Source organism: Eutrigla gurnardus, assembly GCF_963514095.1.
Source record: "Eutrigla gurnardus genome assembly, chromosome: 3".
Classification (NCBI taxonomy): Eukaryota; Metazoa; Chordata; class Actinopteri; order Perciformes; family Triglidae; genus Eutrigla; species Eutrigla gurnardus.
Window position 1 is genome coordinate 19,897,254 of NC_139917.1, and position 144,179 is coordinate 20,041,432.

At 41.2% G+C, this 144,179-nt stretch overlaps 4 protein-coding genes across 5 annotated transcripts in view; 2 read left to right on the plus strand and 2 right to left on the minus strand.

Moving 5' to 3' along the window:
- Positions 1 to 11,530, plus strand: part of chrna8 (cholinergic receptor, nicotinic, alpha 8) — a 33,646-nt gene extending 22,116 nt beyond the window's left edge. The window contains exons 5-10 of the mRNA XM_084006356.1: positions 2,000 to 2,079; positions 2,572 to 2,739; positions 6,383 to 6,577; positions 7,059 to 7,145; positions 8,691 to 8,800; positions 9,142 to 11,530. Coding sequence (XP_083862482.1) covers positions 2,000 to 2,079; positions 2,572 to 2,739; positions 6,383 to 6,577; positions 7,059 to 7,145; positions 8,691 to 8,800; positions 9,142 to 9,750 — 1,249 coding nt within the window. The 3' untranslated portion in view covers positions 9,751 to 11,530. The remainder of the gene's footprint in view (positions 1 to 1,999; positions 2,080 to 2,571; positions 2,740 to 6,382; positions 6,578 to 7,058; positions 7,146 to 8,690; positions 8,801 to 9,141) is intronic.
- Positions 11,531 to 16,457: 4,927 nt separating this feature from the next.
- Positions 16,458 to 61,561, minus strand: dnah6 (dynein, axonemal, heavy chain 6; the record flags this gene model as incomplete). The annotated part of the gene is made up of 77 exons (XM_084006580.1): positions 16,458 to 16,719; positions 17,735 to 17,957; positions 18,729 to 18,880; positions 19,020 to 19,092; positions 19,997 to 20,182; positions 20,370 to 20,497; positions 20,642 to 20,771; positions 20,943 to 21,064; positions 21,251 to 21,370; positions 23,830 to 23,968; positions 24,127 to 24,273; positions 24,935 to 25,023; positions 25,312 to 25,472; positions 25,602 to 25,792; positions 25,944 to 26,086; positions 26,311 to 26,446; positions 27,995 to 28,228; positions 28,386 to 28,565; positions 29,014 to 29,194; positions 29,368 to 29,435; positions 30,016 to 30,180; positions 30,742 to 30,867; positions 31,410 to 31,613; positions 32,792 to 32,988; positions 33,807 to 33,930; positions 34,203 to 34,319; positions 34,614 to 34,758; positions 35,079 to 35,314; positions 35,456 to 35,623; positions 36,272 to 36,514; positions 37,043 to 37,183; positions 37,546 to 37,698; positions 37,808 to 38,039; positions 38,975 to 39,129; positions 39,246 to 39,319; positions 39,423 to 39,569; positions 41,324 to 41,495; positions 42,982 to 43,113; positions 45,184 to 45,341; positions 45,680 to 45,827; positions 46,025 to 46,246; positions 46,880 to 47,023; positions 47,247 to 47,429; positions 48,124 to 48,246; positions 48,422 to 48,643; positions 48,727 to 48,939; positions 49,515 to 49,641; positions 49,782 to 49,889; positions 51,113 to 51,261; positions 51,352 to 51,519; positions 51,952 to 52,089; positions 52,817 to 52,978; positions 53,281 to 53,436; positions 53,547 to 53,672; positions 53,797 to 53,907; positions 54,185 to 54,349; positions 55,183 to 55,414; positions 55,592 to 55,688; positions 55,769 to 55,949; positions 56,280 to 56,399; positions 56,494 to 56,586; positions 56,786 to 56,836; positions 57,038 to 57,193; positions 57,333 to 57,476; positions 57,608 to 57,721; positions 57,896 to 58,024; positions 58,139 to 58,387; positions 58,534 to 58,686; positions 58,974 to 59,125; positions 59,362 to 59,482; positions 59,579 to 59,668; positions 59,756 to 59,863; positions 59,943 to 60,035; positions 60,167 to 60,347; positions 60,704 to 60,858; positions 60,943 to 61,077; positions 61,211 to 61,561. 77 exons carry the CDS (start codon positions 61,559 to 61,561, stop codon positions 16,616 to 16,618), a joined length of 11,766 nt encoding a protein of 3,921 aa, XP_083862706.1. The 3' UTR covers positions 16,458 to 16,615.
- A 1,676-nt stretch (positions 61,562 to 63,237) lies between these two features.
- sclt1 (sodium channel and clathrin linker 1) lies at positions 63,238 to 75,414 on the minus strand. The gene is made up of 22 exons (XM_084006128.1): positions 75,301 to 75,414; positions 74,938 to 74,985; positions 73,996 to 74,063; positions 73,720 to 73,772; positions 73,514 to 73,586; positions 71,948 to 72,003; positions 71,682 to 71,823; positions 71,231 to 71,353; positions 70,986 to 71,051; positions 70,160 to 70,230; positions 69,865 to 69,955; positions 69,307 to 69,398; positions 68,659 to 68,836; positions 68,359 to 68,457; positions 67,101 to 67,172; positions 66,905 to 66,979; positions 66,654 to 66,796; positions 66,238 to 66,430; positions 64,818 to 65,014; positions 64,207 to 64,285; positions 63,639 to 63,734; positions 63,238 to 63,524 (listed from the first exon to the last, which is right to left on the minus strand). The coding sequence occupies exons 2-22, from the start codon at positions 74,969 to 74,971 to the stop codon at positions 63,465 to 63,467; spliced, it is 2,061 nt and encodes a 686-aa protein (XP_083862254.1). The 5' UTR covers positions 74,972 to 74,985; positions 75,301 to 75,414; the 3' UTR covers positions 63,238 to 63,464.
- Positions 75,415 to 75,499: 85 nt separating this feature from the next.
- On the plus strand, positions 75,500 to 78,991 carry cUnh4orf33 (chromosome Un C4orf33 homolog). Of its 2 annotated transcripts, none has more exons than XM_084006129.1 (6): positions 75,500 to 76,069; positions 76,148 to 76,341; positions 77,394 to 77,454; positions 77,543 to 77,594; positions 77,683 to 77,882; positions 78,855 to 78,991. In XM_084006129.1, the coding sequence occupies exons 1-6, from the start codon at positions 76,005 to 76,007 to the stop codon at positions 78,949 to 78,951; spliced, it is 669 nt and encodes a 222-aa protein (XP_083862255.1). In that variant the 5' UTR covers positions 75,500 to 76,004; the 3' UTR covers positions 78,952 to 78,991. The 2 variants fall into 2 exon arrangements, with proteins under 2 accessions (XP_083862255.1, XP_083862256.1); XM_084006130.1 differs by having other exon boundaries at positions 75,500 to 75,797.
- Positions 78,992 to 144,179: the final 65,188 nt, after the last annotated feature.

Genomic DNA, 144,179 nt, shown 5'->3' on the forward strand with positions numbered 1-144,179 from the left:
CTTGGTGATGATATTTCTGTAATAGGGTTTTCAAAGGCGTGAAACATTAATGTGGGTCATGTCATTCTATTGAGCCATTGAAATCTGTACTGTATGAGAATAAAAAGGTTATTTGCCTATTTTCTTTTTTTCTTCAGGGCTCTTTTTTACTGTAGCAGTATATGGAGTCCATGGGTTTAGCAGGCTTCTACCTCTGATTTTCTTCAGTTGCTTCTGTTAACTGACTGTTAACTAACACTTAGTTTTGTACATTTGGCAACATGTATTGCTTTGGAAGTAAAGTAAATGACAAGCCTTTTTTTTTTTTAAATGTCCATTTTTTTATTCAATGTTCACATCAGAAAAAAAAGTTAAATGATTCACTTGGGATTGAAAATGTAACATGTCGTTTTAACATGTCATATGACCTTTTGATCCACTTACTAAATTACCCGATTAACATGCGCCAAGGAATCTCATGTGATGCTCACGTGTGTTATCATACTTATGTATAACAGATCTTCACAAGCTCCCCCAAACAGTTTTGAATGCTAATGGGACCCAATTAATGTATACATTAGGCAGATTTATTGCAAATACCATTACAAGGCTAAATGCTAATTTGGCTCATTTATTCTTGGCAGTGATTAAGAGCAATTACGGCTGCTCCAAAGTATTCTCACAGCTTCTTTTTTTTTCCACTCTGCTAAATGAAAAGATTAGATTTAGATTATTGATGCAGGCGTTGGGTAAAGGGTAGTCCTGTTATATGCCTCCTGGGCTTGCTCTCAGCGCACTTTGCTAAGATTAATGTTCTACCTGTCCAACAAAAAGCCTTCAGGAAGAGTTTAGGCATGCCCATCACTCTCTCCTACTGCTCCCCACCTCATATAATGTAAGTGGCATACATGTACTATAGGACAATAATTGATGGTGGTATGGCTGGTTTGTCTGGCTGTGGATGAGGCCGTTCAAAAATAGTTCCATTCAGTATACCTCATTTAGAGTTTGTATGGGGGTCATAGTGTACCAAAAATTACATGAATCAATATTACAATAAGTGGATAAATGCTATGTTGCCGTCATCGGAAGCACTTTAGCGCCCCATCACTGCCCTGCCAGCAGCTCTGTAAAGCTTTCTCATGCACAGCTGTGCTTTGAGATAAATGGACAAATTTAATTTTGACTTCTTGTTGATGCTGGACGAAAGGTTAGGGGTCAACAAAGTTATTACAATCCATCCTGAAGACAACATGAACATGTCCATAGAGATCTATCCAATAGTTGTCAATATAAGTAACCTCAAACCACGAATATCTCATATTATTACTTTATTTGTAATGGCTTGGTTGCCAAATACTTGAGGGTTTGATAAATTTAGATGACAGATGCATATATCGAGGAATGTTTGGCCTTGATGGAGAGATGTTTTATTAGTTCACAGATACCATTAAGTTGACTGCACTTCTTGGGATCCTAAAATATGTCCATCAGAAAACTATTTAAAAGACATTCAGTAAATCAGAAGTGAATTTATTATATTTCTAACATGTTTATTTTAACTGTAATAGATGCAAAAAAGACATTTCATATCTAGCAACAAAAGTGTCGACAATATTTCCAATGTAAGTCAAAGATTCTCTGAAAGGAAAAAAAAATGCTGCAATGTTCCAGGGTTGAATTTGTTCTTGTGTGAAATGTATAATTTTGAGATTATGATATCCGTACTTTGGGTTTGATGTGTACATAATCCCTATCTGTTTGAAGGACGTCTCAATGGTGGACAACCATGTTTGTTCAAGATGATCAGTAAAATTGGATCTCTACTAATCCCCCTTGTCTATACCTCGCTCTGTCACCTTCATGCTCACTTTCTGTTTTTTCTTTGTATCAGGTACTTTGCTCCCAATTAACTTTATACTATACTTTTTACTGCCATTTCTGGTTGCCTTTTTCTCTAGAAGTCTTCCTGTTTTGCTTCGATACAGTGTTAATATTTTCTGTTCTTCTCTTTATGTAGTGCTGATGAGAGGTTTGATGCTACATTCCATACAAATGTGCTGGTAAATGCTTCAGGATCCTGCCAGTACATCCCACCAGGTTAGACATCCAAGCTGTTCCTCTCACTGTGTCACATATTATTTCACTAATTTATCTCCTATTAAGGTACAACCATTATTGATGGTTGTTCTTATAGTATCCTCCCCATCATTAGCATCTTGTCGCAATAAAACTGTTGAGATCATCATTGTTTTTCGAAAACACCATTAAATGACATTGCCATCATCATCACTGCCAACAGCCCCCTCCTCGCTGTCACCTAAATCACTGGCTGGAACTTTCCCATGGTTTGGTGAATTGCCGGTGTAAACATTGAGGGCGTTTCAACAAAGTGTCACCGCATTTCCATGTGTTATTGTACGATTTACCACTTTTGAAACGTTAGTTATGTCTAACCAAATTTAGCCCTGGCCCTTAAAAGAGTGAAATATTAAAATACAATTTAGATTATAAACAATTTGAGCAAAGCACAAACCAAACTAAAGTAACATTTAAGTGCCAAAAGTAACTTTCCCCAACCCTTGTCTCCAGGCATCCTGAAGAGTACCTGCTACATTGATGTACGGTGGTTCCCTTTCGATGTGCAGAAGTGCGACTTGAAGTTTGGCTCCTGGACCCACAACGGCTGGCTGCTGGACCTCCAGATGATGGACGTGGACATCTCCACCTACATACCCAATGGGGAGTGGGATCTTGTAGGTAAGAAAACAGAAAGACAGGCACTGTAAGACACATCCTGGTGCATAACAACAGTTAAAACAACAGAGCTATAAGCTAGTAGCCGCTGCTGTCAACTGCTGCTTCTTTTTCCTTTTAAAATGTTTTGATTTGCCAGTGACCATCGGTTCCCCAAAGTACTTAGCCATATTTCCATTAGACATTTGAACACTTGAAAACAGTGTAAAATTACTGAAACATGTTGGAATACAGACATAATAGCATACCTCTACTAAAGAATATGTACATTTTAGAACAAATATATACGACAGCTTATTAGGGCCACTGTAAACCTGATAAGTGAAAAGGGCGTTTAGCAGGCTGTGTATTACAGCATACAGCAGTGCTATGTGCACTCACTAAATATGTTGGTGATCTTTTCTGAATAATACATGGATGAGAACTTGCATGGTGACGTAGGGATAGACGAGGTGTGACAGCTGATATGATGATTGACTGACAGCCCTCCCAATAGCTGTGGGATATGTGTGAGCAGCAAATTCTCTCAAGGAATCTGAAAGACTGATGGACTACGAGTCAGATGAACAGAGAAAAACAGTTGCTACAGCCTTCATGTGGTATTCCAGGGGGTTAGACAACCAGTCAGTAGAACACAGCTCTGACAGCTGGTGTTTCAGACTTTCTTGTAACATGCCATTCTCACTGACATTTGTATCAGTCCTGGTTAAAGAGTGCTAGACTACTGTACAGGTAGCCTGCAGAATACTGCTGCTGTTTAGTGCAGCAGTATCCACAGTTTCATCTTGAACTCTTATACCATATAGATTTAAAAACAATTGCACATAAGTTAAGTGGTTTTAGCTTGGTATACTTAAAAAGGAAAGGTGGTCATTTTGAGAGATACAGTTTTTTGCCTTTTTGCAGAGTTTGATGAGAAAATAAATACCAGTCTTATGTGGTAGGCTAAGTGTAAGGCCACAGCTGATAGCCGGTTAGCTTAGCATGAAGATTTGAAACAGGGTAAAAATTAGCCTGAAGTGTAAATGACAATTTGTGTTTTTAGTGGGGCCATTAATTCCTGGAGTTTTAGCTGGTTACTAGGCAACCACATGATGACACATAACTGTGAAAAACGACTTATTGTTTTTACACTTTGTTTTTTGTAAGAACTGAACAAACAAGATATATTAATCCGTAAGCTCTAGTAGGATGGTAGATTGTGTTACCTTGGTAGAGAGCCAGCTGTTTCCCTCCATTTTCCAGTGTGTATGCTCATATTAGCTGGCTGTCTCCTGGCTCCAGCTTCATATTTACTGAACAGACAGATCGGTATCAAACTTCTCATCGATATCTGCAGGAGAGAGAACTCAAATCAACGTATTTAAGTGTGAATCTATTCTGTTAACATTCCTTTATTTTCCACAGTTCCATTTATTTCCATTTGTGTCCATTACCTTGTTTCTTTCTTGGTTCTGAGTTTATCTAACTCTGGCCACACTACCTCTCAGTTAATTTACCTCTGTTTATAATGAAGCATACTGATCTCTTCTCTTTGTTTCTCTTTCTTCTACTCGTGTCCTTCTTCTCCCCTTTCTCTCTCCACGTGGAAATGAAGAGCACACATCACCTCTAACCTGAGTTTGGGTGTTAATCAGGGGCCAACAGAATAATTCACATTCACACACAAACATACTAAAAAACACCAAGTGAGTGTACCCAGCTGGCTGGGGGGGTGGAGAGGGATGCGTATAGTTTGTGGTGACAGCTGGCCCAGGGATGGTTCACTTATTCAGGCACAGCCAGGCGGCAAACCCGGCCAAGAACACACACTGTCCTGGTGCCTCAGAGCATTCCCATGCCAGCGTACACACACACACACACGCACACGCACACACACACACTCTCAAACACATACACACACACGATGCATCTGCATGTCTGCAATCCATCATTAATAGAAGCTTACAGAGGCTATTTCTCTTCAGTGTCCAAGTGACACACTTTAAATTAAATCTGTGCAATTAATATCACTCAAATTACTATGTTGTTTCTACACACATACACACACACACACACACACATACACACACAATCATGCACACAAACACACACACACACACAATCATGCACACAAACAAACACACGCACACACACAATCGTGCACACAAACACACACAATCATGCACACAAACAAACACACACACACACACACACACAATCATGCACACAAACAAACACACACACACACACACAATCATGCACACAAATACACACACACACAACCATGCACACAAACACACACAATCATGCACATAAACACACACACACACACACACACACACAATCATGCACACAAACACACACACAATCATGCACACAAACAAACACACACACACACACAATCATGCACACAAATACACACACACACAATCATGCACACACACACACACACACACACACACACACACACACACAATCATGCACACAAACACACACACACACAAAATCATGCACACAAACACACACAATCATGCACACAAACACACACACAATCATGCACATAAACACACACACACACACACAATCATGCACACAAATACACACACACACAATCATGCACATAAACACACACACACACACACACACAATCATGCACACAAATACACACACACACAATCATGCACACAAACACACACAATCATGCACATAAACACACACACACACAATCATGCACACAAACACACACACAATCATGCACACAAATACACACACACACACACAATATGGGCTAAAATCTATCTAGCTCTAAATCTTTTGTAACATCTCACTCACAAATGCACACACAAGTTTTCGGGCCATACATAAACTTAAACTAATACATCACCTTGATTTCACTGAACACTTCCACTGACGTAAGGACGGAGAGTAAGGACGAAGAGTTTACGAGCAACAACTGCCTTTCAGTCACTGTACAGATTCAGAATGCTCTCAAACACGTAGCCGCCACAATGAAAATACATTTGATTTACCATAGAAAATACATTATTTATGACTCTGGAAACATGACTTGGTACCTCTGTCTGTCTGTTTCGGAAACTAATCCAAATGAGCTGTGCTATATAGGGATTTTTGACCAGCTAGAATGTGTTGTAATAACCAAGATGAAACTATGTTGGGAGGATTATTATCTTATATAAAAGATTATATCATGACATCATTGTATGACATGCACGATATTCATTTAGGCAAGAGTGTATTTGCTGATTTTCACACACAAGCTGCTTTCTATGGGGTCATCAAGAAAATACTTTAGTCTGGACCTTCAGATCGAGCAAATGTAGATTTAGTAAAACTTTTAATTGATTTGGAAAAACATTAAATCTTTAACCTACTGTCCTGCTTACGATGAAATAACAAGGACGTTCACATTCTTTTTCATTTTCGTCCAAGGACTAAAACCTGTGACATTCCAACCACAAATCGACCTTTTTACATAAATGTTACAAATAAAAATGTATTACTAACATTAATGTTCATTAATTCTCGCCGCCAATGCATTCAATCACAGCTGCACATTAATGGCTTATTTCGCCGAGCATAACTGAGGGTGAGCCTTTATGTTACGGCTCTGCATATTTGACCCACCTCTCCGTTTCTCCCCTAGGTGTTCCGGCTAAGCGTAATGAGCTGTACTACGACTGCTGTAAGGAGCCCTATCCCGATGTGACATTCACGGTCACCATGCGCCGCAGGACACTTTACTACGGCCTCAACCTGCTCATCCCCTGCGTGCTCATCTCTGGTCTGGCTCTGCTGGTCTTCCTCCTCCCGGCTGACTCCGGAGAGAAGATCTCACTCGGTACAGGGCGGGACAGGGACACACACACACACACACACAAAATACATACACAAAATGTATTTCTCTCCCCTGCCTTTGTGATCCCAACCTACCAAGTCCCAACGTCATTGCTAATCTATTTTTATTTTTGTCATTGCTCAACGCTAATGCTGACATTATGGCTGCAAATTAGCATTTGTGTTGGATTTTACTCATTAGCTGATGAATAGAAGCTCCATGATGAACAAAGCAAAGATAATCACCCGGACCTGGAAATGTCAGCTTGTTTTTAAATGACAGTCACTGAGTAAGTGTCAGGGTAAATATAGAACTGTGAGTTCTATACCCTCATCGGTAGAAAAGAGAGACAACCCACAGCAGTTTTCACCTATTTTGAAGTAACCAGTCACGTTTATTTTGAGTTCTCTCAAGTCACAAGTGACAACGAGACTGTGATGAAATAATTTTTCCTCTGTGCTTGTGCTCTACTGTCTTTCTCCAGGCATCACGGTGCTGCTGTCTCTAACAGTGTTCATGTTACTGGTGGCAGAGATCATGCCTGCCACATCAGACTCTGTACCTCTGATTGGTAAGACACCTCTCTGCTCCAATTATTGCTCATTGGGATTATTTTTGAGTTTCAAAGTGATGTAAAAGAAAGAAAAATAATTAAGTCGAATCATCAAAATGACAATCTGCTTACATTCCAACCACTAAGCTTTGTGTGTGCAAGACATCTGATATCTACTCAGAAATAATGCACAATCAAAACTGTAAGGAATAGTTTAAAAATACACAGATATTGCCGTGATTTACAGTAGAGGAGAACGCATGGCTGTGTGTAAATATAAAGTTACAACACAAAGCCTGTATCCTGCAAACAACGAGTCTGGCTCTTTCCAAAAGTAAAACAAATCCACTCAGACAGAACCAGCTTCATGTTTTCCTGTTTCCCGTTTTTGTGCTAAGCTAAGTGCCTGGCTCCAACTTCATATTGAAAGGGCAGCTGTAAAGGTGAATTTGGGAGGTCAGACCTATGGTGCTTCAGCCATACATTCCCTCAGTCCCTATCATTTCTAGTACTGGCTTGTACTTGTTGCAAGTGAGAACCGTTAGAGGGTTAGAATGTCAGGGAAAGCCAACCAGAGGTAGAGTAGGGCGATGTCTACGTCTTCACCGTGATAAGAAACAAATGTCCAGTGACATCATTCTGCATAATAATCAACCATGTGCTTCTGTTTGTTGGATTTTTGGAGCAATCGGGGCGTTTTTTTTTCTGAATAGGTCAATTAAAACCATGGCATGTCACCGGCAGATGTACTGATCTGAGGGAACACGGGGCTCAGGGAACAGACACGATCCTGAGTTCAAATCGAAATAAATGCTATTTGTGGTAAATTCAAATGAGACTGTACCGAATCAGGCGAAGCATTCTATATTAAAACTTTTTTTTTTTTTTTAAGATGATGGTGTCTTTTTGCGAAAACAAACAAACAAAAAAGTTGTATTTAACTGTTTCTTCCTCCTGACTCTCATCAACTAAGGCAAATGCTTAAAAGGCTACACGGTGCCACAGCACGGTTGCTGGGTCAGTGTGGAGACGTTTCCTAATTATCTCCAGATTAGGTGAAAAAAAGAGCTGAATGACTTACTGACAAGATATTTAAACCTCATATTATTCATCGCACGGCAGTCTGTATCAACTAGATTTTGGCAGTTGCTGTAATTGGACGTGACGATTATTGTCAGTAGAAGAACAACAGAGTTGCATTGTATAAGACCATACAAGGCAGCCGGACACACAGATGCTGCTCGGTATCATTTGACAGCTCAGTGATGTAAAACCAAACCATTAGTAGATTTACCTTCATTGGAGAAGACTGATGGATTGAAGACATCATAAAATACTCCTCAACATTCGCTCTGACAATTATATTTTGACGTGGAAAAATGTGATTGGGTCTTATTTCTTGCGAGGTTCCATCGTAGCCAGAAAGCCACAATAGAGGGGGATTGCCAACAGTCCTGCTAAATACGATGCTTACCTCTCATGTTTCTTCTTAGTTACACTGTCACACTCTAGTCATTGTTCTCTATTCAAATGGAAATGCATGTGTGCTCTTCTCCTCTCCAGCTCAGTACTTTGCTAGCACCATGATGATCGTGGGCTTGTCTGTGGTGGTCACAGTCCTGGTGCTACAGTTCCACCACCATGACCCCCACGGAGGGAAGATGCCTAAATGGGTGGGTTATCAACGATTCTCATATCAAATAATCATGAGCCAATCCTAAATAATAACCACATTGTCACATTGGTACATTTAAATACTGTACTGTTGCTAGGCTGGCTCTGGCTGCCATTTGTTGGAGGAATACAATGATAATTTTGAAGGTTGTATCAACGCAAAAGTATTCTTCTATGTCCATGAGACAATATGCGTCAGCCCCTACAAAACTGATAGTAGTAAGATTGCAGAGTAAAAGTTCTATATTTGCTTTCTGTTTTTCATATGAATTTACCATTCTCTCCTTCCCTTTGCTGCTCTGTGTTCCATCTCTCTGCCGTATCTCATTTCTTCCTCCAGGTCCGAGTCATCCTACTCAACTGGTGCGCTTGGTTCCTCCGCATGAAGAAACCTGGAGAGGAAAGTAAAACAGCTGTGAGCTCCAACAGCCCCCCTAACTTCAAGTACTCCCACCCTCCTCCCCACCATACCAGCACCAGCAGCATTCAGATGAGCACTATACCAGGGCAGGCATCCACCCAGTCGACCACAACCAACGGAAGCATGAACCTGTACTTTGGCTACCACTCGATGGGCACAGAGAGCCCTGCTTTCCCACCCAGCACTGATTCAGGTGTGGTAGTGTGTGGTGGCGGCGGCGGCGGTGGAGTCGGTGGCCACCTTAATGGCTCCTCCCCACACGACATCCGCTCAGAACAGACGACGCGGACTTTGCTGCTGGAGCAGACTCCAGAAGTTTCTCGCATCCTGGAGGAGGTGCAGTACATTGCCAGGCGTTTTCGAGAGCAGGACGAGGGGGATGCAATCTGCAGCGAGTGGAAGTTTGCGGCGGCGGTGGTGGATCGGTTATGCCTGGTGGCTTTCTCGCTCTTCTCCATAATCTGCACCTTCACCATCCTCATGTCAGCTCCCAATTTCATTGAGGCCGTGTCCAAAGACTTCACATAAGGTTAGGCAAGCGAACTATTCAAAAATCCTGACATGATGAACTGTGCCGCACAAGCCTCCCAAGTCTCCGTTGTTTCTAAAGGGGTTGTTAGAAGTTACAGCACAAAGACAACCGCTCCCTCTATCGTCACATATTTGTCAGTAATATACGGTTGTTTGGAGATGATGTGATGCTTTACATTTGAAGTGGCTCTTCTCGCTAATACCATACATACTGTATGCCACATAGGAGGTTGAGACTACGTGCAGTAGCTAATGATGTAGGAACACTAATGCACTTTTCATCCGTATTCCTGCTGTATCACATCATTTCCTACCACCAACTCGGCTTCACGTCTCTGCAGAGTATATTGTTAACACACCTTCCCCTTCAAGTTGTTTCTTTTCTGCTACTTTCTTCCACTTACTTTCCCAAGTGTAGCACTTCTTATCTCCTACAGATGTCTTAATGCATTATATACAGTACAGTCAATAGAGTTCAATAAACCGTTTTAGGCATAGATTTTCGAGCCTGTATTCTAGTGATGGTATTTTGTTTCAGTATTTTGTAAATAAATCTACATTTTGCTTTATGTGGTGAAGCTGAGCTGACATCTTTTTTTTTAAATTTAGTTGATGAATTTAACTCACAGCACTGTACATTTCATGTCTATAAAATTAAGGCAGCAACTAAGGATTATTTACATTGTACATTAATCTGCCCATGATTTTCCTGATTATGTTATGACTCGTTTTCTATAACATGTTATAATAATGTTTTGATTTCCCAGGGCGTCAGATTGTATGTTTTATTCAAGTAACTAACTGAAAGATTTCTATTTCCTATCATATTTGAAAAAAAAAAGTATCAACACTTCACATTTGAGTAGCTGGAAATGACAAATGTTTGGAATTCTTGCTTTAAAAAAATGACTAAAACAATGAATTGATAACCAAGATAATAGCCAATTCTGTCTCTTGAGCAACTCATCCATTTATTAACAAACTATTTCAGCTTTACTTAAACACATATCCATCACTCTTTGTTCACATATGCAAGTATTCAATTGATACTTACTCACCTCTTATTTGCATTTCAAGTAATCCTCACTATTTCCTTGCAATTCCGTTTTCACCATAATTCTTCTAACTCTTCTTGTATAGCTTACAGGTTCTGCATCCATAATGTTAATAGATATATTCTTCTATTGCCAGTAAAAGTCAGGACATCGGAGACATTAACAGTTTTCAAGTTTATGAAAGTGTGAAGTTATTTCAGAAGGGACCCCCCCAACATTTCTCCTGACTGCCATCCCTTGAGCTAAACAATAGTTAGCATATGATACACTGGCTATTTGTAAATCACTCACATTAATTCACGATGTATTTTTTATTTTGAGTGTAATTCAATGTGTGTCTGAATTTAACGCTAGTTACACAATGCGTTGCTTTAGTGATTGAAAATAATATTTCTTCTTCTGATGCTTTTTTAAACGAATTCTGAAGGGACATTACCCCGGTAGAGATGTGTTCAGTAGGCCTACTAATCTTTTGTAGTGCCGAGTGCTTTGTGTTTTCACTCTAATACTCAGCGAAAGGCAAACACTTTCTTCTCTAATCTCTAGTAGCGACATGCAACGAGGATTACTCGGTGACCTTATGTAACAGATTTGTGTTAAACCTTCTCACCACCCGAGCGTCCCCTCTGATCTTCGGTGGTAAGACTTGCGTGAATTTCCGCTTTAACCCACGCAGTTGAACTCAGCTTCTCCATCATAGCGCTGGCCATTTTACCTGGAGTGTTTACTCATCCATTGACGACCACAAGTCACTCTATGACACCAAGACTGTAAAATGTTTAAATGTCATATCCACTTATAATGCAGGAACGGGAAACGATGAAGCCAATTTCGCTGGAATGTATTATACTTCAAATTTGATCAGTCTGTTTAGTTTAATGTAATGGTATTACACCACTGCTGTAATGTTCAAGGAAAAGCTCAACATTTATTTATTTTTTTTGTCGTGAGTTAGATGAAGAGATTTATGACAGCCAAAAGCCTGTTTGCTTAGCTTAGCGTATAGACTGGAAACCAGGGGGGGCACTAATTAACACAATTAGTTGTCTTTACAGTTCTGTTTTTTATGGATTAAAGAATAGACATATATCATGTTAATTAGCGAGCTTTGCAGTCTCGGATGGTATCAATCTTCTAGTCTCTTTGGCAAGAAAGTGAATACATGTATTTTCTACCATTAGACAAACCTTTAGATTGTAAGTTGCAGTGGTTACTGCAAGTGAAGACTGAAATCTGAGCACTGATGATCTTAAGGAACAAAGCTGGGTTTTTTGTTACAATTCTTATTTTTTTTAAAGGATTATACCAAGAGGACGAAAATGGGAAGCGAGGTGTTGATCGCTGTCAGTATGTTACGTAACGGATTGATGGTTAATGCAAAAGCTTGATCACTGACCCGTCTTGGAGAATATGAACAGTGGACATGTAATGACTCATATGAGACAAGGGAAGTGTCTTCTACATACATGGACTCTACCTTCTAAAATAACCTGACCCATTTCTGATATTACTCACTCATGTTATTTTCTATTTAGAGTATGTTTTTCATGTGAGAATCAGTAATGGCCCCGCACGTGTTGAAAAAATAACGATGGCAAATTGGACCGTAGTGAAAATAGAATGAGATATTCTGCATTGATTAGTCAAAGCTACGTTGAGGCTGCAACCACACAACTGGCTGGAATCTGGCTCGAAGAGTTGACCGATACTGTAAAGTACATAAATTGAGGGTGTTCCCGTTTGCTTTTGCCATGCTATTACAGGCTTTTTTTTCTTCTTTTTTTTTAAATCACCAGTGTTGTATTTTAGTCAACTTAAGTGTCTTTTTCTTCGTGGTCTGTGCCTCTCTGCTCAGTGTAATTCATTCTCCTTTGAAATATGTACATACATGCTCACTTTACATGCCTATTTTGAGAAATAAATAAAGGAGAAATGTGATAATTACTGGAATTTGAGTGACTGACATGAAACAATTCACTAAATAATACATTTAAAAGTGCTTTCACTCACCAAATTCGTGACCATTCTCACTCCTTTCTTGTAGGTGCTGGGTGATGATGGGGTTGCTGTTCCCAGTCACCATGGAGACAGTGTAATGGCAGCTTGTCATCTGATGCGCCTGGTTAATTGCTGCATGTGACTACCAAGTTATTTTTCACATACAATAGAATGTCACATTTCAGCTGAAACAAAAAAGCCAAAATAAAACAGAAAAATGTTCCATTTCTCACTATATAATCTAGCGCTCAGCAAGAAAGCAACCAAAAGTTCCCTTTAAATCTTAAATCTCCAGCAACAGTTGTTAATGTTCAACACAATCACACAATGGTCACCAGGCAACTGAGCCCAGCATCTGTGCATTTATGAAACCAGGTAGCTCTCTGTGCAGCCTACGTTTAGTTGTGTCCTCCCTTACATTTTAACTGGGGTTTGCACCGCTTGCTGAATTCAAACAAACAGCTAATGGAAGGTCAGTTTGTCTCCCAGAGCTGCTTCAAGCTCCACACCGAGAGAATTCGTCTCCTGGCAGCGACACTGCAAGATGCGAGACGTTGGATTTAATCCAATAACCAACCATCAAAACACACGAGCCAAGTATGTATTATTGACTCGGCCTCGGGGCAGGGGAACTGAATCACACTGTATCAAAACAAACACACACAGATATGCCTTCCATTTGCCAACAGGCTGAGCTGACATAAACAGTGTTCCTGTGAACCCTCCCTGCAAACTGTTCCAGAGGTGCCCCTTTTTTCTAGTCCTAAAATGAACCAGACCACCTGGATTGTAGGTGGGGGAGGGGCGGTGAGCTACGCCATCCTGGTGAATAATGTTTGCTCTGTTTGGTGGCGCTGTTGGTGCCAGGTCAGCCGGAACCGATCTCCACGGACTTTGTGCAGTTAGTGTAATGTAAAGACCACACACCTGCCCCTCCTGTGAGATCCATACTGACGTCCGCTTGCTAGAACGGTTACCTGTACGCACACACTTCTGGTCTTCAGGTGGGGCTGTAGTTCAGGAAGAGGCCAAACAGGTGCGGCCGTATACCCTCTGACTGACGTGGAAGGCTTCTTCTTAAACGGACGGATTACAGGAGCGATATGTTGGTATGTATGTTTATGCAGTGTACAGTATGTGCATGTATAGTATGTTGTACTGCCGATCCTACAAGGTCAACAAATGTAAACATGGTGGTGCAACATAGCAGAGTCTGTGAAGAGGAACTGCTCCATATACTGTATAAAAGAAAACCGCTCCCCCTGAATGCTACACACTGGCCCTTTAAAAGCTATTCCAGGCGTTGTAAATTAACAGTAGTTATAGATGCGGGTATACACTCTTGTTTCCAGTCTTAAGGGCATTCTAATTGGCTGCCTGCCGTAGCTGTAATCCATACAAAAACCAGTGTGTAAGAATACTGTTGTGGTGATGGAGGGGTTATGTGCTGGACTATTTCTTCTCTGTGAATTTTATGCTAAGCTAAGCTAACCAGCTGGCTGGCTGGATCCCTATTAAGTGTCGAAGCGAGAGTGGCAAGGTCACTTCTGTGATGGAACTTTTAATGTAATCAATCTCGTTAAATAGCTGAAATAACCGTTATAAAACACCATAAAAGCAAATTGCAAATCAGTCCAGTGAGAGCACATAGCTGTGCATCTGCCAATCTGTCCTTTTTTTATTACTACCAGTCTATCAAATAGTTGTCAAAGAAGCATACATATGGCTGTCCTGAGAGCAGTTTTAATCAACTATGTTTTCTTTATTTCTGAAACTCACTACATCATTTTTAATCTCTTCCCTGACTTTTCTTCCCCCACCTCCATTCTGTTTGGACATATCTGTTTCAAACATTCACTGAACTTAATCCACACAGAAGAGTGTGTGTGTGTGTGTGTGTGTGTGTGTGAGACGATAAAATTGTTAATCTGATTTCAGAGTGACTGGGGCCTATAATCTCATTTACTCCTTCGATCATTCCCCTTCCTCTTCATTACGACTTCTAACCTAACAGTTGGGCTACAGTACATTCAAAGTTATTCATAATGCATAATCTTGACTCATAAAGTGATTGATCATGACAAAGGGGCGGAATGAAGGAGAAGAATTCAGGAGGTCCTGCGGATGTATCTGTTTATGATCAGTGAAAAATATGGTGTATTTTCGGGGAGTGATCGTTTTTAGTTTAGGGGGTTTAGATCAGGAGCAGTAAGTACAATATGTCTGTTTTCAGGTGTATGGAGGTGAGATTAATAAATGTGTTCCACCTTTGAACTAACATGTCCTGATGATGCCTCTGCCAAGCCAGATAACTCATCACCATTTACAGCTTTAGGAAAGCCTTTGAAGGACATGCACTGTAACACCTCTCCTACACGGCCAAATCCTGCACAACAAAACAGGAAGGATTAAGTCTCATAACCAAAAGTCTCATAACCAAAGTGCATAGTAGTCCATACATGTGGGACAGCAGAAGAAAGGGGAATAAATATTATGAAAGTGTAAATTAATGAGTGTGCCCCCCCCCCCCCCCCCCCCCCCTCGCCATAGCATCATGGTAGTACCTCTTCAATCTCTAGGTGTGAAAGCGGTCTCTGTTTGCATGCATTGTAGTTTCTTAGTTTAGATGCTGTGATCCCACATCCTCTTCCTCATACATCCCCTCCAACAGTTCCACATTCCCTTCCCTCGTCCATGTATGTCTTGTTCCAGTAGCCCATTTCTCATCAGGTTGTCTGGGTTCCTCAACAACTGACGTGGACCTCGTTGCCCCTGGCGACATCCGAGTCGGTGTGACTCTCGTATCTTTTTCTTTCATACCTGAGATAGGCAGATAGCCCAAGGACTTGCCTAACAGCCCACCCCATTTACATTTGTAGGGGTTGGTCCAGTATATTGTCATATATTCTATGATCTGTGCTTTTAAAGTTGTTTTTCTCTATACAGCATTCAACTATTCATTTTTGTGTGCTCCTCCTCCCCAGTTTAATGTAAATATATTGTTTATGTATGCCATTGCTGCTTGGTCTAAGCTGAGCAGTAAGGTGTGGAGGAGGCAATGTGTGTGACAAAGACAGAGACTGAGTGTGTCTGCATCCTGCCCCGGCACTGCAGTGGGTGTAGTTAATGTGTTTGAAAAGCCATATTTTATGTGTTTGCACTGCTTGCCCTAAGTGACACAAATATGCTGCCAATGTGCGTGGGGGTTGTGGCGGAAACATTTCATCATTTGATGATCATCACTCCTCTTGTCTCAACGCACCCCTCCAATCTGTTCCTGTTTTTTTTTTCTTTTTTTTTTGAGAACCATTTGCATCTTTGTGTCTGGCCACTCATCTCCATTCATCCATCTACTGTATCTATCCCGCTGCCCATCTCTCCATCTTTTCTCTCCCTGAGGCAACATGTGTACTGTAAGTTTCAATAAGCACACTCATCCAATGACTTACCACACAGCTTGAATGGAGCTCTATCCGCTAGTATATGGTGTTTACCATGAATGTCTTGTCTTCATAGATCTGTGTGTACTGGCCCGCTCTCATCAAGTGGCAGCAGGATAAGAATTTGTTGCTGCATTCAACATATTAATCTCCTTGGATAGACGAGTGCAAAAAGAAAACAGACAGTCAGGGCTTGCTCAGAGGTGTGTATTATACTGTATTTGAAGTAAGTGCACTTTCAGCATAAATCATGCATGTGAAAATATTTATAAATAATTACACAAAAGCTTCAATGTTAATCCAAGGTTGTGTATGGAGGTGTACGTTTCAGTCGCATTTAAAATTCCTTTTTGTCCTTGAATAAAAACTTTAATCATCCAACTGGCACAGCAGAGCAGAGGCTTTTGATATCCAATAGTCGCTGGGCCGCTTGGAGGGGAGCATTACTGTCACAACAAAATTAGTTGAGTGACCTGGATGGAGACACAAATTAAGGGTGGGGGGGTGGAGATATATCAAATTAGTTATTTTATTAATATTGCTTTAAAAGTGAAAGAGATTCTTCTAGACATCAAAAACTGGTAAGGTGCCCTTGAGCAAAACAATAAAACCCTGCCTGACATTCAGTATAAAAATGTCTACATGTCAGCAACTATAAAAATATGAAATGCAATTACACTAGAGGTCGACCGAATCGGTTCGGCCAATTAAGACAGGTATGACGTTGAGAGTGATGAATTATACAGCATCATTTAGAAAACAGGGGGAATAATGCCTGCACACTTCTCCACGCCACAATTTATTCAAGGATAATCTTTGTCAGGTCAGAGAGTGACATTTAACACACTATCGTTATCGGTGGAAGTGGGCTCTGATAGTAGCCGATGGCTGCACACTCACACAGGGACGTACATCACTGTTTAGATGCTCCATAGACATAATGAGGTCCACTTTTTGCAGAAAGTATCTGTGTGTATGCAAATACCTGATAAATATAATAATATAAATGACGGTTGCGCTCAAGCCATTAATGCGTAACAGACTTTAAATCATGGTTTTCAACATAGATTATATCAGAGGGATTTTTTTTTTTCACTTCAAAAAATGGTCTTATTCTTTCTGGCAATAGGGTTAGTAAATATGGCCTGAACCTTTGCAGTCCTGGTGAACAGCTGATTTGGCTGAAGTGGCATTCATGTCATATCTGATGTCTTTAACTTACTTAGTAATTTAACGGTCTCTCTTTCAAATAATCCAGCCACGTGGCATTAACTATCTATTCATGAAGTAGAATCGCACACTTTAGGTTCCTCCTTAATCCTGGAATATGCACCATCATTAACAGTTTGAAAGAGTGGCATGTAACAGGAATTGCAAACAGAAGTAATCCTATTAATATTAACACCGGGTGATTAATCAATCAGCCTTTTCATGCTTCACACCACCTCTAATCTAAACCAGTAAATACATAGTGAAGTCAGTATGTACCTGTGGTGGACAGAGTCCCAGCTCTGGCTGAGGTCTTGTACAGAGGAGCGTGGTAAAGGTCGGGCTCAGGCACGTAGTTCTGCTGCGGCACAAAGTGCACAACTGGCAGCATGGCGTTCATCACTCGAGGTAATGCATCCTCAATCACCATGTTTACGTCATCCCAGCGACTGGAATCCATGAACATGCCGTGCACGAGCACACCGTCCTCCGGCTCGGGTAACTGTTGTATCCAATGAGATGGAGCAATGGTTAGTACGCTTTCAGACTCACCACTCTTCTGGCAGTCACAGTGATTTTCCTGAAGCTTTATGGATTATATTTTCACTATCCTTACAGGTGTGTAAAAATGACATATAGTTTAACAGGAGCTTGAATGATGACTTCCTGGTGTCTCCACTGGTTGTCTGGCAAACATTTTTTTATTAGGATAATTACAAATCTAAATTTACGCTGAGTACAAATCTGATTAGGCTAGCTTATGTAAAAAACTAATGCAATGGCTGACTTAGGTCGAAAGAAGACATGGAATCATTGGTTAAAAAAGGCAAAGAGCCTCAGAGAAATCCAGAGATGGACTAGAAAAAGCATATTTTACACTTTGCCTTGTGTTGTTTTTCATGCAGGTTATGTAAACAGCTCCTTCAGTGACAGGCTGCTTCACCAAGTGTGTGTGAAGGAGAGTTACTGCAGGTTCTTCCTTCCAGCTGCTCTCACACTTTACAGTCAACACTGCTGCCAGTAGACCACACGTACCAAAACTGAATTCACTCATGTGCAGTATCAATATTGTGAATTTTACTGTTCAGTTACATATTCATTTTTTATGGTTTAATTGTTTATTATATTAGAAATGTAATCTTCCTACTCCTTTCCGGACATGTCAAGACATTAGCCGCAACAATAATGTTAGAAATATTCTTAATTTGTTTTGTGGGGACATTTTTGACCTGAATTACATTGTCACCATCTAAAGAGATGCCAGTAATCCCACCTCATCATCCATGTCCAGCTTGGTGATGTCAGGCAGAGTCCGTAGAGCCTCATAGACTGCTATCTGGTCTCGGTACACCGGCACCATGTTGAAGCGGAAGTTAAGTTCATCAATGGGCAAATTGTAGTGCCTGGCGTGATTCTGAAGCACCCCTACAGACCAGCAGGCAGAGGGCAGCATGAAAGATATATTTCATCACGTCATCTGGAGTGATCACTATTTGATGGCAGCTTTGAAATCTCCCCTCCTGCCGTGGTTCATTAAAAACATTTTGGTGCTGCAGTGTTTTACCGGTAAGAAAGCCTTGAGGAAAGAAGAATCCTGAGATCCAGAAAGATTTGGGCTGACCACCTGTGATCCACATCTAGCAAGAAAAAAAAAATGCAATTACATTTCTTTGCATCTTTAAATAACTTTGTAATGTGTAATATTAAACAAGCCATGACGTATTACAATGACCCTGCTACTTATACGTCTGACAGTGAGGTGGAGTCTCTTCTGCGGTAGTGAACATGTGCAGTTTGACTGAGTGGCTACCCATCACTTCATAAACCAACTGGGTCTGTCTGTGTGTGTGTGGGGAGGGGGGTTAAGTGATTGTGCAACACGCAAGTCCCGACCGAGAGAGAGAGAGAGAGAGAGAGAGAGAGAGAGAGAGAGAGAGGGAGAGAGAGAGAGAGAGAGGGAGAGAGAGAGAGAGAGAGAGAGAGAGAGAGAGAGAGACTGTCTGTGCCACAGGGATGAATGCTGAATGTATTACTAGTGCTTTCAACCTGATACACAAAACACACAAACAAACAGAAAAATACACTTGATTGCACACAAACACAAACATACACAATCATGTTTTCAGGACTTTTGGGGACATTTGCGTTGACTCCCATTCATTTATTGGAGACTAACTCGAACCAAATCTATCCTAAAATGTGATGATTTACATAATGGGGATGTGCAATTGTCCCTATTTGTTATCCATGTTTTCACGAATCACTGATTAATTGATATCCCTTTCCATTATATTTAATAAGACAAATCATCTAAGCAACATAAAAACACTACACATTGTCTGTTGTGCCCTGTGATAGCCTGGCGACCTGTCCAGGGTGTTTCCCTGTCTTTGCTTGGATCGGCTCTGCAACTAAAGACCGTAATACCTTACCTGTTCTTGTGTCCTGAGTCATGTTATTGATTGTTATTATTGTTTTTGTGAAGCATAAAAACGCCAATTTGTTTGTGAGTCAGTATTTCTTTTCCTTTCCCTTACAAACCTGAATAAAGGAGGTCCTGAGGGCCAGGTCTCTGACCCAGGAGGCCAAGGTCTTGAGAGAAGGGTAGGCAGAGTTTGACCAGTGGGTGGGAACCTGGTTGTTCAGGAAGCTTGTGTATATGCAGTCCATCTCTTCTGACATCACTACCAGACCTGCTATGGCCTTCTGCAGAGTGATAAGAGAACTCTGGGACACACACACACACACACACACACACACACACACACACACACACACACACACACACACACACACACACACACACACACACACACACACACACACCATACATTAATGAGGTAAAGAAAAATGTGAAAATATATATAGTATATAGTATAAGTGTGCATTTCTGGGAGCAAGCTATGTGTGTCACCCTGAGAACTCTCAGTAGGTTGTTGAATCTGTCTGCCTCTTGACGCAACACCGTCGTTAAGGAGCTAAGGCGGCAGTTTTCATCCTGGACAAACAGAGTGTCCACCGCCTCCTCCATGTCTAGACGCTCTGCACGGACAGATGGACGGGCAGGGAGACAAACCGATAACATTGGTAGGCAGGGAGACAAGATGGACATGGAAAACACTGCGTTAGATAATGAGTTTATTAAAATACACAATATCAGCAATGACAGAATTGTAAATTGTGTACCAGGTAGCTTGGCCAAGATGGATTCAGCGAGCTCGCAGACTATATCATCGTTACTTTTAGCTCCATGGCAGGCTGATGAGCGAGGGTTTACATCAAGTATGGTGCTGATTAGAGTCATGGTTTCTTGTCGCTGTGGAGTTAAACACGTAATACACACGCACACACACACACACGCACACACACACACACACACACACACACACACACACAGAGGAAACAACACGTCAATTCGTTTACAACATAAGATGTAGATCTGTATATTTTTCTTCCCCCCTCATAAGACACTGCTAATGTTCCTCACCTGGAAGGCCAGGTTGGCGTTCTCATGCATGCCAAACACCTCAGGATGATCGATGATTGGAAGACTCTCAATATATTTCTTATACTCCTCTAGTTCATCTGCCTCTGGAGCAAAGTAGATACCTTAAAAACAGAGGTTAAAAATGATTAAGACATACAGTATACAAGCTTGCACAGGGACACGTGGATTTTGCATAAATACACAGTTGTTATGTAGAGTGCTGCAGAGTTAGGACTCATTCCTGCAGCCCTCTATTGAATTCCATTAAATTAGGTGTTCCTTATATTTTATTTCACATAGAAAAATACCTGAGGAGGAGTAGGCATATTCAGGCTCCAGTGTTTGAGGCGAGAAGAAGCCTTTGAGGATGGTCCTGAGGCAGCGTTGATCCCAGGCATCAGTCACTCTGCCTCCATACGTGATCTCACCTTTGGAGATGGACACAAACATCACATCGGCACAAGTGTTTTATGCTCAGGACTAAGTCGAAAGCGCACAACTCCACTTTAAAAAAATGCATTTAGAATGAATAGAAATGAAAAAAAGAAGCTGCAAGAGAAATGTTGATTTAGAATTTGAATGTAAATATCATGAATCAATCAAATTTGGTGCAGCCCTAGCACATATAGTAGCATTTCCCTTGAGACTGCCAAGTGTATTGTTTCTTTTGGCCATCCTGCTCTCCTGCCTACTCCTGCTGTGTGAAGTCGGGCAGGTTCACACTGCACTTTGTCACTCATCTTGATCAGCTGTCTACATCTAGCCCGAGGCCAAGGTACGGATCATCCGAAGAACCAGCGCAGGCAATTAGAAAGCAGGTTCAAAAAGCCAATCCCAGGAAGTTGGGTATTAAGCACATAAACAGACAAGGACTGCATGATAAACTCTATTATTATTTTCAAAATGTCAACAAAAGCTTGCACATTGCAGCTTTAACCCCCCATTACTTTGAATTCTACAAACAAGCACAGGGATCTACTTTACCAAGCAGAATTATCAAATAATTTGTGCAAATTAGACAAAGTATTCCATCCTTTGCTGAGACACCAAACATATTCTGAATTCTGACTGATTAAGGTTATGGCTATGATGACCATTATATCGGTTAATCGTTATTGGAAGAGGCTTTAATCTGCTTCTAATTTGATAGAAACCTCAAAGTGTTGGGATCAATCTATGTAACAAAGACAACAACTAAATGTAGATACACCAAAAAGTCTGTGTCCTACACATAGATGTCTGACTGTGTCACATATGAGTGAGAAGGAGATGGTGGGGGAGATCACTACAGTGGCACTGGGCAGTCCAAATAAGTCACATTAGGTCGACAAACACAATACAACAGCGATCTTTTCGTTCTTCACTCATACTGGGAATAATAAAAACATTACTAATGGAAAAATCATTGACGAGTGTCAGGAGTCTCTCCAGCTTTTTGACTTTTTATCTAATAATGCACAGCAGAGAGAGAGACAAGTGCAAAGGAATTATGAAAAGACAGCCATGGCTGGAGGGTAAATATTATCAAAGAGCAAGAAAAGTAAGATTAAAATTATATTCAACACTAACAATTCAACATTTCAAATCCATACTTTCTTAAAGACATAGTTATGTAAGAATATTCAGACACATCTAGTAAGCTTCCAGCATGGAAAATCAGGCAAACTTTTTTTTTTTTGCACATATGAGGAACTGTTTCTTCTCAAAGAGAAAAGGCAATATCATGCTTGGTTTGAAACTAAATGTTTTCCGTCAAACTGTGTGTAGCTCTGGCACACAAGCACTGTTAGAATTAAGGATTAAACTAATAACAACTATGAACAACATCAATTTGATGGCAGAGTGGTGCGCTCCACGGAGACTGAGCACACAACAGAACCATTTGATTGTGTAATTGAAAACCAGATTAGGAAATCAAATGAACTGTAGCGATAGAATGAGTAATTGTTAATGAAAGGGATCCATTCCTCCTCCTGATTATAACTTTGAAGACGTCTATTATGAAAGTCAGAGAATATAAAATCAACATAATTAAGTTAAATTAAAACTGAATTTGAGACATATGTAGCACCCAATATGTGACAATAACACAACTAAATTAAAAAGATTTACCACACCTGAAAATGTATCATCATACAAAATTAAAAAAGAAACATTCTAAATTCCTTTGACAAATTAGTTCAAACTCTAAAGCCTGTTACATTGTGAATAATAAACATTTATATGAAGTGTAGCACTTTAATTCTAAAATTAGCAAACAATCTGCTATCTAAACTTGTAATTGCAACACTGTGCTGTGTTGCAATTTAAATCATTAAATTAAATTCTAATGGTAAAGGCATTTTTTTAATTTCCATTCAAGCAAAGTCAATATTTCTGCCAGATTTGCAGACCTGCAAGTAACATTTGTTCAGAAATGTGCTCCCATGTACCATGATAAATGCTGTGATTTCACAGTCATAACATTTATTTTTCTATTGTGTTTGTGCCATAAAAAAGAGCTTTGTTGTGTGCAGATCTGTTTTTTTTTTTTTTTTTTTTCGATAAACACAAAGCCAAGAGAAAGAGGGCAGCAAAAGTTCACTGAGTGAGAATTGAAAAAACACGGGCAGCTGTAGGGAAGAGTGAAATTATGTTACAGTGCCCTGCTTTTTGAACACAGCACGGTTTTCTTTTCCCCATGTCACACAATGGTGAAAATGTGTGTGGTGTTGACAAAACAACACTGCAGCCTGCGCCACACAATGGCAACACAACAAGCATCCCAGCCTTAGTGACAAAAAGAGTTTCCAGTCACACTTCCTCGCCTTGCCTTGTTAAAGTACCTGTATCTCTGTACACATTTAGATACAAATACACACCAATCGCCGTGTGAAGCATTCCCTACCAGTGATGTAGATGAGAGCGTCCCAAGGGACGGTGCCCTCTCTGCAGTAGAGGTCGAGGGTGAGCAGAGCACACTCCCTGTCACTGTCATTAAACTCATAGCGGATGTTCCAGCCCAGAGGACCAAACTTCTTCCGCTCCTAAAACACATAGAAAACGAGACACAAATGAGGACATACGTAGAAGTATAGGAACACACCCAAGCAAACACACACGGCAGTGTGCAAAAAAAAAAAAAAGAAGACAGACGAAGCAGCAATGATCAATTATATGTGTGATGTGTGAAACAGTGTGTAACCTGGATGATTGCATGGAAAAAGATCATTCCAAAGATGAGCTTCCTCCACTGGCTTCCCAGAACGTGGTCTTCAAAGAAATCGCTGGAGATCTCTGTGAAGGCCCGTTGCATGTTGGCTCGCAGGCCTTTAGGAGGCTCATTAGTTACCTAGCAACAACAAAGGTGCACACAGTTATCAATGGCTGCGATTGTGAAGACCTCAGTAAGTTCTGCTCAGACTGCCTAAAATTCTGGGGCCTTGCTGGGGTAAAATGTAAGTACCTTAAAATGGTGAATTTAAGAACTTTTATAATAATAAAGGAAATGTCCTTAGTCCTCAGAAGGTTAAACACTGGTCTGGGATTGGTCCACGGTGTCTGCGGTACCCAAAGAGTAACTGAAACCGTACTTTTGAGCAGTTTTACATATGTTTAACTTGCTTGAAGTCTAATCTACAGTACTGAATAAGCTCTGTGACAGCTGAATGAAAAAAAGTTACAAGAAGAGTGCCTTATGATTTTAGGTGGGTAGGTTCCTTTGTGAATGGATTACATTTCATAATGCAATCCTCAAATAAAAATCAGTCTTTGACATGGTTTATACTGATGCTGTGACACTGCCTTTTAAGGAGAAAGTATCAGTTCTGCCTTGTGTGCAGCAAATTACAAATAATGCAAAACGCAAAGTAACTTTGCAACAAAAGGAATGCAAATCACATCAATTTAGGCTTTTTACTTATTTCAGCGTGTCCTTTATCCAAGTAGACACAACTAAAATGATATTATCTAATGCTATCTAAACCTACTATCTCTGCAATACACAAACTTACCTTGACAGAGTTCTGAAGTACTGTAACAGGGAACACTTTGGTAGGCATGGAGCTGAGAAACAAACGGAAGTTCTCATGGATCGATGCGTCTGTTAAAAAACAGAAGGGGACATTTTTCACAGTCAAAAACAAAAGAAAAAACAACTTAATGGATTCGTCTGGGACTACACAGAAAAACCTGCACTGAAGTATCCTTTCACTGCTGTGAGGACCCAAGGAAACTGTCACAGTGACTGGACTCTCGTTCACCATGCATTAGATAGGAGCAACAGTACATTATCATACATGGCCCAAATCTGAAAACAGTGTCACACTGGTCTGTACTTGTGTGATCATGTATGTAGTTACATAGAAGTGTTACAATGATATAGCAATACCAGGTTCAGTGAAGGTCTTGATGAGCTCCTCCATGGCTAACAGCCAAGAGACAGCCAGATGACAGTTCTGCAGAAAGACCCATTTGCCACTCTTCATTGCTTCATGGATCATCTTCTCTGCTATTGGCCCCTGGCCTTGCCCTAATGAGATGGACTCGACCCTGAGAGACAGAGAGAGATGGAAATACCCCAGTGATCATGTGAAAACACCTTCCAGGTTACTGGCCATTGTCTGTAGATATTCCCTTCAACACCCCAGCCTTATATTGTCTATCTTTTTCTTTTGTTACCTGTCGAGACAACCTCTCTCTTTAGCAAAGCGCTGGAAAGCACCCATAGGGTCGGACCCTGTGCTGAGAATGAAGACCAATGGTGTAGAAGGTGACATGTCATTGTAGAGGTTGGCCAGGTCTACTGGAGGGTTCTCCACAAACTGCTTCCCTAGGTTGATAATCACAAACTCTGTTGCTGCAAACAGCACCTGGGCAAAAGAGGGGAGGAAGTCAATCAGAGAACAACAGTAGAAAGAGGACAAGTAGTAATAAAACAGTAGTTAGGAGAGATGGGCCATGAACAAAGTAAGGTTCTAGAGGTTTGAAAAATATCTTTCCACAGACGTCATCCCGCCTCACCTTTTCTTCAATGAAGCTCTTGATAAGGACTAGCTTCTGGAAGGTCCCCAACCTCTCATTCCAGTTGCCTCTGATCTCACTCCCCTGCTTCTCTGTCACAAAGTCTTCCCAATTCTCTGGATTAATGGATGCTTGAAAAGACCCTAAAGGAAAGACAACTGTCATTTAATGTGACACAAATCTGCTACCCAAATCACTATGTAGAAGACAAATGACAGAATATCTAAGAATGATTAGAAAATCCAAGTCTCACACTGTAAGGATTTGCTTTATCACTATCTTTTCTTCTTTAATATTTAGCAAAAACATGATGCAATAAATGTGGTGATTCAGCAGATCAGCCATGATAACATTGGATTGGGTTTACCTAGTTCGATGTGGATACAGGTTCTAGTAATTTCCTTGGATATGTCCTTGAAGCAGGGCAGTGCATCTTCAAGATCGCAACACGTCTGCCAGTAAAAATCACTTAGCCATGGTACATCTGGCCGTTTTGCATAATCCTGGGAGAAGGAGACATTTCAAAGGAGAAGATAACGACCATCAAGGGGAAGTGGATGGGTAAGAGATGTAGGGCAGACCTTGAGTAGTAGATGGACAGAAAAGAAGAATTAAATTATGTCAATAAAAGTAGGAAGACAGGTATATTGTCACGGACTTTGTGGATCAGAGATTTTTAATATTTGAAAAGCCTTCACAATTAGCAAGATAAATCTAGATGATGGATGTATTGAAACTGTGATCCAATAGACAGGAGAGAGACAGGTGAGGGAGAGGAAAGTCAGGACAACATTAGCATGAGGATCACGACAGCTAACTGGCAACAACCTCCAGTCTAAGTAATGCCATATAAATGAGAACCAAATGGTGGTTGAATGCAGGAATGTATCCCTGGGTGGCACTGACCGATCTGTATTGTGGACAGAGAAGTGTCTAGCGAAATCTCAAAGGGCCTTTTATTCATTGCTGTGTTCTACCTTTCCCTTCTTTATTGCCCAAATCAATGGCGAGTCAGCAGCACACCCTTCTGACTCCCACTTGGGTTTGGGAGAGAAGCTCACATTATATGGAAATATATAGTGAGAGAAAGGAATGAAAAAAGTAACTGTACTGAAGTCTATTGTACTTTCAGTTCAGATGATCTCATTTAGCCTTTTATTTCTATATCAACTCAATCATAATTCAAGATACTGCTTACAGGCCCACCTGGGGGGATTTTTAGGCTAGGAGAAAATAAAAGAAGGCACCTGATTCATCTGCAGTGAAGAGGATCCAGCCAACAAACTGGAACACATTTCTCTATTTTTGTCTAATTATAAGAACACCCGGAAGCAAAAAAACAAACAAAAAAAAAACATTTTTTTTTTTATTGTGAGCTCATGACACAGTTAAAAATAGAATGTTATCCCTCTGGAGTATATACATATAGGAGTGTGTTCCTATAATTAGGTTATTCATACCTTAGGATTTGTTCTGGCTTCAGTGGTCAAATTATTTTACTGGCAATTGACCATACTGGTTAAGCAAAACTCAGCTTTTCAGCTGATCTTTGATATTTGAATGTCCAGCACTGCTAAACAGTGGGCTTTTCACTTGTTTTAATAAAAGTAAATTCGGGCCCAAGCACAAAAGTGTCAGGCCCCGTCACTGAAAGTGCAAAGAATGTAATGTTTTTGTAGACATCCTTATGTTTCTGCTACAATCACATTTCTGAATCTTTACTAGTGAAAATTGCAAAGCTCTGCCGTGATTGTGCTTACCAGTGGACTCTACAGCACCCCTAATCACTTTTAGCCTTAAAACACATTGTAATGCCTAAAACTTATGAAACGAACACTAGCTCCATAGCACCCCCAAATGTGTGGAAGGCCTTAGTTTGGACACAGTTGCTTCAATATTCATGAAATTTGGTAACCACATTGCTCTTATGATTTAAGACATAATTCACCTTGGCTTTTATTCTGCCAATGCCCCCAAACCCCATTAGATAGATTCTCTTCCGACAGTAATTTACCAGCAATATTTAAAGAAAAAATGTACTTTCATCTTACCTTTTCCAAAGAGACTGCTCCTTTTAGGAAGTACTGCCACTCTGCATCAGAAATCTCACCATGCTGCTTCATGATCTCTATGCACAACATGAAGCTGTAAATAAGCTTGTGCTGCTCGAAGAGACCACGGGAGACATTGATGTAGGAGTTGAGCAGGATCTTGTCCAGTAGGATCTGGAGACGCTCCTCTAACACGCTGCACTTTTCTGACGTTTCAATGGTGGAATTAAAGAGCTGAGGATGGGAAATAAATAGAAATAATATGATTATTGTCAGATCATGAACATGATGATGGTAAGTATGCTACATGGGGGCTTGACGTCTTTTCATAATGCAAAGACTGAGATTGTTCTGTGGCGTGTACAAATGAAGCCTGGTTATGCTCACTTACCTGTTTGAAGTATTTGAGGGAGAACTGGTACATTGGATCGATCTCAGAGAGACTGGCGATGACAAAGTACAAGACCGAGCCTCGGGTGGCCACGGGTCGGTAACGCTCCCTTGCAGAGTTGATCATCAGCTCAGTGGCCTCTGCCTCCTCCAGACGATGCTTTATGGCCTCTGATGTCACCTGGGGAAAACAGCGAGGAACAATGAGGAAAAGGCAAAGCAAAATAGTTACAAAACAAGAACAGAAGAGTTGTGGTAGCGAGGAAGGAGGGAAACAGAAAAAGACAATACGAGAATCAGTCCATGTTTCATCTGTAACCACTTATCCTGTTCAGGGTTGTGGATCCTGATATTGGGCGAAGGCAGGGTACACCCTGGAGGGTCGCTATCACAGGGCTGACATAAAGAGAGAGAGCCAAAGCCATTCATGCTAACATTCTCACCTACGGGGAAAAAAAAAACATTCAAACTCCCCATAGAAGGCTACCCGAACCCCGATTTGAAACCAGGCCCCTGCATGCTAACCACTACACTACTGTGGAATATAAGAAGGACAATTACAAACGGTCTTTGAAATGGTCTTTGCAGATAATGAAAACATCATGATCATTGCTTAATGTCGGATTTACCTTTGACTCCTGGAGTGTCCGAACGAGATCCTCATTGTCAAGTAAATTCCCCTCAGAGGTGAAGAGAAGCTTCAAAATGCGGTCTTCAATATCTTTCAGCTGACTGCGATCCGCGTTGATGTGCACAATTAGCTCATTCCTTTGTTCCTCAAGATGTGGACTCTCCAGACACACCACGTCACTGAGGAGGAGAATAAATAATAATACACTACAGGAGTTAAAAAAGACCAGCGATTATGGCGTGTGAAAAATACTGGGGTACATAATCTTGTATAAAAGTTTGTAAGTGTGGACCATGTGGTTCGGGGAAGATGCAATCTCTTGTTTTTCATGGATATCTATGCATGTATGTACCTAAGCAGTTGGTCCTCCAGGCCAGACATGGTCACGGTGAAGTTGATAATTGTAACTTTGATGCACACCTGAAGCGCAGCAGGAACACACACAACACACACAAAGTGAAACAGTCAATTCAGCCATAAACGAGACAACGACTGCCATGTCACTTGAAATCTCTCATGCAATTTGAAACAAAACATCAACAGAAAACTATCCAACAGGTTCATGTTGTCTAAGTTACTGCCTTCATGCACTGCTGGTTTGAATACACAGTGGAATACAAGCTTGTTTTCACATGGTGTTTACTGCTCTCCCGGGCTGCTGTTAAATAAAAGGCCATAGCACAGTTGGAAGCTGGCAGGTGATTACAACTTGTCAATGCCTGCAAAGTGCAAACTGACCATAGCCGATGCCATTACTGGAAGCCAAGCATTCATTCTACCAGGCCACAAAGGTTCTTTTGTGTCTTTTGTGTCACTGTGTTCTCCACAACACATGCAGCATTTTGTTTTGCAAGCTTATAAATATGTGGGTGCCATAGTTGCCTTGAGGCAAACAGCAGAGGTGAGTTGGTGTCTCCATACTGAACTGGAGATGCGTTATGCACAACTGATGCCAGATGAACCAAATATGAAGATGTACAGGCGTGTGGGCTGTCCTTACCTCTGGTAGATAGTGTGGGTTGGCCATCTTGGTGGTCATATAGAACCTGAAGTTCTTGTCATAGTCAATATCTGAGTCTCCAAGTCGGATCAATGTCCGTCCACCAGCCACAAATGTCTGCTTCAGCAGGATGGGCTCCAGAGCAGGATCTAGGGTCTCTTTAAGCTGTGCACACACAATATAAGAATGAACAACTCAGCACATCGCTTACAAACTTTTGGAATTCGTCTCATTGTGTCAAAACTCTCCAAACACAAGCCAAATAAGATGCAACACTTGGGGATAAACATCTCACTTCTATGTCAAAAGGAAACTGCAGCAACAGCAAACTGATGTACTTGATACCAAACACTGCTGTCTTTATTTACTTCTATTTTTTAAACTTTCTCATACATGCTTCAGTGACAGATTGTTCCAGTACAGTACATACACATACTCACATTTCACAAAAATAGGAAGGCATCAGAAAAATAAATATTCAGCTTCTTCTTTTTTTGCCATTGCAGGTTTTTACAACAACAAAAGAAACTCAATGAAAGGTAGACTAAAAGGACAGTAATCAATAAAATATGCTCCTGTTTGTTATGTTACTGAAAATGTTTACAGTAAAATTACAGTGCAATGGCAAACCAAAAAAAGTAGTAGAAAATACTCATATTTTGACGCCTTTGCTGAAGGCATGCTTACAAAATTAACTTTTTGTACGTGTTCTTTGCGTGTTCCTACCTCCTCTAGCAAGACAGGCACACCCATGCGTATAGCGTTCTCTAGGGTATGGAGAAAGCTTGGGTCTGTCAACTTGACAACCCTTAGACCATGCTTGGCCTCCTTAGAGCGGATCCATTGGTTGGCCTGAGGGTGACAAAAATATGGACTGTCAATACATTGTGTATACGATAGGAATGAATATATTTCATGCACTTGATGTGATATGTAGCAATGGTAGCGCAGGAGGGGAAAAAAACGATGCTTACTTAATATTTCCATCCTATAAATGTTTGTATGTCTGGGTGAGCTGGTTTCCTCACTGTGTGGGAAAATGGGATGTGTGTGTGTGTGTGTGTGTCCTGAGGCCGTGACTTTGTGTCAGATTGTGTCTGACAAGAAGTTCTATTTTGAGAGATATTTTTTTATCACAGCCATTTAGTCAATTTGTTAAATCATATGAAATCCAAAAGATTTTGTAGAATAAAACATTATTCTATTCTTATTAAATAATATTTGTAACCCAGTGTGTACATGACATTTACGTGACGATAACATGACACGATGGGTGTTTTAGATGTAGATGAAAAATAGAGCTCCTCAAATATCAAAACTGATTAACTGACCAATCACAGCTATTAACAAATTGCTGCACGCCTCGAACACGCTGCATGTTGTTTCTAGTTCACCTGATCCTGCGGGTCGATCATGAGAGGCCAGCGGTGGCCCTCCGTCACCAGGATCCCGTTCTCCGTAGAGACAGCGTCACGAGGCAGACCCTCTGTGTTCCACTGGCGGATGACAAATGGGTCACCCAGAATGTTTATCAGGCTGAAGCTGGAACTGATGGGGATGTTCAGTTCCTGGCACTGTGTTATCCACTGGTCAATTAGCTGGGGAAAGGGGGCACAGACATGCATTAGTGCATTCATATTTCGGTTTGAGGCATTCCTCAGAACAACCATTCTTTCTGTTTTTGTATCCTGCATATTTTGTAATGAAATTTGTTTCTTGTTTTTTTCTTTCTGATATTATCACAATAGATAGATAGATAGATAGATAGATAGATAGATAGATAGATAGATAGATAGATAGATAAAGGGAACAAGGTGTGAACTCGAGAGTACCAGTGTTGGGAACGTTACTTTAAAAAAGTAATTAGTTATAGTTACTCACTACTTGTTCCAAAAAGTAACTGAGTTAGTAACTGAATTACTTTATAATAAAAGTAACTAGTTACCAGGGAAAGTAACTATTTGCGTTACTGTAAAAAAAAAAGTTGCTTTATGTCAAAGAATTTGGATTTTTCTTGTAATGAGATGGCAAACTGTAGTCTTGTAGTCTACTCCTATAGTCGCGTAGCGTGTTGTCTTGTGTATAATAATTGAGATCGCATTCTCCGCACCTCGCATGCGGGAATAATTAAAACTTGAGGAGAAATTATACAGTGGGAGACGCTGTGTCTGTCATATATCACAAAACAGGGTCAGAGCGCACAGCAGTAGACATAATGACCCCGGTGCCTCGTGCCGCTGCGCCGTTCATCATCATCATCATCACCACCGTCTTCACCATCCGCGCTCCACAGCTATACCGGATTCCCGTCCAACACCAGAACGGCGGGACACCGGGGCCCGCGTGGCCCTCGCGCGCCGCTCAGACCAGCAGCAGCCCAAACTCCGGCTTCAGCTCGCGGCAAGTTTGCACGTTTCTCCACGGACAACAGGCTGCTGAGACCAGGCACGACCTGAAGACGTAATCTTACTATACATCAGCCAATAATTGCTGAGAGGTTATCTCATCCTCCCTTCTCTCATGACAACACGCGCACGAGTCCTATCATGAAGTTAAAAAAAAGTTCATTGTGCGACTTGAGTAACGTGCAGTAACGGGGTGTCGGCAATGATAACGGCGTTATAGTGACAGTCAAAGTAATTAGTTAGATTACTCGTTACTGAAAAAAGTAACGGCGTTAGTAACGCCGTTTATTTCAACGCCGTTATTCCCATCACTGGAGAGTACACTACCTACAAGTTGCCCATTCTGCATACCAGAGTAATCCTGTACATACCAGCTGTCTGTAGTGAGAGGTAAAAGCTCCAAAGTAGGCCACACAAGCAGCTGCAATGAAGACGTTCCCCACAACGTTGACGATCTCCTGCTCAAACAAGGCAACACTTTCTTCCCAGCGTACCTGCTCATTACCAAGAGCAGAGGTCAGCTTCCCTGCTCTGGTCAACCGAGCCTGTGTCAGAGCCATGGTGTTAACTTAGATAGAGATAGAGATAGATAGAGATAGATTGATAGATTGATAGATTGATAGATTGATAGAGATAGATAGAGATAGATAGAGAGAGATATATACAGAGATATAGAGATAGATAGATAGATAGATAGATAGATAGATAGATAGATAGATAGATAGATAGATAGATAGATAGATAGATAGATAGATAGATAGAGAGAGATAGATAGAGATAGAGAGATAGATAGAGATAGCGATATAGAGAGATAGATAGATAGATAGATAGATAGATAGATAGATAGAGATAGATACAGATAGATAGAGAGATATAGATATATATATATAGAGAGATAGATAGATATAGAGAGATAGATAGAGATAGCGATATAGAGAGATAGATAGATAGATAGATAGAGATAGATACAGATAGATAGAGAGATATAGAGATATATATATATAGAGAGATAGATAGAGATAGAGAGATAGATAGAGATAGCGATATAGATAGATAGATAGATAGATAGATAGATAGATAGATAGATAGATAGAGATAGATACAGATAGATAGAGAGATATAGAGATATATATATATAGAGAGATAGATAGATATAGAGAGATAGATAGAGAGATAGATAGAGATAGAGAGATAGATATAGATAGATAGAGAGAGCGAGAGAGAAAGCGAGAGAGAGGGGTAGTATGAAAACAGAGAAGCATATATTATTTTTTTAATTCAGTGTAGCATCAGATTTTCAGCATCCAGCTACTTCATATAATAATACAGTTGTTGTGCAGTTTAAAACTCAGGAAGAGTTAAAGTCTTTATTTGCACACCCCTTACCCAAATCCTCCTTCTCAGTGAGGTTTCTGTCAAACTGCTCCTGTAGGAGATTGATCTGGTCCTCCACCTCCTCAAGCTTTTGTTGCTTCTCCCTCAGTGTTGCCATCGTCATATCCAGCTCCTCCTGCATTGGTTGAAATAGAGGAAAATACCATTAATGAATATATTTCGAGAACATTTAGTCAATTGTGTATCATCATTTCTTGGTCAAATGTCTGCACGGCAATTCTGAATGAGACTGAGAGAGAATAGAGAATGAACTGGTGTTTACTGGAAGAATGCTTTAATTGTAATAGACTTGGCAAATACAGACATAATTGATATTTAAACAAAGAGTATGTAAAGCAAAATCCTTTAGATTGTAATATGTGTGAAAACTTTATATACTGTACTGACCTGAGCCTTGGCCAGTGTTTCTCTCTTAGGGCCGACTTCTTTGAGGACTCTGGAGTACAGATGCATGGCTCTGACCCACATGCACATTGATCTGCAGGCTTTGGATACCTTCTCCACCTTAAAGTAACACAATAACACATTCAACCAAGTAGCAGATATTGATGCTGTGGTGTGTTCCCTAAATTATTGACAATTCATGCCATCACAAAATCTACATATCAGATGGATACAAAACAATATAATCAAAAATCAATCAGTTCTTTTCCAGTTTCACTGGACAAGGCTACCATAAGTGTACAAATGTGTGTGAAGGATTGAATGAAGACATGAAATATGCTTTATAAATCCATTTACAATGTTATTGCTGAGCCCTACAAAAAATCTGACTGACATATCCAAATCCAAACAGACCTTCTCAGGTATGAAATCCGGGTTGTTGACGTATTTTTGCAGCTTAAGCAGGATCTGGGGCTTGATATTGTCCTTGTCATAGTCTGTCAGACGCCTGAGGAAATTGGCATCTCCCAGGACTTGCTTGGCACCGAGCCAGTCCGGTCTGTAAGGCAATAGACACGTTAGTTTACCTCATACCTTTGAAACACTGCCTCAAAAACAACAGAGAAGATTGTGATTATAATGATGATAATCGTTTTAGGGATTGCTAAAAATGACATCTGCCATCCCTAATTTGATTCATTTCCTTCATTAATAGAATGTAAGGATGTGACATAATTGGTGAGCAGTGAGTTTGTAATAATGGAATATCAGCTGGGGAGAAATGGGCACTTTCATGTGATATGAGAGACAGCGATACCTCTCTAATAAAACCTTGCGGAAGAAACATTTTTTTTAATAAAGAGAGAGAAGTACACTGACTTGCAGCCGAGCAGGATGCAGACGGCCTCCATGACCGTCATGACCATGTCTGGGGGTTTGGTGAACACCTTGATCTCAGAGATGTCAGCCTTATCGAGAGAATTAAGGGCCTGATTGGCCCCCTCCAGGGCTGGCAGAGCCTCATCCAGGTCCCTCTGGGCATCATCAGCTATGGCCTGTGTGTCTTCAGCTTTGAACTTGGCCAAAGCCTCATCCTCCAGCACTACTTTACGCACCTGTCGAATGGATATTTTTAGAGGAAACATAGACATCCACTACAACAGAGAAGAAGTAAGGGTTTCATGCTTTTCTGCACCTTATAGGAAACAATAGACAATAGTTTTGAAAGACACACACACACACACACACACACACACCTCATCAGCGGTCTCCTGGTCTAAAGCCAATTTCTCCATGAGGGCATCAACATCAATGTTTTTTTGTTTCAGGACTGGCTCCAGAGCAGACAGGTCCTCTTTCATTTTGTCCACAAGGTCATTGGTCTCCAGCAGTTTGGTCAGACCGTTCTTCACACGATCCTTGGCCTTTACATAAACACACCCACACAATGGTAAATTATCCATACTTTACAGGCACACACAAACAACCAAACAAGAAGCCTATATGCAACATCCACAGCTTCACTAGCATTTACTTTTCCAACTATCCAAAATAACGGAAAAAAAACCTCTTCATTGAAAGACAGGATAGTTTCATTGAGAAGCACAATTTGCTGAATGACAGTCAATATGAATTCAGATCAACATCTTAGCGCTACTTTTAATAAAATACATTTGTAATAGGCAAAAACAAGTATGCAGTGGAAGTATTTATCGAATCATCAATTTATCGAGTAATTGACTAGACAAAGTGAAAAAGTCTTCCTTCTTTTTCGGACATGTACATGATATGTTGTTGTTGATTTAGAATTAATATATTGAGTTTGCTATATGTGTAATGTAAATTAGTATTATTTTTTTATTTTACATTTGAAATAAACTAAGCAAAACAATAAAATAATAATAGCAGTGCAACACCACAATGAAGCTAATCACTGAGATTTGACTAATTACTACTTAGCGCCAGCTAGCGCAACTAGCTGCAGTTGACTGTTAAAAGAAAGGTAAAGATCCATCACAACAACGCATCACTTGTCCTGATAACTGCTTGTGCATTGTATTGGTCGGACTTACATTAACTAAATGCTGTCTCTTTTCCTCTAGCATGGACAGGTAGAGGTTGATGAGCTCCAGGTAGGAGGTAGGTGTGGTATAGTACCGGCGCCTCAGCTCTGAGTAGAAGCGCTCAGCCATGTCAGTGATACTAACATGTATCTCCACGCACATGCTGGAGAAGCTCTGTCTCAGCTCCTCACTGCCAAAGTCCACATTCTGAAAGAAAGCCTGAGAGACAGAGAGCAGCGCCTCACGAGGCCACTGGGCACCGTGGGAGGAAAGAGGATAAGAATATGTTTATTTGCACAATGACTCAACAGCACAGCAAATAAAATAATTACAGATGCAAATTACAAAAAATGTAAACGCTAACAAAGGACATTCATGAAACAATTTGGATAGAAAACCATAAACTATAATCATGAAAAAGGGCAGGTGAATAGAATTGTGGCTGAGAGAGAGGATAATAAAACAAGAAAAATGCATTACCAAAAGAAGGGGCTGGAAAATGATGCCAGAGTGGAAAAGAAATTACATTTTGGTTCCACTTACAAGGACCAGCAGCATGTTGCAAGATTGAAAGAAGAACGGTGCCGTAGACTGGTTCAAGACAAGGAGAGTAATTCTACTTTCTAACAAGCATGTAGGTTATTCCTATAACCTCGTTCATAACAGTTACAATAATTGTATTTATATTCTGTGGCTTTTTATGTATAATAATTACCCAGTCATCTCTCATTATACAACCCTAAAACCAAATGGAGTAGGACTAGAGCCATCTCAGCATACCTGCACAAACCAGTCGATGGTGCAGCAGTTAACCAGTGAAGGAAACATACGACAGCGGGACCTGAATGCATCACCCACAGGACTCATACACAGCACGATGTGCAGCTTTGCCCGCACACAGGAGATGAAATACTGGAACACCTGAAAGCCACATAAACGGATTCAATAACTTCTGAAGGTTTGGTCTCAGCAGGCAAATAACATTAATGTTGATATTTTCTTACAGCTTGCTCAGATCAACCGACTTCAGTTGACTACGCTTGCTAAGACTCTATGACTATTTCAGACCTTTGTGGGAAACAACGTGATTGTGTGTTGTTTCTGAAATCTTATGTACTTTCTTAAGAATCCTTAAGACAACAACTTAAACATCCGGTGGGCATATCAGCTCAATTTTAGATCGGCTTATTCGTGCCTCTTTGACATGACAGCAGTCTGGCACATTGCTTGCACAGATATATACTATGCTACATTTGTTTTCTACAGTAATTGTTTGTGCGCACCTCATCCCTGTTCTCCTCACTGATTCCAGCCTCTTTGGCTTTAGGGCGGGTGGCCGCTAGTACTTGTTCCAGCTCATCTTTCTCAAAAAGGCTGGGCACCTCCCCAGAGTTCAGCATGTTGTTGATATCCTCCAAAAACTCCTCCACCACAATCTACAGCAAGAAAGAGAACGTGTACAAAATGCAGAATCCAGAAAAAACAATCTGCAGGCATCCAAATGTTTATTAATTTCATAGAAGCCAAGCCCCCCCCCCATCATACCTGACTATCCGTAAAGAGGAAAACCATATCTTTGCCCTCAATACCAGCCATCTTGTAGAGCCTTCTCAAGTCTTCATGGAAGCTGTTGTAATTGTAGCCTCGGCTCAGTTCGATCTCGAAGCAGCAGTACCCACACATGTGGGATGCCAACCGAGTGAGTGACTGCTTGCCTGTACCTCCCACCCCAACTAGCAGAGCATTGCCTCTCTCCTGGCGAATCATACGTGAAATCCTAGAAGATGAGGAAAAAAGTCATAGTTTGTAAACAAAAAGAGGATACAATGTTGTGTTTCTAAAGGTACAGGTTCGATGCTATGTCTTGGTTACAGGGTCTTGGTCAAAGTCTCTCAATCAAAACATTAACTAAATACACGGTTTGGTGATGCGGTAAAGTAATGAGGGATCAGTTGTTGTCTCAAATAACATGGTCATCATTCCATGAAGCTTCTCCCAGTTTGGATTCCTGTTCCGGATTCAGTGTTTATCATTCAGGAGGGAGCCAAATTATTTGCAGAAGTCTCCTCCTCTCCAAAACAAATGTATCCAGTGATTAAAACTGAGGGAAAAAAACACTGAACACATCTGTTTCATGTTAAAAATCATTGTTTCTCTGGCGCTATTCATCAGACAAAGGATGTCCCTGGGCTGCTGCGAGCCGAGCTGCTGCAAATGTTTCCTAAGCTTGTTTCTCTGATAAGGAAGATACTTAGAATAATTGTTTACTTCATTTCTTTTGATCTTGCCAACTGCGTGGTTTTGCAATCAACTAATACCTCTTGTCATTCAGACTTTATTCAGACTGTCATTTCAAGAAAATGGAATGTTTTTTAACAATTTTATACATAGAATAGAAATGAGCTGCTGTCATTTATAGAGACATGAGTCTTAATATACTCAAAGAACTAAATCAGCAAAGTTCATCTAAACAGTTTAGTGACGACACCATCAGTAGCAAAATTACCAATGCCTATTTCAAACACTTAACTCTAATTGCACCACAGAGAAGTTTTTCATACCCTCCTTGAAAATGTCACTGTGTCTCTCTAGATATTGAATTCTGCCGTGTAACTTCTCCCTTGGTGTAACTTTCATTTCCCAATTTTCCCCACCTACAGTTAAAATCCTTCCAAAAAATACTGGCAAGTCAATGGTGCAGAATGTACACACCTGGAGACATGCTCGACGGCATCCTGGAAGAAAACCAGCATGGTCTCCTTGGAGAATGTCATGTTGTAATCATCGAGGTAGTCCTGGAGAATGGCCTGAATCTTATTCATGTCCGTCAGATCCTGATAAAGACGATCCTCTTTCTCTGCACCCATCTAAAGGGATTATTAGTAGGAGAGAAATGGGAATGAATACAGGTTGGTAGGTTGTGTTTGGTATTTCAGTGTTAACATAGACATCCACTCTTATAAAGTGTTTCTGGGAAACTGACCTTAATGAAGTCCCCAAATATAATGGGCTGACTCACAAAGTATGAAGGCTCCATGTTAATACTAAAATATTTGCCTAGCAAAAGGGAAAAGAGGGTCACTGGAGGGGCATTGCTAAAGATGCAAAATAAGTGGGGAGAAATGGGTAGAGTTGTGCATTTAGCAGAGTGAGTTCTTACTGGCCATTTCTGAGACGATGGTGTTGAAATGGGTCTTATCTTGGTTGTTGATGAGTCGGTCGTGGAACACTCGTTGACACTCGTGACAGAAGAGACGGAAGATTTGGTTCTTGTCTCTCACTTGACTCGGCTCACACTGTAGTAAACCTGGACATCAAGAGAGGTCAACAAGAGGACGTATGGTCCATTTTAACTTAAATGCTTCAAGCAGACGCAGGATATGCGAGGCAGCTATCATATGCATGCAAATGCGTAGTTAAAAGCAAAGCTCCAGCTCTCTACAATATGTTTCTGTTGCTCATCTTGTGCAAACTGCTTTACTTATCTCAATATGCTCTGAAACAAACCCAACTCTTAACATTTGTCCCAATGCAAAAAAACTAAATCAAAGCCATATTAACATAAGGAAAACAAAACAGAGGAGGACATTGTATAGAGAGAGGCCATGTGATGTCAGTGATATAAGAAGTTGTGTGCGCATCATTTTATTGCCTCTTTTCAAAAGGATGTATTGCTAAGGGGAACTGTGTGTTTGAGTAATGCACTCTAGCAATGTTGAACAAGTGGTGTACAGAAAGCAGTTGTGGCAGTCACTTAAACTCATCTACGTACTGCAATGATGCCTGCTGGGTAAAGGGAGAGAGGGAGCGAGTGAGGGAAGGAGGCAGAGTGGGTGATGGTGCAGACGATTTGGGAGCATAAGGCTGAGACAGAGCTTATAAATGTTGCTAATGTGGCTTGAAGAGATAAATCACAGCTGTGCCCTGAAGCTGTGAGGTACAAAGACGAAGGCATTCTCTGTAACTGTCACTGTCTCTTTCAGCAAGCTAACGTTTGATGTGTGCTGTTTAAGAAAAGAGCAGTGTACGTATACGTAACATTAACATGCATGTTTAGTGATCTATTTTGTGCTTTACGCTGTACACAGCTTCCAGTGTTTCAGCATGTTATTCTTTTCTCTCTCAAATGTCTATTTCTGTCTCTGAAAATCGCTAAAATACAAATGTGTCTAGACTGCTCGCTAGCCCAACAATAGATGGTACGTGTTCTAATACATTCAGGGTTGAACCTCTTAGTGGCCATCTTACCAGGGTCTAGTTTTACTTGCCGTAATTTTCTCCTATGATTTATACCAATACTGTATTGTATTCAAAGTAATGAGCTGAAGCTGAAAGAAAAGATTCTGGTTGAATTTGATCATGCTTTCAATCATGAAGAAAATTTACCTTAGCAATATATTTTATGTAGACATCCTAAATAGATTCAATACTATGGCCTATTGGCAATTCAGGCACACAAGAGAGAAACACACATTTCCCTCAAATTGACATCCACTTGTTGTATGTTTACTTTACACTTGGTTGGCATGGAATCAGCTCTTTAGCCATCATATATTAATAATGTACAACGACTTACTAAACGTTACCTTTGAGCCACGTTAGTGAAGCCAACATTAAAACAATGTTATCTGTGAAGCTAACAGATCAATACTGGTGAGAGTTAGCAATCAGCATCAGTGAGTCCATTACTTGGTAGTTAACGGTAAAGTTACCTAGCTGACTAACTGTAGTTGTAATTGACCCATATGTAAATAATAAATCTATTGGACTCTATACTGACAGTGATGCTAGCCTCCCTGGCAACCAGTTGTTGCCCAATGATGGGGATTGTAAATACCCAAGTAAGGTGAAGGACGATTTTTCCATGATTTATGATGTAATGTTGCATCTATTGCTTTATAACTATGGACAAACCGGAATCCACAACTGCCCAGCCTCAGGCCCGTTAACTGTTAGCAATTGTGATAACTTCAACTGTTATAGTTAACTGTTATAACTTTCCTGGGTGTCCAATGAGCTGATGTGAATGTGATTGTGTCCATGGGTGTGCTCATGACTCACCTTGGACACACTTGGAGAGATCCCGGAGATTGAAGACATAGTGTGATTTAGCTGGAGTGGGCAACAGATCTACACTCAAGCGATCATAAATCTCCACGGCTGCATCCACAATCTGACTGGTACAGTCCTTCACCGCCTGGGAAAACTCACGAAGGAAACCGCTCAGGATAGCCTGGAGGAGGGTTGGTAGGGGGGAAAAGATCATAAAAAGCATGAAAGATAGAATGAAGTTTTATTGTTAGTGGGGTCAGCGGAGAAATGAAAGAGGGTGAAAAGGCAAGCATCAGTTATCATAGAGAGGCGTGCATGTACGTTCCACATTCTGTCCACATAACGTACACATAATGTTCCTGAACCAGTTTGGTAGGAAATGTGCTCAAAATTACAAATGGGTTAAATGACAAGTTAAGATTTTCAACATTTAATTGTGTTTGTAATTTTCAGCACAGGTTTTAAAGCAGTGATATAATAATAACAGGTCTAAGGGCCAAGACGCACAAAAGATGAAAAAATGAGCAACGATAAATCCAGAATGAAAGATGACCTCTCCGGGACCTCTCCAAAGCGTCTGCTAAATGACCTAAATGAAATGAATGAATAAATGGACTGTAGATATTCATGTCGTTATGATACGTAAACAGAAAAAATAGCGTCTGCCTACCATTTCCACATCACTCTCACTCACCATTTAGTTTCTTTCCATGTCATTGTGAAAATATTGATGTATTTTTATGATCAGATGAAAGAGGTTTGTGCCCTCTTGACTTTAGTTGTTAGGAATAGCTGGGTGAGCTGAACAGGCAATCAGAGTCATTTCACTTACCGACTCCAGCGCCCATTGACATGAATTGTCCAAAAAGCCATTTGCAAAAACCAAAGGCGATAGAGGCTCAATGATGCCCCGACACTGGTGTCGGGAAATTAACCATCTGTAGACAAATGTGTGACACGCAGTTGCTTGGAGACCGTGATGGTTCTGCGTTGGGTTTACGTGTCGAAATGCAATTCAATGCCACACCGGGAAAGGGCGCTATGTTTTTTGTAAAGACTGACCGACCGACCGAGACTCTTGACGTATATCGTCGTAGCCTCGTTATAGCGTATTTGTTTACTTTCCGGCTTTAAACATCCACAATTTTTCAGAACTTGGTGTTTTATTTCTTTGTGCAAAAGCGAGAAGGTGCAAACAATAAAACGAGGTGAAAACAATAAAAGTAGCCTTTTAAAAGTTTAAATGGCGGTGTTTATGAGTGGAAACCGGATAGCGGTCTCCAGCGGATGTAGTTAGCGGACCAATCACAGCCAAAGCCGCTGCGTTGGTGTTGCGTTGCTGTTGCGTCGCCTCGACGCGCGTCGAGGATTTTTGGGAGGCACACGTCAGGCCCTTGCGTTGACGTAAGGGGGGTCCGCAAGGACGCAAGGGGTCCGCAAGCCCCCTTGCGTTGTGTCGATGCGGAAGCATAATCCAGCCTTAACACTTGTTCTTACTTTATCGGCAATGACATGTTGTGGTTTCTCTCTTATGACAAATGTACTTATTGTAAATCGCTTTGAAAAGTCTGCTAAATGCCCTAAATGTTAATGTAAATGTGTTTAAAGCTCATTCTCTCAAATCGTTAGTTGTGTAATGATGTTTGTGTCTGTGTATGTTTCCTCACCTTGAAGATCTGCTTGAGGCTGTGTTCCGAGGGCGTGGGAAGACACAGCATGCTGAAGTGGCGGATGAATCGGGGGGTCACCGGATTGCGCCCCCCTCCTGGAGGAGCACACGCTGCGGCAAGGGTCATTCCCTGGAGTAGAAAGGAAAAAAGTACGTTTGCCAAAATATAAAAGAGAGGAAAAGACTATCATCAAGATTGCTCCCATTACAAACGTCATCGAATATCTCCGGCTAGAGAACCGTGATTTGGAAATTTGGAAACACAAATTTGTTAAAATTTGATAAAAAGACATTCCAGAAATGGGGAGATACCATTTTTTTTGTCATCTCACTCCAAAGTTTAGCCTAGCTTGGCATAAAGACTGGAAACAGGAGGAATCAGCTAGACAAATTCTACCACATCTCCAAAACTGTCTTGTTTACAGTATGCATCTTCTTTGTTTAGCATATCGAAAAAGAGCACACAGATTGTGCCTCAGCAAGCACTAAGATTATAGATTGGAACTAGTCTGGCCAAACAACAGCTGAGCGCAGTGTCTGCACCTCAGAAGTCCTATCCTCTTCGTTAATTTGACCACTAATTTGCTGTAAGAGATACTGAAAGGCATGTTTATTCGTCTGTTTGGATATTGATAAAAGGGACACAATAACTATTTACATTTACATTTACATTTAGGTCATTTAGCAGACGCTTTTGTCCAAAGCGACTTACAATAAGTACATTTGTCAAAAGAAGGAAACAAAGAAACCACGACGTATCATTGCCGATGCAGTAAGAGCTAAAAATAGAACAAGTGCTAGGTCCTCATCTGAGTAAAGTAGTACTTCAAGAGTAACAGTGCTACGATCCGAGTTTTTTTTTTTTTTTTTTTGCGGGGGGGGGGGGGGGGGGTCGAGGGAGGGTGTTAGTGGGTCATGCTATGTAGAGTCGAGGTGAAGTCTGAACAGGTGAGTCTTGAGCCTTTTTCGGAAGATGGCAAATGACTCTGCTGTCCTGACATTGGTCGGGAGTTCGTTCCACCACTGAGGCGCCAGAACAGAGAAGAGTCTGGACTTTGCTGAGCGACATTTGTTTGATTTCAGCGAGGGTGGTACCAGCCGGCCAGCTGAAGTAGAGGAGCGGAGTGCTCGCTTCGGGGCATGAGGTTTGACCAGTGTTTGAAGGTAGGCAGGTGCCGTTCCATTGATGGCCCTGAAGGCCAGTGTCATCGTCTTGAATTGGATGCGTGCTGCAACAGGGAGCCAGTGGAGGTCACGGAGGAGGGGGGTCACGTGGGAGAATTTGGGTAGATTGAAGATAAGGCGTGCTGCAGCGTTCTGGATACGCTGCAATGGTTTAATCGCATAGGCCGGGAGTCCGGCCAGGAGAGAGTTGCAGTAGTCAAGGCGGGAGATGACCAGTGCTTGGACCAAGAGCTGCGTTGCATCCTTTGTGAGGAAGGTCCGAATCCTGCGGATATTGTAGAGGGCAAATCTGCAGGATCGGGCCACAGCAGTGATGTTGGGGGTGCAGGATAGTTGGTCATCGAGGATTACACCCAGGTTCCTCGCAGTTGAGGAAGGAAATACTGTGATGCCCTCAACAGTGACCGACAGGTCCATGTGAGGGCAGTCTTTCCCTGGGATGAAGAGGAGTTCGGTTTTATTCAGGTTAAGCTTGAGGTGATGTGCAGTTGTCCAGACAGAGATGTCAGCCAGACAGTCCGAGATGCGAGTTGCAATGTGAGCGTCAGAGGACGGGGGAAAAGAGAGGAACAGCTGGGTGTCATCAGCGTAGCAATGGTAGGAGAATCCATGCGATGTGATAACAGAACCTAGTGATCTGGTGTATAGTGAGAACAGAAGCGGTCCTAATACTGAGCCTTGAGGGACACCCGTGTCCAGAGAGCAGGGTTTGGACATAGAGCCATTCCATGTGACCTGAAAGGTGCGGTTTGTCAGGTATGATGTAAACCAGGTGAGAGCAGAGTCGGTTATGCCAAGTTCAGCCAGAGTGGAGAGGAGAATTTGGTGGTTGACTGTGTCGAATGCAGCAGATAGGTCAAGGAGAATGAGAACGGAGGAGTTGGATGATGTTTTGGCGTCTCGCAGGGACTCGGTCACTATTGCTGAACTCCAAAGTCAGATCTATGCACATACATAAATCCTTACAGTGAAATACGCCTTACAATTGTACCCCAACTTATTGATACATTTATACCTGGATCTTCTTCCAGAAGAACTTGTTTCTGTCATAGAAGCCAGAAAAGTCCTGGAACTGACGCAGGAGTTCTATAGGGGGCTGAGAGCCATAAGTGTCCAGTTTAGGCATGTTCAGGTCATCTACAAAGACCACCAGCTTCTTGTTACCAGGAACTCCTGCAAAGAGGAAAAGGACAAAGAGAGAAGGAGGAAAAGGTCAACAGATGTACAGAATGAGCTGATCTAACCCATAGGTTTGAATGTGAGCATGCCTCTTTGTCTCTATGTGTCTGATGTACCCTGTCTTCGCAGAATTTCAGCTCAGATCAGCTCCAGTCCCCCCCCGCCACCCATAACAACGCAATATAGATAATGGATGGATGGATGTACAGATTGAAAGATGGGCAGATGCCAAGAAAGGATGATCCGTTATGTAGATGGGTTAAAAAATGTTTTAGCAAAGATTTTCTACGTTGCGGTGTACAAATGTGTGTAATGCAACTCAGAGCCAGTACCCAATATGTTTTTCTTCTTTTTTTCCAGTTTGGACTCAATGATCTCCTGCGTGCTTGCGGAGGAGGTCTGAGCTGAGAAATTGATGTAGACTGGGATGTATCCTGCCTTTTCCTGGATATTGTTGAGAAGGCCCCGAGCCACCACTGACTGTAAGGGACCGAGACAAAAGTGTCGTTAGATTTCAACAAAACAAAGCTCAAAGGTCCATTATTATACAAAGAGAGCAACTTTTTGAAGTGAGGCACATATGTTGAAAGACTTCTATTAGGTTAGTGTGCTACAATTTAAAGTACAGAAAATTTCACTGTGCTGCTCCTGTTGCTACCATATCCATGCATTCTCACCTTCCCCACTCCAGTGCCGCCAGTGAAGAGTACAGAACGTTGCACAGACAGCAGTTTCTCCATCAGGTAGCCATAGCGGACAGTGTCTGTGGTGGGGACTAGCATCTCAAAAAAGGGCTGCTCCCTGTTGTATTTAAATGATGGCATTTTCTGTTCCCACGGCTCCAGACGCTTGTGGTTAAAGTTGATGTACACACTCCACAGGGTGCCACTCTTCGGGAGCTACACAGCACACATAGATGCACATTAATTGACACACATAAAACTGGGCAAATATAGTGTGGCGGATTTTACAAATATGTTTACAAGTGCCTTTATCAGACAGACTAGCTTTAAAACCTCCTTAAGAAGCAGACATAAAAACTAGTTTTACTCTGTTGTTGATTGTAGTCTCTGTTACGTGACACTTGACCACTGGAAGTTTCCCCGCGGCATGTGTTTGTATTCAGTTTAAAAAAAAAATATTGGTATTTGGTACCTGAATCCTGCTGTTAATGATGTGTTTGTATGCATGTGCAGTTTGTTTCCCCTCAGGCTTCACAGCTTCCCAGATACACCCCACCCACCAAAAACAACACCATCATCATCAGCTCCTTATGCACAGACAGATGAACAGATGCGTGTGGGATGTTCCACATGATACAGTGCTTCCTTCATGAACCTTTCACTTACATTCTCACTTCACCTTCAGGTAAGAGAGACACGTATGTTGGCATCATAATGTTACCAAAACAAAATTACCTTGAGTGGCAGAGAGGAGGTTTCATAGTTTTAGCACAGGACATGTAAGGCACAGTTGTCACATTCTTTATGTATGTCAGTGTGTTATGTAAAGGGCATCCTGTCCATCAATACCTTAGCATCGCTGTTGCCTTCAAACTGATCCCTGATGAAGATATCAAAAGCATTCCAGTGAGAGCTGGTCAAGTTTCCGCCTACTGCCCACAGGTAGCAAAATATGAAGGTCTGGCATAATACACTGTTGAGATGCTTGGATTCCTGACACCAACACACACAGACAAACAAAAAGAGGGAAGAAGGCCAGTTAGTAAAGTTATGGTTCAAAATTAAGTACAACCTACATTTACTTTACATTTGTGTGCATTTTCGGGATCCAAACATCTCTCAGGTATCAGTGTCATGTGTGATTGAGACAATCACCTGTGTGGCACCACAGACAGAACAGAAATTGATAGTAAATAATCTCAAATCCATAGTGTACCATTTGAAGGTCTGGCCCTCCTTTGCCCAGCAGCAGTGCCTCCAGCAGGGAGCACAGGGTGGTGACTTTACTGATGTCCACCTGTCGAATAGCCTGGGTACAATGCTTCAACACAAACTGAAGGCCCTTCTCCACATACTGCTCAAATAGCTCCAGCAGGTATGTTTGCACTCGGTCTGGGAACTTGAGAGATGACAGGGAGTGAACCGATTAATGCAGGGAGAGGATGTTAAGGTCATGCAGTGATCTTTACATTTATCAACATAATCACTGCGGCAATCTGGTTAGCTCGATGTAGGTAGTTGTATAGTTGGACATTTTGGGAAAGCATGTGTTCACTTCACCCCAACCCCAACCGTAACCCTAACAACAACCCTTAACCTAACCCCAACACTAGTGATATGAGATATTCGATACCGCTCTCTTATCCGTTAATACAGCAAATTGCAGCCAGTTAACTTAGCTTAGCATAAAAGACTGGAAGAAAGGGGGGCACATTTAACAATTTGAAAGCAACAAGGCTAGCGGTTTTCAATTTTTATGATAATCTAAGCAAACTATCTGGTTGTAGTTTAATCATTAAGGGCCAGACATGAGAGTGGTATTGATCTTCTCATCCATCTCTGAGCAAGAAAGGGGATGACCTTCAAAAATATGTGGAACTACTACTTGAACTGATACTGCATATAAGCTATTCATTTGAAGGAGAGTGTTAGACAGAGATGACAGGCAATGCTCTGAAAAGGCACATTACTATCCATATACCTGTTAGCAATGTCCAATACCATTAGTTTAGATACTATATCACTAAGCATGCAGTTAGCCTCTTTCAAAGGGCATTTTGCAATTTCAAATACTGTTATCTATTATGTACAACCTTGGCTCCTAGACCACTGATCCATGTCTGGACATAGGGCATCCACTTGAGCTCATTTGGGTCGATATATACCATCCCACAGCGACTGACAGTGGCTGGAGATGCTACAGCCAAATCCTGGACCTGAAAAACACAGTTAATGAAGGAGATGAAGTAAAAGAATGGAGGAGCAAATACTTTTGTTGAAACAAAGTTTAAGCTGTTCACCCTTGGACATGTCTTCAACATGGTTTGAAAATTGATTATTGAAAAGACAAAGAAAAACATCAATTCTACTTTCACTATGTTCAGCTCTCACCTCAAACAGCATATGTATGGATGGAGTAAGTTTGATTCGCTCGCTGTTAGCCAGACAGAGCATCTTGTTGTCATCCAGCACCGTGTTCATGTTCTCAATCCACAGGGCGTCAACTGGTCCGTCGCAGACCACCCACTTGTGGTCGTCGCTGGTGTCGCCGACTGCATCGCGGACGCTGAGCGCCATCAGTCCGTCACACCATTCCAGTGTTAATGGGTTAACCTGAGGGGTTGAGAAAGATAATGAATGTAGAGAGAGAAGCGAAGAAACTGTTGTGTAATGTATTTTTGTTTTGTCTGCAGCACCTCTCCGTATAGTTCTCCCATTGTGACAGATTTGGGGTTGAGAACATAGGTCTTGACATGCTGGTAGAACGGGTTGTTGGCCATGTGGCCTGTGCTATGCAGGGTCTCCAGTGTGTCTGCCAGGATTCTGTAGACAGTGGTCTTACCTCCACCAGTAGGCCCTACCAACATGACACCATGACGCACTAACATGGTCTCATACAACTGGATCACCTGGTCATATGAAAAGAAGTGGAAAAGAGAGGAATGAGGGCCTGTTTTGAGGATTGGACCTGTTATACAAAAAAACTAAAAGTTTACTTCGATATCAAAGTGAAACAAACACAATGCATCCTATTCACATATGAGCGTGCCGTAACATATTTTTGTAATTATGGTGAAGCAACCCATTAAAAGATAAGGCTTGCAATAATCAACAAATCTGATAAAAAAGACAGTTAATTGATTCAATTAAGAGCTGTTTCCTGTGAGCCAAAGTTTGATATAACACATTCCCCTGTGCCACAGACCACTGATGTTGTTCTATAACTATAATAAAGCAAATGTTGTCATATGACTTTAGTAACCATTATGGTTACATAACACCATACTATAGTTTATTTTGAGTTAACGAAATAACATACAGCTGAAAATAGTCCTCCACCAATGCACACTTTAAGCTGCTGTGAAGAAGTCGGGGAGCACCTTCAGGTTCAGTATCTCGCTCACACTTCGACATGCTAACATTCAACAATAAAACCAGACTCATTTTTGAAAATGTATATATCATATACAAAGTCTTTTGGTACCTTATTGGTCATGCTAGCCAGTGGCTGTAGGTTTCGCTTATCCAGACACTCCAGGATGGTGGTGTGTAGCACACCATAGTCATGCTCTGGAATACTCACACCAGGGAAGAGGTCCGATAGGATACCACTGGAGGAGGGGGGTTGGTATCATGAATAAACACGTATAACATATAATTATACTTATGTCTTTTCCTGACTACTCAGTGCGAGTGGGTTTGGAGCACCATAAGTAATGTGCTTCCTTCCCAAAATGTCTGATAGGCTTACCTAAACAGCACAGCATCATCAGTGAGGAACTTCGGCAGGTTGGAGTCCCTCAGGGCTCTGATAAGAACCACATCCTCACTGAGGTGGGGGTTTTCTCTCTTTAGAGACCTAAGAACACACACACCAATATCTTTATCACTCTATACATTAAGTCATTGACAGTTTACACATATTATTATGGGTAGCTATATTTTGTTGGTAGAAATTCTGCGATTTCTTTCCTCAGTTTACACGCTATTTCACGATGCAACTACATTGATTAAGCCAGTTTAAAAAAAGAAACACCAAATAAACAGCCTTTCATGAGTTGATAATTCTAGATTGCATGACCTGATCTACACAACGAGTGGCATCAGTCGATTATGAAAAAAAAAAAAAAAAGTCCAAACCATGAGACATTAGAGCGGGAGATAATGAATGTGTGCTATACTGTTGAACAAGCAGACTCTAAGGAGTAATAAGTAAGCAGAGACACACCATGAATCACAAGTAAACTACACTTCCAAGAGCTTCAGCTAATAAGCAACCGGTGAATTAAGCTGGACTTTCACTACATGCTAAATGGTCGAGAACACCTATTGAAATCAATATTGGTTGAAACTGGGTTTGTTGCACATCTTCCAGCATGCAGCTGAATCAGGTGCTCCTCAGTTCTCGGACTGCAAACCTCCAAGGGAACTGGAGTGCACTGACTGATTTGCAGCCTTTAATTGTGTGAACATTTTGACACTACTGTGTCTTAATCAGAGTCAAACATACCAATTTGACTCCGATTAAAGGCTTCAAATCAATCCGTGTGATTCCCTTGGAGATCCATTCAAATACATCTATGCACCCACACATACTAGAAACAACTGTTTTTCTGTGCCTGTGCTTCTTCTGTCTATCTAATCTTGTTCTTCGTCACTTCATGTTTGTCTCAACCCTTATTCATTTTAGGTACGTTATGCATTTGGCTCAGAGAAGAAATTTCACACAGATGATTTCTTTTATCAACAGTAGTCACAGCTCGAAAGAATGGGGTTATTTCAAGTCCCTCTAATCCGAGAGATCACTGGAACAGTTTTTGATCTTTTGCATTTGATTAAAATATTTGCTGAAATGAGATACGAGAGTTAAGCACCAAGCATGACCATCTATCTCACTGATGATGACTTCCTCTGCAATAGACTTAAATATGATAACTGTGCTGTTAACATCCATTGGATGCTAAATATACTTTATGTATATCGCGGTCCTTCTGGGACATGCCCGACAAGGTGAATGCTCTTTTTGTCTCCATATGAATGCACATGTGTGCCATTGAATGTGTGAGTGGGATGCTCTCTGACCCAGCCATGACCAGGACGGACTTGACGGCTCTCATGCCAAAGTCGTAGTGGTCCTGCTGGGACAACTGCTCAGAGCACAGCTTGTACATCTGGGTCATTTTCCTGGCGAGGGTCATACTGGACTGAAATCCCTCCGAGTACAGAATCACCTGGAGAGAGGGAGAGAAACAAGGGAATGCTAATAGAAATGAAGAGAAAATAAGAAAGCACACACCGCGACGCACATGCAAGCCCGTTACCTCAGCAATGAGTGCATAGTTTGGCACCATCATGGCAATGGGTCGGAAGAGAGCCTTGAGGTTGTCGGGTAGCTCCGTTCTTCCAGCATAGCCTGGGTTCATGGTGATGAATGCAGCACACGTCTTCACCAGCTTGATCTCCCGGCCTTCAAATTGAAACCTTGACAGCTGTGTAACAGAGTTGAGTGAGATGCTCTTGTTTATGAGTGTGTGTGATGACTAAATCATTGTGACTCATTTTAAAAAGTTGCTCCGAGGTCTAGAGATCAAAAATGACTGTGTAAAAGATACTGGCATAAATGATATTTGATGTTATTATTCAATGTTATTTTTCACTTTCACTGAGCTTGGACAAAGTTAATTTCTGATCATCACTAGCAAATATTATTCATTTTAAGAATGTCACCCCTTAAATAAAAATGCCCGACTTTACACCAAAATAGACACATCACAGAAAACATACAGTATAAAGCTTCAGGGTTGAATTTTTGCAATGCATTACTATACTTACACGTAGAAAAATATGAAGCTAGAATGTTTTATTACACTGCATACAATTGAGAACAATGCAAAGTGTTGCGTGTGTGTGGGCGGGTGTACCTTATTAGCTTTGGCATTTCTTATGGTTATGAGCTGCTGAGCGATGACGGACAACACTTCAATGTCAATTCGGTTAAATTCGTCAAAACAACACCAAGCACCCGACTGAGCAAGCCCGCTGAAGAAGCGGCCCATCATCTGGAAGACAGATGTGACAAAACACGAGAAAGACAGAGGGTAGATGGATAAGTACCTCGTATAACTTTTAAACATGGACACCATGTCTCAAGGTTAATGGCCCAATCTGAAGTTTTGGGACATACAGAAATATGCAAACATATGATTGAAGGTTATTACTTTTGAACGAAATATCAGCTTTGGTTTTGTTTTTCAACTGATCATAATTAATAAAACAGACAGATTTCAACAAACTGAAACAATGAATAAACTGGACTAGTGCCTCTTATTGTATTGGTTATAGAGAAGCAAATAACATATCTGAGGTCGTTATCAGCTGGATGCAGTATGGCACATACTATCAAATGCCAGTGTCTTATGTTTCCAAATAGCTACTAATGCAACAGGCTTAAATAACACAGAGGAAAATGTTTAAATCCAGTTTAAGACCATGTTTTAAAGCACACTATGGCTGTATAGAATGTATCTGTACTTTAACTGGCACTGGCACTTGACTGCTTTTGCAACAGTGCCATCTAATGGTATCGCCTAGTAGGTACAGACAGAGTGAGACAGAGCCTTATAGGGCTATTTCAAACAATTATTAGACGTTATTGTTAACAACAGGATGTTAGGTGTATGGGAAGAAATTAAGGAACTCATAATTAAGGACAGAGTGGACAAAAAAAGTAAACAAAATAAACAGAATGTGTAATAAGAAGGATGAATACAGTTTGTCATGGCTGACCTTGTAGTCAAGTCCATCAGAGCAGTTGAAGACCACACACTGTATTGCCAGGGCCTTAGCCAAGTCCTTGGTGGTCTCTGTTTTGCCCGTTCCTGCTGGTCCAGCTGGAGCTCCTCCAAGGTCTAATTGGAGAGCCCCCATCAGACACAAATAGCAACGATCCTGGGCATGGAGAGAGATAAAGGACAGTTTGAATAAAACACAATATGCAGTGTTTCCGTGTCACATTATCAGGTCTAATTACTTCAGGACACACATTGCATAAGGTACAATATTAGCTCCTTATTGTGGTTTGGTAGCTTGTGGCTTGATTGTTTGCATCTTCTGCATAGAGGTCTGTGGGTTTACAGACAATCTGCATGCTGTAAAATTATATTTATGAATATGTGTTCCCAGTTTCATTTCATTACAATTGCATACAATATAATGCATGTGTTTGTAATCGATGCGTATTAATGTGTTACCGTGAGTGGTGTTATAACCAGTCTAGGACAGGCTCCCAGGTATTCATATCCATAATTGTAAGTGGACAGGGCCATTTTGGCTACACAGTTGTCCAGGTCCAGGTCCCAGTAGTAGCGTAGCTGTCTCTGCCATTCAAAGTTAGACCTGGTGTCAACCTGAAAAAGAGGGATATTTTCTGATCACCTAAAAAAAGTTCTGTCAATACCTTCACTTATCATAAAAAAGACAGACATCCATATACGCTGCTCGATGGTGTCTATCATACCTTCTGGCGGACTAGATCTGTAACAATGTCTCTGGCATGGACGTCGATGGTGATGAGGGCAGTGATGATGTTTCGGTGTAAAGTGGTTAGTTGTCCTCGTACCAATGCCGCCAGAGCATTCAATCTCTAGAATATACACACAAATATCATTTGGATTTAGCTGAATTTAAAGTAAAAAAAGAATTGGTTTTGTCCAATATAATATGTTACTTAACAAAAGAAAGCAATAGATTTAATTAGTGTGGTTTACATCAAAGTTAGTGATTTCAAATTCCTGCAGGGCAGCAAATTGGTCGTGGTCCCCCTCCAGGCAGGCATCCATGTCCCTGCACCACATCATCTGGGAGATGGTCAGCACCACCTTGTGGACACACACAGATACTGAAGTTGAATCACTGCATAAAAATACAGACTTTACGCAAAGCATCACATGAAATGATAGAAATCAATTGCAAAAGCTTTAGACAGAGATTCCTGAAAGTGAGCAATCAGACAATTACAAGAGTTCTCATGGGTAGCAAAATAATATATCTGTAAAAGTGTAATGTTTTACATTTTGCCATGCAAACCCAAAGAGCACTATACGAACAATATATATGTGTGTGTGTGTGTGTGTGTGTGTGTGTGTGTGTGTGTACCTGCGATGGATGTCCAGCCATCACCCATTCCTCTCTAGACTTCCCCTGGTAGTCAGCAATGGCAACCTTGCTGAGACGTCGCAGTGACGAGTACATAGCCTCCTCCACCTTGCAAAGCCAATCTTCCACGTTGCCCTGTGCCCTCAAACCTTTAGTCAAACCCACCTACACATACACACAGAGGAACAAGATCTGTTGTCATTTCATATGAAGGGTTCACTGTGAATCCTCTATGTTAACTTGCACAGCCTTCATTTACCTTTCGTAATCAAAGGACTGCAAGGATGATAACAAATATCCCCTTGTGGTCGTGACTGACAATCTCTATGTCCATGGATGGATTATGAAATGGGCCTACCAGGCACAGGAGGGCCCAATATGTCAGGGCCCCACTCACCTTCAATTAAAACATGTACCTCAAAGAGCCATGTAGCAACCAGGAAGAGAATCAAAATGACCACAAAGAGACCAAACTGACTACTAATAGATGAAAAACGGCTGTGAAGAGACCCTAAAGACACAATAAAGTGACCCACGACACAAAAGGGGCAAAACAACCACAAGGAGACACAAAATGACAACAGAGACGCAACATGACTACAAATAGACTCATAATGACTACAAAGAGACACACAGTGACCACAGAGAGAAACAAAACAACTACAAGCAGACACAGAACGACTACAAAACAGGGCAACAAATGTGCATTTCGTAAAACGATACTACATAATTAATTTCCCACTCATATCAAATGTAAATCAGAATTTGGCATGTCCATTTTTTGCCTTAATTACAGCTTCTACGTGTTTTGAAATCATTTGTCGAGTGATATCATTCAAAATGGCTAATAGGGTTAACTATTGTTTTAGTTTACAAAGTAAGGAAGGTAGTATATGTGTTTTTTTCACCCACAATCATTATTAGCAGGGACTGAAACAGGAGAATAACAGGTAGAATATAACAAAGCGTGATGACCAAAGGTGTTACTCAAGCCTGACCTCCTCTCCCTCCGGAGAAACCATGCTCAGGATGTCTTTGCTATACACCGTCTTCTGTTCTTCGCCATCCAACACAGTTCCTGCGTTGGCCCCAGAAGATTGTTCGGGCAGCAAGGCAAACTCAAGCCGTATAATGGCATCGAAACACTTCCTAAGATGGGGCTGCACTGCCTGGGGGTTTCTTGTCTGGGCCAAGATCTTTAGCAGCTCATCATTAGATAAGAAGCAGAACCTGCGAGGGACAGGTAGATGACTTGTCAGAGTATCACAGTACGTAAGACACATCAGCATGCAGATCAGTGTTTACCAGTGCACAGGGAAAACTACATATGATGAAAAAGAGAGGATGAATTATGATGTACAAGTCTGTTGTTCTAGTAACTAACAAACCAATAATGTGTGTATATACCTGGGGAAGACGACTCTCTTAGACTCCAGGTAGTCTTCTAGACACTTCTGTATCTCATCCAAAAGAGTGACGTTATGCTGAAAAGTCTCCAATAGATCTATGTAAGATAAAACGAGTGAACGTCTGATGTCTTCTTTTCTCAAGAATGTCTTCTATCAATTCTGTATGGCTACCTACCAGGCTGGGTGGCTGCTCTAAGAGCTTTGGGCATCTTATTGACCTTTGCCATTATCTCCTTCCAGGACCTGTCCACCTTAAGAAACAGCTTCGACTCAGCGGGAAGCTGCCTCTTGATGTCTGGGGCCAAGAAGATACTCTCTAGATACAGCCAGTTCCTTTGGCATGTAAGCCACTCATCCTGGCAAGGAGGGTAGAAGAAATGTAGAAAGAGGAGAGAGAGCAGAAACAAATTGAGGGGGAGAAGGCAGTGGGAAACGTGACTGGAAAGTGAATTAAAAAGGGTAAACTCAAATGAATAATATCAATAAACTATAGTGTTAGATGCAATATTTTAATTTAAATGTATTTTTTTCTAAGTAGTTTGTCTACTCGTTTGCAGTCACAAGGGAAGGCTACTGTTTCACATTCAAGATGGAATTCAAAGTCCAAATCTACATTCAGCACGTAAAGAATCGTTTAATATATAGAGAAGAGTTACTTGTAGCCAAATGAAAGATCAAGCCTTTACCAGTGTTTCGTTGAAGAGGGTTAGCTGTTTCAGCAATCTTTCCACCCTCAACTTGATGGGAGCCACGTAGCGAGAAGACGCCACCGTGCCCACGTTGATAATGCTGTCATCCAGGAGGACCTTCACAGTAAAAAAAAACAAAACAAAACATGGAAACACTATTAATGCGCCACAACAGACTTTGTGTGAGAGTGCTTGCGACGCATGTTACAACCTGGATGTCGTCTATGCCTCCCAAGATGAAGACATCTTGTGAGTCACCATGAGAGAGTACGGTGAACTCTGTGGTCTTCCAAACATCCTCCACCTGCATTGCTCATTGAGAGAGGTTAAGGTTAAAACTCTTTTACTATCCATAAATCATCATTTAGTGTTAGAAATAGCAGAAATCTCTGGATGCAATGATGTTGTTGTTTACATGCAGACAGGGAGCTAGAAAGTTGATGTAGATGCACGTACATATAATAGCTGTATAAATATTCATGAGTAGTTCCCTTTCTACACACCTTTGCAATAATGGTCTCCACTGATGCCTCTCCTGAAGCCTGTCCTGACACCTACAAGTCAAGGGATGTGTTAGTCCTATTTATCCAGGTTGGACTTAAAGATATTAAGTATAAGCGGTTTGTTTACTTCTGTCCTTGACCTCACTTTGAGGTTAAAAAACCCAAAAAGATCAGTTTAGTGCAAGGTATAGGTTTAATTAGGTATGGTAAGGTGGTAGCATTTATATATATATATATAAAAAATATATATACCTCCTGTATCTCCATGCCATAGGAGAAGACATTGAGCTCCTCTAAAGCAGCCACAGTAAGCTTCTCCCCATTCAGGGCGGTTCCCAAAACAGACTCCAGAGTCTTCCAGTGCTCTGGTTTCATACATGGGTTACGTAGATCAGTGATAACAGGCAGCTAAAGAAAAACGCATGAATATTATTAAGATGAAGTAACAAAGATACCAACTGACTAAATCACTGCAGTCCATATTTTAATATGAGATATTTTCAAAAAGATATTCATTAATTCATTTTGGAAAATGTGTCCTACCCACCCTTTGCTTTGCGACTTCCACCATGTCCTTCAGACTTGGCACTACATTGTTACGTGGCAGGCCCTTTTCCAGCTGGTTGACGTATTTGCTATATTTTGTGACCTGTAAGCTGAACTGCTCCAGGTCCAGTTGCTCGAGTTTGCTCTGGGGATGGGGTGAACGTTGAAGGACACAGTCATGCTTAGAAGAAAGCAAGAGCAGCTTACATGTGTTTGTACATACATGTATGTTTGTACGTGCAGGCCTTCACAGACAGTGTGTTAAGTACACCTTACCTGCTTCCATCCATCTGATAGAGATTTCCACTCCTCCAGAGAGTCCCATAGCAGCTGCTTCAGCCTAAACTCTGTAGTCAACTCCTCAAGGGCGTCAAATTTGGTGACCTCCAACTTTGTTCATCAGAAGGTAGAGGGAGAAAACACATTTAGTTTGGGTTAGTTTGTTGGTAAAGGTGAAAGAAAATTAGCATTTCTGCTTTCCAACAAAAAATTAAATTGTTATGACTTGGGAAATATTCTTTTTGCAACGATCATTTGAGAATTACTAAAAGGTTTTACAAGCACCTTGAATTTCTTCTGGATGGAGATGGAGGCGGAGGCCTTGGCCTGTAGCTCGTCTATGGATATCTGGGTCCCCCCGAGCAGCAGATGCACTTCGGAGGGATCTGCATTGATGTTGAGGATTTGCGGATCCTATACATGAAAAACCACAATGCACACAGGTAAAAAAAATACAGCAAAGACATATTGGCACACCTTGAGTAAACCACACTATAATAGAACAATGAACAAAACTGCCTCATGTACCTGTGATGCATTGATTTTCTTGACCTCGTGGTTCAGCTCCTTTATGTCCTTGTGCAGGGAGTTGCACAGCTTGTCCATGCTGGAGTCCCTCTCCATTGCTGCATCAGCGATGATGCTGCGCAATGAGTCAAAGAACGGTTCCAAGTTGGCGAAAACAACCAGATCCTCAGGTGGTATGGGAACTGAGTACATGTTAATCAGGCTGTACATCTGACATACTCTCTCCTGCTCCTGCTCTAGCGTTGTAATCTGGTGAGAGGGAGAACAGTGTAGAGTCAGATAGGAGAAAATGTGAGAAGAGGGGACAGAAGAGGAGAGAGAAAACTGGGTGGATGAATACTTCATGTAAAAACAACAACTAAGAAACTGCCTTTTATGTGAAATGTTTGTCTTACCCTGTCCTGTATCTCATGCAGGAAAGTGAGGTAGTTGGCAAACTCAGCTGTGGTGGAGGGACTGGACTCTAGTTTCGACTGAGCTTCACAAACCTCAGCAATGACAGCATCTAGCTCCGTCCTAGCCAGCTGACTCAGCATCTTGTTAACCACCTGGAGCAGAGATTCAGAGCAGAGCAATGATTCCTACATGCATTTAAATGTTGCTGAATCGCTGAATATTTCGTTGTATTAGAAAATATATTCCCCCCCCCAGGTTTTTTCACTCACTGAGGTACGACTGGACCTGGCTTATGTTTTTCATTTCAGTGAGGTTTTATCAACACAGAATGATGACCTCACTGCCCTTTTGTTTGAATCACTTGTTCATCATGGTCTAAAAGATAACTCTTAAACCATCAACTGTTGTGTAGTATGTGTTTGACGTTGCTAGTCCGCACCTTCAGACAGCGGAGCGGGGAGGACACCAGCTTCTCTTTGAGCTGTGTTTGGTCCACGAGCAGTAAGCCGAGATGTCTTTTCGGTTGGATGGCTGCGGCTTCGTCATGCTCACGGTGGTATAACTCCAGTGTTTTTCCAAAAGAGGACACATCTGTGAAACAAAGTAGTCAACAGCCATGAGTTTAAAAGAATGATGTTATCTTGCATGCTTTACTTCCAACCCAAAACTTGTGTATGTTTTGTGTTTTTTATATGACATACCCATGTTGAACTCCCTTATCTGGTTATCTTAACTAACCCTAACTAAAACCAACTAATCTGCTCTTTGTGTTGTGAGTGGCTGATCTGTAACAAAAACAATGCTAATGTTTTTGTGTAGTTCATCACCGTGATCCCGTTGCTGCATTGCATCCATATCCAGACCCTCGTTCTCTTCATAGAACTGACGAAAACGCTCAAAAGTGTCTGAGTGCACTTTTGCTGCATCAAAGGCAAAGTGCAGTGATTCCTAAGAGGACAAACAAGTCAGGTGCATACATACATGCTACTGTACAGAAAAAGAGCAATCACTAGAAATAGAACCCTATGCAACGCAAAGACTGACCTTGATTTTCTGGATGATGTTTTGAAGGTGGCCATCATTCTCGATGATAGATTCCAAAGAGGGGCCATCTTCATATTGGTTTTCCGAATCCTAAAGTTAACAAATGCATGCGTTAAGAACAACCCTCAATATACACATCACAGCTGTCACGTGGAGGTGGTGTTTTGGTTTTACTACCATGTAGTCTCCAGGCTCTGTCACAGAGTTAAAATCAGGATCTGCTGTGAGCGTATTGACTGACATCACTGTTTTCTCAAACCAGCCAATGATCTCTGCAACGGTCTCCTGTGGGAATGAATGAAATAGTTTAGATGGGTATTACATGGGTAATACAGAGCGTAAAGCGTAACAGTTTGTATCGTACCTGAAAGTTCTCCTCAGAGGGTTTGTAGGTCAAAGCATTCGGGTCTAGCATCAGCTCAGAGATGAACATGGGTTGGGAAACGCTTGTTTCTGACTAATAAAGGCACACAAGCACATAAAGAGATAACTCCTCTGTGTGTGCTTTAAAAACGCATGTGGTGGATATAGTAATTACTGTGGTTTTACTGTAAATAATACAATTACAACAGTGAAACAATACCCTACCTTCTCATTCATCTCTTCTTCAGCAGGGTCAGCCACTGGGCACTGACTCCAGCTCTGAATAATGGCATGGCTGGGCGTTTGATGTACCTGATCTTGGAACACAGCCAGGAGTTTGGCCACTGTATTCACCACTAAGATGTGCAAGCTGTTGACTACCAAATAGTCAACAAGACGGATGAAGCTGGGTGGGAGAGGGACAGAGAAGGATTGGCCTGGGTCAATGCGATAGATTAATGATGCCCTAGGCCTTTTCCACAGCAAGCGTTTTCATCGTAGGAAAATAACAGGTGTTACTAATAGCTTACTGATGGCTCTGTTCTATGGACAGTAAGCACGACAGTTTACTGGAATTTAGCTATGCTTAATTTAATTATTTAGATAATGTGACATGTTAAAATGCCTGCTGGAATTGCCATCCATCGTCTACAGCTTATCCTGTGTTCAGGGTCGCAAAAAAAAAGCAGACATGTCTGGAACACCAATTGAGACAGAAAGGAAAGAGAAATCAAGGAAAACAAATAGAGGATAGTAACTTACCAGGTGAGGCGGTTAGAATGCAACGTCTTGTTAATATGATCAATCATTTCCATGTCTTTCTTAGCTTTGGATGGAAAATCCATCAAGTAGTTGTGGCATGCAAAAACCGTCACCTCCTTCACCAGTTCCTGAAACGTCTTCAAGTCATTCAACACCTGTTAATCGTGAACACATGAGGACAATGATCAGCTGATGAGGCAGACTGCAAACCGGATGTATTTCCAGATGTTAAATTGCACCTTTTGTAGTTGTTTTGACTGGATGTCCTGGAACTCCTGCAGTGTGTAAATGTGTTTTTTCTTCATGTGACACAAGCCTTTGTCAGTGATTTTATTACACATTTCCCTGATGTCTGTCAGTGCTGGACTTAGAGACTGTAGGACATATAAAATGTTAATAACAACATGATATCCACACTACTATGTTTCGCTCAACATTTCCATATTTAAGATCGATAAGACACACGAAGAGAAAATCCAGATCTGAATTTACACAACTGTCACATACCTGATTCACAATAAACAAGTGGTTTTGGAGGAACTTTCTAGCCATATGAATCTTCTTGGCGCGAGTCTTGCTGCGCCAAAGATAGAAGGGTTTCCACTTTTTGAAGTTGGCGAAGAAGGGGATGCGGATCAGCTTGGAGTGGTAGTTATACTCCTCTTCCCAGTGCTCGTGACTTATGCAGTCAACCTCCTCACCACGCACTGATACCACAGTTTCATTGTTTATCATCAAAAAGTCATCCTTGCTGTACTCGATGAGTTTTATTTTGCAGGAAGAGTTCAGCTGTCCACAACTCTTTAAGGAAAATTGCCGCCTGGGGAGAATAGGAGTTGACTTCACATTCTGGGGCATCTGCGGAGTAGCGGAGAGACAGAATAAAAGGTGGATTGAGCCAGGAAGATTGATTAATGTGCCAGTTTTACTTGTAGTCTTGAATTTGAGCATTGCCTTTAGATTTATGAAATAATTTTATTGTGGAGATAGTTTTGAGAAACGAGTCCATCATGCACTATATGGAAATGTTCCACTAACGCTTATTCTCTTCTCAAACGTGTACATCACTGACCTTAGATGTCAGAGGAGGAAGGTGGACAGGCACACGGTGCCTGTGTGGCTGCACCGTTTGTTGAGTTGAAGTTGGTTCAGTGTACCAGCCTGGAAAATACATCCGCTCACGGTTTTTTAGGTGTTGCAGACTGGGTTCTTTGCGCTTTACACGTCTTTTCAGCACAGCCTAGATGAAGGAGAGGAAAGTGAGATCTACAAAAGTCCCATATATACTGTAATTCACTCTTCACCAAGAACCAACCCTCCAACTTGCGTAGCTACAGCCAACTCTGACCAGGGATGTCTACGCTCATGCCTACTACATTTGGTGTTCAGGAGATGGCATTTGATATCATTAAGTTTCATTTTACTTGTCCTCAAGTCTCACCTGTGTGTCTTGAACAACTGGATGCCTTGGTAAGATGGCAGTGGAGCTCGGTATTGCAGGGAGCTGTAGCCGCTCTGGGACAAATGTGTGGGAAAAAAAAAAAGTTCACAACTTTCACAGAGTTCAGAAGTTGACAAACCAATGCTTGTTGGTAAAGTGCAGCACATATGACATAACTCAGTTCCATAATAATGTAAGGGCAGTATATTAAGTGGCCCTACCTCTGGAATTATTTGCCTCGCTTTCACCAGAGCTCGGCATAGAGACCATTGGAAATGCACGGCCTGAGGCCATGGCATGGATTATCCTTACAGGCTCTTTGACAGTGGAGGGACAGCAGAATAGTTAGCGACTTAGTAAAGTTAGAGGGGATTTTATCTGACAAAGTAAAGACAAATTGTTTATATTTACACAACCTAAGTAAGTATTTCGAATCTTTAGATCAATTTAACCTCAGTTGCCTGCAAAACGTTAGGAGATAATTCAAGAAAGTGGAAATCCACGTTATATTTGCTCACAAGCAGCAGTCCTTTTTTAACGTTGTTAGGCACAACTTACTGGAGCGGCAGAAGGCATAACGACAAGTGCCTCTCCTAGTAGTTTGAATTGCAATGTTAAGCATCCCAAGAAATAAACGTTTGCTTTAAAATAATCCAATAACTTGTACAATGGAGATAACGGCGTATTTTAAGAAAAGGCTAAGCACTTTGACTACTAAAAGGTACCGTAGTTAGCTAAACACTCACGAGTTAATTCACGCTAAACGATAACTCCATAATGCCTGTGAAATTAACTAATTGCGTTACATTAAGGACAGTCTACGAAATATTCAAACATGCCTTAAAGAATTAAAAACAAAAAGAAAACACGCATACCGTATGAAATATTCAGCTCTGACGAAATGTTGTGGTGCGACTTCTTAACGAACCGTGGTTTACGGTTTCCTGGGCAACATCATTTTCTCCCAGCATGCAACGCACGTTGGCAGTTTGACAAACGCAAAGAAATTCCGCGTTATCGTTCGTGATAAATGAACGCGCATATTTTCATTTTTATTTCCATTAAACCATATGTACACATCAAAAAACCAGGGTGTATTTAAAGGTATTTATTTTGTATTTTTAACAAAGTTATACACACATCACATATTCCATACTAAATATAATTCAGACAATTTGGCACAATCATCAGAGCACAGACAACTTTGCCATTTTAGATTGCTATCTTATTCCTTTAGCCAAAATGTTGATATAATTAAAACAAACACAAGATGGCTCAAAAAGTGTAATGCTTTTTTATAGCATTATAGCACAGTCGCTGTTATAGAGTCTCTGGATCAACCATGGTCGTTTTCCTTCGCTGAGACGCACACATACTCAGCTGTTAAAAAAGAAAGAAAAATACATTATTAATGCCAGTATTCAATGCAATAACAATGACGCTCCAACATTACATATCTCTCCATATAAAAGTCAAGATTACCCATAGGCCTACCTGTTGTGCAGCAGTAGTTGCCCTTAGTTCAGCTTGTGTCAGTCGTTTCTGGAGACGACTCGTCTTTTCTTGATACTCTGCTAGCTGCCTCTCATACTGCACACAAACACATACAAGTCACCACGTTAAACCTTTTGTTTTCAAAGCAATCAAGTACCAAGCAGCATATGCTGCAATTATCATTAAACATTACCATACACATGGGATGGACTGCATACATTTAAACTTTCCCCAACTTAAACGCTGCTTGGAGGATAATTTTGCAGGTTTCAAGTAAAATGCCTCCTGCTTCTTGTCTTTTTGTATCTGCTTGTATCTGAGCACACTGTAACAAAGGCTTACAGCAGCTGAACAGGACTGAACAGCAAAGGGCAGCTCCGCCTCCTCAGGTAGACGATAGTGTCCCACAGTGGACGACAAGCATCTTGCATTTCTTCTTATAAGAATCGCTCACCGTTTCATCTCCCTTTTACAGCAAACTCTCTTGTACTGGATATCAAGCTGCAGGGTTGGTTGTGTGTGTGTGTGTGTGTGTGTGTGCGTGCGTGTGTGTGTGTGTTACACAAACCTCAGCAACAGTGTTATGGTCAGCTTCAAGCTGCATCTCTAGTTCGTATGAACGCTGCTTCTGCCGATTCAGCTCCGCTCTGAAATAGACAGAAAAGAGTGATGTATAAAGCTTTATTTTCAAGTCTTTCAACGTGTACAACATTTCCAATACATCTCAGTGTAGTACAGCTGTCGCCGAGGGCAAAACGACTTCAAGAGGTTAGTACATTTTTGGTTCTGGAACTGTGATCAAATTCACTTTTTGATTTGTGATAAAACTCCTTTGGCATGATCCAAAGAAAATATTCTATTGTCAGAAACATTATGTTGTTGCAGTCTGTTAGTAACCAACTCATTTCCACTGGACTGGTTATCATTGAACACTTCCATTTTGCAGGGTTTTAAACTTTCGCTCAGCCCGCCTCCTCTTTTGAGCAAAGCACTGCTTCACATTTATCTACACAAGAAAGAAAAACTGACAGATATTGTTTGAGAAGGGTTCTCTGTTCTTTTTCTATTTTAAGGGTTTGAACTGGCAACCCTTTAGTCCTAAAGCATATTTCCCAGTGCGTGGTTTGTATCCTTATTTTCTTTCTTCAGTATGATGAAACTACCATCACAAGTTCTTACTTCAGGCCAGTGATTTTAGTCTCGAAGGCCTGTACAAGGTTCTTGGCCTCGTCTTTCCAGCGCAGGGTACTTTTCTGCTGTGCTGTGAGGAGGCTCGTCAGATCAGCTCTGGAGCTTCGGCTGCTTTCCTCCATCTCCTGCACACGTGCGTCGAGTTCCTGCTCCTTCAGGTTAGAGTCCTGCTCCATCTGTGAAAGCTGGATGGAGAGCAGCAGAGTAAGGTGGTGGGTAACGAGGTCGCCATGCAGGTCCAAAATCAAGTCAAAAATAATTATAATACATTATATTTATGTTATCATTCAAACAGTAATAGCATGTATAATTATATAACCATGACTTATATTAGCTTTTTTGTTTTTAACTTGCAAATGGTTGTTTGGCAAACACTTCAAATCAGCAGGCTGAAAAAAAAATACATATTTTCTGTACCCACTGTTCTTAAAGGGATAGTTTGGTTGTTTTTAAAGTGGGGTTGAATGGGGTACTTTTCCATAGTCAGTAGATGACGGTCGGAATGCCGCCAGTTTGGAGAAACAACCAAGAGCCATGTACTGCAGTACTTTCATTTTGTGGATTGTTCTCGGAGTGCCACTCTGCAAGCTGTCAATGTCAATTGCTGATTTCCTCTCTAAATGATGTCTCCTCGTTGTTTGGAATCTGGCCGATGACGGTATTGTCATCTGCAAACTCCACAAGAGAGCTCTCTTCTTGTTGGCTGGTGTTGATGAGCAAACAGCCCGAGGGGCTCCAGGGTTCCAAGATTCATACTTTTTGGTAACACAGTGGATTTGAAACCCTCTGTACTCACAGACTGGGTGTTCAATTTGTTCAGTCCAAGTGAATAATATGATTTTAAATGCAGCCTTGTGTAGAAGCAAAAAGACACATTTTTCCTTTTAAAAAAGGACCAGGTTTTGTGTGTGTCTGTGTGTGTGTGTGTGTGTGTGTGTGTGTGTGTGTGTGTGAGGAAAATGACAAAACCTTGGGTTAAACAGATGTCAGCACCTTATTGACGAGGTTGATTACAGTGAAGTGTGCCCGGTGAAAATGGCTCCTTTGCACTACTCCTGCTCCGTAACATGAATGCCTGAAAATTTGATCTCTTGCGAGTTTGAAGTCCCAACGTTATGACCGACCAATACTAAATTGCTCGTATACCTTTAGCAGGCTGTCTGTCCTCTACTCCCCTTATGTCCCTATCAGTGTCTCCCTTCTTCATTCATACTTCCTCTTCATCATCATAATGGGCCGGTACTCTTTTAACCTAGTGTTCTGCAGATTAATTTCCTTCTTTTTCTTGATATAACACCAAAAACCAACTTGAGTCTTTGTCTTTTCTGAACTAGTCTTTTCTGTGATCCTTCTGGTATAGAGCCCCAAATCCTCTATTGCCTTCATTTCCTATCTACCATTAGATTACCTGTTGTTTGGCTTTCTTCTGGACCAGCAGGGAAGCCCTGCGCAGCTCATCCATCTCCCTGCGGAGCTGCAAGTTCTCCTGTTGCAGCTGGAGCCGCTCCTCGCTGATGGCGACGCACTCTTCCCGGGCTGCAGCCAGAGAGCCCTGCAGCCGCCGTACTTCCTCCTGGCATCGTGAAAGTTCTTCACTGTAGCTACAATGGACCGATGGATCAAGAGCAGGTAGGGGAGACAGATGAAGAAGAGGGCAAAATGTTATTTTTATACAACCTTCGTTATTGGCTGCAACATGGGCACCTTCCCCATGTGGGGATGTGAGGTTGAATCGAGTAAAAGGTGGAGAGCTTAACTTCCTGCAAAGAATATATCAAGTTCAAGCTAGTGATGAGCAAATATACAATGCTAAACTAGACTTACTCCAGCTCCATCTTTTTCAGTTTGTTCTGTGTGCTTTGCAGAGTGACGCTAATGTCTTCCTTCATCCTCTCTGCATCTAGACACCTCTGATGAAGAGCATCCATCTTCTTGAACTCTGGCTCTGCCATGCCCTCCTTATACACCTAAAACAAAATCTATTATACAATCATGTATTCAAACCATCAGACCTCTGAAGCTAGCTCACTTTACCAGCTTCATTCTTGTGGTTTCACCAGTACTTTCATAATTACCTTCTCCAGTTCCTCCTCTACAGCTTTTCTCTCTCGCAACGACCTTTCAACGTGAGACTCTTTATCTGCACACTCCTAGAGAGATGTAAAGAGAGACCAATGGGAATCAGAATGAATCAAAACACATAAGCAAACAGGTGGAGAGATGTAATGTAATGTTGAAAAGGGATTTGTCCTTAACAGGCCGGGTTCTTACCAGCTGCAGTGCAGACAGCTCCTCAGCCATACGGTGGATCTGAACGTTGCACTGCTTGCGTACATTATCCACCTGTTTCAGATAAAGTCACTCAGTTTGAAAATGGGCAATGACTACGAGAATGTGGGTAGTGCAGTCACTTTGCAATCCTTCCTACAGTAACTTTGTTGGCAACTTAATTGAGCAACCCAAGTTCAAAGGTTAGGCGGAAACATAAGTGAGGGAAGTTACCATATTCAGAATTTTGACTGCTCTTTTATATTCTTTTTTTTTGTGCAGCACATTCAAATGATTAAATGTTGAATTGAAAATGACCAGTCAACATCGCTGAGGATTTTCTTGCATCACTATGAAGATCGGCTGACCATGCAGTGGAGGCATAATGGGGACCACTCCTATCAATGCCCCGTAGCACTGTTGGTGGTCAAAACTTCACAGGTTACTTTTTAGCTGAATAACTCTGGACACAACTCTGTTTTGGGAAACTCAATCCCTTGTGCATAACTGTCTGAGTGGTACTTAATTCCTCAGGTATGTCTGATGTCTGACTACCAGTGGGAATAGTTTGGGGATTAATACTTCATTAGAGAGAGAAGATTAAGGTTTAAAAAAAAAAAACTCCCTCACTTTGGGTACAATTTTTAACCCAAACCTCTAACTCCAAAAGAAAATGTCCTGGAAAGTAAAAAAAAGTGAATGCAAGGGAATGTCTCCAATTTACAGGAAGTTAAACACATCAGCAGTTACTCTCCAAAATAAATCATGTGTTGAAGGCCAAGCCAGAGACTAAGATGACAGCCAGTAATCATATTAAGCTTCATTAACAGGATTTAACAGTTTAAGGGCTTGATGAAGAAGACCCATTAATTGAGCATTAATCACCATGTCCCCGACTGACTTTGGGGAGGGGGAAAGAGCAGTGCTTTGCTTTTGGCTTAGTACATCAGCAGGTCGAGGTTGTGCTTTAATGTAGGGCTAATTATAAATCTGAAATTCTGTGGTATCTGTAGGTTAACTTCCACCAAATATCTTGACGTCATCCAGTGCTTTTAAGTAATGATGGGATACATTTGGTAGGATAAAAGCAGATTTTAGTCACACGCGGAGCTAATTACGTTTCGCAAAAAAAACGTGAATTTCGTAATAAATAAGCCTATTCCAGACAGCAGACCTTATTTCATGGAGTTTCAGTAGTATGTCAACATCTACAGAACCGGCCCAACAGCCCTTGTTAGAGAGCCATTCACTAACTCCGCACCTCTTTTCTGGTGCGGGCTGCAGCATCCTGGATTAACTGTTTGATGGCCTCCCTTTTCTTCTCCAGCTCCTCTGTCTTCAATTTCTCTCTTAATAGGGCCTGAAGGGAGAGGATAAAGACAGACACAGCTTCACATTTCAGTGGGCAACGTGAATGTATGTGAACACAGAGGATTACTTATCAGAGGTTCTTATGGCTCAACAGATTGAGGGGAAGGCTCAGTCGAGGGAACAAAGACAAAAAAGCTGGGGGAATGGATAAAGACGGAAAGGAAGAGACAAAGACAGTGACTGCAGTCACCTGGTCCTTCTGCAATGCAGCCTCCTCGGCCACCTGAACACTCTCCCGGACTTTGGCTAGAGCTTCGTACTTCTCCTCTTCTAGGGTGGTACAATGTGCCTGGAGTTCCCCCACCTTTCTCTCCCACACTGATTGATCTCTGCGAAGTGCCTCAGCCTCGTGAGATGCAGCATTTAGTCTGGCAGAGTAGAAAAACAAGTGAGAAAAAAAGACGGGGAACTGATGCCTGTTCCTGTGTCACTGTCATTTTTGATGTGAACTTCCATGAGCTCCCAAAAGATCTCCACATTGCACTGCTTCCAGAAGCTCAGCAACTGTTATTTCTGAAATTGTTATTGAGTTTGTTTACTGTTGCATCATTTAGGTCTATTTGAAAAAGAAAACATAGTGTGGTGTGCCGATCTCTAGTGACCAATTTGTGAAACATGCCCATGCCCATGCCCATGCCCACACACACACACACACACACACACACACACACACACACACACACACACACACACACACACACACACACACACACACACACACACACACACACACACACACACACACACACACACACACACACACACACACACAATGGTGCATGCATACATTTTTACAAATGACTTATGGGATTGCAGATGAAGGTGCAGTTTTACTCACCTAGCCTCTAGCTGGCTCAACGCCACCTGAAGCTGTTGGAGTCGTCTGTCTGATGCTTCCTCTCGGCCCTGAGCCTCTGACGCATCTTCCTCCTAAATACGTTCACACACACTTATTGTTTTTTTCAACTCCTGTTTTACATGTGTCAGAAAGTCATCAATGTGTATTCAGTCAAAAATCATACATGATATGCCTATGGTCCAAGCCATGTACAGGGGTAATTTTTTTTCTTTCAGAACTGAAAACACAATACAATAAAGCTCATTTGGGTATTTAAACCAAAAACAGAAAAACAAACATTCTGCATTCAGTGCATTGTCTAAACTTTAGACTGAGTTTGAGACTTCTCTAATGTCTGCCTTTGAGAGAGAGAAGCTCATGTTGACAAATATTGAATGAACTTTCCAAGGAAATAACATACCGGAATTCTTAATTACCTTTTAAGATTCCTGATCAAGTAGTTCTCCACTACCCTCCCCATTACCAGTTAGGTACACAGTCATTTTTTTTCCTGCAATATATTTTTTATTACGCTCCTTTTTTATCATCTTTTCTCACCCGTCTCTGCATCTGGTCCTGGACATTCTGCAGCAATTTGGTCATCCCATCCACTTTGGCTGTGGCCATTTTCAGCTCAGCCTTGGTCTGCCTACACCGGGGGGGGGGGGAAGGAAGGAAGGATGGAAGGAAGGAAGGAAGGAAGGAAGGAAGGAAGAAAGAAAGAAAGAAAGAAAGAAAGAAAGAAAGAAAGAAAGAAAGAAAGAAAGAAAGAAAGAAAGAAAGAAAGAATATTACAAATATAACTGAATGAATAATTCAATTTATAGTTTATAGTTTAATTGCATTCAGTTACCTGAGCTGGCTGTGGAGCTCCTCCATCTCCGTGTTCTGCTCCGTCACGGTCTTCAGGAACTGCTGGTTGGTCTGTGTGTGGCAAGAGACACAAGACTGCCATTTTTGCTGCATGACTCCAAACACACGCCTTGAACTGAATCCCCAAAACCAACTTTCACCTAAAACCTCCCTCTGCAAACCTTCTATGTCCTTTGTATGAACAAACCCTGAGGACACTCTGGCAGCCTTTCATGGCTACAACGTCAGCTGGTCGTGTGAGAAGTCAGAGAAGAGAAAGCCTAAGGCATGCCCTCTCATTAAAAATGCATCAGAGGGCTATAACATTACCCCCGCCTCACACACTGCATTGTGCACCGAGTAAGCAACAGGCATGCATATGGGTTTGTGAGTAAATAAATATATGCACAATATACTGTACGCATGAATCTCCACGCACCATTGAGCCTGTTGGATAACAGCCTAAATAGAGCCTAAACGGTTTTACCCTGGGTGTATTTGTGGCTATGGATGCGTGTGTGCGTGTGTGTGTGTGTGTGTGCGAGAGCGAGAGAGGCAGACAGATAGAGCGTGAGTGAGAGGGACACACAGAGAGACTCGTATAGAACTGGTACTTTGATAGGATTACTAAGCTGGCGAACAGTCAACAACAGACTACCAGATAACCGGCTAACTACCAGAGTGATTCAAAAACCAATTCACTTAGTTACGAGATGAACTTCATTGTCATTACAACAGGGTTAACTTTGGAGAAGTGCACAGTATTTCAATGCCATGGTTAATTAGGAAGTAATCATTTAACAAGCTTTTAATTAACCATCACTTACCGATTCCAGTTTTTGATTGGCCACTTCAAGTATATGTGTGTGCTGCTGGAACTGAACAATCTGATCCTGTGATGGGGGAAAAAGAGGCACTCAATAAATGTTAACTGCTTGTAATTACCTCATGCTTATATCAAGCATTAACTGAGGCCAAGCTGCTCTATTAACCTCATTTGTATGATAACGGCACCATCTAGTGGCAAAAGGCTGATGTGCTGACTCTGGGTGTTTATGTGGAAATACTGAACCTTGAGCTGCTGCCTCTGAGCACCGTGGCTCTGTCCATCAGTGATGCTCTTCTGGTAGACCTGCTGGAGGCGTTCCTGCTCCTGGGCTGCCGTCTGCCACAGCTCCATAGCCTGCACCCGCTCCTACAAAAATACACAGAAAAAATGTACCTGCACTTTCATACACACCGAGAGATGTAAACGCATGTCGAAAAATATTGCTCTCTTCATATGAGTCACATCCATCTCCATGTATTCAGTGGCTAAATCAGGACATGACCTAGTGTAGAACAGACTAGCAGAATGGAAAGCCGCTAGACTGTAAAAGAGAACAGCCCAAACATGTACTTAAACACAAATGCACAGACATAAAAACACATTAACATTTACTCATCTAACTCCCAGGAACAGCAAACAAAAATATGGCAGTTATCCACATATGTTTAGCCATCACATATGGGCATATGCAGACCTGTTCACACAGCTGGACCTGTTCTTGGAGGTTTCTGATCACTGCTTCCTCCTCCAGTGATCTGCCCATTGCCTCGACTCCTGAAGGCGCTGGCAGGGCATGAAGCTTCTTCTCAACAGACTCCCTCAGCTCTGCATGTAGCCTGGTAAGGGGGGGGGGGGGGGGGGGGACAGAAAAGCTTGGCTGATGTTGACTGATGTAATAAATGATTGCTTCTGTCTTGTGTATCTACTCTCCAAATGTTAACACCAGGGGAATGTTTCTACCTTTCATTCTCCTTGACAACAATCTCCAACTTCACTTTGACATCTGTCATCTGCCCCTGTTGATTTAAACATGTAGACCAACACTGAGTGTTATTATTTAGTTAAGACGCCCGTCTATATTTTAGGGCAAATGTAATCAACATTCAGTTTGGATTTGCAAATATGAAAAGTAACACGTGACTTAAACATGATAAACGATCAGTGTTCTTTAAAGAAAGTCAACAAATATATATATTAAAGGTGTTCAGAGAAATTGTTACGTGTTCAGCCAACACAAGGTCAGACATGTGTGTTGTTTTTTCAAACATAATATTGATTGTTTTACTTCAAAGCATTTAATATGGGGATATAATAATGTATTAAATATATTACCACATCGTCATACTGCATCTTCATCGCTCTTTTTTTAAAAGGTATAATATGTGGTCGCATTGTCGGTTGGTGTTTGTAAACACAGCATTCAAAATTCATCCCAATTCTCAGCTCAACAAGTGTGCAAGTGGGCGAGAGAAAGGGAGAGAGAGCACGCAGCAGTGTTTGATGTGTGAATGAGAACAGGCTGCACACCATGCTTATTGGCTGGGGGTTACACGCCAACGTGGGCTCCAAATGTTCTTTGCTGACGCCCAGAAGAGTCCCGAGAAAAACAAGAAAAAACAAAATACAGGCAGGGAGCAGGGTCTCTGCGGCTTCCGAGTCCACCATACAATCCTTGCGGGTCATAAATTATTGTGATTATATTTTTAGGGAATTTTTGGAAAATAAGACCTTCAAATAAACTAAGTTGTAGAAACTGCCTGAACCCAACCTCCACCTCCCTTTCACTGGGGGACATTGAACAACCAGAAACTGAATTTTCCATGAAATCTATTGCCGATACATACAGCATGTTACATGTTTAAAGGATGCATACTGACACAAGGTCAAATTTATTTTTTCCCCTGCAATATTTTGACTGGGTTTTTTTTAAAAAGGGAAAAAATGAACACATAAAGCCAAAAACTACAGATTCAAAGCTTACTTTTGATTAATAAAATAAGTGTGGTTTAAAAGAAATTAAGCTGCCACAACTGGTTCCGAAAATACTACAAATGAAATGACTTTCGACTGGGTTTTAAATGGGGGGAATCAACACATACAGCTAGAGACTACAGGTTCTGAAATTCACTTTGTTGCAGTGGTTTGAAAGAAATCCAGCTGGCAACGGTCAGCTGTCAGCCTGCTGTACACTGACTTGGTGGGGGGCTAGGGGCAGCTATAAATTATAGGGATCACTTTTTAATACTGTATGTTACATGAAGCAACTAGATGGTGAAATCTAAGTGTTGCAAACAGATAACAGACCATTTTTATATTGCAGCCACAGTGATAAGTTGTGCCCACCCCAACCTAGCTCCCACTATTTAATAAGCATATTTCAAGAGCTTATACTCATACAACCATTACCATAGTATATCATGTATATAACATTTCCATGGATGAAGTAGAGATATTTAACATGTTTGTACATTATTTCATTTCACTGTCCGAACTGAATTTGTGTGTCATTGATTCTGTGTTTTTCACCTGGTATCTCTGCAGCTGCTCAGTCATTTCATCCATGTGCCGATCATACTCCGCTATTAGAGGGGCCATTATACTGTAATACAGATGAATAATAATGTAACTTGTGCAAAAAAACTACAAAAAATGTATTCTCTCTGCAGCATACACATGTGTGCATGAAATAATGTGTTTACTGTCAGACAAGAAAGACTTCTATTTCCCCTGACCTGCTATCTGAGATCCAGGGTGTAGGAGACGCTGCTTGTCTCGTCTCCTCAACCTGTTGAGCAGTGATGCAGGAGTTGAGGGTTAGCATCACGGAGTTTCCAGTTGTGGTTATTTCTATTAAAATACTCTTATAAATCAAAATGGACATGTATGTATGATATATCTTGTGGAATAAGTTTCTAACAAAGTGAAATTCTTCCACTTCATTTGTTTACTGAAGAATCAAGATACCAAATTAGATCTTTATACAGAGGTATTTACGGATGAATTTGTACCTGAGATGATGTGGATTGAGTGCGGTGCCCATGCTGATATTGGCTGAGAACAGAATTTAGTCTGTTGACTGAAAACAAAGAAACACACACGACACACACACACACACACACACACACACACACACACACACACACACACACACACACACACACACACACACACACACACAGATTGAGAGTCGTGCATTGAGCCACAAGTCAAGTTATAGCTGTTTTGCTAAAAGCAGTAAGAAAAGAAGCCATGTATGAGTGACAAGTACACATGTAAGAAGGCAGCAAATATAGTAAAACAATTTGCTGGAGCTGTCGGCTAACATCACTGAATTTCTGTTGCTGAACGACGCCCTTCTCATAGTTTTTGGATTTGTTCAGAATTGAAAGGTCTTATCTGAAACCACAAAAAAAAGTAAGTTCGCTTTGACAGTTCCAAGTTTCCCATATCAGGGAGTCAGTTTTACTTTCTTTAAGTTATTGAGTAACAACTGCATTTCTCAATAACCTGATTTGATAACAAACTGATTAAAGAGCCAATCAGGGCGTATATTAAGGCTTGAGAAGCCCAGCTGGGGCAATGTTTCAAAAAAGTAAAAGGGAATTAGACCAGAAGCCATGAATGAGTGACAAGTACAAACATGCAAGAAGGCAGCAAATATGGTAGATTGATGTACCAATTAATTTATTCATCCAGCCTTTCAAACGTGTGGAATCGGTCTTAACACACCCAAAATTGAACATTTGATTGTGCTGGACTTTGCCATTCATTCACAAAAGCAGGTTAACAATCGTGTAGTGTGTGGTTAATTTTGAGCAATGACGTCATTGTTTAATTTAACGTTACATCCTGTCATTACTCTCCATCCGAAAGCTCGGTCTAAACGTCCCCTTAATGATTTTAGAAATCTGACAACCTGCTAGTGCGTCTCCTCCCCGGTGTGTCCTTACCTTGATCACGTAAAAACTCAACTTGTGCTTCCATGTCGAAGGCGCAGCCTAAGAAAGAAAGAGTTTGTTTCGAAGTTAGGGACGAACTCGCAAACTCAACATGCCATGTCAACTGTTTATTTCAGTGCAGGAGTTTGACTCGCTCTCAAAACACAACACAGGTCCTCCACTAACGACTTTACAAAGCTGCAAAAATAAGATAGCATCCATTCACATTACCTGCGGTTAACTGATGCATCTCACGTTAGCTGTGATGGCTACTAAATCTCAGCTAAGCTTAGCTAGCTAACTGAATAGTTTGGCCTGTTCAAACAAATAGCCCACTTACAACCCCGAACATTTACAGAGAAAGGCGACACTTACGGGTTTAATGAATGTCTTGTGTGATATGTGGTAGTAAACAATCTACAAAACCAACATTTTCACATTACTATGCGGTTCCGCCGTCCGTTTTGAAGAAAACAAATAACAACCAATGGGAATGAAGACGTGCATCGCATAAACAGTACCGTCTGCACAACTAGAAAGTGGGAACAGTTCCGCCCTGTGCCGAGAGGAGCTAATGGGGTATATTTTGAAGGGGACGTCAATTCAAGAAATAGATAGATATCTTTGTTTCAGTTTGAGTCTTTGTTCGACGTTGTCCAAGTGGAAATAGATAATGTTTTCACCCGGACGAGCTTTACTTCGTTCGGCAGGAAGTAACAAACGTATTGACATAAAATGTGCTGGAGCTGTCGGCCAGTTGGTCAGAGTTTGGTTATGCTAACGTCACTGAATTTCTGTTGCTGAACGACGCCCTTCTCATAGTTTTGGGATTTGTTCACAATTGAAAGGTCTTATCTGAAACCACAAGAAAAGTAAGTTCACTTTGACAGTTCCAAGTTTCCCATATCAGGGAGTCAGTTTTACTCTCTTGGAGTTATTGAGTAACAACTGCATTTCTCAATAACCTGATCTGATAACAAACTGATTAAATAGCCAATCAGGGCGTATATTAAGGCTTGAAAAGTCAGCTGGAGCACTGTTGACCATTCTAACCAGTGAGTCTTTGGAGTTTTGACAACATGGGGGTCACTCGTGGACTACAGTTTCTGACACTTATCCACATTCTGCTCTGCTATGAATCTCTGTAAGTTTGCAATTTGTTGCTGTGTTGTTTCACTTTGTCACAGCATATTGTCATTCTGATTGGATGTTTTTTTTTCAGTCCTTTTAAGAAAATGCAGTTTTTGATCCAGCATACCTGGGATAGCGATCCTGTGACTCATGACCCTATCAGGATCGACTTCTCTGCTGGGCAAGGAGGGCTGAAGATAGAGATGTTTGGTCCCTTCTTCAATGACCCAACAGGTCCCGCATCGCCCCCCAGTCAACCCTTCCCTGGACTCTGGAACTATGAAGGTAGGAGCACAGGTGCACAGCTGTATGTATGGTGCACAGCTTCCTAGACATCTGTAGTAAAAGAATGTCAAAAAATAAAGTGACTGCAAAAGTGTGATCTGACAAAGTATTTTATTAATCTCCATTTTTAAAATGAATTTATTTATTATTATTTGAAGACTGATTGGCACAAATGGTTTTGTTTACAACATTTTCTGAACTGTTTATTAATTTACATGTCGCGGGTTAGGTGAGAAGATTTATACTATTTTCGTATCTGTCTGTTCAACAGCTTTAGCTTAGCTTGTGCTCAATATTTTTTTTAATACGTATATGGAAAAAACATGTTGTAAACATGACAAGTTGTGGTTTCCCCTGTTACCAGATATTATGCTAAGCTAAGCTAAGCTAACCATCTCTTAGCTCCAGTTTCATATCAGTTATCAATCTTCTCAGCAAACTCAAACTCTTTACTGACAATGATTAACCAATAGAAAAGTGTCACACCCCAGGCTCTGCAACTCTGTTGGCAATCTGAACGGCATAAAGTTCACACAGGTTCCATTTAGGCCCATTGTAATATTATATTACAAGTTTTGCTTTTACGTTACCCACCCCAAGTGGTTGTATCATAACATGGTTATTGCAGCAAGGATTTAGGGATTAAGTATGATGTAACTTTAGGCCACTCTCATACCTGCGATAAAATTATGAATATAGTCCAATTAGATTTGAGAGACAAGGGACTAGCTCTGTTTATGTGGCCATAATAGTAATTGCACATTATAATCATTATTATGGTGACACAGCAATTAAACCTTTTGTAATGAGGTTGAGTAACAACAATTCTATCTAATTGACCTGAAGTTAGTTTGATTTCTAGTCAATGAGCCCCACATGTTTGACCTCATTAATGTTACTTATTAGATTGGAATCCAACCCCTTTATAATCTAGGGAGATAATAAGCATGCTGCTTGGTGAGCGGGTGTTCTGGTCTTTGTATATTATTATAGCTTATTTTACTTTATAATAATTATCATGATTATTCTTGATTCACTTTTCATGTCTTCAGTTGTGGAGTGTTTCTTCCTTGATAGTACGACAGTCAATTACCTGGAAGTGGAGTTTTGTCCGTAAGTACAGAGATATTGTGACATCCACGTGACCATGTTAACAGACATTTGTCTTCAATCAAACATACAAACTGTGTTTTAATTTCAGACATGGACAGCAGCTGATATTACTTCTGTCAGGAGTCGGCCACGCATTCCTGGTAGGCAGACACTGAGGGAGTTAATGAACAGGGCAGGGGTACTTTGAGTTAAGTATTTCTCATTGTTGTCCTAAAATTCTTTCCCTAGCAACAATTGCCCATGGTTTTTAATGCCACGATCAAAGGGGACAGGTGGATGGGTGAGGCTCTCCTTCCCTGGTCGTACTTACCTCCCAATATCAACAAGATGAACTCCTACGCCATCCATGGCTCAGGAGAGAAACGTACATATGAAGCTCTCTACCCCATCCCCAAGGACCAGCTAGTGGAAGGCCAAAAACCCAACTTGTGAGTACGCCGACTCCTATGAGTACAGTTGTTTAAGGCCGTGTACACAGACATTATTTCAAGTAAAATGTTGTGTTAGAACAGGAATTTAGTGTTGCACTTTGGTGAAGTTGGAGGACTTGTGAAAGACAAATTTATAGGAGAGAAGTCAAAATGAAAGCAGCAAAGGTTGAGCTATCCTGACTCCAGGGTGTGTTTTGTTTGACCTCCTCTTACTGGTAGATGCTCACCTCTTTCAAATTCCAATGCCCACATTTGACAAAACAAAGCACAAATAAAAATACCTCGCTGGCTGCACACAACCAAGAGGGAATGAGTTCACTTGAACAGCATCAAATCCTTCAGAAACGGGCAATGCAATGTCACCTTAAACGCAAGTTTAAATCTTTAAGCGGAGTACAAAAACTTCTACCACTTCATGTGTCTTCTTAGAGTAAATTGCCACAACTAAATGTGTCCCAACACAACATAAGATATAGTTCCTATGTAGTATTAATGCAAACAAATCAATATTCATGAAAAAAGTTGTATACATAATATGTAAACAAATGTATCAAATAATAATTATGGCAGTTACACTTTCTGTTGCAGATTTAGTGTGTCAACACCCAGCCAAAATAACATTGATAACATCAGGATTATTTTGATGACATCATCAGGGTTGTTTCTGCAGATATTTTTGCAGATTTTAGAGACTCCAGAGCCAGAAAGCATAATATTTCTTGTAAACTGATCTTGATGTGGATTATTTATTATTTTGCAGCTCGACTTGTAATCTTTTATGTTCAAATAAAAAAAAAACAAGTATGGATGAGATAGTATTGGCAGGCCAACTTGCACTTTTTTAGATTAGTCAATCATTCAAACTGGCTGGGTAATTAAACTCAAAATGAAATGTGCAATATGTGTGTATGAATGTGTGTGTGAGAGAGTTTTGCGCATCCAATATTAAATTATCCCTCTTTCTTTTAGCCACCGCCTGGAGTATTTCCAAGATTTCCACCTGCAAAGCATCATGGGAGAAGGTTGGGTCCAGCCAGAGTCTGATCTGTGGTTGGGAAAGCCCTGAACTTTTCAAAAACTCTTGTTTTCCCCTTCTATCCTTCTGTTTCTCTTGCATGCACACACACACACACACACACACAGACACGCACACACACACACACACACACACACACACACACACACACACACACACACACACACACACACACACACACACACATACACACACACCCAACCACCACAGCAACAGGGCAATAGTACAAACACACATTGAAAGGGAACAAAGGACAATCAATCTTTATTAGGTAATGATGCCAAACTTTATAACAAGAAATATGTTATCAGCTTGTCAAAGTATATTAACCTTCACACACATCCGCACAAGCACACAGTCACACACACATCACAAGGCATTGGACGTCACCTGAATTCACCTCGGCAGAGTTTGACCTACAGCAGTCATACTGTGGATGGTGGCAAGGAATGCTCGCTTTGAAATTCAACTCCTGTTCTTGTGATTCTTTGGCCTGATTGTTAAGAGACACACAATCTGTTCTTCAGATATACATGTTCTTGCTTTTTATTTAGTGCTGTACTGTATATAAATCATTTTGCAACCATTCCACTATCTTTTATTGAATTCCTTTTACCATGAAATTAGTTTACATGTTGCTGATCAAGTTTAAATTCAGTTTTCTTTTATACTCTGTGATTGTTTGCTCGACACAATGTCACTTTAATTGTATTTCTAATGTGTGATCGTGTTCAGTGCCTATTTTTTATTTGTCTCCGTTTATTTTGTCTATCCTTAAAAGTAATGGTGTCACTTTGGGAAATATGATTTTTAGCTTTCTTGCTGGATGTAAAAATACTACTACCACAATGCTCCACATCTCCATTCAACTGTGACTGATTATTATTATTATTATTATACATGCCATTATAAGATGCTTAGTACTGATGCAACAACATGTAAGTGATGTGAAGTACTCGGGCTCTAGCTGCATATGTGTACAGACATCAGAGTTGTGTTAATCATGGCATTTAACTCATCACAAAAGCAAATTAGTTTGTTTCCCAAAATGTACAACTACTCCTTTAACTTGACTACCGTGGAATATCATTTATATCCTCTCATTCTACAAAATGATTGTATGATGTGGATCCTTAATGACGAATCACATGGAATAAAGTAGATTGAACGCTGCTTGGACTAATTAAAGTGACTCATCCTGACACTCTGCAGGTCCCTCCCCTCTCATATAGCAAATATCAAAGTCCCCCTCACTTACTTTTCCAGCTACTTTTAGATTAGAGTTGAGATCACAGACCCTCTGATCCTCAACTCCGACCAGCACACACACATGATGATTGGGGACTCACAAATCACCGTCTACTCTGCATGACCCTGCAAGCCCCCCCTCCCCCACTCCCCTTGCCCCTGCCACACCCCTCGTGGAGCCTGTGTATTTATCAGAGGCTCTCCTTGGTTCACTGGCTGGCAAACCGCTTCTCCTGACCAGGGGACGGGGGACTGATTGATTTTCATGTTGGATGCGTTGCTTTTCGCAGTGGCAGCCCAAAAGCCCATATTGAGCCCTATCAGTTTTAATTGGCGTCCTCGCCTTTGAAATGCATGCAGTGATTAGGCCTAGAGAGCCCACAGCTTAAGCCCCCTCCTTATCATCGCCTGCGGTGCCTTGCCACCGCACTGCACACTATTCACATGCGCGCACACGCACATTGTATTCCACCGGAATGTCTCTTACAGATAAAATGCTTGACCTAAAAGTATGCTTCGGGACACGGTTAAAAAATGAAAATGGATCTCCGTAAAACATTTTGATGAATACAACTGACTTAACACACCCATCTGCATGTAGTCAAAAGATGTGTGTCCCCCACTAAGGTTTCAACCCGGCTCTCTCTAATTAGTGTGAAGAGATGAGAGGGGAGAGCTGAACAGGTAGCTGCCTCTCCTCTACCGCCAAAGCCCCAGCAGACAAGCAGACACAAGAGCCGTCTTATCCCTCCTCAGAAAAAGAGACCAGCCTGCTCTGAAACATTCAACACCAGCTTAAGGGTGATTCTGCGTGTCAGAAACTTTCTGGTGATCACCCCAGACCTAGTTCCTCTCTCTCTCTCTCTCTCTCTCTCTCTCTCTCTCTCTCTCTCTCTCTCTCCAAGAGACGTAGGTCTCATTTCTTCCAAGTTTAAAGAGTGTTTGAGGGTATGAAGGTGGATAAAGTTGTGATGAAAAATAGAACGCCAGGGATAAAGGAGTGATCTCATAACATGAAACGAGCGATAGATTGAAAAAGTGAAAACGGTAATGACTTTGTCTTGGGGATTCTGGGATAGGGACCCAAATGAAAGATGCATACTGGAGCTAATAAGATACTGGAACGTTTCATAGCCTTTGCAGGCCAAACTCTATCAGATTGTGGAGGAGAAAAAAAAAAGAGAACTTATCAGCACTGTGCAGAACACAATCCTGGTATGACTGGTTTCCAGTATACACATCGCACAAACAGAAACAGACTTTGATCCGTGTTCATGTGGGACTTCATCTTTTCCTAATCGCCAAAGTGACAGTCAGGCTTAAATTGTGGCAACCTTATCCCCAATCTATATCCCACCATGACCAAGGCTAAATCTGTCACAAAATATGGCACAGCGTCATGTCAGACTGCCACTATTGTAAAAGTGAACAGACCTATAATGAAGGTATAGTGGAAAGGTATACGGCAAGTCTTTCCCTCGACTAACTGAATGCTTATTAAGTCTGTCTAATTATTGTCCAACAAGTCCATCATTACTGAGAGGGCTGCAGGGGTGAACGAGGGGAAGAGTGGTGCTGGGCACAAACCTGATCTAACCTACAATAAAAGCTTCTGCAGTGTGTGTGTGTGTGTATGTGTGTGTGTGAAGACACAGGTACTAATTGCAGTTGAATCCTGCTAGTGTTGCGTGTGCGATGATGGCATGGCTAGAATGTGGAATGAAGCTGTAAGAGGCTGGGGAGGAAAAAAAAAAAAGAGGGAGACGCAGAGCCAAGCAAATGCCAGGGACATTAATGATGGCCAGACAAGCTCCACTCCTCAAAAACACCGCAGTGAGAAAGAGAAGAGAGTGGGAGAGAATGAGGGAAATAGACAAAAAAAAAAAAAAAAGAAAGAAAGAGGAGAAGAGTGGTTTCATTGCACAAGAATGTTCTACAACCGTTTGCAAACGTAGGCGAGGGGTCTTTTCTTTTTCTCGCGTCCACATACCCGCAAACGTTTGTCCGGTCAACATGAAGACAAATTACACACACAGAGACACGCGTACAAGCAGCAAGTATAATCTTCTCCAACCAGATACACACCAGAAATTGCGTTTTATGTTTATGAATCGTCGCTAGTATATGCATTAACATTTCATAGTCACAATTAATAATTAACTATTACTTCTGCTTTATGTACACGCATATATACATCTCCATGTGCACACGCACACATGCACACACACAGATTCATAAAGACGGGCACCGCTGTTCAATTTACAAGTCACAAGAGGGAATTGGATTCATATGTTATCATCACAGAAACATTACAAAATATGATATCAGTAAGAGGGGGAAAGAAAGTAAATTAAGCTTTCTTTGCTATCAACACGGAATATAAATCATGGGCGTTTGCCAAATTGATTCCATTACATTCGCACCTGCCTGCAGACTCTCTCTCTCGTTCATCCGTGCATTGTTTATCTTCATTTTAAGCCCGGATGGATGAAATAGGTTGTTATTGGACATGAAGCCCGCTGAACGCCATCCTTTGTGGCGAGCACATTAATTGCCGGTGAGATGCGACGGCGTAATTATTCCAAGAATATTTGTCCTTGCACAACTAACTCGCAAAGAAGTGAACTGTTGTTCCAGAAGTTTGCTTGTTTGCGAGACATGAAGTGGTGATATTTCTTTGTTTTTTAATAGCAAATAGAACGCATTACGCTTGAAGGTTATTTATGTGCAGCTTGATATTACTGGCCGTTAGTGAGCAAGTTCACTAACTCTTAATTGGAAAATAAATCACACCGTTGCCATAGTAACAAACACTTAAAAGTGGTAATGGCGAAATGAGAGCATGCTAATAGTGTCTCTGCACATCGAGCTGGTGTGTGTGTTTGTGTGTGTGTGTACTTGTGGTGTGAGTGTCCACCCATGCATGTGTTTGCACCCCCTCCAGCTCATTACTACACATCCTTGTTAGTATAGCTGCTGCTATGTACTGTACATGGCGTGCCGTTTCATTCCATTAGGTCTTGTTTTGTCCATATTGCTCCTACGGAAGGCATGTTAGTTTAAAACGCTGACAAAAAGTTGAAATAACAATGTAGCTAATCATATATGGTGAACCAAAAAATAATCACATCGTTAGGTGTCACAGTCTACAAATGATTTCTCCCACTTAGTCCATTATTATCATTGACTTTCCTTTCTCTTTTCTGCTTTTTTCCAAATGTTTTCCACTTTCCTTCATTCCTCCTCTTGCCCTATGGTCTTCTCCTGAGCCCTGTCCTCTCCTCCCCAGTCCCCTTCAGCTCACCGAATGGATGGCGGCAGGAAGGGCATTAGCGTAGATGAATGGGTAGACTGCCAAACACAATCTGGCCCACTTCAGTGGAGAATTTAATATGGACTCGCCCACAGTGCGGTTACCCCGCCACGGTGCTGCACTAAATCTCACTTTGACTTGCCATGATGGATACAGATTTGACACATCAAAACGTATGTGCGTGCGTGCGTGTGTGTGTGTGTATGTGTGTGTGTGTGTGTATGTGTGTGTGTGTGTGTGTGTGTGTGCATTCCTGTGTTTAAGTAGGTATGATGGATACAACAGATGATCGGCAGATGGGTGAGCTGTAAGAGGCAGGAGGGATAATTCTTGTATTTATCTGGGTTAGGTTAGGTGTCATGGCTGCCGGCGTTGCATTATGAACAGATAAAAGGCTGAAATGACTTTCAATGCTTTCCATCAGTTCAACACCTGTAACTCACTTTTGAAAGGGAGCAGACCGTGCAGAAAAGAGATGGCAAGTATTACTGAAAGGAATTTCTTCAAATGCAGGAGGTAGACTGGTCTTATGGTGATTATGTGATTTCATTTGTGACTTGGAAAAAAGAGCTGGGCTGTTAAGTATGAAGCAGAAATAATCAAAATGAGTAAGTATGCAGCAATGTGTTTGAGTTAAATGCGCCAATAATGACAAACTAACTTCAACTTCGTTCACATGCAATATCAACTTTCAACTTATTGTATTTCCAGTTCCACTTTGACGTCTTTAACTATTTTAGCTATTTCAAATGTTTCAATTGCAAATTTTAATTTCAGTTTTGAATGAACCAGTAGCTGTAGCTGTCAGCAGCTCCTCAAAGAACCATCAGTGGTTCAAACACAAACACAATAATTGAAGCCAAGATGGATTTTCGTGTGACTTTCTAACAGAGAAGATCATCATGATCAGTTGATAACAGATGTGAGGAATGTCATGATAGCCACACAACATGACATCGTTGAAGCCATTAAGTACATATATGATGCATTCAGCATAAATATATGTTGACTATATTCAAAGAAATAAGGCAACTAGCTTCTTTTATTGATATCAGTCTTTAGGCTTGAACTCAACTTAAACTCATGAAGTTATTAATGTTGGTTTAACCATTTGGTTTAAGTACACAAGACTTCAAATTAAGTTGAGCCAACCAGTATTTATTTCTATTGTTAAAAGTTGTAGGGTGAGATTCAATATCCAATATGTCACTGCAGTAGTAATGCAGTTCCAGATATAATGAGCCCACATCATAACTTTCATAAAATTAGTAGAAGGAAGGCTTTCTGGAAACGCTTTACTCAAAATACAATCTATGTTGGGACGTGTACCTTTGTCACTGACAATTTAGCTGTCATTAATTTGATTATATTGCATTTATATTTTCACATGTGCTATTGTGACATTCCCATTCTGCAGAATTATGCATAACCTCTGTTGAAATGATCAAGTCAAATGAAACAGATACTACTGCTACTATCACTGTGACTACTAGTAACAAATCATCCTGATGTGAATTATGTTTGTTAATTAAACAGTTATAGGTTTAATCAGCTACAGCCAAAGAAACAGGCAACACTAAGTGGCTTTGGTCTGAATATCCTCAACCCTCCTCTCCTCTGAGAACATCTTATTAGCCAAGATAAGGGACAAATCAATGGTTTGAAAGTCATTGGATGATCAGCGCCATTTATCTCCACTGACTGAATTAATTGTTCCACCATCACTAAGGAGATAATTCACCGCAACAAAGTACATTTCTTCAGACAACTTTACTAGGATGCCCTAATTGCCCCATATTACTGGAAAATAACATTAATTTTAAGAATTTCCATATTACTCCAATGCCCATAAGCAATCAGTTTACCTCCTAGTAGTAAGATAAGTTGTCCTAGTGCTGAACATACTGTAGTAGTAAGCAATGCAGTGCTGAATCACGGTAGAAAATTAATATCATGTGACATTGGGGTCTTTTTCACACCTAAAAGGGTATTCCTATACGCTTGATTCAAAATAGCAATCATTGCAAAATAAACAAGCAGGCCATCAATGCACTTCATTTTCCATGTCTGCTCTTAGAAAACCACCAACAAGGTGTCAGCATTCAGAAAGATTTCATTGTGAGTGAAAGTCTGAACTCTGCTTATAAGCCCAGGCAGTTTCTCTTTAGTTGAACCTGTTATGTTTGCCTTGGGAGTCATAGTCGGATTAACACGGTAGAGTGCACCAGGCAAAATGTACAAGTAGTCACAATATTAAAAAAGTATAAAGAAAGGCATCTCCGTCTGTCTGTGTGTATGTGGGCATATCTCAAGAACCACTTGTCCGATCTACTTCACACTTGGTGGATATAATGCTAGGGACCCAATGGAGTGCATTGTTGAATTTGGTTCAATTTGGACACAGAACATGTATTAAAACAGGGCTTCAGGTGTCTGGATTCCTTAAATGGATTCCGGATACACTAATGTCTAAACCAGTCCCGACTTTCCGTTGAGTCAACAGGAGTGGATCATCAGAACATCGTCATGAATATATAGCTGTTTGGGGCCCTTTTAGTTGGGACCCCAAGCCAGGTGGCCTACCTTGGGGTAAAGTCTACCCCTGGTGTTTTTTTTCCAGAGCCATAGTGTATTTTACTGGTGTTTCTGACCATGAGTATCCACATCTTGGTGTGTGTGAAGTATGTCATGGCGGATGTATTGCTCAGGACCCAATGAAGTCCAATATTAAGAGGGAAGTTGTTCGTGTGGGCAGTTCTTGAGATAGATGGAGGCAGCAACACCAAAGGCCAAGCACTCTTCACTCTTGTTCACGTTCCTTGTCGAGCGTTGGATGAAAAGGTACAACGAATATAAAGCTACTGCAAGCAGTTGGTTAGGTTAGCTTAGCTTAAATATTTTAAACAGGGGGGAACGGCTATCTATGGAACAGCTATGGAAAGAAGTTTGCAGAGCTAACGCTAACGCTAGCGATCATGTTCCTGTCTGACTAGTGTGTCATAGGTTAGCTCGCTAGCTACGATAGTTAACCAACAGCCCCGCGAGAAGACATTTAGTCAACAAATTAATTACTTTTTTACACTTTCTGGTGTGACTGGGTCTTGATTCTTGTGTGAAGAAGGCAAAGACAGAGCTGCAAAATCGCAAGAAAGAGGTAATGGGCCTCATGACGAGCCTCTGCAATGTATAAGGGTCACAACGAGATGGCCCCAGATAGCAAGGAACTCCATTATGAATTCATGTAGTTGGGGGAATGGGACACCAGTTCTTATTATTTAGCCTCCACAGATATTTGCATTCTGGTGTTAGACACGCAGGTACTATAGAGACCTTTCTCTTCCATCAAGGCCACATCCATAATCATGCTAAAGGACAGTAATTCATTATTTCAGTAAAAAGAAAAAGAGAAAAAGGGGCCACTGTGAAAGAGGACAGCCTTACAATAAAGTATCATGGGATGCAGAGTCGCAGTAAATGACTTAGGACTTGGGAAGAAACTTGGGACAGTTCCTAACTTGTTGACAGCTCCAGGTACACACAAGATAGTATACCCCACCATGAATTAAATAGACTGAGCACTGAACATGCAGCACTTTTATCTGGTTGACATTGTGTTCTTTTCACTGTAACAACATCCACCGTTGACCTCACATGGGAATGTAAATATTAATGCATTTTGCTGCGCCGCTTGTAGTTGGTATAACTAAGAACAATACTTTCACAAGTCAGAAAACTGAAGAAGTGTTGTGTAGAGTAGAAGGCAATAATATGGTGGAGTTAATATTCAGCCTTGGCTTTACAGCTCTGAAAGGATTATAAGCAAGTTTCATCACATGAAAGTAGTGCCTCCTGGAGGGTTGGCATCTTTGATATAAAGATGTGATCAGAATTTGATTGGGGCAGCACAAGCAAAGTGCTGCAAAGGGAGCGGGGATATACAAAGAGGTGGTGGAGAATAATATAAAGTAAGCGAGGCGAAATGGGAGAGAGGAAAAGCCACAAACAGCACAGAAAGGAAGGGGAAATGCGGAACAGATGAAAGCAACACAGAACGAGTCTAAGACAAAGTAATTGTGCGAGAGAGGAGAGGGCAAGCTTAAAGAGGATGAGTGGAAGATGGAGAATATGAATGCTAAAAGTCAAAAGTGGGATTCTACTGGGACTGTGCAGAAGAGGGGCGGTTTTCAAAAAGGAACTCAAACGGAAAGAAAAGAGGCCAATAGGGAGGTTTCATTATCATTTTTAATCATTGCTGATGTTTGCCAACCAGTCAGACTACTCTGGTGATCAGAAGCAGCTTTGTGATGAGTGAAGGAGATAAAGCAGCTCAACTTTTACAGATAATACAAAATTAGAATATCTTTTATTTCACCCCTCTTCATGGTCCTTTTCTCCATCTCCAACTCTTGTTTCAGCACCCCTCACTTCTTTCCCTCCCTCGCTTTCTCTTCTTTCATCTCTCGAGCTCTGCCTCTCTCTATCTCCCTTCTTCTCACTTCTTATCGCGCTGATAAGCTTTCTATCTATCTGCAAGTCAACTCCGATGCCGAGCAGACACTGATAATGCTCTGACATCTTCCTGGAACCGCAATTAACTAAAGCCGTCTCCCCCCACAGAAAGAAAAAAAAGACAAGAAATGTTTTTTGTCTGAATATTCCCTCCTGTCCTTTTCTTCTCACTCTGAGCCACCTAGTGAATATGTGATCAAGAGTTTTGGAACACGTCAACTTTTAAACCCCGCCGTCACAGAAACAGGAGAAGGCGGCTTCACTCGATCTGCTCTTGCGTCGTGTCTCACCGTGTTTCTGTGAAGAGTCAGGCTTGGGCAGCATGGCTAATCTCAATTCCCCCCCAAAAAAAGTGAGCGTTTAATTTCGTTAGCGAGAGCGCGCGCACACATGGTTCGCTGAGTGAGTGAATGAGGATAAACTGTCACAGCTGCTCCCCTCCTTTCCACCAGTACACGGATAACGTGTCAGCGGGCGCTAATAGCTCATTCGCCGCTCCGAATTAAAACACAATCGCCTAATAGGGGTACAGGGAGAGAGGCGGGATCTAACAGGATTTATGAGAAGATGAAAAGTGATTGGATGTGAAGTGTGAATTTGAGGAAAGCAGTCTAGTGTCAGACTCTATGAAGGTGACTGACTGGACTGGTGAGCGGCCGACTCTCGGAGGACCAAATCCCTTCCAAAACCTTTCTGTCAAATTAGCGTGATAGGTAGGCCCCTCCCAACAGTTATGCTGGGCAAGCAACCTGCCAGCTATTAATTATCTCACAGGTTGGATGGCCTCATGTGCCCTTTTCTGCCTTTCGTGTGGATGCAATTCATCCGTTCGTCTGCATGACTTTACATTTGTCCTACAATTCACTCTAAGATAAACCAGTTTTAAAGGAGGAATATTATACTAAGTTTTAGGTTCATACTTGCATTTTGGCTTTCTACTAGAACTTGTTTTCATGGTTTAATGTAAAAAAAAAAAATATATATATATATATATATATATATACTTATATATCTGTCTGAACATACCTGTATTCACCCTCTTATCTAAAATGCTCCATTTTAGCACCCGTCTCATTCAGCCCTCCTTATGAAAAGCCTAGTCTGATTGGTTTGTTAGAAAAATATAATATGAGCCTCCAATGTGACATAAGAAGGGGAGCCAAATCTGAATGGCTTGCTTTTTTGATCTAGGCATCCCACAAAGAATTGGACTTTGTCTTATTTCTCATCTCGTGGCTGGGTAGGCACTCCCATGAGCAGAAAAACGGACCCTCGCTCAATCAGATGCAGCCTTACTTCATGTATTAATGCCGGTATTTTATGGTGGTTCAAGTAAGCTAACGTTAAGAAACTTAAGATAACTGTGCAACTGGTATTTTTAAATCAGCTTCAGGACTGCTTTCTTTGTGCTTCCCTGTCTCAATAGTTTATCAGAATAGTAAAACAAGGACACCCTTTGGTCCCATTCCAATCGCTCTCAGTGAGATTGCAATGGTTGTTGTCGGTGAACTTAAATAAGTAATACTTCTTAAATCTGTTGTTTTCACCCTGTGAAAACAATGGTTAGTCAGGTTAACTGCTCCTCGCAGCCACAATGTCCACAATGTTTCTGCTTCTGGCAGAAAATGATGTTCGTGGAATGGATACCATTCGCTGCTGTTTGGTTAGGGCAACACAAAATAAAATGATCATGAATAAAATGGCCATGCAATCTGACTGTCAGTCTATAAATTACATTTCGCCAAGACGCCTATGACCTGTACATTTATTAATTTTTTTTGGCATTGCATTTAATCATAAGGAAGGCTCCTTTCTAGAAAAACAAGAGACACCAATTTCTCAAGTGACGGGAGCCAGAAGTCTGAAAAGCAATGCTGCCACGTGACATGTTTTTTTTGTTTTTTTTGAGTAAGTTGCGATAAAACAAAGGCTTTTAAAAACACTTTTCCAAGGCCATTCAAGAAATACAAAGAAACTAAGGCGTGACATTCGATATAGTGACCTTCATTATTTACCTGACGACTGAGATGATTAATGCCTTTGTTTTTTGAGTAAATATTCTATTTATGTCCTTGAGAATGTGTTGTGCTCTCTCCTTAGGCATATCAGCTATGCTTTTGCGCTGCAGGCAGCTCTGTGTGATTGGAGTGGGGGCCATAACCGCCCCCACAGACATGCCCTAATGTCCATGAACTAGTTAGATAATTATCATGCCACATGTTGCCATGTTTTACACACACACACACACACACACACACACACACACACACACACACACACACACACACACACCATATATTTTACCTGATGGAAAGTACAAAGACAAATAATTGAATCAGACATTCATCATCATTTCTTTTTTAACATCCGTTTCATCTTCTTACACTGTCGTACATCAGTGGGTGTCTTAAGACGTCACCGCCTCGATCTTTATTGCTCACACTACACTTGTTGAGGTAATAATATTGTTGAACATTAGGCCCCATATCTCATGCCTATAATAGCAACAGTAAATGCGTCTCACTGTTCTTGTACATCTTTCCATTTCACTCTTACACTTACTCTATTATTAAATCCCCCACACATCTCTCTTACCAGGCCCTCCCCTAAGTGCTCCCCCCACCCCCCCCTCCTGTGTTGGAAGCTGCTATCATTAAAGTCCTCCATGTGTTTTGGAGACCATGGCGACAGCCATCACTGGCAACCAGATGGGATTGCCTACTTGGAGAGGAGCCCACCCCCCCTCCCTGCTCCTGTCACTCTCGATTCTCGGCTTCTCTTTGGATGTCTCTTCCATTTCTCCTCGTGTCTCTCTCAAAAAGTGGCTTACCATGAGATTGTCTCTCTCTTTTGCTGCCCTTTAGCGTAATTACCGTGGCCAATGTGGTCAGGTAGGAAGACGGACGGATTTATTGAAGGGGAGAATGAGGAGGGAAAGAAGGGGGAAGTACAAGGAGGCAGGAGAAGGAAGGGGAACAGGCGGTAGAACAGAGGAGACAGAAGGAGCGGTGGGAAAGAAGCATAAGGGGAGAAAGCAGAGAGGTAATGTAATCTCGCTATGGGAAGTGTGGTAATATATCACCTGCCACAGTTAATAAAATGTCACGATGCCATGGCTTTAGACAGGAAAGAAAGGTTAACTGGCGCTTCATATAAATGTACTTCAAGCACAGGTGGAGGAGATAAAGACTACACACACACACGCACACACACATATACAGTACATATACTATAATACAAACATAAAAGCATGCAGACTTGTAGGTAAAATAGAAAGATGAGCTCATAAAAACCAAGAAACGCAAACGGACAATTCAAGCAGATTCCCAGACACACATTCAAATGTATGTGAGGATGTAGGCAGTAACACACACTTACATACATTATTTGCACCTTTTTGTAATAGTTGGAGTCATATGTGGCGGAAAATTGCATTTTCATAGCGAGGTGTTTTGTTCTCATTCTGCATTCTCGCCATCACCCTTTTCTCTACACGCTCTTCTTCTCTTTGCCATTTTCCGAGTCCCTGTTGTCTCCTCCCGCTCCTCTCTTTCTTCTCTCCTCTCTCCGTGCATATCCTCTCTTCATTCTCCACCTCCTATTTCACCCTCCACCTCCTCTCCTCCCTGTGGTCGGCTCATCCCTCTCTCCTACTCCTTCTCTTGCCCCAAGGATAGCTTCCCTCCTACACGGCCTCGCCTCACCCCCTCTCTCTCTCTCCATTTATTTATATCAATGAGCAAAAGTCATCCTTTCATCTTCCTCCAGATGAACAGACTCTGCTTGTTGAAGAGGACAGAAGAAGAGGAGAGAGCGGAACACAGTTTTTCTCTCGGCCCTTAAATGCAACTGTACCAAGCAGTGGGAATATTATATAAATGCTCCCTTGTAAGAGGAGATAATTCAATGTGTTTTGGCCGGCTGGTAAAGAGATTGTTTCACCCCAAACACTCCAAAGGCATATTAACACCGAATTGGAGAAATCAAGATTTTATTCCAGCATTTACACAATGGACTGTTGTGAACAAAGCCAAACCTTTTACAGCATCACATTCACCTCAGGCTAATACTTCGGCCTTAAACTCAACAACCGTACAAAAACATGTTTGTGTGCAAAATCTGACTTTGTGAACTGAAATAATAAAGAAACACCAAAAGCAATTGAAAATACTGGTTATGAGGATTTTTTCAAGTGTTGAATGTTTTAAGACCCTTGTTTGGAAATTACAGTGTGATTATGCTGCAATTATGAGGCACTTATAAAGTAATTATGGGACATATTAACAAAACGACAAAACAGAGGTTGGAAGTTAAGGGTAACAATTGGTGTGACAATTTTTTTAATGGGGAAGCTGTAGATGTGCAGAAATTTGTTTTTTTAGGGAATAACATAATAACAACTTTTTAACTTTAAGGGTGGTATGTCTCACTTTTTAGTCACAGGACTGACACAAAACAAATATGATGTGCTACTGGCTCATTCAATTTGAATAATATTTAGAGTGTTTGTAATTCTTCCATTATCTGTCCTTTTTTAAAGTCTGTTTTTGCCATACGACAACAAACGCAAAATGTCTCATGAATAATTGAACTGAACTGAACTTGAACTGGCAGAAAAGCTCATGGTAACGGGTGTATAACCCTCTTGCTCCCTGTTGTCAGTCCCAATTTTGATACTGCACACAGGACTGTAAATCAATACCAAGGACCAACCCACTCTTTTTTAATTTGGAATTGCACAGGTGCACATAAACCTTAGACTTGAGGGATAGCCTATGTCCAAGGACTCCTTGAAATACATCCTGGGACAGTGCCCTTTTTGCATATGACAGGTGCTCTAACTTCTGATTTGCTGTAATAGTAATCTGTTGTAATTGTATGCGAGTAGCTACATGCCAGATATGAGCATGCCATACTTTATATGATCATATTGCATGTATGGGTATGGGCATGTCTCGGAGTAGGTCTGGGCATACGTTATGTTGGTAAGTCTTATGTATATGAAGAAAAGCCAATAAGTTGTAATCACACAGAAATAGCATGCAAATATGCTTTCTGATTCAAGGCCTTTGCACACTAGATGCATATTTTTAGTGCCATTCATTTGCATGTTAATATTATTTTTCAGTCAATGCAATCTTTCCCATCAGCGACAAAATATTTGCCAAACGATATTGCGGCTTTTCCAACATTGGACCAATCGAAAAGCATGGTGCCGACAACGTCACTTTCAATGGAGGAACGCTTCATTTTTTTTGGCTTACAAAACTGAACGAGACCAGCTCTACAAATACAATGATTTGGAACTGTTCACCGACAAACGGGACTTTCCTTAAATTTAATGTAAAAAAAAAAAAAAGACACCCGCTCCAGGCCAATTGGCTCTCTGAAATGACTCCTCTGCTTCTTCAGACTTGGGGCCAGCTGTCATAGCAGTGCTTCAGACTGCCTAACGGACATCCTGCATTACATTTTGAAGTGGCCGTGGTACAGTTTAAGCTCCTGATCCAAGGAGTGGAATTCTCCAATTTCTCCTTTCTTTCTTAATAATCGATGTCCCCAGGCATTTCATTTTTTTTCCATTTCATGGATCCTTTGTTTATTTTGCGTGGGACACATTTGTGTGTCAAGAAACACTTGACACACAATGTAAGTTCTAAATTCTAAACAATTTAGTGATATCTTCAATAAAGTAAGTAGGCATTATGCATGTTCATTAGAAGAAGAATATGGTACCAAACCCAAAGATACGTGAAGCCTGACATCAGCTGAGTGTCTCCTGGTTGGATGTTGTTGTTGCTATGTGCTTTCAGTCCCTGTAGTGTACAAATGGCGATGACTTGGTTTTCCTTCTCTTTCAGAAGGTTGGATTCTGGGTGGGAGGCAGTCATGTTGTTAGGAAGGTGCTTCAGGAATCTGCCCCTCTGTGGCCCCCGGTACATTCGTTATTTATGGACACTTTTTTTTCTATCTTTCTTTCTATTACAGACAAAAAGTGAAAATGATTGCTACACGTAAAAAAAATGTCAACTCCTGAAATGTGGGAATGAGCCGTTAAATGGACAGGCTCGGACCTGAAGAAATTAACACACAAAATGGCAGAGTGCTGATGCCTAGCTAAATCCAAACACAGATACCCCAAACTGATATGCTGAAGCATGTCTCTTTCCAATAACTAACTTCAGAAGATGCTGACACAACAGTTTCCAGCTGTGTTGCTGGTGTTTGCTTCCAGGAGTATTATTTCATGTTAGACTGAATTGCACAAGGTGCAGGCTTAGTCTGGAAAAAACACAATATGATCTGGATAATTTCATGGTTTATATCTCCTTTATATTTGACTGTTAGAAGCATAAACGTGATTTTCAGACTGTAGGTTCTCGCTATGAATACAAAGGGCACCTTCCACAACTACAGGAAATCAAAAAGGCATCATTCTGCTATGTATAAGAGGGTTTAGAAACTTTAACACTGTGACCCACTGAAAGCACAATGGTGTCCAACGTAATGGTCCTCTGCAGTGTTGGCTAATTACATGCTTTTTGTGTCATTAGTGCTTTTCCTCACTTTCATATTTCAGAGTACCCCATAATTAATTCTTAGATAGCTCAAAATGATAAAACATGTTATTCCCTTCGTTCCATTATGACCATATTACCACGCTACATCCAGGAGTCCCTCATAAGAACAATATTGTTGCCTGTAATTGTGTGTTGTTTCACTGTGACCTAATGATTTAATCCCATGACCACGTTAAACCTGCCCTATTATGATAGATAGCTGTAACATGGGAAGATATTTAATGTAATTTCACATGATAATATCCACATGAGTCGGCTTGTCTATGCAACAGAATGTCAGCTTTTAAAAAGAATGTCACTGATTACTGAAACCCATTCACATGCAAGGAGGCATGGATCAAGACGTATATGCCAGAACAATCCAGCTGTATTATTGTTATTTCCTGGGTCTAAATTTGACCTGAACTTATATAACCTTTTACATATCACGTCCAGTCTAACCTGTTTGCCTTTGACTCTCTTGAATTTGCTGAAAATAAAAGAACTACCTCAGCCTGAACTTCTTAACGCCTTCAAATGAAGCTTCATGTTTGACTGTTTACACATTTTGTACATGCATCTCCAATGAAACAAACAGCCTTCCTAAAATGGGAACAGGTAAAACAAATCAATTAGGTGAGATGATTTCACTTTTGTTTGAAAAATGCAGATGAAGAAAAAGAAACAGCTCTCTTATTCTTTTTCGCTACAATCTGCTGACACACATTTCTAAAGAAAGAAACTGCATCGGGTGCAAGTTAAGAATCCCGTTTTTCTTTTTACCGTCACTTCTATTTGAAATGTTCTTTCTTCTCATACGTATATATAAGTGCAGGGTTTTTAACCAATTCCACCACTGCAGGAATGTGAATTTCTCTTACGTGGATGTTGATCTTTCAGGCGTATTTGGGAGTCGGGGGTTGTGAGGGCCGGACTCTGTCAGGAGAGCTGGTGTCTGACACATGTCATCCCTTGTGACTCAAACGGTTAAAAAAAGAGAAAACATCACACTGGGATTCTTAGGGAATCACACATGTACACAGACAGACAGGTGATAATGGCATAATAAGCTCCGTCTGGAGAGTTATTGCGTTAGACTCAGACAGACATGGAATGAGCCAGAACATCTTTAGTTCTCTATTAAGGGGAAACCTGTGAGGCAGGGGAAGCTGGAATCAACGGTCTGTGTCAGCGGGAAAAAAAAACGCACAGCTGGATTGAGAGGACGGGGGACGAGACAAAGGATGAGGATTGTTATCGGTTAATTGCTGAGACTGTGATTAAATCCTCCTCATTGAGATAGGTCTCTTTGTCCTTTCAACACACACTCTGACAGCTACTCTGGCTCAGTGTCTGCACGCACACATTTCTCCAGCCATCTCAAGAAGTACAAATTCACAGCATCTGTGTCAACATACATTTAACCTCTCTCTGCCTTTGCTTCCTCCCTCTTTCTGTCTTTGCTTTTCGTCGGCTTCGCAGCAGAATCTCAGTCGCGTCCTCTCCCGAGGATCACATTAAAGCTTTCACGCAGAGCCCAGCTTTCTACCCAAACCCTGTGCCACTGCTAACTCTGTCAACTGAGTGTGTGTGTGTGTGGGTGTGTGTGTACATGTCAAAGAAAATGGATCCGAATCCCAGAACACAGATTAGACAGTTATGTCTTTACCGAATAAAGAGGATGGGCTAAGGCTCTATATAAAGATCGCCTGTGATTTAAAAAAAAAAAAAAAGACTTCACAAGCTGAGAAAAAATCTATATTAGTGATGATCATCGTTGGAGACTCTTCAGCAGGAAGCACAGAGCTGTGTTTAGATTCAATATTCTGTCAAATCGTGTAGAAAGGGGGAAATTATTCATAATGCCATGCAGAATAAATGATTTAAAAATCTCTCTCAAATGTGTCAGTTTTTTTTAAATAAATGGAAAAGTGAGGAAGCGGGGGTGCATCCTTCACAGACTTCACAGAAGTCTCTTGCATGGGAGTTTCACTGTCTTCTGACTCCCTTTTTCTCTCTCTGTTGCCTTCCTCCTCTCCCCTCTGCTTCCCAATTTCTTCACAGCTTGTCATTTGTTCCCTAATACCGCCTCGCTCTCCAAGAGGAAGATGCATAATTATCGGCCTAGCGCTTTTGCCTTCACACGCTTGCAGCTTGCACAGGCAAAAACAACACAAAAAAAAAACCTTTCCAATATTGTGAACTGGACAGATAATTACATGTGTGAGTTACATGTATGTGTGTATGTTGGTCATATGCGAGCCAAGTGTCTTGACAATGCATAGACATGTTGAAGAGTGAGAGCGCTACCGGAATACTAGTAGTGGCTGGAACGGTGATGGTAATTAAAGGAGCATTGGATTGTTTGAACTATGGTTACATCAGTCAGCTTAGCATGTGAACTAATTAGGCTGTGCATTATTGTTTGAAAAATGGAAGAAAGGGAAAACACATGAGGATTCTTCTAAATTGAAGATATTTAGTCGAGTCAAGTTTATTTATAGAGCATGTTTAAAAACAAAGAGATGAAATAAAAGCACAGGGCCAGCCAAATTAAAAACGCAGACAGGGGCGTGATGGGGGGGCTTGCTCAGACCACAACTGTCTTCCAACCGGGCCTTCATTAGGTTTCAACTACACACCTGTGAAATTTCCTGACTGCACCTTGTCGTTTTTTAAACTATGGTGGAGATAAAATCGTTCCAGACAGACAGCAATATAAACACCTGGCAAAGTATTCAAAGCTGCTTCTGTGGTAGTACAGTCGCTGTCTCCAGGGCCACATTTTGCCAGGATGACACAAATACCACAAGACTCACAGGATGGGAAAAAGTGTTGCTGTCATGGCTGGTAATAAAAGAATGCACAAACAAATAACTGAGACCATCTTACCATGGGACTTACTTATAAATAATTATAATATATGCATGCATCTAAAATCAGGGAGTCTTCAGCTTTCAGGATCTTTAAAGTAAGTATACTGTCCAAACTTAATGTTTTAACAATAACGGCGTACAAAATAATATAAGAGCAAGTTGCATTCAAAAGATACATAGTTCATTTTTAGTCAGTCTACAGGACCGTGATTGGTATTGCTGGAAACTAGTTCCAAACTTTCTAAAGCATATAAACAACATAACTGGAACAACACACCATCATAAACCTTCACATTGCACATACATCTATGTTGTTGGCAAAACATTTAACCAAAGTCAGAAGCCATCTTATTCAGTTTTTGCTTTTCTACCATTCTAAGGGGCAACTGAGTCGAGAATATTGGTACGAGTGCAATTAAGTATCGTGTTCTTCTGCTCACAGAACAGCAGGGGGAGCTTTAACGAAAAGGCATCTGCCCGGCAATGAGAGAGGTTATATACCATTGTTCCCTTGCAGTCTGGGTTTCAGAGAGTGGGAGGGGGGTCAAAAATTACAGTGGTTTTGTAAGGAGCAAGACCTAAACATGATGAGGACATTAGAGGAGAAGTAGATTCATGTAGAGTCAACTCAATGACACAGTAGTCAGGTAGCATTATTGTCTCTGACAGAACAGTGATGTATATAAGAGGTTGTACACCGGGCTTTCGTCTCGCATGTTCTTTTGCCCTATGACAGAAGGTACATCCAAATGCATTCATGTCATGCTGTTAGCGCTACTAGCTGCTGGAACAAAGACATTAGATATCCACTGCTGTATACAGCCCATGAATGTTTAAAAGTTAATAAAAGTGATGAATTAAGAAAGGGAAAAAAAGTAAATCTCTTAACTTCTATACTCTTAACTTCTATACTTCTATACCCTAGTTTAGGTTTTTGTTACGTGACACGGAGAGACGACTGTTCACTCGAAACAACAATGGCGGCTCCTAAAGAGATTCACATTGATGCTGCAATAGCATGGGACACCCATGGGAAAGATGTTTTCGCTCTCCTCCCGACAGGCTTCAGTAGGAGTTTGAGTGATGGATCAGAAAAAGTCTTTGATCTGTTTTGTGAACATTCAGAATCACGAGGAGGAGACCTGTCCAGAATTTTGAAGGCACAACAGATAAATACAATCGAAGATCAAACGAAAGTATACAGGAATCTATATGTTGAAGTGTCGATTCCCACTTTGAAAAATAACAGGTACAATTAAAACAGGAAGGAAATTGATGGTTTTGGCCCTGAAGAATTTGATTGGAGTATAACTGCTTAACATGCTGTCCTCTTGATTGACCGTCTCACCTTTGATGGATGAAACGGTGCAGAAATACACATGTGATAGATGCACTGCAAACGCACACCTGCACACCTACATGAGTCCGTCTCATCCCGCCCGTAAAACTTGCCAAAGAGCGGCACACTTCACATGGGAGCTTTAATCATGTCTGCGAGAAGTTGCCAAGTAAGGCCCCCTTACAGCGAGCCAGGGTTATAACGAGAGCCGTTGTAAAAAGTGACAACAACATCAGAGAGTGCCGCTGCCTCCCAACGCCACAGATTCCACCTGCAAATGAGGGAATGTGAGAATTAAAAGAGATTAAGGAATGACAAGCGCTCTCCGGAAAAAAAAAAAGAAAAAAAAAGGGAACGAGCCGCTCGTGGCCTTTATGGAGTGACTCTGAGCCGTGTGGTGAAACCATCCTGTCATGTTCAGATAAGGACCGAGAGAAGCGGAGGGACAGAGAGACAAGGAGAGAGAAGGGAGGCAGAAGAAAGAATGTAATGAAAAGGAGAGGAGGTAGATGTGTGAAAGACAGAAGGAGAGGGAGGGGAGCAAGAAATGGACACCGAGCCATTCTCAAGCACCACGAAATACTCCGAAGTGAAGCCTTCTGGGAAAACTGTCACCACCGGAATGGACTTCTTACTAGTATTTGATTAACCTTTCCCTCCTTGATCCACACAACTTGGTATAATCACCGATGCCCTCCCGCTTCACACACACACACACACACACACACACACACACATAAAGCCTCCTAGCACTCGAGACAATACACACACATTGTCTCCCCGAGCATGGAGAAGGAAAAAACACTTGTCTAACCTTTCAGCATCTTTTTGCAGCTTATTAATATGCCACATCGCTAAAAGGCAAGAAGGGAAAATGTCTCATTTAAATTTGAAGCTGCGATGAGATGGATGTGGTGTTCCATTAAAGCTACCTCTCTCTCTCTCTCTCTCTCTCTCTCTCTCTCTCTTCGTGATACACTCGCGCGGGTGCGTACACGCCTTGGCAGTGTCCCACATGACTCAGTGATTAAAAGGGTGGTGGTGAATCTCAATCCGAGCACGTTCTCACCAGACCTGACATTTCCGACTCCTTGCTCCTCTCTAATCGTGTGTCTATCACATGGTGCTAAGTAGCTAGTGGAATAGCTTGTGTATCTTTTTTCACTCATTGCCTATTGGAAGACCAGTTTTTGAGCAATGAAGTACCTTAGCTTACCTAGAGTTTCTGATCTTATTTGAGTTTTCTTTCAATGTACTTTTGCTTTGAGTTCTTTTTTATCTCACCTCACCTTTATTTATTTCAATTTTGAAAAAGGCTATTTCCTGCTCTGCTCTTGCGCACCCCAGAAGCAGTACATCTACTGCTCGGACAGCAATGTTGCTCTCATCTAGGTTGTACATTTCTGGTCATGTAAATATTTGATAGCCTGCTACTTTATAATTTAAACCAAACGTTGACTTGCTTTCAGGTACTGTAGCATTACATGAAGAGGGAAAAATCCAAGTCTACCAGCAGCAACCTAATTACAGTAATGAGCCCGAATGGAATGCAATGCTTGGAATAAAAGGTCAAAATAGCCACTAGCTTCATCAATTATAAAATGCAAGAATGAGCCACATGATGAACAGTCAAATACTTGAAAATTTAGAAGGGGTTTGACCCTAAAATTATTGCTTTGACTTCTCACCTCAATCACCTTGGTGTTTTTCACTTTTAAAATTGCTTCCTCCTGCTCCACCCAAGAGCTACTCAGTATGTCAGTAATGCTGATGGCTTCCTCCTGTCCTAGGGCACTGTAGTGCTACATTTTAGCAAGTAAATTACTAAAATGTAATTACAGAGGCTAACAATAGCAAGTAACAATTGTTACACTTGCTTGATCCTTGAACCGATGAGATAGCGTACAGAAAGGCTCAATCAGCTGACTTGTGACGAGGCTACAAGGATGATGAAAAACGGAATGGAATTAAACATTTTGAACGGGGTTCAAACCTGTACATTTTGCTTATTTGTTAGTGGAGATGCTTTGGTCCCCAGCTCTTGGTCATCGTTCAGTGTCCCTGCCACTTTATTCCGTATGATAAAGCTCAACAACCTCCTTAAGTTTAACTAGAGTGAATTTTGATTAGAACTATAGTGAATAATTATCCAACCAAGAATTGTTGTCACCACTCCAGCTAGATCATACAGCCTGGTATCACTAAATGGCATATGCATAAAAGACACATTTCTTCAGTAATTTTGCCCATTATCACAAATGTTTTGCCGGTTTGTGTGCGGTTCACTCCGCAGCATTATTAGATGCTCAGAGTGAGAGCTCTGGAAGTCAGATGATGTAGAAAGTCCACATAGGGACAGGGTGGATGGGTGGGACAAACAAACTTATGACTTTCACCCAGGAGACTGCTGTTAATGTCCCATGGGAAAACAACAAAAGTCAGCTGTTGACTTCTTTACGTTGACTTCTTAACTTTCACACATCATTTAATTTATGTCACATAGTTAATTCAACCCAACCCATGATCTTTACCCAAGTCGTTTTGCTGCCTAAACATAATCAAGTTTTGTTTGAATTTATAACGTTAATCACATGTTTCAAACTTCGAAAATTCACAGACATGACACACAGAATGTAAGATTTCCTGTTTCTGGATTAAGCTGACAAGAACTTTTGCTCACCTCTGACTGTCTGTGTGTCATTTCTGGGTTTGAGTCTGTTCCTTTCCCCCATATGATATAGTTGTAGAATTATTTGATTTGAATTGACATAAAATGGAAAACAACTGTAATTCTCTTTCTGACTTCCTTAATCTCTTCTTAAATACAAAAGTTACATTTACAAAAGTTAGGCTATTGCTTAATTATAGTGTGTATATATAGCATGTCCTGAAATGGCAATATATCTCTGCTCTCTGGGCAAGGAGATGCTATTATATAGAGCAACCACAAACTCTACAATAGCTTCTTGTCTGGTTTTGTTCCGACCTGTCTGACTTAATATTTTATAACTTTACAAATACTGCTGGCGGAGAATGTAGCTACGTGCTCTTGACCCTCTATGAGCCAGCCTGAAATCCCTCTGCAGAGCCCCCTTGGCTTTCCAACAGTCCATACCGAGGACTTAATGTGAATAGATTTCTGCTGGTAGAGTCAGTTGAATCTGGAATGTCCTGCCCCAGAAGATGAGGCGTATAATGTGTTTATACTCTCTTTTGAAAATCTGTTTTTTATCAGGCATGTAGTTGCAGTAATATATCATTTTGTAAACTGCTTTGTATTTTTATAGCTGTTTTCTTTGATGTTTTTATTTGATCATTTTTATTTTTCTTCCCAGATCAAAGGATCACAGAATAAATCGGAGGGGTCACACACTTGTTTGCATGACTAAAGAAAAACATTATAAAAAAAATAGTGATATTGTAAAAAAAAAAAAACTTAAGTTTGCTATCATCTGCTATTGATGAAGTTACATCAGTTACATCAGTTAGTTGTGTTGAGTTACACCAGCTGTTGGTTTCTAGAGAAATTGTTTTTCCATTTCTACCAATGTAAATAATCATATATTTATTGTTGAAAACTTTGTTTGAAAATGTTAAATTGTATGTGTGTTGGACAAATTTCACATTTTGTTCACATTCAGCTGACTTACTGCGCAAGTAATTAACTGGAAATTTACCAACTGTCTTCATCTCCCCTCAGATTGGTACTGACTTAGTTATCTCCATTAAACATAGGAATTGGAAAACACTACATAAGTGCTTATGTGTTTTTCTGACTTTGCCTCTTGTTCATCCATTGACACTTTGTTGGTGTTCAGTATCAAGGACACTTTGTCATATGGACATGGAGGAGACAGAGATTGAACCACCAACTGCTATAAAAATAAACTGTTCCCTATAATATTGCTATTTCTTGTGAATTACTGGATAATTTCACAGCTCCACGCCTCAACAAATCATTTACATGCACCTATCTGAGCAGGGTAAATCCCTGTTTGTTGTGTAATGAGGGGTCACAACACTGCATAAACAGCATTAATATGACAAAAATGAACATGAATTTATATCTATATAGCTTGAGCTTCAGTGATCATATTTCAACTACAGTTGTTTCTGATTTTGTGTCAACTTCCGACATACGCTCAGTCGCGTGCTCACACATGCACTCAACCCGAAACACACACATGGACACACACAGACTTGAGGCTGTCAGGTTTGACACACCAGTCTGAATACCAGCTGTCATCGCTTCTCTTGTCTCGCCGTCCCTGTCTTTTTTACGTTGTCCCCCACACCCTGTCACTCTTTGTGTTCCTTTCATACACCCCCACCCGTGTTCCTTGTATCTGCTGCTTTCTCTAACCCCTCCGAGTGTGAGGCAGGGTCTGACATTCTTTTAGTGCGTCGTTTGTTGACATCGTCAACATCCTAGTTGTGTAAATGTCACACCCACTCAGCTCCATCAACAAGGCCTGCCCTGTCAGCTTTTTAAAAACAAAAATGGGAATACTGATTTTCAACTGACACAACTCCAATTGTAGGATTCAATAAATAAACTGTGTTAACGTACTGATGTATTATCATAAAATATTGCAGCGCTTTCTTTAGTGTAGTGCCCAGAATTGCCCATTGAGTTGTATTGTAGGTATTGTCTCTCACAAATACAGAACACTTAACATTAAGAGCCTGACGAATGTACGCAACATACTGGCAAATAAACTATAAAAAGGAAAACAACAGAACAAAGCAAGTCCTTGGCCCAGTTCAGCAGATAAAACTCACCTTTATTTTTCATAGAAGTCAGGACAAACAGATAGTACATCATCCATACCATCCACTGCTTCACTGCACACAAGGAATGAGGTGTCATAGTTTATTTTGCTTTTTCACCTCACGAGTTGGCCCCAATGAACATTTTCATTAACTGCACTGGAGACATTGATTTGTGAATAGCAAAGAGGTTTAATGTTCAGTAGATAGCGAAGCAGATATGATGATCCCTGAACTTAAATCATATGGGTACAAAATCAGAAGGCCCTTTGCCCTCAATATTTAAACACAAGGTAAAAGAAATCTATATAATTCAACTTCAATTCTTTTTTGAATTTTTTCGAAAACCTTGATAAATATTGCTGGAGAGCAGTGTGTGATGGCGACCTCAATTAACTGCTGCGGCTCAGAATGACCAGAATTTTTCATTTAATTTTTTAAATACATATCAGGTATACTTATTTTAAACAGAAGAAGATTGCTGGTATATAAATAATAATAAATATATGAATCAGATCATGCAAGTCACTGTATGTTCCGTCCTGCAAATATTTCAGAAAAAATACCTTGTAATAGACGAAGCAGTTCTGTCCAGAAAACATTCTTTTAAAAGGGTTTATTCTAAAACAGAGACAGAAAGAGTCTATGACATCGTCTTTATATAGACAGAGCTGTCTGGTGGCTGCCCTAAACTGAGAAAATTGGCTAAGAACGAAGCAAGAATCTCCTCTTCTGGCAATTAGAAATAATTTAGGCACTTCCCCATTGGCTTCACTTTTCAGACCCGGAAGTTGATATAGAGATACTAGTATAGGTATTTCAGTACTACTGAAAAGCAATGATACTCCGGTGGTTTGTTTTCTTAAACACAGTCCTTGTTTGTAACTAATACAAAACTCCAACATGATAACTCCATTGCTGATATAGTATCTGAGGTGTTTGAGCTCCCTATATGGAGATGGCTGAGTTGGCGGCTAAAAGCTAACGCTGCTAACAGCTGGAACAGTGACAACCACAGCAGCAGTGCTGTCTACATAGTGGCCACCATTTCAAAGCACATGAATGCAATTTTTAATAACAGCATGGCAATTTTACGCACATAGCCCCAGCTCTTCTACAGGTCAGAACCCTAGAAAAGACAAGTGGGTATTCAAATTAAACTTCTACAGGCAGCCATATTTTATTTTTTATTTCCTATGATATGGTGTGCTTGCTTATTTATTTTCAGTCACTCAGGTTACAACTCATTTCTCCTTCAATCTCTCTCTGTTGCTTCCCTTGATTTTGATTCTCTCTCTCTCTCTCTCTCTCTCTCTCTCTCTCTCTCTCTCTCTCTCTCTCTCTCTCTCTCTCTCTCTCTCTCTCGCTCTCCATGGTGAGGACAAACGTATGATCCGATATTGTTGAACAGCTGGTCATGGGGGGGATTAGGCTACCCTGATGGACTAGCAGACAAGCAGAGCAGTGCAGCAGATGAGTGCAGGTAGTAGAACTGCTGGGTGATTAATTACACACTGAGAAAGATAAATGCTCTAAAGGTCTGGACATGCGTATGTGTGCATACGTTTCCCGTCTTTCATTTTTCGTTTTAGTGAGAAAAGTGTACGTGAGTGTCTTAAGTTTAATATTGGGCGTGCGTGTGCATGTAATGAGTGACAGTGCGGTCGTGGGAGTTTTTAATTTAATTTAGGTCCGAGCCTCTCCGAGGCAATTAAGGGTTGTGTACACAGTGTGCACAGTATAAACACATGCACACACCCTGAGGAAAGCACAAGGAAGCAAAACTTTTCACATCTCAGCGTGACTGCGTCTCTGTTTATGTATCGATGAACACACCAGGTCACACACACACGCCATGGTGCTTCTCTAACAACCCACGCGGAAACACACACTGTGACCGCACCGCTACAGCACCATGGAATAGGTGTGTTTGTGTGTGTGGGTGTGTGTGTGTTTTTTTTCAGTGAACTCATGCCAACAACACTTGCACGATGCATTTGCAGTTTACAATAACAACGGTGGATTTACCTCTGGATGTTTGTAATAAGGTGGTAAGACTAATTTCTCATTTTGAGTTGGTGACTGGATGATGAGGAATGCTATAGTGATCAAAATGACCAAAATGCACGCCCTTTGTCAACACCTTACCAGTTGATGACTCATTATGATGATAACATAATCCTGCTTGGCTACGTAGCTAACATACTTAAATTTTTCAAACAATGTTTTACATTTAGGCTATAAGGAGACCAGAGTAAACGATCATTTACCTCCAAACTAACGTAGTTAGCTAAGGATCTGCTCTTCGGTATTGGAAATATCGCTTGGTAAGGTGATACTGTAGTTCGGTAATAAGCTAGTTAGCTGGACATGCTGACAGTTGCAGCTTATGTTGGAGCTGTTAGCTGGACATGCTAACAGTTGCAGCTTATGTTGGAGCTGTTAGCTGGACATGCTAAAAGTTGCAGCTTATCCCTTTTCTTTCCCTCCTGCTCTCGTGGGCCTCGTTATGCTTATTGAGCGATAGCAGTTTGGAAGTTTAGCTTTAGCGAACACTCTTGCTTGGCGGATGCAGCTGAAAGTTAAAATAAACAAACCGAACACGCAGGTGAGTCGGTGAGAGGAAGAGTGAGTGAGCCGGTAAAATAATGAGACGGAGAAAGTAATCAAGTAAATGAGTGAGCGAGCGGACTAATCAAGTGAGTGGATAAGCAGGTAAGTGACTATGCATCTGACTGATTAAGTCACCGAGCACTTCTGCTTTCTAAGCACTTAAGCCTGGAAAGCAGTTGAAGCATTTTATATGTTAATGTGTGCAAGGGGAAAGTTAAGAAAGAATGTGGTGTGAAAAGAAATGAGAGAGCAAGCAGCGGTAACAAAAGGTGGGGAGCCTGGGTGGGGGTGGGTGGGGGTAGTGGGGGGGGGTGAACGTGGGCGAGCAGAGAAGGAAGGGAGAATCATCAGAGTGTGTAGGAGGGATGGAGAGAAGGAGTGAGGGTGGCTGTGGAAGCTGGTGGTAATCAGGGAGCAGCGATGGGTGGTCAAGGTGTGCGTGTGTGCGCGCATGTGTGTGTGTGTGTGTGTGTGTGTGTGTGAGAGCCCTGACTGTGGTCAGAGCTCTGTGACAGGCTGACACAGAGTTCCTCTGCCCTCGGAGTGTGTCCGTCTCACTGTGCACAGCTGTGTGTGTAAGTCGTATTTTAAGGTGACTGAATGGATTTTTAGACACTTTTTCTTCTCTCCCGCTGATTTGCCGGGTGCCTCTACTAATGGAGTTACTGTACCCGCTACTTTATACCTGCAGAGGTATGAGCTTGGTATCAAACGGAACCTCACTTTTTCATCAGGACATTTGACTTTTTCTGAACAGAACAGAACCAATTAAATATATATTTTCTTCCTCTTCACATACAAAATGTAGTACCCCCCCAATAGTCTATGAATTAATACAGTTGTTGTTATTGACAAGATTAACTTACTGTTAGTCAATCGTTCTTGTAATTACAAATGAACTTTTTCATGTTCTTTTCCAGTTCACTTGTTTTTACTCAACAAACAAAGGCTGATTGATGCTGTGACATTATCTTGGTTGGTAGCATGTGTGGGTCCCTCGTTTCTCTGTACATACTTCTGTGTGCGTGTGTGTGTGGGAGGATGAACATGTATTTACTGTATAGCTGCTCTCACTGAAGTGTGTGTTCAAATCCCTGTCATCAGCCACTTTTCATGTTGGAAGCTCAGATCAGCTGCAGAAATCAAGGAGAAACCAGTAGCTGCTTGGAGGGTAAGGACAATGCATTGAAATAGTGAAGAAAAAAATGTTTAGAAAAAAGCTGCGCGCCGTGTAAATTGGTGCCTGTGTCTTCATATACACGTTTTCACTTTTCTCATTAAAACAAACTGCACATTTCTACAACCATACACAACTGGAGAGTGATTGCCCAAAACTCGCTCTGCCTCTTTCTTCTCATGGCTCTCTGTCAGCTCACTGTCTTCTGACTGGCTAAGCTTTGAGATCACCTTTCTGTGATCATTGTACTTACTACTGTGTGTGGGCGAGTGCAGGGATGGAGACAAAGAGAAAGAGAGCACATTCTGTTGTCTGTGTCATTCCATGCTTCCTCTTTGCCGCCGCTCCGCTTTGATTTCCTCTCCCTCTCTTTATTTCCCCCCCGTCTTCTTTCACGTTTTCCTTCCCTCAGAAACTCCACAGATAACACAACATGTGCACGGCTTCACTGTAGCATAGAGCGCGTGTGCGCACAAACTCACATCCCAGTGGGGAAGGGACCCTGACACAGAGACACAAACCAGTACAGCCCAGTGTGAGTCCAGTCATGGATCACTGGTAATCCCTACAGTGGATCAGTGCCCCTGTGTTTGTGTGTGTGTATGTGTGCGTTTTCCTTTGTGTGAGGCTTGCTGAACTTTTTGATGTTGACAGTGACTGTGAGTGCACACACACACACACACACACACTTCTCCCACACTAACACACAACAAGTATCATCCACCTCCCTTGTTGACATTTGCTATTAGTTTAAATGCCAACGTTAACATCTCTATTCCTTTTTATAGACACTTTCTAATACACACACACTCATGCAATTGCACCCGCACACACACACGCACACACACACACACACACACACACACACACACACACACACACACACACACACACACACACACACACACACTACCATCACTCAGCTACTTTACATTCAAATCTTACCTTGGCTGTGCTTGTGATTAAATTCCTTGTCTCCGAGGAGAGCAGATGCTATTGTTTCCTCCCTTTGGCTGCCTTGAAAGCAATGAGACTTGAGATCCCCATTTTGGCTCAACCGCCTCGCAGTTGCCCTGCATCTATGAGCCCAGACATGTAGTGGAATGAAACTACAGGGTAATATATGGTTGCCATTACATCAAGGCCTGCCAGCTTAACCTCTCTCATTGATCTCCCAGCAGAATCTCCTCTATGTAGTATTCAGTTAAAGAGAGTTAAAGCTTGCTCTCTCCAAGTTGACTCTTGTGGGCGCAAGCATACGACCGGCTCGCCGCCCTTATATTCCAGCCTTAGCCACATATGTATAAGCATGTGGAAGTTATCTGCCCTGTGTTATGAGTAAAGCAATCATTTTCCTCCCCCACCACCATGAGCTTGTAGTGCCAAGGCTGGCCAATAGGTGGCACTGCAGTTCTTTGTTTTCTCTCTGTGAGGAGCTGTCCGTGGTACTGAATGTAAATCTCCCTGATCTGCTGTTGCATAGGGAGTAGAGAGCAGAGAATGGATGGGATTGAGGGAATGTAAACAAGAAGAAAAGGATGAGAGGGGGAAAAAAGAAAAAGACGATATGATTTAAGGACAGAACAGGAAGAAAAAGGCATGGCATTTTAGGAGAGGGAGAAGTTAATGGTGAATATGAGAGAAAAACATGATGGAAGTGGGAGCGACTAAGAAAGAGAGGGGAAAGGGTTTGAAAAATAAAAAGGGTGATCGCAAAGAAAGTGAAGAAGACAATGAATGCAGGAATTAAAAGAAATTGCGGATGTAAGATAAGTGTTGAATGTAAAAAGAGCAATAAATCAGACGGAATACAACAGAGGGGAGAAAACAGGAGGGAGAGGCAGGGATCATGCCATGTTTGCCACATCAATAAGAACAGGAACAAAGTTCACCAGGTGAGCACTGAGCAAGGTTCATATTTGTCGAATGTGGCAGAATGGTGGACACTGAGGAAGGATGACAAAATGGATGGAGAGATGGAGATAAAGTCGACGATGAAAAGCAACGGTTACGATGCTGATGAGGCGGGAAAATATCAAGCAATGAATGAGAAAAAAAGGCACGGCTGAGAAAATGGAAAACCAAAAAATCAGATGCCGAAATGAAAAAAAAAACACACTTAATACCATACAGGCTGGTGTGTTGTGTGTATGTGTGTATGTGTGTGTGTGTGTCCATGGACATGCCCAGTTTCTGTGTATGTCCGTGTTGGTTTGCGTCTGTCACAGTGACAACAGTGTTTATGGGCGCATGAAAAGGAAGAGCAGTGGAACAGACGTAGACAGATGGGGCTAAGAGGGGTGGAAGACATTAAGTGTGGCGTGTCCGTCTGTGTGAAAGTGTGTGTGTGCCCTGATGATCTCGTGTATGTGTGTGAATGCGTGTGTGATAACTGATGATCTCTGATGCAGTGGCAGCAGCAGTACAGTACGTGGGACAGAAAAAAAAGTGGGATTTATGCCCTCCAAAAGACTACAGATGGTGACAGGGGAAGCCTCTGCTTCCCTCCATTCCCCCCCTATTCTTTCTCTGTCTACCCCGCTCCACCGACCCCTCTCCTCCGGCCCTTCTGTGTATATTTGCTTTGCTTTGTCATAGTCTGACAATGATCCCGTAATGGGATTGTCAAAGTCAAAAGGATATTGTGTATGGCCTCTCCGTCTCTATAGACTATTCTGAAGTGGAAAATGGGTTTACTTACCATGGTAAGTAGAGTGGCTCGGGTTCCCTCGGTGGTGATCTTGGAGGATCTGTGGGAGGAACAAAAAAATAGTCATATAGTTATATAGAAATGTGTATTTTTAACCTTCACGGTACATGTATTTTCTTTCCTTTAGGAGTCTGTTGCTTTCTTCTAGTACAAAACCTGGTAGAGTAGCCTGCAATGCTTAAATATATAAATGAAATGTAGATCTTTAAATGGGACAAAAGAGGCAAGACAAAACAGCTGATATCATAACCTGGGGAGCTGAAGTATTAAACATGTAAATGCCACTTTAATGGCCACTTGGCGGCAGTAGAAACACGTTGTGAGCACAACATTGACATATCATCACCGCTCGAGTTGATTTGGGGAATTTATCAGCAGTTCAAGAACAACATTAGCATTCATGTTCCATTTTAGTCTCTACCAACTCCCTAGTGATGATCAGATATTGTGAAGTGGATTTTTTTTTAAATCAGCTGCCTGCTGAAGCCATGAGGGGGGGGGGGGGGGGGGGGGGGGACAAACACATCATGAGAGCTGTGAGAGACCTCCACAAAGTAAAGCTGTGGGCCAGTCGGCTAAAGAATGACCTGAAACTCATCAAGCTCCAAAGCTGAGTGGAGCTGCAAATTCAGGTGTGAATTGTCTGCATGTTCATCACTACCCACGACCACATTCTTACATTGTCATGATGATGCATTGTTCCTCTCAGTACTAAACACATATTGGCAAGGCACAGTAGTTTTGGGTAAGGGACATAGTCTTGAATATAATGACATGAGACCATAAAGGAAAACAAATTCATCTTTGAAATCAGCCAATTAGGACAAGCCCTCTTAGGCTCCACTATGAGGGCAAAACAGATAACGTTGACTTAAGTGATTTGACACATTACAGGTTTATCAGTGACACTGCTTGCTTCTTGAGCTTGAGCACTGAACACACTGCTGCTCAGAATGACGATACACTAATGATGATAGCCTGAATATGAGACCAGTGCTGCCTTACGGTCTCAGTATGACTCAAACTAGAGGTCATAGAAGATGTTGTCTTACTGCATTTAAAGCAAAATGGTCAATGTAGCTCTTCTAAATGGCCACATTTGAAGGAGGGCATCACACCATCTCATCAGACATCCTGTGTATTACCAGTGTCTTCATAATGTCAATGCAAAGAGATGTCTAAATAGAGATAACGACACAAGCCTTTAGGAAGTCTCTTCTCAGGAGAATTAAAAAAGTATAAAAAAGTATTTGACTGGGAAGCACACACAAACAGCGATAGAAGTGTGAATTATTGAAAAGAAGAAGGAAAAAAAGCACTTGAGAGAGAGAGAGGTTCACAGCCTGCAGACTTTCCCTCCTCCGCACACCTGGCCAGTTGCTGCGTGAAGTGTCCATCAGTGTGTTTACATGCACTTAACAGGCAGCTTTCTCCAGCAAGGTGATTTCTTTAATATCATGTGAATGAGAAACCATGTTTTCTGTAGGGGGTTTGGAGAAACCTGGCCCGCTTTTCACAAGTACAAGTACATATGTGAATGACAAGGACCCTGAGTCAGTGAAGTGGGTGGATGACAAGAGAGGTCACTGCATGACGCGTCCTTGGCCTGAGTGAACCCAGCACAAAGTTCCCCCTACGTATATGTCTGAATAAGCTGGTTTCCATCCCTGCGCGTTGAGTGAATCCATCCAATCCATCCAACATTTTCATGTTGTGAGGAAAGCTGTGCTCTGCCAGTCTGTCTGGTGTCTCACTGTGCTATTAGTCAGGATGGTTGGATCTTTTCAGAAAGTTACCAAAATTGTAGGAGTTTTGCCAAAAGAAAAAAAGGGTTCAGACAATGTGGTTGTTGGTAGACTACGGAGGCCTTTATACCTGACTCACTCTCCCCTGTCCCAAACCTTTCCCTTCACTCTGTTAAAGAATAAAGAAGGCTCCAAGCAGGTTGGCAACACTGAAGAGAAAATAGAGAATATAAAGAATATAAAGAATCTCCCACTCAAGACGGACTTTGGCTGTTAGGGTTGAGTCAGAAAATATCTGTTTTACTTGAAATGTAATTGACAAAGCAGTTTTGTTGTAACCTTTAAGAGACCAGGCCGCATCTCCTCCTCTTTATTTAAGCTTGTTTGAAACAGCCACATACTAACACATTTGCAGAGCTGACAGAGATCTAATATCGTGTTCAGTGATCTGAAATGTATGTGGGACGGGGGACTGGAAAGTAAGAATATTTAAGGAACATTTAAAGAGTATTGAAAGAAAGCAAGTATACGGTATATCCACTGCTATATTCCTCTTTATCTGTTGTTACAAGAGAATTATCTTTCTTCCTCACCTTTTCAACCTCTCTTTTATTTTCTCTCTCTCACACACACACACATAACACACACACACACACACACACACACACACACACACACACACACACACGCACACACACACACACACACACACACACACACACACACACACACACGCACACACACACACAGCGATTCTAACCTTTTCTCATTTTCTGTGGCGGACAATTATTTTTTTTTTACTGATTTATATGTTGTTGCAGCTGGTGTAATAAATCCCACAAATTCCACCCCTTACTTGACCACATGCTGAGTTAACTGTATGGTGGTGATCACAGCTATGTCATTAGAAATATACAACACAACATTAGAAGTGAGATAACAGCAAAAAATAAATAAAACGGTCGGAGGTCGGGGTTAGGACGGTAACCAGATGTAACCAAAATACAGGAAAATCCTTGATTATCTGTTCCGAGAATAGGGCTCACAGAAAGGATCCCATTCCTCAGTTCATTTGGAGCGTCAAACAATTAATTTCCTACATCCTGGTGAATTTTTATGAACCAATATGTGTTGGAAAATCTTTCATTTGTCAAGGAAAACACAAGGCAATTCAAAATATAAAAATATAATAGGCTACAGGCTCTGAAGCATTTCGTATTGCTTTCAAATATTTATTTTCCTGTACAGCAACTTTTCTCATTTAAGGTTATCTCTGCCGAGTCAAATATCATCCAGGCATGATGCACTCTTCTGTCCTTGTTTGGGGAAACAACATTTTTAAATGTGCTTTAATAATTGCCTACATGTATTCATTTTAATTAACTTATAAACCCCTTGACTTTAAAAAGCTCATATGTGTCTTAAAGAGATTTCTGCTCACATTCTAAACGGCCTACATGGTGAAAACAGCTCAATCACTGAGAAGTTGAGAATAAACATGTTGAGAAAATTGTCACCTCATCTGGTACATCTTCACCACCACAGATAGACGTCTTATTAATTTCTAGTTTCAAGCAGTTTCACTTCATTTAAGCTCCTAAATTCTCCATTTTCTCCGCCCATCTGGACACTCGTGACCTTCGCGGATGTGTCAAACACTGATCAGGCTTAACATGCATAAACCACCGTCAAATAAAGGATCAGTGAGTCAGGTAGACTAGACATACATCCATCGATCCACCATCGATCACCGCTTATCCTGTTCAGGGTTCACAGGATATGTACAGTTTCTGTTTGTTACATAGAGTCTCAGAAATGTTAAAAACTAACTGCCAATGTAAGTTGGTAACAAAACGACTTATTTTGGCTGAAAGAAAAGATAATTTGGCTAAAATACCATCAGATAAGTACGTGTGTTACGTGACAAAACTAAGTCAACGTTGCTTCAGTCTCCCCTCCTCCAACCTTCAATGCACAGCCTACATGGACATTCTCGCTTTATATTCCTGTCAGTTACTCTGACCGTCCAATAGTGACGCGGATGGGTTTACACCGGACGGCCAAGTTAAAAGATGTCCACCTTCAGACTGACTGTGATGCAGGTCCTGAGCAGTGTTGGTCATCTTACTTTAAAAAAATTAGTTATAGTTACAAATTACTTCTAAAAAGTAATTGAGTTAGTAACTCAGTTAGCACATTGTAAAAGTAATTAGTTACTCAGCAAAGTAACTGATGATATTTTTTATGTTCTATAACGCTACTACATTCTATAACATCTTTAATGTCAAATATGTTTATATTATCTGATTGAAGAATCAAAACACTAGATACAGTATTTTAGAACATTTGGTATTTATTTGAACTCAATAGCAGCCTGCCATATGATGTGCATAGAAATAAAAAATATATAAAGAATAAATATTGAAAATAAAATTCAAGTGCAAATTTAAGACACAAATGTAAACTTGGGTAAAAAGAAACAAAGGAAAATCTGTCCATTAAGTTGTGCAAATTTCTGTAACTGTATATTAGACCTACTACACAATAAACAGAACACTATCCTACTCTTAAATATCTGTAAAGTAACGATATTACATATTGAAAATAAAATAATATTATATAATATAAAATAACATTCTAGCATACTCAGCATGTGTTGATGAGAGGTGCTTCATAAGATTCGAGTTGCGTCAGGTAGACGCGGATAAAGTCTTTTTTTCCTGGGCATAGCGTTCATGTTACATAAACATTCCTGCCTTAAGTTCAATGAGCGAGAAGTAGTCCCGGTACTTCCAGTTGGAGAACGCTACCTTTGCATTTCCCTGGCTCGTTGCCATTGTTGCTGTCTTGTTGTGTCTGGTAGTCAGAGCGTGCAGTGAGAGAGCGTGAGCAGGGCATGATCCGCCCACCCAGCCAATCACCATCGCATTTGCAACGGCGTCATCATCCCCACCCCTGCTCTCTCCAGGCAGCTGATGTGTGGCACTGGCCAAATCCCACACCTTGCGCTTCATTCAACCAAATTGTAGTAGCTTCACATTCTCAGTAACGGCAACGGCGTTCCAACGATGGGAAAGTAATCAATAAGATTACTCGTTTCTGAAAAAAATAACGCCGTTAGTCACGCCGTTATACTCTAACGCCATTATTAGCAACACTGGTCCTGAGGTATTATCTCACTGTTCTTTCAACAGGGCATTTATCAATCTCAGCTTCACTTTCACACCCACACACTTTCACACTGGCAACCAGTTGTCTTTTTATTCTGCTCAGGCTGTGTGCAGATGCGTATGCGCCTGTGTGTATTCCTACCTACATCGTAACAATATTGGTTTATTACCAGAAGGGAGAGGTGCCTAATTTCCCCTGAACAAGGTCATATCCTGTCTAGCGAGAAACAGGAAACAAAAGGCCGTGCTTGTCGGGAGGAGGCCCGGCTCCCACTGCTGCAAATCACGGATATCATGCCTTCTAAGTAGAGCTGGTCCCCTTCCTGCCTTTAGCACTCGTGAGTGTACACATGCTTGAATGCATAATGCAAGCCAAGTCGAGATCTAACTCACAGCCATGCTGTTTTGTCTCGCTGTGACAGATGAATCTGAGCTGAGGTATTGTGCATCTGTGTGTGTGCATACAGCGCCGGCGGCACCTGTCAATCACCGCTGTCGTTTTTTGAATGAGCCTCACTGGGAGATGAGGCCCTATTTGATTTGATCGCTGAGGGGAAGCATACGGCCTGTAACACTGTATCACACACACAGAGGGAAGGGAGCGTTGCTATTCCTGCGATATGTCAGATCCCCTTGAATGCGCACAGACATGCGTGCACAGACACACACACACACACACACACACACATAACGACCAACAAAGACCCAGTCAGACACAAAGAGACGGAGACACATATGCACATATGTGCAGGAATTCGCCTCAGCTCCTAGATCTATGCTATTACAACAATGCTCCAGTGCGAGAGAGAGAGAGAGAGAGAGAGAGAGAGAGAGAGAGAGAGAGAGAGAGAGAGAGCGAGCGAGCGAGAGAGAGAGAGAGAGAGAGAGAGAGAGAGAGAGAGAGAGAGAGATATGGTGGCCACAAGCTGAAAGCAACCCCAAAAAAAAGAAGCAGATCACGTGAACAAGGTGGAAGGAGAAGAAGGGGAAGGAAGGGGGTTGGACAGTATGAGAAAAAGAGACAGCCAGCGTCACAGACAGAGAGAGGGAGCCTGGCCAGAGTCTCCTGTTGTACAGAGAGTGCAGGCAGAGTGTGGGGTAGCTTGGCCTGCTAACCTCGGAGTGCTAGTAATTGGCACTTAGCATTAAACAGCCCCTCTCCCTCTGGGATAATAGGACTCACAGCACACAAAAAGGAGAGGGCTGTAAGCTTTGAGAGACTAACAAGAGTTAATCATGCAGTCAAACATTTGCTCCAAAAAATGTGTCTAAAGATTTAGAAAATCATAGCTCAGTATATAATGGCAGGCCAATGCATATGAAAAACTCAAAACTCTTTTAAGTTTGTATGCCCATACATTTCAGTATCTGGGGTGCCTAAACTTTGAAGAAAGACAACCAGTTAACAGTCAGTTTTTTTCAGATTTGGCTCTCCTTCCTATCCTCTTTAGAATATACTGGCCCTCATCCGAGTATCACCACCCCACGGCTTGAGAACTACCATGCAAAGAGCAGACTAGGCAACACTATGAGAAAATAATGGTTTTCTTTACATTTAGGATGTATTCTATTGGAATGTCCCCATGCATGCTGATCAGAGTAATCCATTTCAATATACTGTTCTTAATGCAGACTTGGTTTTCAGAACACTCTAAATTAATAACAAATTAAGACTTGACACTTTTTTAATTACAATATTTTTTATCCTTCATATTTGGTCCTCATTTTGAAATGAGTAAAGAACATGAAACGTTTCTCATGTTTTGAAGAAAAATATGTGTAATATCAGAAGTGTATTTCAGACATGGTAGCCAATTTACACAAATAAAAAAAAAGTTTAAAAGGTGTTAATTCATGAGGCCAGCAAGGAGTCGAGTGGGTCAGGGGAAACGTCTGACGCCCTGAGAATATAGCTGAAGTAGTAGTAGTCCTGTAGGAAAAATCCAAGATTAAAGTATGACCCTGACAATGATGTCTTCCCTTTAAAATACGAGCAACTATTTAATATTCAAGCATTTACAAACCCAAAAGAAATATGTTCTCACTGGAAGGAAACGGAGTTGAAGGTTACACTACTGTGTCTTACTGCCCAGGCTTCACCTCTATTCATACGTTTGGAAAATCAAATTTTCCACATTTTGAGCTTCACAAAGCTCGGTTACACTTATGATTTCAGTGTGAATTGCAAAGTGAAACCTCGCGCACTTGGCTGTGGAATGACTCACCTTTAAAAGCGTTGTAAATCTTTCCAGTCCCGATTGGGCTCCAGATTCAGCCGGCTTTGATTCACAGCGCTCGCCAGTAATATTTACCCTTCTTTTAGGGGAGGGCAGGGTTCTTGGGTTATACCAGTATGTAACAGATAATATCCAATCCTGCCTCAGAACTGTGATGGCAAAACCACACTGTATGTGCAATAGAGACATACACAACTATTCAAATGTGAATGCTTCATTATTTTAAAGCTGCATTAATGGCTATTTTGTCACTTGGGAGCAGCTTATGAACGCATCATTGTCAAATGTCATGCAAACAGCATAACAAATGCCACAAATGGTGGAAACATCTGGATATTTAGTAGCTGTCAAGTGGTATGTAGTATGTGTTTTTGTGTTGAAAACAGCTAACTGCTGCAGTTATGTGGACATTTGATTCAATACCAACATAAACATGTATTTAACCAGTCCTATTCTTCTTTGCACTTTGTAGTTTGCATTTTATTTTAATGTTTGTATTCTGTGTTGTGTCTCCTGTATGTTCAGTTGTCTGTAACTTTGTGTTTTGCTGCTGCCTACCTGGAACAGGTCTCTCTTGTAAATGAGACCCTGGGTCTCAATGAGATTTTACCTGTATAAATAAAGGTTAATAAATAAAACATATTGATCAGTGCAGCTTTAACATGGCTGAATTATTGTGTGATTAGACCAACTATATATTTTAGTATATCTTAAGATATTATAAATATTTGTTGACCTTAGCTTGATGTTTTTGCACCTCTGGTTATGGGGGGGACTGAATGCCGTTGCTTTTGTTTCTTCTCTAGGGAGAGAGGCCATTTCATTCATTCATTCATTCAGACTTATTTTTTAATGGAACGAGGAGTACTTCGTGAAGAGATGGCTGAGTGTGAAGGAGAAGCACTTTGAATTATTTGTTTATCTGGTCCTGTTTTTTGAAAACAATCAATTATTCAATTTTGTCACAATTTTCCTTTTTAATGCTATTTTTTTTTCAGGTCAGGTGAACCATCATGTTACTTCCACTGTTCAGAGAGGGTCTCCGTGTCTTGTTAAAGGTTTCCAGGGAGCTTAATTACAACATATTTGTTTACAAGTTTGACACACTGTAGACCATCTTTAATCCATCTTTAGTGGGCGAAATATGTTTCCACTAAATAAGGATCAGACATTGGGCCAATAAAGATGTTAATAAAGTTTGCTTCAGGCGGAATGCCAAATATTGCTGTGAATGTTTGATGACCAAGTTGTAGGCACCCCGCTGAGTTTCAGATATTAATCCAATAGTCTAGTAGCCTGGGGCAGGACCATAAGATATGCATTATGTTAGCGGGTGGGGGTATTACAGACATCACTAACATATATACATCTTCGTTAATCTAGCATTGGTATAGTCGATTTTATGCTAAATGCTTTTTTGCTAAAGCTCAGAACCTCGGTCCACCTCGCATTCATTTTTTGTTTGAGCAAGAAGACTTGAATCGAAAGGCCATGAATATGATGTAAAAGATATAAATCATATACAGAATAGTTAGTGAAGATCCAAAAAGTATGATTAATACAAACTACAGCATGAGAAGAGGGCCCATGCAGTGTTTTCTGGGCCCATCTTGATCAGACCTACCTGGCCTGCTAATTGTGGGGGGAACTAGACTGAGGCAGAGTTTCTGCCTCACATGTTTTAAAAGGGAAAAAATGTCTTTTAACTTTTCTTTAAGGTATTTGAACTCATAAACTGCTCATCTGATCAGGAAGGATGAGCGTGGATCAGTCTAACTGTTTAAAAAATACGTCACCATGAATAGAAATGATCTAGTGATCCAACTGGTCCAGGTACCAGTATCCAGGCACAATATGATGTATTTCCCCGGTGAACAAGCTAACAATCAGTGACATGCTAATGCTGATGGTAGCCTATAGCCCTTATTTCTTGAAACACTGGAATTATGCAGTGTTGCAAGTTAAAAATCTTTGTTGTGTGTCATCTATACATTGTCTTGTGTTTTCCAATCTGCAGTATGTTTCTGTTTGCTGTGTAGTCAGATTTATGAATGTGATTCTACCTTTACTTATGTTTTCCTAGCTGCAGTGTGCTAATCTCGGAAATGTCAACATTTTCCAAGACAAAGAAAATACATTTTATATATATATATATATCCTGCAGGGTTCCAAATTCTTCATGCATACGCACAGAAGTGCAGGTGAAATTCAAGCTGTGCAAGTAATTCTCAGCTCAGTGAGTAGCGTTCAGAACTGCCATCTTTGACCTTGAGACTCACGCAATTAGCACTTTTCACACAGTCGCGACAGGCTGCCATTTCTTCACACGGTGCAAAACTAATTTATGGCTGTTAATGTTGCAGCCCAAAAAGGAGACACTTAAAGGATCAAGACGGTAAAACGCTGCTGTCAGGTGAACAGTTGTTTTTTAAAAAGGCAGCAAGAATTTTTAAAGCAAATTTAAAGTCTTTTGTGCTGTAATGGCTCCTGAAGCAGCCAAAAAGGATTAAAAAAACATTTCATCAATAATTTATATTGGATTGTACATACCAGAAAACAACAAAAATAATATGATGAACATGATCATAAGATAATTTTACTGTACATAACTGCACAGGGAAGTGAAATTGTAACACATTGAATATAACCTCATTTGTAAACTCTCATTAATTAAATTAATAAATGTTTTCCGTGCAAGTTTTGCCAACATTTTTAATAGAGAACGACCCCAACTATGACCATGTCAAATTGAGTCATTTTACGATCTCACTTTAAATCCCTGACCATGGCAGATGTGCAGAGAAAGGCCAGATAGATAGATATACTTTATTCATCCCAAACTGGGAAATTATGGATGGAATACAGTAAAACATTTGTTTTTGCTGGTAAAAAGTCTTCTGGTTCATGTCATTTTAAAAGTTACAGGGACCATATGCACAAAAGAGACCATTGACTCATGTATCTTCCCTAGGGAGCATTCAATATTTCATCTTTGACATTTATCATTGTCCGTCTATCTTGCCTCATTTTATCTCTCGATAAAAATGGCAGGATTGGTATTCTTCACTGCAGACAACATCCTCCTTAAACTGATGGTTATCTTAGAACATTAGATGTTGTGGTCAACAATTCTGTGTTAAAAAATAAAATCATCTTCTGTGGAAGATGGTTTACCTTTGCTCCAGTGAATCGGTAATTGATATGCCATTAGCACATACAGCCAGGTTTATTTTCCGTTTGCCATTTTCTTTTCTCACTCAGATCTAATTATACTCTTGAAGAAACAGTTCTTTAACAGATGATATTTTTAGGTTGTATGAATATTACTTTAAAGCTGAAAATCGCACTTCTACACATTCTTTTCATACACTGACATTAAATGGACGTGTCATGAGTTCAAAAGACAAACTCAAAGGCAAAATCAGTCTTTTTGAAACTTCTAAGGATTAAAGGCCTTTTAAAGTGTGGTTTGAAATGTATTATTGTTAAGTATTTTTTCAATAACATTATTCAATACATAATGAAAAATTATTATTATTATTCTTAGTTGTTATCAATCGCTAATCTGCTTGATCATGACTGCATGGGTGTGGTTTAATCAGATTTGACTGACAGTCAAAAAGCCCACCAACTGTCATCACATGGTGATTCAAACGTTGCTAGACTTTGATTGGTGCATGTGCACGTGTCACCTTTTCCAGATGGTGACATTTACTCCACTCCCATTTTTCGAAATGTCCTCAGTTTGGCCAGATTCAGTTTATGGCATCCACAACAATCGGTCTGTCACAAAGGCACACTGTTTGTAAAATCCTTTTCTCCATGTGACTGGACCCGTTTGCATAATCAAGCCCACAGATCATTACCATGTGTGCTAAATTACATTTCTGCCAAACCCCAATTAAGGTAGGATTACCTTTGCATGGCCAGTTTTATCCTCATTTTGGAAGCGAGGCCCAAATCCATAAGCAGCTCACAGTTAATTTGGGCTTAAATCTAACATGTACCTGTATTTACTTATTTTTTTTTTTTTATCACCATCACAACTGGCATTGCTAGTGCAGTTAGCACATTAGGGTTAAATATCCCCTGCTCCATTCACGGCCAGTGGAAACTTTCTGTTTCTAAGACAGCAATTAACTTGAAACTTTCCTCCCATTGCAGCCTCAGTGTTGGCGCATAATTGATTTCCATTAATTGCAGGTGCTGCTGCAACTGAGTTGTGCATAACATTAGCACACAGCAGACACACTGTCCTCATCAGGAAATGTATCTCTGTGTGAAAGACAGTGAAGGCTGAATTATGATTTTAAGACGATGATGAGCTCGGTGCGAAAACTCATTAAAAATAGTTAACAACTGACATTACTTTATTAAACATGTGCCTACAGTATGCGCGCCCGTACACACCCAAAGACACACACTCAGCGAGCACCACTCCAGGGACTTAATTATTGCCACATATGAGCAGAGGGAAGGTCCCTTATATTATTAACATAGCTTCATTTTCCTTTTAATATTCAAGAAAATCTTATTAAAGGAAAGGGAAAAACTCCTCTGCTGAAAGCGGAGAAGAGATCTTGATTAAATAAAAATATCTTTGCTCCTTGCCTGTCAGAGTGGAAGAGTGAGAGAGACGCGTTGTAATGATGAGGCCAGCAGGTTTCGCCTTTGAAGAAAAGAGAGTTTCAATATTAACAAGACTCGCCTCCACCCTGACCTCCTATTCTTCTATGATGACAACTTGTTCCCCTTTTTTCATTTCCAATTTTTTATTCATGCCACTGGACATTGATGTAAAGTGAAGTCTTTTCTGCTCTCACAACAGATGCAGCCAGAGATCTGAAGAGATCCTTTTAAACTTCCGTTGCCTCACATTGACAAACCTGGCAACGGGATGATGCACCCTTTTCTTTTTCTTTTTTTTTTTATGTACCCAGATGAATATGTAGTGAAATCACACCCATTTTGATACACATCCCAATCTTGTGATTTCATATTCTGCAAATTTTCTTCACAGCATTTCATTCAACATCTCGCTTCTAAGCAACATGAAACGGCTACACAAAACCCTGCAGGAAACAGTGTATTATGCATTACTTATATGTGAATTGTTCACGAAATTACATCTCTTGTCATGTAAGGCGTGTTATTAATGTCAAATAGCATACTAAATAACTGAGCCTTTGTAATCTCACCACTAACTCGCACAGATGATTTTTTATGTTGGTGCATTCTGTTCTGTTCACTGTGTACACATTAGTTATCTGAGAAGATGAATTTTCTGGAGGTCAATACATTCACATCTCTCTCTCTCTCTCTCTCTCTATTATATATATGTATATATATATATACATATATATATATTTATATATGTATATATATATGATACACATAACACCATCAAGGCTCCTCATTTTTACTAAATGACAGACTTATTTTACATATTTTTTCATTACAGACTACTCTTTAATATGACTTATTGGCTAATACCTTGTGAGGCAAAGGTAGTGATTGACTGTCCCCAATGTAGAGAACCAATGACTATGCAGTATGTGGAATCAAAAGCTGATTAAATGGATATGAAAGAAAATAACAAAATAAATGTGGGTGCTCTAAATATCTTTTTATTGAAACAATCTAAGAAATCAATCAATCGGAATTCTTTGCTGATTCCTAAACGTTTCATCTAGCACCACCCTCAGGTAAACATGCTTACTGACAAAAACTATTAGACATTCTTTGTACTTTGTGTTTCAAGCTCTTTAGCAAATATTGGCACTCTACCACACTAAACTAAAATGATGACCATGCTCAACATTATGCCTGTTAACCATTAGCCGTTATTGTGAGCATGTTTCCATTCTGGGTTAGCATTTACCTAAAAGCATGAAGCTAAAGCCTCACAAAGCTGCCAGCTTTACCTTCATTCTTGTTGATTATGGTATTTGTGTGGTACACAGAAACATGCAGGTAGAGAAAAAGTGTGGAATTGATGTCGTTTAGTGCATGAAACTGCAGACTGCTTTTGCGGATTGTCAGCTTGTTGTGAATAGCTTTTATTCACTCACTCATGAAAGCCTTTTGGACGGTTGGTGCTTATCCAAAGGAATGCTTAGACCAAATTACAGTTGGTGCCTGTCCAGTGGCATCTTTACATGCAAATTGCTCAGTGGTTGCGGTGCCTCGTCTGTCATGTGGTTGCACGTGAGTTCAAACGAAGTTCAGCCAGCCTAGGGCTGTAGGGGTATTCCTGTACATGCAAATGAAGTAAAGGGTGCCAGACTTATAATACCAAAAGATGCCAGTGGTTGCAGGGCGACAGTAGCTGGTAAAACAAAAGCTGCAATAACCACTGCAGGGCAGCATTTGCTCCAAAGCAAACAAAACACACATTGTATTGATTGTACCAGAGAATGATTAGTGAATGACACGGCCAGCTTTCAATACTCTAAAAGGAATGCTGCTGACTACAATAGCATACCGTAGAGAGCATGGAGCAGATCTATTTATGACATGTTACAGAGATACGTTCACTCGAGCTAAATTTACCATAGACTTTTAAAAAAGTCCTTGAAGTCTTCAAAGTTTAAAGCCTCTCGGTATAATTGGCAGCCTCTAAAAATGATTTGTAGCAGCTCACTGGGAATGCGATATCTGGGGATGTGTGGTGAGCTTCTTTGCACCTTGAGGATCTGTCCACTTGAGTGAAGGGAATCCAGAGAAGAGGTGTAGCGGAGGGAAAAGCCAGACAGAAAGAGAGATATGACAAAATCCAAACTGAGATTGGTTGCTATGTGATATCTTGTTTCTCAGTCCCACAGACTCAATCAATAGCTGCCAGGGAGGCATCTCTCTCTCTCTCTCTCTCTCTCTCTCTCATCTCTCTCTCTCTCTCTCTCTCTCCTCTCTCTCTCTCTCTCTCTCTCTCTCTCTCTCTCTCTCTCTCTCTCTCTCTCTCTCACACACACACACACACACACAGGCCTGTGAGGAGGAAATGTTCAAGCTAATGTAAAAAGTTTTAAGACATATGTCTTGCTTTCCACTGCAGGGACACCTGGACACACCCATCCCCCTCTTCCATCTCTCAACACAGCAAAACGACGATGAAACTTGGAAACCACACTGCAGTAGAACTTCTATTTGGCAGTAGAAAGACAAGTCAGAGGTATATTATTTGTGTAAGATTGGATATGTGAAACCAAGCCAGTAAAATCTCTGAGATACACATCATATTCAACGACGACGGCAGGAGCCATTGTAGCAGTTAGAAAATATTTCAGATCCATGCTCGCAGTGAGCCACTTTCATTCAAGTGGATGTGCGCCACCTTTTGAGTCCAGTATCCAGCTCTTACGATACATCTATTAGCGCCACAGAGGGGTAATGGCTACATCTACACTGATCAATGTTGACATTTGCTGGTACCGTTTTTTTTTAGCTGTGGAATGTGGCAATTAGCAGGCTCATTTATCCAGCCTTCAAACTGACGTCATCCCCGGCAGATCTTTGGTTAGCAGCTAAAAGAGCAAGCTGAAGTGCACCAGAAACACGTCCACGCTGGGAGATGCAAAGGAGTCATTAGCTAGAACGCACTTTTGCTGAGAGTCTGCTCTTCAGGTATGATCCTGTCAGAGAAACCGACAATAAAACAATGATGACACGATGCTTTACGCTGCAGTTGACTGATATGCACATAGAGGGCACCGCCATGAAAACAACACAAAACAAAACCACTGGCATGTTAATTATAAAGATCTGTATTCAATAACAGAATCAAATTCCAGTTGGATGAAACCTGTTGGACTGTGGAGGTCGAATACATGATCAGTTGAGTCGGCCGGCAATTAAATCAAGACAGACAGAAGGCACACATGCAGTCCAGTACATGCACCTGCAGAGTCCGTACTAGCGTACACCGAAGCGAAGCGCGGAACGTGTGCCATGGCGTTGTCTGGTCCAGAGGATGCGCTGCCAGTGCGTTAAGACCCCAGCAGGGAGCAGCGCCAGCTTCACTGCGGGAGAGATAAATAGACATTACTACTGACGACCCAATTACCTGCAGCTGCGACTGTAGCAGCACGCCAGCTACAGCTGCATGCCAGCCCAGACAGACGCACCACACCCCCGCCGCCACAGCGATAGCTCCCCTGGTTGCATCCCACAGGTGCTCCGTCAGTTTGAGACTGAGCCGGCAGTGTAGAGTTTGTCAATGGAAATGATGATGATTATATATTCTATGGTGAAATTATATATATATATATATATAATTTACCACAATGAACACGAAACAATAAGTAAATATAGATCTTGACAAACCATGGACACACACACATACACAAAACACTATATTGAGTGTCCTGTAGCTTTAAGTGGCAGCTTTGAGAGAATCTGCCCAGTTGTCTCATGTGTTGGGAACAGGCATAAAAGCGCTGATTGCCAGATCTCTTTTCAAAGCTGACAGATGCTACTAATTGGCATTCAACCAAAGTGAGAATTTACCATGCAATTATGGGTAGCAATATTTACTGAAAGTTTCCTTTGAGATACAGAGGCAGCAGTCGGGGGTCAAAGTGGCATCGCAGGGCTCATTTTTCAAAAAGACATTTGATTTCTCATTAAAAATTCAGAAAAAAAGCAAGAGTGAAATGCTCGCATTAATATCAGTCAGATTTGAAACGGTGTTTATGGCTGGGATACCTCATAGATGTAGCAGTGTGGTTGTTGCAGGTTTAAATCCTGGTTGTCACGTTGCTGGGACAAAACACTCGAGACTACATGGGTGAAGATACTGGCTTCATTAAACTCATATTAACTTTGCATAAAGTTAAAGCTGCTGTTATATTGTTGTTTTTTTATCAAATATGAATGGTGTCATTTTAGAGCCAAAAACAAACAAACACAAGAGAGCAATTAACAGCTTAACAAGCAGCTATTTCTCTAAAGATGCTTAACTTTGCCTACAAATAAATGTTAACGTGTCTGTATGTCATATTATTATTATTATCATTACTTTATATGGACGGTTAAGTTTACACTGCGTCCTTCAAAGGATGCAGAACGGAGACTGAGCTTTTTGTCTCCCTTGTCACAAACAAACAGAAATATGCACTTGACTTTATATATAGAGCAAGAGTCGACACAAACTCTCAGTGGCAAGCAGACACTGAATAATATGCAATGTGTGAAAATCATATTTTGCTATTTCACAGCTCTTTCTCTCACCTCTTTCTCTGGCTTTTTACTCACCCACACCCACATGCGTACAGCACCATGTACACACCGTCACCTTGGTGTTCAGTTGTTGCATTTACAGACATAGTGACTCCTTAATTACATGCTCCTTCTATGCAATGAGTTCCTTCAACTGAAGGCAAATACTTCTCCGTATAATGTACCCTTCATATTCTGTCTCTAGTATTCTCTGCCCAAACCTTTCCTCCGGGACAAAAGCTTATCTCTGTCACCGTGAATGCATCAACCGACAACAGGCGCTAAATGAAATACACACAGATCACATGGGTTCCTGCTCTCACACACAGATCCTTTTTGTCCATCTCACATTTTTCAAAGACAGCTTGTGGTGGTATACTCCAATGACTACCTCCTCCCTGCTTGTCTCCTTCACCCCCCCCCCCCCCCTGAATCTCCCCCTCGGTTCAGTCACTTGGGCACACTCCTGCTGCAAGTTTAAAAACTCTATCTTATTATCACGGTTGACAACTCACAAGAAATAAAACAAGCCTGCCTGCCTTTGCCTCTCCATAACAATCCATATACGTTAGCCTCCTGTTGTTTCACATGAAATCACATTAAATCGACTTGCATGTGGGACTGGTTTGAACATGTGTAAGCGTGTAGCTCCTGTATCACATATAAAAAGGATTGTCTACATACGTAGGTACATACACACATAGAAACATATCGTTAGAAACTCACTTTTGGTTTTCCTTTTACTTATTCTTCGAGATTTTCAAGGAACCTTGGGTATTATTCGAGAACGGAGTAGGGGGGGAGGGACTTTAACATTTTTTGAAAGGATACTATATCCAGCTCTTGATTTCTTTACCCTTGAGTAAAACTAGTTTCCTTTCATTTGTCTTTTTTCCACATCTCCTCCTCCTCATCCACAGCCATGGGCTCATTCTAAAAGCTCTTGTTACTTCTTTCTGAACCCCTACTGTCCTCTATTTATTGTACCAAAACATTTCTCTTCTCTCAAGGTAAAAATCCCTTTACTTTATGAAGTAGCAAAAGCCTCTGTTTTTTTCTCCCCTCCATCTTCCATTCAGGGGGCCAAGTACAAACTCTTTGGTGTGGGAAACAAGTATTCACATAATATTGTAATCTGACACAAGCCTCGTGATTTTTCTAACTGCTGTAGAGAAGGCCCAAAACTGATCCTGATATTCCATCACCATTATGAAGGTTACGAGGAGGTTTGATTCTTTGGACATCAGTTTCATGTGCACACGTCTTTTTCGTGCTTTGACAGATTGCTTGTGGCGTGTACTGCATTGGTCAGGAGAATCTGACCCAGCTTACATTCCACTCTGATATTCTTGTCTTGATGTGACGTCAACTCCTCACAAAGAAAATGACTCAGAACAACAAACCATCCAGCCTCCTTTGCCATTTTGTACATTTTAAACATATTTCTTCTAATGAAAGTTAAAGGGACAATAAGCAAAGGCAAAGTTACAATATACATAATAATATCTACAATATACTGTTGTACTTCAACAGTATATCTTCTATTGAAGTGCTTTTTACTGCTGTGTTACTGGGGAAAGTAATGTGATTACAATAGAAAGAGTGGTAGTTATGTAGTAACTGAAGCAGTTGTTGCATCCATTATTGTTTTGTAAGAGTTTGTCAATAAAAAAAAATGTGCCAGATGGTGACAAAAAAACGTTTTACACTTTCAACAACTGAAAGCAATTGTTGAACATTTTGGGGAAATGCTTATTTGCTTATTTTGCTGGGCGTTAGATGAGAAGATCAACATCTATCATGCATGGACAGTAAACTGCAACCCAACAACAGCTTGTTGAGCTAACTAGCTGTAGCTTCATGTGTACCACACACACACACACACACACACACACACACACACACACACACACACACACACACACACACACACACACACATCTCCATCTTCTCATCTAGCTCTCAGCAGAAACGTGAATAAGCATATTTCCCAAAATGTCGCACTACTCCTTTAAGAACATGTAGCAACATTTTACCCCTTAGATGACCTGTTATAGACTGAATAGATTCCACACTCCACATTAATATCTGAAAAATAGGATTTTGTCAATAATCATGATGGTTTCATTTTTCAAAATCAGTCTGGCTTAATCTATAGAGCAAGTCTCTCTACAATTATTGGGCCAGCATCAATGCAGTTGCAGTCAATATCCTCTATTTGAGAAATTTCTATTCTATTTGCCACAATCTTCACCAAACAATTTGTCATTTGATAATTTTCTATCGAAGGTTGCTTATGAACTAGTTAATTAATTCTGCTGGAAGCTAAAATCATCAGCTTTGGGAGCAGATTCTTCGGGTTTATATATGTGTGTGTGTGTGTGTGTGTGCTTAATAGGCATATTTGTACAACTTGAAGGAGGAAGCGGAGGATGCAAAGGAGGAAAAGGAAATAAAGGATAACATCTGGTGCATCACATCTGCCCCAGGCCTGCCCACCATGGGGAATCATTAGAGAAATCACACACACACACACACACACACACACACACACACACACACACACACACACACACACACACACGTCACTGACAGAATCCTTCATAAGATATTAGATGGTGAACTGGATAGATACAGAGATGGACTGCTGGATGAAACATTATACACATGCACACACAAGGACCAATATCACGCAGACCTGCTGAGAGTGGTGTGTTGCACATTTCCACACACCCACAAGCTATGATCGGTATCAACCAAGCTGCCTTTGATGTGCAAGCCTTCATTCCCCGTGACTGCGTCTCACCTTTGTCCCACAGTAATCTGGATGACTTCCATTCCAGGAGCTGATGGAGCACGCTTGTGTGTTTGTGCGCCTGCTGAGCGTTTTCTGCTACTGCATGTTTTTCTCTGTGGTGGAACGTGCACATATATGTGCGTCCGTGTGCATGTATTTGTGCTTAAAGCGGAGATAGATGCTAATTTGTGGTGTTGTTGCCTGGTTGCACAAGGAGGTTTGGAAACATCAAAGGCTAATGTCATTTCCGCTGCTTATCATTGCGTTGATGAATGCCATCGTGCTTTTCTGCAAAAAGAAAAAGAAAAAACATCTGTATGTACGCTGCTGTGCATAAACACAGACCTTTAGCAGCCGTCAACAGAACTTGTAGCCAGTTCACAGCAGCTTCACCAGATGATTACAGATGAGTCAGCCCTAGATGAGTCTACCTAGTCTGCACCAAATTCATACACAGCAATTATGCAAAGGCACACAGACAAAAAGAGTCTGATGCCAAAGCCAACAACAATAACACGTAAAAAAATATCATGCTGTTCGAGCTCCATTAACCTTTGACATACTGCATCACGTCTGGAGGTAATTTAAGTGTGCGCATCTCTTGACTCACACACACACACACATATACCAGGGTGCATTGAAATTCAAAGAGAAATTAAAGCTCCGCAATATTACCTGAGCAATAGTAAACACTATAATGCCACTCAACTATTACAGACCACGAAAAGATAAACAAAATCACGCAATTAAAACAGACTGCAGTGGTCAGCTATCTGTATTGTCACTCCAGACGTGCACCAAACCACCAAAAACTACTTATAAGCGATACTTGTGTTAGAATAGTGATTGGAAAAAAGTTGTGGTCCAAATAAAAATGTATATAATGTAAAATAGTGGATAAATAAATGTAATGAAAAATGAATGCCATAATGCTCAACTAATCTGATGATATCCACATTTTACTATCAATAATTCACAAAAAAATGAGTTGTACCGGTATTTCAAAAGAGGAACTTACTTGTTTTTGGTACTGACAAGACTTTTGCAATGTTATAGTAAGGAAATTATTTATTATTGGAATAAAATGGGAATAAATGGGAATTATCAACCTCATAGATATGGGTTAGAAGGGGGCTGCTTCATCTATTACTAGTGGAATGGGAATTTTGGATGTTTGTAATTTATAATCAGAATCTTTGTCAAGTCAGACGTTGATCCCCATCTCCTCTTTTCAATTGTTATTCTATGACCAAAATTATTGCCTATTTGTGCATAGGTAGGTGATATGAGCATGAGTGCCACATGACATGAGATAATTTCAGAGGACATTATGACATCTGTGTTCTGTACATCTTGTTATGATATGACATGACCCGTCTTTTGTCTACGGTATGATTCCTCCTCCTTAAGAGGGAGATTCCTGCTAGACTCAGGGTCGTTCCTGCTGTCTCTAAACTTTTGCACGAAAAGGCAGGCGGGAACTATTTTTGTCTGCAGATGAAAATACTTTGTCGAATAAACCTCAGAGAAAAAACAGCTCCTGGTTGTTGATCTTTGTTGGGCAGATCTCATTTTTTCCACAACAGTAGGTTCAGAAGGCCTTTCCGATCTGATTCACATGGTTGATTACCTATTCGAATACATGAAGACAACGCCGACCTCTAGTGGCCGTAGTAATTATGACGGGATCAGGCGGAGGTTCGGTGATTTGGTATAAAGAGTAGCAACGTCAGGGTGCAAACTATGGGGGAGCCAGGGGGGTGTCAGCCCCCCTTAATGAGACATGAGCTCCCCTGAAAACATGATTTGTGAAATTTGGGGGGGGGGGGGGGGGGGGGCAATATAAGTGAGCCCCCCCGAAAGCCACGGTATAGTTCGCACACTGAGCAACGTCCATGTAAGGAGTGGGTGTGGGTAGATGATGGGTCAAACAAACACAGGACTTTCAGCCCAGGAAACCACTGTTCGTGTCCTGTATGACACCATATGTGACTTATTGAATTATAAGTCAGATCAGTTTTGGGTGTGCTGCATATATATATATATCATCCTTGTGGTAGTCCAGCCACCTCTGTGGTTGACGGATGACTTTCATGGATGTCTCACCAGTGGCTGCTGTTATTCTGACATTTTTAGATGACACTGAAGTGGAACTCTGCCCCCCTCCCGTGGCACTGATGTCTCTTTTGTGTGCTGCAATCCCTTTTTTTTTTGTCATCACTTTCAGGCCGAGCTATTTTTTCTTCCCTTTCTCCACAGTTCTTATTATGGGTGACAGTGTTTGTAAAATTTGTCACCTGTCCTCATGACATGTTTTTGTTTGGCTTTTCTTTGACAAAAGAGTTATGTTCAGCAGGAGGCTCCCTCAACATCATAAAGGTTATCTTTACTTCCTCTCTCATTTGTTATTTTTTTCCATAATGAGTAGGCCTTTTAAAGGAATATATAGTGTTTTGAAGACATTTTTAAAGCAGGTGGCATTTATGGACGTGTATCCAAGCAACATCATAGTGAGATTTATGTGCACACGGGTAGAAAACAAACATTTTCCTTCCCAGTTTAGATAAAAAGATAACACCACTGTTGAATTTACAAACACAAACCCATCATAATGCAACAAGCTGTCTAATATTTCTACATCTGGCTTAAATTACAAAATTTGGTTACAAACGTCTTTGTAAGACTAAAGTTATATCTGCTCAGTAATACTTGAATACTTCACCCTATGTTGTACGAACCTTTCAAAAATAAACTTGCTTCTTTACAGGAATATAGGTAAATGACTCTTGTCTCAAACGTCAACATTTACTTGAAGCTTTTCACGGGACATGGACACCGGTCTCCTAGATGAAGCTTGTGTTGGTTTGGTTTATATTGGAGTTAGCTCTAAGTCCAATGCGTCGCACACAGCTGCTAAAGGAGGTCTCATGTGAGGGCCACTGACCAAAATCTAAATCCATTTTAATTGTCACACATTGTAAGCACCTGGTGAAATTTAACCTCTGTATTTAACCCATCCCATTAGCAGTGGTCAGCTACTACACAGCCAGGGAATTAGTTTGGGGGTTCTGTGCCCAGGAGGCAAACTGGCACCTCTCACCCTCTGTACCTACAAGAGCTTACTTTTAGTTGGGTTGAGTTAGGGTCGTCACTGCTAGTCGCTGCAGTTTCTTATTTCTTGTTGCAATGTGCATAATTTCACCTCGAAAAAAGTAATTTTGCTGTTTTCCAGGGAGTTAAGTTGATTTCTAAATGGTGGGAAAAAATGTCTTATGATGACGGCAATGTGTTTTCTGCCTCCCTGCTGCAGGCACATTCTCAGATGTTAGTAAATGGGAAACCTGTCTATTATTCATCTTTCAAGGCAGTGACTTTAATTTTTCAGGGAAATGCACAGGTGTAATTCACAACATAATGATTCATTTCAGCCATAAGAGTGAGTCAGCATGTACAATACCAGGGCCATAACTCTGAAGTGCAGTCATAAATAATATTATGTACACCTGTTTGACAAGTCAAAATGCTGTCTCACTGTGACATATATATATTTACAAATTCCCCACGGGGGGGGGGGGGGGGGGGGGGGGGGGGGCTTGTTTTTCCTCCTCCAAGCTCGGATCCTCTACCAGAGGCCTGGGAGCCTGACGGTTCTGCACAGTATCTTAGCTTGACTGCACTATTCCATACAGAGATCTCGGATGTTGATCCAGGAATCTGCTAAAGGTCTTTGGACTTTGGGAGCTACAGCCCCGAGTGCTTCGATTTACCCCCGTAACCACTGATGCCTTTACTCCCCACATCGTCTCTAGCTCCTCTTTCAGCCCTTGGTATTTTTCGAGCTTCTCATGTTCCTTTTTCCTGATGTTGCTGTCACTTGGGATAGTAACAGCTAGACTATCATCTGCTGTTTGTCCACCACCATGATGTCGGGTTGGTTAGCCATCACCAGTTTATCAGTCTTGATCTGGAAATCCCACAGGATTTCAGCTTGGTCATTCTCAACCACCTCTGGAGGTGTCGTCCATTTTTACTCCAGGACTCCCAGGCCTTACTGTGGTTATGGTGCTCTATGCCCCCCAGGAGTGCTTGATTTGGGATTAAGGTATTACCAACTTCCTCCTCAGTATGGAAAGTTCTTGCACACATCAGTATATTTAACAATCCAAGGACCCAGTTGGTATTTTATCAAGTAAAAGCATAAGAAAATCTATTTTTTTATAGATCCATAGATAATTTAGCTTTTGTTACTTTCTGCCACATTTTTCAGATGATCTCATTTTGGAATAAAAACCTGACAGCATGATGCCCACCATGTGCGACAGTCTCTGCCTCCCAGTGGGAACACTATGATGTTGTTTAAGAATCTGTTTTTCAGAACACACCATTCCGATATTGTTTTGATCAGTAAAACAACTGGTGTTATTGGTGTACCTGTGCAAATGGCGTTATTGTTGCCATTATCTATCATGCCCAATTTATTTCCACTAATAGCATCTTTGAAAAACATAAGGGGTCTCGCACAGAGCAATTATGATGAGAGCAGAGCATATCGCATTTGATGTTTATTTCATACAAAAAGCATGAGAGCATTCTATTTGAGTATTCTCCAATGTAAAGTAAAACCCTGCAGAAAGATAAACAGAAATTGCACTTCAAAAAGACAGCAGTGGCAGAAAACTGTCTGTGTATTCTCATATTCCTTTAGAAACAATAAACACTGTCTTTTAACTTTCAAACTCTCCATGGTGGCATGGCACCGACTCACTCAGCTTGGGTGAGGCAAGGATCTTTGAAGGAGAGCGAGAGGAAGCGAAAGAGACAGTTTCTGAAAGTAAATATTTCTCCTGAGATCAACAGTGTTTTTGTGTGTATGTATCATTTTTATGACAAGAATTCTTTCGACTATTCATGTGTGTGTGTGTGCGCGTGTGAGCATTCACGCTTAACACAGTGCATTATTCAGTGGTTATTTCATCAAATTTTACACCTCGATCACAGAACAATCAAGTGCACTATTTGTATAGTATAGAAACAACATGTTTTGCCCAATTTACTTCAACTTATCTATGCAAATTGGTGTAATATTAGACTTTTATGGTTTACATAATGGGGAAAAAAACAAACTTACTTCAGCTCACATGTGTGAATAGTTGTAATATCACTTCAAGGGCAGACTGTGAGTAAACAAAATGGCCCCGAGGATTTTGCACTCAAACTGATCCACCTGTTCAAAGCTGCGCCATGACACATTCAACATAAACCACTCCTTGAAGTATTTCTCATCATTGCATTAGAAAGAAAGTTAGAATCAAACACTCCACATTATACGTTTTAAGTGTACAACATTCAGATGTTTTTTTCAAGATCATGGTAAAGAGCATCACTAACAGTACCATGTAGTTCAGCAGTGTGAATTATTGTTATTATTATATTATTTTTTTAACAGATGTTGCCCATTTGAGAAAGCTAAACATTTAAAAGCAACGTTTACGTGGAGACAAATAGCCAATGTTGGACTGGCCATCTGGGGTATTACCAGTGGGTTGCTTCGCAATTGGGATGATCCCATAAAGAAGCTAACTTTGACTTTGATTTTTGTGGGGTTCTGATTACCTTATGTAGTGAATTTATAGTTATGTAGAAAAATAATGAATATTTTAACAATAAACATTGGAATTAAAATGCATGTGATTGATTGTGTATCTGATGTTTTGCTTCACTCTTCACCTTCAACTCGTTTATTCGCTTCCTTGCTTGTAGATTAGCTTAGCATAAAGATGTGAAGCCGGGGGTACCTCTAAAGTACTTCTAAAGTAGCACACATTAGCACACCGACAGTTTAATTGATAAACAAACAAAAAGCTAAAATTTTTTGGTTTCAGAGGAAGTTAAATAATGTAACTATTTCTTGAGGAACAACACTTGATCCATCTGCCCAGCACTTCCGGGCAGCATTCCTACTGTTATTCTGGCAACTTCACGGTGACGATAAGACCTCCAGGAAGTCGATGCCAGCTGTGGATTGCCAAGAAATACTTGGAGCATAAAACTCCCCATGAGTATTAGATGCATTGGTCGGCATATTTTTTTAACTTTGGAGACTTCACGTCCTTATGTTGCCTCCTGGTTCGAGCGCCATACTTACATACCTTCATAACTTCATGAGAATGGTGTTGCTCCTCTAGCTTTCTGCAATTGTTGAGTATGTTGCCCAAAATGTCGAACTTTGCCTTTAAACATGCATAAAAAATAACATTTATAGAGTTTTACCAATATCAGCAGACATCAAACCAACAACTTGTTGATCATGATGTGGATGGTTATTTATATAGCACATAAAGTCAGATATTGAAAGGCTGGAGGGTGAAAACGTATGAATGGGGGCCAAGAGGCAAGGCGAACGTGGAGTCAAGAATACGAGAAAAACCTCCATCATGATTTCAGTCGTATTGACGACTTGGCCACAGCGCCAGGTCACGCAGGGAAAGTAAACAACCCATTATAACGATGTTTGCAGCGCACCTGACTCGGGCCATCTAAGGTAGGCTTTCCCTATTGTTTCTTTCATGTGCAAGGTCCGCCAAACGTTTTTGGTCCATCAAAGAGCGGTTGGTTCTTTCGCACTGGCTGCTACTGCTTGTGTCTTTTTTTTATGCCCGTCCTTGACAGCATGCAGGTGTTAAAGCGGAGGGCGAGACACACTTAAAAATGAGCGTGCACATCACAACTGCTCAGAGAGGGAGAACACTGGCCCGACTTTAAGAGAGAGAGCGAGGCGTGGGGAGAGAGACAACCATAGAGAGAGATATTCATTCAAGATGAGGAGAGGACGGAGTGCAGGTGGCATCAATAAACTCCGCAATGGCACATCATAAGCCTTTGCGCTGTCACAAGCATGGGGACAGAAGGAGTGAGAGACTGGGGGTGAAAACGCTTTTCAAGTGAGTAGGCATGATGGAACAACAAAGCAAGTTACAGAGGGAATGAGTCCTGAGCCTTTCAACATGAGTGTCTCTTTAATGTGTTGAGAATCATATTGTATCTGATCCTGGCCTAACCTACCCTTCCTTTACGCCACAACATCCTACACCTTGGATCTGCTTCATCTCTTCAAGCACAGATGTGTCCCCGGCATCACAAAAAAAAAAGAGAGAATACGCACTGGCCGAATGGACATTTATTTCTCAGTATACTATCTACCTGATAGTCAGTCTTTGTAACCATAGCAACAGGTGGCTAAGAACCCTGCTTTTGTAACAGGTTGCAATGGCTAGGCCAAGGATTTGGCAGGATGCTTACATTTCCACAAAGGTGGTGTGATGTCGACGTTTTCATGCTGCAAGACTTTGATACTATACTGAAGCTCTGTAGTACAAACAGTCAAGGTTATCGTATGCATATTACATCTCTTCACACTTTAATGGTGAAGAGATGAAATATGCATACAATAACCTTGACTGTAAATCAGTCGTGGGTTTGCAGAGAGTAGGAAAACAAATCTTTAAAGTGAGATTTAATTGACATCGATTCAAAACGGATATCAATTTAAACAAATGGAATGAATGTCTTTTATTCCCACACAGTCCATGCACACCTCATCTGTCCAACCACTGAGGAAATAATTAGATTAGCATGCACAGAGACCGCTGTAAGACAATGTTTCAAGCATGGTCAGTATTGTTAGTATCACATGTACGCACCAAACTGGAATTGCAACTTCCATGTTGATCGTATGTGACACATCGGGCCAAAACATTTTATTTTTTCACATACAATCATTGGAAAGGGAGTGGCCGTAACATAATGAATATGTAACAAATTGTAGATGAGCCATGTGCTTGAATTATTCTATTTTGTGAGGACTGCATTTTGAATGGTATTACTTATGCTACATCAGCCCTTAGTGATCTTTCACCAAAATGCAATAAAAAAAATGCTAGCAAGGCTTTGTTGTCAGTCACACATTCATCTCCCCATCAGAATGAATTGCAATACCTTCAACGATCCTCTAAGCTTTTATCTAAATTCATCAAAATATACATTTTCCCACTAATTACATGATTAAATTAATGAATTTAGCCTCAGCTGTGCAAATGTTAGCATGCTAAAGCTAAACTAAGAACATGGCCAACATTATACCTGCAAAACTTCAGCATGTTGTTAGCATTACCCCTAGGGAAGTTCGGAACATATGCACATGAATCTGTGTCAGCAAATATTCAAAGTGAACTGACTCGAGGCTACTGAATCACCACCGTCAGTGAACAAATGTTGCTATTTAGCAGGAGAGCTTTTAACTGAGAGAGCCATTCTCAGCTCAGCTTCACAGCACATTTCTTTCTCTAAAAGCATGTTACAAAACCGCAACAGCCATAGCAACAATCATGATCTGATCTGTCACTCGTAAAGACGAGGCTGATGAGCCATGGGCCTTATGTGCACTGCAGTGATTGTATGGACGAGTTCTGTCCTGAGCTTAACATTAAATACTAGCAACATAGCATACTGATCCCCTGAAGACAGAATCACCTAAGTGTCAGCATGCAAACATGCTCAAAGTGCCTATGATTGCGTCACAACAAATTATTATTCCTGGAAAATGAAAATGTGAAAACGTTTGTGGGAGCACAGTGAATGTCATGGCATAGACAATGACAAGTATCTCTGCAATTCAGATTTGAACAAAGTACCATGGGCAACATTTCCTTTTCATGCAGCAGATTGCAAAACATTTCCATGGAGGGTCACCTAATTCAATGGTTTTCAAAGTGCGTGTCAAGGACACTTTGTAAAAAAAGGGGGAAATGTGACAAAAACATTTGAATATTATATTTAGATGTTATTGCTCACTGCCTTAGTACACCTTCTCATAAATGTCTGGAAAAATCTGACCTCCAACCTCTTGGCATTTTCTGGTAAATTGTGTAACACACGATGCATGAGCATTAGTTTCAAACGTCCCGAACTAACTGTTCATGTTATTGTTGAATATTGTTAAGACAGAAATGACTGAATAGGCCTAACAAAAGAGAAAACATTATAAAAGAAAATGTTTATTGTTAATATTAATGGTGCCTATTAAGACAGAAATGACAGAATGTTTATAACAGAAGAAAGACTGATTCTTAATTATCAATAGAAATAAGTAAAACATATTAAGAAGCTCAATGTTTGAATTTTGCCCTCATAATGTACATGTCATTTAAAAACAATTGCACCATGGGGGTCCCCACCAGAGGCTAATGCTTCATGGGGGTCCTTGGCATGGCAAAGTTTGGGAACCCCGACTGAAGCCACATATACCCTGTCAATATGTGCTCCACCGGATTTATTCCCCACCATCTACAAGAACCACAACATTGGAATATTTATTCTAGTTATAATATTATAATCAAGATCTTTTTTCTTCTATAATGTATTTCTGGTTCTAGCTCCTGAACTCTTCTCTTAATCAGGGTCATAACACAAAGAGAAAAAAGGGAAGACATTAACAGGGAAGAAGACCGAAGAAGAGAGGGTGAAGACCAAAACAACGGCATTGTTGATCAGACGAGGAAAAGAAATTGATGAGAAAGACTGTGTTCTGATCGCCATGAAGTGGACTATGCCGGGGTCCACAGCAGGATCCATAAACGCCTGCTGGCAAATACTCAGCAGGCAGATATTCACCAACACGCACACACACTGAGATGTGTCCTGTGCACATGAATAGTGGTCCTTTCTGCTGAGTAACAGGGAAGGTGGTGGCCACCCCACCGCCTCATTGATTTATCCAACAGCCTGCTCCTGTTTAAAGCCCAGCTGTCTCTGTCAAAACACACACACACATGCATGGCCATACATGCAGGCACACACACACACACACACACACACACACACACACACACACACACACACACACACACACACTCACACTAATGCACTAATGTTGTCCTTACACGCGCTACCATTTGCTGATATTCCGCCAACTGCTGCTTCTTTCACTCTACCCCGTCGCTGCCTAGTTTGGGCTCGCGCCAGAGGTGCTGCGGGCATCTGCACGAGTCTGTGTGCATATGTGTGTGCGTGTTAATGGGGACAGACATGAATCCGGAGCATATTTGCTGATGCCGGGCATCATCTTTACGTCACACTGACTCTGTTTATAATGGTCTCACAGGCTCCACTGACCCATCATCTCCGCTGATGGTCGTGTTGATGGCGACGATTTGAGATGAAACTGACCCGATCACATCCGCCCGCCAACCATATTTGACTGCTGGGACATTTTTCATTTAGAAACATCTTCAGTTTTGCTCTCAGAGATGTTTCTCAAGGCCCAATCAGCTGGCTGCAGAATACCCACCGCTCGCATCCACCTACAGGGAATACGCGATCGACAAATATTAAGGAATATTATCATGTTAAATATGGATGCCTGCGGCAACAGTAACCTACAGGAACATATCCCTCTTCCATATTTAGATGCCAGGTTAGTCCTAATCGTGTTATGGGGATGTGAGATCGCCAAGGTTGCTCAATTATACATCTTCCCTTGCCTTTCATTCGTTCTGCCACCTCTTTTTTCTCTTTCTTCACCTCCACCCCGTCACGCAGATTACGCTCTCTCCCTCTATCCTCGGCGGAGATGCAGGAATCACACACTAAGCTTTGAACATGAAAGGCAAGGCAGAAAAACAACAACAAGGACAACAGATCACTGCACGTCTCTAAGTGTGTTTGTGTGTTTTCGGCGCGTAAAGGAAGCGTGCCTCTAAGATGTGCACGCATGCATATTTAAGATGTCATTTGGATGCGTCTGAGTGTGTTCTTTGGGGGCTTTCATGCTTTGCTTTCGCATTTACCTGTGTGTTCCCCGTGTGTCTATGGCCATGTAGATATGAAAGCTTTGATGTGTTTGTGTAGGCAACCTTTTTTTTTTTTTTTTTAGATGTTCAGTCAGTCATTTGCTAGTATATCTGTAGTCTTCCTCAGCAGCTAAGTGTTGCTGTCAAGTCATTAAAACTTTGGTTCAGCTCAGCGTGATTCTCAGTCCAAGTTACAATGAAACTTTTTCCCAAACGCGCCCCAGTCATGTCCCCTTTTAAAGCTCACACCCAGAAGTTGAAAGCGAGTCCAAAGAGTTTGAGTTGTTCTCAGTGTACGGTGAAAAAACATAAAGCTCAGTACTTTAATGTATTTTGCTCAGGGCCCTTCCCCACTCAAGCAGACCTAACCAAAAGATAAAGTGCTGTGTGAATGTCATTTTAGGGTAGGCTGGAAGGTACAATGCTCACAATATAATTTTGACAGTTCCGGCGCACAAAAGAGCAACCAGTTAGACAGAATAAAGCTTGACATCAAATGACACTCGGCGTGCTGTCAGTTAAAATGAGCTGTTGGATGAAAGAGAACGGCAGATAGAGGATGCTGTGCACACAGCGAGCGGAGGTAAAAGAGTATTCCTTTTGCATACTGACACAACCAGATTTGACAAAGCCACAAGCCACCAGTCTGGGACTAAAGTAGTCACAGCAAGGTGAGCCTGTAACTGCATGGCCTGAGCTACCATACACCTGCACCCGCGTTGTATGCCCGGTTGAGAGTGGAACGGGATTATCTGGTGGGTCCCTGCGTCCGTGCCAAAATGTAATCGTGCACATCAGCACCGTGTTTATGTTGTACGGCTGCCCTTCTATTGACTCCCATTTAAAAGGAACAAAACTATGTCCGGGAAGCTGTTCTTTGCCTTACCCTTTTCAGCGTCGACGGATTTTCTTGTAAATAACACTGACAGTTGAAGTGAAAAATCGAACAACCACTGGTTTCAGTGAGCCCAGGTTAGTGATATATCGTCAGCTCTTTCTCTCTCATTCTGAGCCCTCCCCCCCTCCCTCTCTCTCCCCACAGAAAGATTTTCTCTCTCATTTTCCCCTCTCTCTCAGAAATTGCTCCCCTCTTCTGTAAAGCAGGATAAAACCTGCTCTTGTGTGACTTGGCGATGATGCCTCGGCAGGAAGAAAAGAGAGTAAATGAGCAGTGCACAAGGGGAAATATGGATTTATTGGTATTGGGGCGCATCCTGCTGTCATCTCGGGACACGTTGTTGTCATCAAGTGTAATATATTACAGTGTTCAGGCGGGGCCAGTTTTAGTTTTACATGTACCATCAATCATGGGGACTGTCGTTCGGTTTTTAACACAATCGCACACAAGAAGCACACACACACTCTATCTCGCAAATGCCCCTTCATACACAAATGCTGCTTTCAGAGTGAAAGCTAAGGCAAAAAAATGACCGCTGCAAACAACCATCCATCAGGCCTGCAAAATAACAGAGGCATCACTGAGATTATATGTATAAAACCCTGTAATATCTGCAATCCCCATGAGTACACTGACAATCAGCAATCACTGGCAACACTGATCCCTCTCTGGCTGTAGAGTCTCACTGTCGTACTCAGCTTATAGGTCCAATTCTGCCAAGTTTGGGGCAGGTTTACTCTTCCCAGTTAATGTACAACTCTGATTGGCTAAGCGACACACACAGTTCATAGTACTCGGTCCTATTTGTTTTTTGTATAACCATCACTGTGCAAACAACTCTGAGGGCACAGTTTTGAAGAGGACCAGATATTTGGATTTTTTTTTTATAAATAAAAACTTTTAGTAAATATATTTTGCCAATTTATTACAAGAGGATTAATGTTTTTGGACGTATTTATGTAAACAGCTATCAAGCGTATGGGTGGGCGTTCCCATAGCAGGGTTGACTGATATCTGAGAGGTGTTGCTAGGAGACCTGCTGTCTACTTTCGTGATGTGCAGCCGACTGGAGCAGCCCTGCTTAACCTACAAGCATTTACACATGACACTGTCTCTCCCCTTAAAAAAAAAAAAGACCACATAGTGCTGGTACATATTGGTTTAAGTAGCATTAGCAATTTAAACTGGGGTGAAACATATTTTGACACGTGCCACATATGTGGCAAGAGCCTATCCCGGGTGCGTTGGTGAGTGACAGGTGTAGCCCAACTGTAGCCCAATTATTCCACAGCACTGTGGTACATGAACTGCTTTGTCATCACACCTGGGAGTTCGGAAACAAGACGGACAAAATGTAATGTCCAACTCCTTGCTCCTTAGCAGTGTTGGGGTTGTAGCAGGAGCAGATTTGGTTATCAACAGTTAACTATCAATATCAATATGATTATCGGTATTAATAATTATATTTAATATATTATCATGATATAATCATGAATAAACGGGGCACCACCCTGGGGTCAGGGAAAAGATAACCTAAAACTGTATTCAGTCTCAATATAAAGGTTTTATACTCACATGCCAATCATCGTGATCATTGGCATAGGAGTACAAAACCAATCGAACAATTAAAAGGCGTGAAATTCAAGCACTAGCCTTCACAACCTGCTGTTATCCAGTGACATATACACACCAAGCACAAGAGACCGCTAGTTATAATATAATAAGATTTATTAAAATCAGTAATAATGATCACAATCAATAACACTGCAATTAACAAAGCCTTATTACCTAACTACCTAACACACAAAGCTATGCTTAAACAAAGGGAGATACACACGTGGAGTGTGTGTGTGCGTATGTGTGTGTGTGCGTGCGTGTGCGTGTGTGTGTGTGTGCGTGCGTGCGTGTCGAGAGAGAGAGAGAGAGAGAGAGAGAGAGAGAGAGAGGGAGAGATGGCTATGGGCGGCCACCGGATGGAGCTATTCCTCGCAGCGTTCAGGGGCGGAGCCACTGAGGTCTGACGGAGTAGCGAGAGAGAGAGAGAGATAGCCGTATGTAGCCACCAGATGTAGCTATGTCCCTAGCGCCCGCCGGGAACAGCTGGCTTAGGACACGTGTGTGCGGTGTGTATGTGTGTGTGTGTTAGCGGGACACAAACAAAGAGAGAGAGGATGCGCGAGCGATATTCGGAGGGACAGAAAGCGTGCCGTTATCACACGGGCTCGCGTGAATGAACTGGCGTTTATTCCGCGAGACCGGTCTTTTAACTGATAGTAGAGGCTTTCTGAGCTCGCGAATATGGCGGAGGTTAGTCGGAAACACTGTTACAGAAATCAACCCAGCTGGGTACACGATCAGTATTCAAATACAGCAGCACATGAACCAACGGACTCGGCGGTCCGCGATCAGAACTTAAAACACATTAACAAGAATTACAAGCATATCCTACACTATCACTTATGTCTCTGCCCAGACTGATAGCCTCTTACTGGTATCGTTGCGTAAGACGATGACGGCGTTCCGTAACGGCGGTGGTTCGTGAGTCCCCGGCGTCAGCGGGGGACGTGCTGAGTCGGCTTCGTCCAGACGAGAGCGGAGCGGGTTTCCTCTCGTTGATCAAACTCAAATAAAGAAAACAGTCCGTGTTTCTTTCTTCCACGGACGGCGATATAATCGCGGCTTGGCGATTTAGTCAGCTTACTTCAGACAGCGTCTGGTAGCTGGAAGGCAGGAACCGGCTTGGTTCCTCTTGTTGCAGCGGTGCGCTGCAGGAGGGGGTCGCCTCCCGTTGCAACGTGGTGTTGCGCCGGTAGCGCTGGAACCAGCGCCCGGGTAGGAGTGGGAGCCAGAGAGTAAGAGTGAATAAGAGAGCGTTCTCCGGGCGGCTTCGGTTTATAAAGCTCAGGCCGCTCCAGGGGACCCCCTGGGGCGCCCGTTGTGACGTCACATTCCTCACCTGGGTGAGAAGTGAAACTAAAATGGCGGTGTAGTTTTTAATCCCCTTTGTCCCTTTGTCCTGGCCGCATGTGTAGGCTTCTGTAGGCCGCATTGTGTAGTCCTTCTAGTGAGGTCCCAACAGCAGCGAACAGTGATAAGTTCCTCATCGCTGTCGGAATTTGTGAATATCAGTGAAAGTTGTTACTAAGGGGTATCAGTTATGTTTTGTGGCACATTTAATTAATGAACATCCCACAGCTAAGAATATTTCCCCAGTATTCTAACCTGACTCGCCA

Coding starts and splice junctions, on each gene's coding strand:
- sclt1 (XM_084006128.1), bottom strand. CDS start 74,971: ATGGAAGCACAAGTTGAGTTTTTACGTGATCAAG. Junction 73,587..73,719: donor CCCTGGATCTCAGATAGCAG/GTCAGGGGAAAT, acceptor TCTGTATTACAG/TATAATGGCCCCTCTAATAG. Junction 70,231..70,985: donor CCAATCAAAAACTGGAATCG/GTAAGTGATGGT, acceptor TGCCACACACAG/ACCAACCAGCAGTTCCTGAA.
- cUnh4orf33 (XM_084006129.1), top strand. CDS start 76,005: ATGGGGGTCACTCGTGGACTACAGTTTCTGACACTTATCCACATTCTG. Junction 76,342..77,393: donor TGGACTCTGGAACTATGAAG/GTAGGAGCACAG, acceptor TCATGTCTTCAG/TTGTGGAGTGTTTCTTCCTT. Junction 77,595..77,682: donor GAGTCGGCCACGCATTCCTG/GTAGGCAGACAC, acceptor TTCTTTCCCTAG/CAACAATTGCCCATGGTTTT.